The sequence below is a fragment of the Schistocerca americana genome, chromosome 4 (genome assembly GCF_021461395.2).
Source record: "Schistocerca americana isolate TAMUIC-IGC-003095 chromosome 4, iqSchAmer2.1, whole genome shotgun sequence".
Taxonomy (NCBI): Eukaryota; Metazoa; Arthropoda; class Insecta; order Orthoptera; family Acrididae; genus Schistocerca; species Schistocerca americana.
In genome coordinates this window covers 429,835,407-429,979,585 of record NC_060122.1, presented here as the reverse complement: position 1 = coordinate 429,979,585, position 144,179 = coordinate 429,835,407, and the positions used below count along the sequence as shown (strand labels likewise).

Genomic DNA, 144,179 nt, shown 5'->3' with positions numbered 1-144,179 from the left:
ATCGGGGTGGCGTCACAGATTCTCGGTTGGCTTGAAATCCAGGGAGTTTGGTGGCCAGAGGAGTACGGTAAACTCATCCTGCTAGTCTTCGAAACACGCGCGTGCACTGAGAGTTGTGTGACACATTGGACTGTCCTGCATGTAGATGTCATCGTGCTGAGGAACAAAGACACTGCATTTATGGGTGGGCATGGTCCCCGAGGATAGATGCGTATTTGTGTTGATCCATTGTGCTTTCTAAAATGACGATATCACCCATAAATGCCATGAAAATATTCTCCAGACCGTAACGCCCCCTCTCCGGCCTGGGCACTTCCGACGGTTGTTGCAGGTCCGTACACGCCAACGGCAATCAGTCCGATGGGCATAAAACGTGGTTCTGCTGAAAAGACCACAAGTCGTCACTCAGTGGACTTACAGTTGCGGTACTGGCGAGCGAAATTCCAACTTTTCTCGCCAGTTAACAGCAGTCAGATTGGGTGCACGAATCAGTCGCCTGCTGTGGAGACCGATACTCAGCAACGTTCGGTGAACGGTCGTTGATGAGACAGTGATGGTAGCCCTTTAATTCATACGGGTGGTCAACTGCTCGAAAGTAGCAAGTCTAATCTCCCGTAAACATCACCGCAACCCTGTCATATATGGACCGCGGTGCGCCACAAGCTGTTTACAAAATTAGTCATTTCGTAAATGCTTCTACCCTCGGCCGGACAGCCAATGATCATGCCCTTTTGAGAGTTAGGTAAATCAGTATGTTTCCACAAAACGACAACGATTGCTCTGTTTCCGCGCTACCGCGACACGCTTTCTATACCCTCCAGTGCTAGTGCTGTCATCTGCCATCTGTGAATGGTTATTGCACGTCGATGTCGAGCGTAGATTGTGGTCACATTAATATGAGTGGACCGTGTATAAACCCTTTTAAGTCACATAGAACTGTCTTCCCCCCATGAACCAAGGATCTTGCTGTTGGTGGCGAGGCTTGCGTGCCTCAGCGATACAGATAGCCGTACCGTAGGTGCAACCACAACGGAGGGGTATCTATTGAGAGGCCAGACAAACGTGTGGTTCCTGAAGACGGGCAGAAGCCTTTTTAGTAGTTGCAGGGGCAACAGTCTGGATGATTGACTGATCTGGCCTTGTAACAGCTGGAAGCAAGGGGAAACTAGCCGTAATTTTTCCCGAGGGCATGTAGCTTTACTGTATGGTTAAATGATGATGGCGTCCTCTTGGGCCAAATATTCCGGAGGTAAAATAGTCCCCCATTCGGATCTCGAGGCGAGGGCTACTCAGGATGACGTCGTTATTAGGAGAAAGAAAACTGAAATTCTATGGATCGGGCAGGTAGGTTAGAAAATTTAAAAAGGGAAATGGATATGAGACCTGAGTTTCTCCTGGCGTATACAACTTTCAAATAACTTCCGAGAATTCAGCCAGTTAACACTTTCAGCGACCGCCGATATTTCGGCGGGAGAACACCCCGCCATTTTAAAAGCAAACTGCAACGGACAGGCGGCGTACATGCAAATTTAAAACCTCGGTTCTCGGACTGAAGCAGGAAAGATAACACACACTGAACACTAGGGCCACCAAAGATGACCAAAGTCAGAGCTATCGATAGTGAGACTATGAATTCAGAGGGTAAGGTAGCATTGACTCTGTCCTTCTGTTTTTTGACAAGGGAGAGAGCCGGATTCCAAACAGAGTTTAATCAGAAACCTCCATCCATGTTAACGAGGTTGCTCGCTAATTTAATCTCAACGGCCTCCCTAATAACACTGTCCCAATAGCTGGACGTGCATGCCAATATCTCGGTGTTATTACATAACTTGGGGTGACCAGTATCCAAGCAATGTTCGGCAATAGCAGGTCTACTTGGCTGCTGTAATCGTGTGTGCCGTTTATGCTCAGTACATCGGTCCTCCACGGCCCTGATAGTTTGACCAATATATGCCATGCCGCAGCTACAAGGGCACGTGCCGTTTCTGACGCTGAGACTTTGCCAACTGAGCTGTCCCATCTTGAAGTTACATTTCGTCAAAATGGTTATAGTGATAGACAGATTGCACGTGCGTTGCGCTATCGACCAACTGTACATCGGGTGATTGATGATAATTCTGAGTCAACACCTAAGTCTACTGCCTTTTTTCCTTACGTAAGAAACACGTCCAACAAGATCGGTCGTATTTTACGGAAATACGATGTGAATTGTGTTTTCCGACCTCCATCTAAAATTAGAGCACTTTTGAGTTCCGTTAAGGATGATCTTGGACTGCGCAAGGCGGGCGTATATCGTATTCCTTGTAGCTGCGGCATGGCATATATTGGTCAAACCATCAGGGCCGTGGAGGACCGATGTACTGAGCATAAACGGCACACACGATTACAGCAGCCAAGTAGATTAGCTATTGCCGAACATTGCTTGGATACTGGTCACCCCATGTTATGTAATAACACCGAGATATTGGCATGCACGTCCAGCTATTGGGACAGTGTTATTAGGGAGGCCGTTGAGATTAAATTAGCGAGCAACCTCGTTAACATGGATGGAGGTTTCTGTTTAAACTCTGTTTGGAATCCGGCTCTCTTCCTTGTCAAAAAACAGAAGGACAGAGTCAATGCTACCTTACCCTCTGATTTCATAGTCTCACTATCGATAGCTCTGACTTTGGTCATCTTTGGTGGCCTTAGTGTTCAGTGTGTGTTATCTTTCCTGCTTCAGTCCGAGAACCGAGGTTTTAAATTTGCATGTACGCCGCCTGTCCGTTGCAGTTTGCTTTTAAAATGGTGGGGTGTTCTCCCGCCGAAATATCAGCGGGCGCTGAAAGTGTTAACTGGCTGAATTCCCGGAAGTTATTTGAAAGGGAAATGGATGGGTTACCGTTAGATATAGTGTGAATTAGTGACGTTCGGTGGCAGGAAGAACAAGACTTCTGGTCAGGTGAATACACGGTTATGAATACAAAATCAAATAGGAGTAGTGCACGAGTAGGTTTAATAACGAATAAAAAATAGGAGCGCGATTAAGCTACTACGAACAGCATAGTAAACGCATTATTGTAGCCCAGATAGATACGATGTCCACGCCTACCACAGAAGTACAATTTTATATGCCAACTAGCTCCGCAGATGACGAAGAGGTTGAAGAAATGTATGAGGAGATAAAAGAAATTATTCAGATAGAGAAGGAAGATGAAAATTTAATAGTAGTGGAGGACTGGAATTCCATAGTAGGAAAAGGAAGAGAAGGAAAAGTAGTAGGTGAATATGGAATGTGGGTGGGGAATGAAAGAGGAAGCCGCCTGGTAGAATTATGCACAGAGCATAACTTAATCATAGCTAACACTTGGTTTAAGAATTATGAAATAAGGTCGTATAAATGGAAGAGGCCTGGAGATACTGGAAGGTTTCAGATAGATTATATAATGGTAAGACAGAGATTCAGGAACCGGGTTTTAAGTTGTAAGACATTTCCAGGGGCAGGTGTGGATTCTGACCACAATCTATTGGTTATGAACTGTAGATTAAAACTAAAGAAACTGCAAAAACATGGGAATTTAGGGAGATGGGACCTGGATGAACTGACAGAACCAGAAGTTGTAGAGAGTTTCAGGGAGAGCATTAGGGAACGATTGACAGGAATGGGGGAAAGAAATACAGTAGAAGAAGAATGGGTAGTTTTGAGGGATAAAATAGTGAAGGTAGCTGAGGATCAAGTAGGTAAAAAGACGAGGGCTAGTAGAAATCCTTGGGTAATAGAAGATATATTGAATTTAATTGAGGGAAGGAGAAAATATCAGAATGAAGTAAATGAAGCAGGCAAAAAGGAATACAAACATCTCAAAAATGAGATCAATAGGAAGTACAAAATGGCTAAGCAGGGATGGCTAGAGTACAAATGTAAGGATGAAGAGGTATATCTCACTAGGGGTAAGATAGATACTGCCCACAGGAAAATTAAAGAGATCTTTGGATAAAAGAGGAACCACTTGTATGAACATAAAGAGCTCAAATGGAAAACCAGTTCTAAGCAAAGAAGGAAAAGCAGAAAGGTGGAAGGAGTATATAGAGGGTCTATACATGGGCGATGTACTTGAGGGCAATATTATGGAAATGGAAGAGGACATAGATAAAGACGAAATGGGAAATACGATACTGCGTGAAGAGTTTGACAGAACACTGAAAGACTTAACTCGAAAACAAGGCATTGGGAGTAGATAATATTCCATTAGAACTACTGATAGCCTTGAGAGAGGTCCTGACAAAATTCTCCCATCTGGCTGTAACGCCGGAAATGCATATCCTCCTATTTCCATCTATTGTACTATAAATTTTTTTCCTTCTTTTGTCACCTGAAGATATGACATTTCTGTCTCTTTATATATTGTAATTATTTTACTGTTTATATATATATATATATATATATATATATATATATATATATATATATATATATATATATGCATTTATGTCGATGTATAATTGGTTTGTTTTGTAAATACTATTTGTATTGTTACGCTGGGTCTTGCCTAGGGAAAACTATGCTATCGAGCGATTACATCGATAGGTCGTGTGGAGAACCAAAGTGTTTAGGATCTTTGGTAGTGTTAACTCTGCCGCGTGGAGCGCGGGCAAAGAGAGTCTGGCTGGAGTTGGGCGGTGTAGCAGGTGTGTTGTGTGACGCTCCCGCGAGTTGCCGCGCTTTCCGGTTTTGGCAGCATGTAATTGCGCTCGACTTGCTATGATAGTTTCTGACATGGTGTCGTGGACGGGAAGCATTAGCTGGCGCACATCAAGAGCCCGTTTCACCTGGTGACCGTGTCGTGAAGAAGGCGCGCCAACATCCAGCTTCTGCAACAGCGACGACCGACAACGAGTGACTGTCGCCACCTCTTCGATCGACGACTTCAAACCTTCAATCAACCAACAAGGAAGACTGGAACCACGTAAAGTTTTAGAATTGTATGGCAGATCTCAGCTTTTCAAATTGTTTTAAAATTACAGCAACGTAGCATGAACCTTTGTTGCTCATTGTCCCAGTTGCATTACCCTTCCTTTTCCGGAATGAACCCGAGTGTCGTTGAAATTCAAACGCCAGCATTAAAGTAATACCATTTCATTTCACTGCTTTAATTTCAAAGTTCAGTTAAAGTATTCATAGCTGGCTACAATATTTTGATTACACAAGCACAAACTAAGAGTGCGAGTTTTGTTAGCATATTTTAGCTTACCTGTGACTGCAGCTCAGCTTGGTACGTACTAAATTTTACTACTGTTAAATGTTCAGAATCATTTAATTCAAGTTCAAAGTTAAATCTCTTATTTCTAAACTGCGTAGATTCAAGTAGCTTTTGAAATGATTGTTGAGGTAGCCCAAGACTAACCTTATTTTATTGAATTTCGTAGTGCTTCAGAAACAAAGTTCGCTATTAATTTCAGTCACTAAATTAACTTTCAGTTTTCCGGTTTTATTAATTCTTTTGCTAAATTAAGTCAGAGTGTAGCGAAATTTATTACTTCTGACAAACATTCAGTTTTCACGCAACACGTGTCAATCTTCAGTTGCCACGCTTTTAGTGCTAAATATATGTGCATTAATCTTTCATTTTCAGTTATTATAGTAGTTGTCCATGGGACTGGCGACCGTAATTTTCCCCAAATCTCAAATATCTAATTAACGCCAATTAATTGTTAACGTAACGGCCGCACATTTACTTTCCTTATTAACTTTAACCCTTTTCAAAATTAATTTCCACAAATTTCATTTGCATTTTTCCTTTCATTTAGATGTAACCCTTTCCTCCCTCTTTACCGACAAATTAACTTCGGTGACGATTGCTTTTCCCCAATTTCCATTAGGTGCACGCGGTTTAATTTTTCACTGTCATTAAGGTCGATAAGTGAGGGGGAGGTTTCATGGCGAGCAAGATGTATGAAACAGGTGAAATACCCTCAGACTTCAAAAAGAATATAATAATTCCAATGCCAAAGAAAGCAGGCGTTAACAGACGTGAAAATTACCGAACTATCAATTTAATAAGTCACGGTTGCAAAGTACTAACCGAATTCTTTACAGACGAATAGAAAAATTGGTAGAAACCGACCTTGGGGAAGATCAGTTTGGATTCCGTAGAAATGTAGGATCGCATGAGGCAATACTGACACTACGACTTATCTTAGGAGATAGATTAAGGAAAGGCAAACCTACGTTTCTAGCATTTGTAGACTTAGAGAAAGCTTTTGACAATGTTGACTGGAATACTCTCTTTCAAATTCTGAAGGTGGCAGGGGTAAAATACAGGGAGCGAAAGGCTATTTACAATTTGTACAGAAACCAGATGGCAGTTATAAGAGTCGAGGGGCATGAAAGGGAAGCGGTGGTTGGGAAGGGAGTGAGACAGGGTTGCAGCCTATCCCCAAAAGTTATTCAATCTGTATATTGAGCAAGCGGTGAAGGAAACAAAAGAAAAATTCGGAGTAGGAATTAAAATTCATGGAGAAGAAATAAAAACTTTGAGGTTCGCCGATGACATTGTAATTCTGTCAAAGACAGCAAAGGACCTGGAAAAGTCGTTGAACGGAATGGACAATGTCTTGAAAGGAGGATATAAGATGAACATCAACACAAGCAAAACGAAGATAATGGAATGTAGTCGAATTAAATCAGGTGATGCTAGGGAATTAATTAGGAAATGAGACACTTAAAGTAGTAGATGAGTTCTGCTATTAGGGGTCGAAGTAGAGAGGATATAAAATGTAGACAGGCAATGGCAAGGAAAACGTTTTTGAAGAAGAGAAATTTGTTAACTCCGAGTATAGATTTAAACGTCATGAAGTCTTTTCTGAAAGTATTTGTATGGAGTGTAGCCATGTATGGAAGTGAAACATGGACGATAAATAGTTTAGACAAGAAGAGAATAGAAGCTTTCGAAATGTGGTGCTACAGAAGAATGCTGAAGATTAGATGGGTAGATCACGTAAATAATGAGGCTGTACTGAACAGAATTGGGGAGAAGAGAAATTTGTGGCACAACTTGACTAAAAGAAGGGATCGATTGGTGGGATATGTTCTGGGGCATCAAGGGATCACCAATTTAGCATTGGAGGGTAAAATACATTAGCATTAGCATTAGTGGAGGGTAAAAACCAACAGATGAATACACTAAGCAGTTTCAGAAGGATGTAGGTTGCAGTAGGTACTTGGAGATGAAGAAGCTCGCACAGGATGGAGTAGCATGGAGAGCTGCATCAAACCAGTCTCTAGACTGAAGACCACAACAATAACAGATATGTCTTATTAATGGTGTATGAGAGAAAGAATCGTGTGGGGAAATCCAGTGCTCCACAATATCTCAACAGCGAGAGCAGCCTACTGGCTTATGTATGCGCTGCAGCTCCGTGTATTAATCTGCATGGCAAACTGGTGCCCGGCTGTAGCGAGAACTGTCGTGGTCCAGTATCGTATGAGAGGTGTCCCCAGCCGATAGCAATGACCTGAAAAAATCCAAGATAGATAGCTTGATAATTAACCGGAAGAGGTATGTGTGTTATCCAAACCCTCGTGTTGCTATTTTGCGACTGCGAAAAGAAGCCTTTCACTAGGCTCGTGGCAGCAATCTTACGCCGTTGTCACAGCGTCATTTCTGCGTTGTTATTCCGTCGAAGTAGTATCATAAGCGATTACTATCGTCACCCGTATCTCGATGAAATAGGTTATATGATAAGAGTGTGGTCGGTTCATAGAGCTGCCGCCGACGCAGCTCACTCATGTTCAACCGTGGGATCCTTGCTATTACTTCGTTACGGTATTGATGGATCTGAGATGTCAGTGGATCGGTTCTTAAGCAGATAACGCTGTGTGACCGATGGATTCCGGTTTTTGCTGATTCCTGCCGACTGAAGAGCAGGACTGTTTGTGCTATACTACTTCAAAGTACTTGATTCACTAATAAGAAAATACACAGCTATCACTTACATTGCACCATTTCATCTGACGTTTGTTATCTGCAAGGAAACGCCTTTGACGAGAGCTCTGTTCGAAAAACGTGCAGCTGCCTTTAGTGCCAAATATATCAGAGCTAGTTGACGAAATAGCTGCTGTGAATTTCCGAGTGAAAGATCTGATCAAGGCTATTGACACGGCTTCCTTTTCACATATTTTGAAGCTTTTTCATTGTATTGCTACCCAAACATTGAAATAGCTTTGCGGATATTTACAGCAGTGCCAGTGATCGCCACATCTTGTGAGCGCACTTTCAGCACATTAAAGATAAGAAAAAACCACTTACGGTCGAGTATGAGTGAAAAACAAAATGTTGAATTTAGCTATCATGTCGATAGAATACGACACAGCAGATAAACTTGTGTTCAGTGGCATAAGCAATGAGTCTGCTTTGCTCGATGCAAGGAAAGGCCAAGTTAAATTACAAGAAAAATCCAAGTGATATTTTCCAAGCTCGTAACTATAGCGCTTTTTTTTTTATTTCTTCGTTTCACATCGGCGATCATAGACCCCCGAACAACATGCGCCGCCTTCACAGTGTTCGTCCATAGTTGACTGTCATGTGCATTTCGGACCCAGTTCTCATGGATACCCAGCTGCTGAAGGTTCTTTGGCAGTTCACCCTCCCAACACTTGGTTGATCTTCCAATTGGACGGATACAGTCAGCTTTTCCCACAAGCACACTTTTCCCTGCAAGTGTCTGGCCCTGGCAAAGTGCCCTGTCAGAATTAAAATAATAAGTTGAATCAGGTGCCAAGGTATTTAAAATTTTCCAGTTTGGCTGTGTTCCATATTATCACCTGTAATGGGGAGCTATTAGGGGCTTCACTGGATACTTCTATCATTTCAGTATTTTCAGCTTTAATCGACAGTCCAATCTTACTGGCGTTCTGTGCTAAGTCCTGAACAGTGTCTGTCATCTCCTACTTTGACTCCACCATGACTGCAATGTCGTCTGCATTTTCCAATAATTGTGTTCGACGATTTATCTCAATCCCTTCCCTTCTCTTCGCATTTCCAGAATTACTTTCTCCAATACCAAATTAAAACTCAATGGTGAAGTGGCATCACCTTATCTCACACCTGTTCTGATACTGAATTCCTCAGATAGCTCTCCCTGGTATTTTACCTCGGCTTTTGTCTTTGCTGCACACATGTGCGCCAACTTAACTAACTTCCTTGGTATGCCAAGCCCCCTCAGGATGTTGTACATTCATAATCTCCGTATATTGCCATATTAAGCATTTGAGAATTCTACAAATGTACCAGAAACCGATGGTTGAATTCTGACCATTTTTCCCAGATTTGTCTCATGGTGAAAACGTGATCCAGATTAATCTTCCAGCCCGAAAACCCGCCTGGTACTCTCCAACAATATCTTTAGCAACGGGCTTCAGCGTTTCAAGAATTATTAATGATAACACTTTGCATGATACACTTGGTAGAGAAAAAAGCATGTATTAACGTCCACAATCCAGATGAAAAGAACGTGTGGTCGCTTCTGGCTTGCAATAGAAATAACTCAAAAGACGCACATCGTATCAATACATACAAGTCATTTAACGCCTGCAGGCATTATAACTGCAAAAGCATCACATAATCCATCGCAATCTCAGACCTACCAAAATTCAAGAGATAGAACGGCAATTGTTTGGTTCACATCTATGGTCTACGGATAGACAAGGAAAAAAAAATACAAGTCAGGAGATCTGAAGCATAAAATAGTTGGACCCCTCTCCTTTTCCAAAGGAGCCAGTCAGTGTCTATAGTCTATACCAAGAATATGTTCCGTCTGCTATCCTCTCAAACGCGTTAAATAAGGGGGAAGGTGTTTTTGCTGTAGATGAAGTAGATAGTTGCTCTCTGAGCTCGAAAAACTTGGGATGAGTGTTGATGCTCTTTGTAGCAACAACATTACATGGCCAATTCGCAGAAGAATGATGCACTACATAAGTTGTCAGTTGAATGTCATATTTGTGGGCTGCCTTTGGATAGGAAAGCAGAAACTCCATGCTGTGATCAAACGTCGAAGTTCCACAGTACAGCTCACAATGCATGCAGGCAGACCTGGAATGTACCGTCAATTTGCATGACATGCACATCGGCTTGGCGCTGTGTCGGAAGCACCTAGTTCACGCATAATGGCTCAGTCCTCAAGCTGATAACAACTGTGGCATCTCCATCGACTAATGTCCCTGCTAGAGGAATTACATTGATATTAATACCGAAAAGACGGCTCTCGTGACATATGATTTCGAAGAAGATTTTTTTTTAATAAATGAATAATTAAGTTTTTGGCAAAACTATGGAGAATGTTACAACCCACGGCGAAATTAATTTAATTTACCATTGGGGTGGTCGTTATGGCGCAAGAGATTACTTCACCACACCAAATTTTAAATGGGCCGCAATCTGCAATGAAGAGCTAGACACTGTGGCGATGGTTACAGTTACAATGGAGTCCACGAAGTCAGTCTTTATTGCTGTTTCCACTACCAGTTTGCAAAACGAAACTTCACTGATGTCAAGTTACTTTATATGGATACAGACAGTTTCACCTACTGGGTGAAAGGCTGCAATCCATATGAAGTACGAGAGTAAGTGAATTATTATCCGCAATTTAGTTATATTTTTGTTTCTTTTGGTAGTACTGTCGTTTTACGTTGATGACGCATGCTTTGTTTATTTGTTGTTATATCTTTGCAATTTTCAAGCTGGTAGGTTAGTTTCGTTATCGCTGACGTGCTGTTAATCATGGCTGCTCCGCTGTCTATTTGCACCAAAGAAGAGCAACGTTCAGTGATCCGTTTCTTGTGGTCGGAAGGCGTATCAGGGGCCGAAATTCATCGAAGACTTTCGGTGCAGCACGGGAACAGTGTTTTGCCACAACGGAGTATCTACGAATGGATTGAAAAATTCTGAAATGGTCGCACAAGTGTTACGCACGATGAAGGAGCCGGACGACCGTTTACCGCCGCAAATGAAGAAACCATTGAGCGTTCATGTGAAATGATTCTCTTAGACAGACGATTAACAAACTAGTCACGGTTCTGCCTACGAAATCACCCACAACAGACTTGGGTTTCATAAAGTTTGTGGAAGATGGGTCCCAAAACAACTCACACAGTTGCATAAACAAACGCGCTTGGAGACCCGCAAAAAAAAATTGGATCGCTATGATAACGAAGGGGACAACTTCTTGGACAGAATCATTACTGGTAACGAAACATGCATCCATTATTATGAGCCGGAGAGTAAACGGCAGAGTATGGAATGGAAACATCCAAATTCGCCGTGCAAGAAAAAGTTCAAGACCCAACCGTCCGCAGGAAAACTGATGCTTACGGTTTTTTGGGGCGCATAAGGTCCAGTACTGGAACATACGGGGAAAGGGGCACAACAATAAACAGTGTACGTTACAGTGAGATGCTTATTGCCAGGCTAGAGCCTGCAATTCGAAGCAAACGTCGAAGATTGCTGTCAAAAGGTGTCCTGTTGTTGCACGACAATGCTCGTCCGCATACTGCTACCCACACTGCTGAAACGCTCCAGAAACTCAAATCTGAAGTACCGGATCATCCTCCATATAGTCCCAATCTTTTCCTTTCTGACTATCACTTGCTTGGTCCACTCAAACAGGCATCAAGGGGCTGTCGATTTGCTTCGCGTCAAGAAGCTTGTACAAATGCGTTGAAAGTCAAGGAGACTACGTCGAAAAATGTTGTTCTTGTAAGTTTCCTATTTGATTACAATAAAATTTTATAACTACTTTGCGGATAATAATTGAGTTATCCTCGTAATTAGATACAATTCCGAAGGATTCGACACGTCTAGATATGCATCCGATAATCCTTACACAATAACACCACAGAACAAGAAGGTTATTGGCCTTATGAACGACAAGGCGAATGGCTTGCAGTATGTGGAGTTCGTTGGGCTCAGATCCAAAGTGTATGAATATCGTATAGATGCAGGGATGCATCATTCACCCCCAAAGGTTTTCCCAATTGAGGAATACAAGAGATATCGGCACAGTGGCAATGCATCTCAGTGTAGAGTAAGGCAAGTGGTTTTTCGGTTGTGGGTCCATAAATTGCATACTGCACTGCAACTGAAAGTCGATCTGTTTCACCATGATGACAAACGCTTCCTCAGTGCGGAGATCAGTACCCTCTCATTCTCAGACTTTTCGCTTAAGAATGATTTTGTGTGTGTGTGTGTGTGTGTGTGTGTGTGTGTGTGTGTGTGTGTGTGTGTGTTTGTGTGTGTGTATGTGTGTCTGTGTGTGTATGTACCGGATGATCAAAAAGTCAGTATAAATTTGAAAACTGAATAAATCACGGAATAATGTAGATAGAGAGGTTGTAACAACAACGACTTTGTACTATTGTACATATAAGTAGTTCTGTTCATCTGATTTTACGATAAACCTGAGTTACTGATGTTCTGATTTCATTTCTTTTTGTTTCGTGCCATTATGTTAAGAAAACTGTAAATAAGTTTCAATGTGAATATTAATGTTTATGCAAAATGTCAAGTAATAATGTAATAGAAATGAAATGTAACAAATGTTGAAACTGTTGTAAGATGTTTAAAATTGTAACTGTGCGTCTGGTCCATACGTAGGCAATGTGTTAGGATATGTAGAATGCAAAACCTCGGGTGAATACCCTGTCTGTCAGGGAGCGGTAAAAGGTGGATGGCAGGCGAGCGCGGGAAAATGCGCACGGGCACTGCACGGCACAACGTGCTCAGTAGTAGTTGTTGGAGTTTGGCACTGGTTTGAGCAACACCTTCTGGAGCGAGGAGGCTCTCCTGGAAGACATCGCTTCACTGAGCCTCGGGTATGCCGTTCGAACGCCCACACAGTATGGCAAAATTCCGTAGGCACTAAATGGAAAAGAAGAATTAAAGTGCCGATACGTCAAGAGCCGTAGCTGTTGTTGTATGTGTGTACTTCGTCATCGTGCCGCCCGCCAACCGCCGCGTCGATACTAGCAGGTTGAAACTTTTAGTACTGTATTCGTATGGATCAGAGAGTGAACTGTGTTTGTTTGGTGCAATAATAACCTAAATTTTACCAGAACTTTTCCATCATTTAATTATCCTCACAACTAACCTAGACAGGGTCCTTTCCAAACGTTGTGCAATCCGAGTGTCCCGAAATGAAAATTAAAAATTGTGTTAATAATAATTATTTGCAGACCTAGCTATATTAGAATGGTGTTTAAAGAAATGTTTTGTTCATGAACCAGTAAATCAATAGCGAAGGTCTAACGAAGTTGAAAGATAACTTTAGAATTGATATAGTAATGAAGTTTATTATTTCGAGACAGATTTAGAGGCATTTAAATTAGCAGTAAATAAGATGAAAAGAGCAGTAACTTATATACCGGATATCTTGAACGAATAATAAATTCAGTAACCATTTTTTTAAATACAGCGATAATAACAGTTTCAGGGTGTCCCCCAATTCACCTGAATTTTGAAGTGTTCTAAATTGGTTTGACCAGCAAAAGTTAAAGGCAATATAAAAGTCAAAATTTATCAGTGTTCATCTTTATCAAAATTGACATTTTGTGTGTGGCATGAAAGTACAATTTCTAGGGTAACGTATGTCCGATTTTAATCAGATTGATACACAGTATAAAGTTTTGTAGTAAACATTATAGTGTAATGTTGTGTATTCATGGTTTTCCATATCAGTACAGATCGTGAAACTATCAGTTCAATAGATTTTCTGGTTCTAAAATTCTACTATATTATGCAGTGTTACAACTTGCTTCGCATGAATATATACCAACTTGTACAGGGAAGAAACTCAGTTAATGCCTAATTAGGCTGGCGACCGTATTATTATCACATTGGTAGCATCTTCTGGGTTGCTTTTGATCCATCCTGACGTGTAATTGCATTTCGAACTTACTTGACGGAGCATTGTTATTACAGAGTGGATGCAAATCTGATTTGCCACCATTCAGGCACACACGGTCGATATCTATGCGAAAATCCTTTCTCATAAGGTGAATCCCGCTCACTTACCATAGCACAGGCTTTAACGAGTACTGTGTCACGGGGTTACAAGGTACAAATTGACACACATGCTTGGAATGACACGGGGTTTTATTAGAACCAATAAATACAAAAGTTCAAAAAATGTCCGACAGATGGCGCTTCATCTGATCAGAATAGCAATAATTAGCATAACAAAGTAAGACAAAGCAATGATGATGTTCTTTACAGGAAATGCTCAATAAGTCCACCATCATTCCTCAACAATAAATGTAGTCGAGGAATAATGTTGTGAACAGCACTGTAAAGCATGTCCGGAGTTATGGTGAGGCATTGGCGTCGGATATTGTCTTTCAGCAACCCTAGAGATGTCGGTCGATCACGATACACTTGCGACTTCAGGAAAACCCAAAGCCAATAATCGCACGGGGACCTGGGAGGCCAAGCTTGACGAAAGTGGCGGCTGAGCACACGATCATCACCAAACGACGTGCGCAAGAGATCTTTCACGCGTCTAGCAATATGGGGTGGAGTGCCATCCTGCATAGACATCATACGATCCAGCAGGTGTTTATCAGCCAGGCTAGGGATGATGCGATTCTTTCTGTAACATATCGGCGTGCCTCTCACCCGCCACGGTAGCAGTTGCAAAACCAGAATCACGCATTTCCTCGAAGAAAAAAGGCCCGATAACGGTAGATGTGGTAAATCCAACCCATACCGTGACTTTCACGTCGTGCAGTGGAGTTTCCACGACAGTTCTAGGGTTTTCGGTAGCCCAAATTCTGCAGTTGTGGGCGTTGACAGACCCTCGGAGCGTGAAATGAGCTTCGTCGGTCTACAACACGTTACTCACCCAATCGTCATCTTCCGCCATCTTTTGAAACGCCCATACCGCAAATACCCTCCGCTTCACTAAACTGCCAGGTAACAGTTCATGATGCCGTTGGATTTTGTACGGATAGCATCGGAGGGTACGCCTAAGTGCCAACCAAACGGTGGTGTATGGAATGCCGGTGCGACGTGCGGCTGCACGAGCGCTGACTTCCCCGTGCATAGACGAACCCGCTACAGTCTCCATTTCTTCCTGAACTGTCTCAGCAGCATTACGCCTTGTGCTCGGTCGGCCACTACGGGGTCTGTCGTCTAAAGAACCCGTGGCTTCAAACTTCGAAATCATTCTCGGCACAGCTGCATTTGTCAACGGACCTTTATCCGTTCCAATCCTCTACCTATGGCGATAGGATCGTAACGCCGAACTAGCACATTCCCCATTCTGATAATACAGCTTCACTAAAAGCGCCTTTTCAAGTAACGTCAACGTGCTGCGACTACTGGTGCATCTGATTCTCTCTGTCATTACAGCTCCTTTTATACACGATTGTCATGCGCAGTCACTGACGTTTTGCTGTCCAGCGCCATCTGTCGGACATTTTGTGAACTTTTTTTTGTTCTAATAAAACCCCATGTCATTCCAAGCATGTGTGTCAATTTTTACCTCTCTATCTACATTATTCCGTGGTTTATTAAGTTTTCAAATTTATACTGACTTTTTGATCACCCTGTATATGTGTGTGTATGTGTGTTGAATTGATAGATGAGGCATTTGCCATACTTGTGTGTATGCATATTAGTTAGTGCACACTATGTATGCTCCAATATGGTATATATATTGTTATTATGTGTACAATGTACATGGCGTATATATGTCTGTGAATGCGTGTATGTGTGGTTCTTTCTTCTCCATCTGCATCTGATAATCCCTATACACCTATACTGTAAAATAACATTGTATTCAGATATCCATAGTAGCAGTATTGGTACGATGTATCTCAGCAAACAGTTGCTGTTATGGAAAAAATTTATACGTAAGTATCATGCTCGTCCTCTCTTAGCTTTGGATGATATATCTCTGCAATCACGAATTGCGTTAGCATGAAGTATCAACAGTCAGATGCTGCTCTCACGTATAAAACAATGAACAATATAGAAAAATCGTCGGTTTCTATCTTAGTAGCAGTTTGATGTATCTCTGCAATCTGAGGTTGCTAATCATGTTCACGACAATGAACTGCATTAGCGTGCTGTCTCTCTCTTTATATAAGCAATTTGTTTTTTAAAAATGAAAAATGTATTGTTAATGACAATAAACCATTATTTCACTTGTGATATCAGTTTTACATTGTCCAATCACATTCATGTGACCACCTGTCAAAAGTTTGAATCGCCATTCTTTGCCATGCGGACCACTGCAAGGCATTAAGGATGGGAGTCAGTAAGGTTCCTAAAGGGGCGTGGACCCTGCTGCAGTGGCCCCTACACAGCTACGTTCGCTGTATGGTCGTTGAGGCTCCTTGGTTCATCTGGGCGGGCAGTTGCTCAACAGTTTCACGTCTGTTCGCCCCTGCACAGCTTCACAGCCGACGCTCATCCCTGCCATACATGGCCTGTGGTGCACCACAGTTGCCCCACTGCCGGTTTTGAATAGTGAGATTTTGCCGTGCATGATATAGTTTAACAATGGCGGCACACGAACAGTTTACAATCTTAGCCGTTTGGGAAATGCTTCCGCCTTTGGTCCAAAAACCAATGATCATGCCCTTCTGGACATCTGATAAATCACTCCATTTCTGCACGACGACAATAGCTGCACAGTTTTTTACATCCTCCTTACATGGTTTATATACTCTCATCTGCTAGTGATGCCGCCTGCCATCTGTGGGTAAGTAATTGCAAGTTGCAGGCAAATAAGAACATTTTCTTCCATGTAGAACACCTTTGACTATTTACACATATATGCACACAAGCATTCACTTTTTACAGTATTTCCCAAGTAATTCGTTTATATATGCCGTGAATTCAGCCTGAATTGAATTCAAACCTGTATTTGCAACTACAAGCATAGGTATTCCTTCCGCTGTGGCCGAGCAGTTCTAGGCGCTTCAGTCTGGAACCGCGCGACCGCTACGGTCGCAGGTTTGAATCCTGCCTCTGGCATTGATGTGTGTAATGTCCTTAGGTTAGTTAGGTTTAAGTAGATCTAAGTTATAGGGGACTGATGACCTCAGATGTTAAGTCCCATAGTGCTCAGAGCCATTTGTATTCCTTCGGTAAATTCAGCCTCCACAGATTTTAGGCTTATAGTGTTTTGAAACGCCTTTCTAGGTGTTGGATGAACATAGACATTTATACACTTTTCTGATTGTACATGCAAGTAGTCAATAAATTCAAAATATGCAGCTCTAATGTAATGACACTAGCGACGCTGTCTGCCGGAATCAGTAAAGCATTGGCCAGGTTGTTTAAATTCACCACACTTGAATGTTTAATGTACACTGATGGCAAAAGAATCGCAACACCAAGAAGGCGCTATGCGACGTAAACGGAAGTTGAAAGGTGTGTTTCCACATCTGAAAGATGTCTCTTCAGATTTCGTGTCAGTCACGCAAGAGTGGCGCTAGTAGTGCCACTATGTGGATGCAAATCAGGTTTGCTTTAAATACGCTCTGTAATGGGCGTGATAGTTAGTTACCTTTGAACTGGACATGGTGAGTTTATGTTAGTCAAGAAAGCCTTTAAGCCGACAAGGACGCCAATGTCAAAGCCTCACTGAGTTTGAACGAGGCCGTGTAATAGGGCTGTGAGGAGCCAGATGTTCCTTCTGCGATGTTGACGAGAAAGACTTGGCAGGAATGTAGCCATTTGTGGCAGCGATGGCCATAAGAAAATATGGCTGCAAGAAGACCTGACTCCAGATGGACACTGGACACTACCGAGAAGGAAGACCATCGTGGTTGGAATATGGCTCTGGCCTTTGCACGGCATCTGCAGCAACTGTTTGAGAAGTACTCGGCATCACAGTGACGACAAACTGTTACAAATCGGTTATTTCATGAAGAGCTCCCAGCCACATACCCAATAGAGTGAATTGCACTGACCTCAAATCACTGCCATTTACGACTTCAGTGGTGTGAAGTGAGAGCTCATTGGAGGGCACGGCGTACGTCTGTCGTGTTTTGTGATGAAAGCTGGTTCTGCCTCCGTGCCACTGATGGCCGTGTGCCAGTTGAGGGCCTGCAACCCACCTGTCTGCATGCTAGACCTCTACTTGGAGTTATGGACTGGGGGCGACTTCATATGATGGCACGAGCGCTCTCGTGATTATCCCATGCATCCAGGCGGCAAACTTGTACATCAGTTTGGTGATTCGACCTGTTGTAGTGCCATTCATGAACAGCATTGTAGGCGGTATTTTGCTATAGGGTAACGACCGTACACATACCACTGATGTAATAAAACATGCTCTCCAGAGTGTCCACATGTTGCCTTGGGTTGCTTAGTCACCAGATCTGTCTCCAGTCGAGCACTTACGGGACAACTCCAGTGTGATCCACAAATAGCACTAACCGTGCCTGCGTTGACTGACGAAATGCAACTGGCCTTGAACTCTATCCAACGAACTGACATCTGGCACATGTACAACAAAATGCAAGCACATTTGCATGCTTGCATTCAACATTCCGGCGGTTACACCAGTTATTAACGTACCAGCATTTCACATTTTCAATGGCGTGTCTCACACTTTCACTAACCTTTTACATTGCAATGTTAATCGCTAGCATAAAGCTAGGATGTTTAGATTTAGGTAGAATGGAGATACGCTATAATAACAAAGATATGAGAAGTTTCCAAAAGGTAGCTATAAAACTATAGCTGTAGTGTCTCTCAAAAGGGCAAGTTCAGAACTCATCTATTGCGCGCTGTGCGACTAAACTAATTCTCTCGCCAAAAGTATTCAACCTAGTCACATCAGAATTTTATTATAGATACTTACCTGTGTGCTGACTGCACAATTGAATTGAGAGCTTCATCGGCCTTCAGCGAATGAAGCAATTAATTATTTACTAACTTGAAGTGGTGCTCTACTGGCCCCAGCGGCTAGTCAGGAAGCCAATTTTGTCGGCTGTGCTTTCGGCGGTCCGCACAGCGGCTATATACACTACTGGCCATTAAAATTGCTACACCACGAAGATAGGTACATACTGAAACAAATCGAAATTCTTGCTGAAAAGAAAAGAAGTAACGTTTTATAAATTATGAGCATCGAAATCATCTACAACAACATCAATGTATTACGGAAACGACGAAATTTTTATGAAAAACTATGTATACACGACATATACTGCAACAATACGAAATTCTTAAGGAAAAAGTACCATTCGTCAGTTTTGGTTTCTCGAAATCATCTACGGCAACCTCAGATTTGTCGGACACAACGTTTTATGTATTCCATGAAAAATGTATATGCTACTAATGATGATACTGCTGATGCTGCAGTTACTGCCACTGCTGTTGTTGCCGGTGCTGCAGCTGCTGCCACTGCTGTTGCTGTGGGAAGATTCAACATGTCGAGTGTTTGTGCTGGGAGTATTCAAAGCGTTCGAACTCCTACCACTCGAAACATCCCCGGATGTCCTCCATTGTTAGCAGTCCTCTCTCTCAGGCTGACACACGCTTCCATGGCTGCAGTCATTGGCCGCATTAGCGACGGTAGTTTTCTCCAGTGTCTGAGCATAGGCGCAGTACTGCAGCATGGTGCATTACGTGTGGACGTCCAGAAGATGAGTACGTGGGATGTGTGAGTGTTTCAGCCATCCCAGGGATCTAGCTGTGAATGACTCATGTTTCTCAATACATCTCAGCGGTATTTGTTATTGTTACTAACCTGTCACACAACAGACCCTTTTCCCTCTCCTTCATCATTCTGATACAACTGACAAAACCAGTCAATTTAGAAATACTATAATACTTTTACAAAGAAACATGCACTTAACAGACCTGTAGTGGTCGGGAACTCCTCAACTGTGACGGTGTAAATTAATGTCGAAATTTCGTACATCACCACTTCCACCAATCGTGATGTCAAACAATAACAGGTTTGCAATACTTAATGAAATTTCTCATGAAGAACGTAACACAGTTGTTTATGCAGGTAACAGCTGCCTACCAACGCTGACGTCGACACCAACGTCTGACACTGCCGGTTTGCTGTTCACCGGTGCTGACGTGCCGTCACATCCTGTGGGGCGGCGGATGGAAATTTTTTTATTGTTGCCGTTCTCAACACAGGCTCTCTAGCTACAATGTTGGCAACCAGAAAGTGAGTAGCAAAAACGTGATGCTTGTAATTAAAGCTCACTGTGCCCACTCTGATCGAGAAATAAAGTTATTGATCATTGAAGTTCATTACGCTGAGGATTTAGGACGATGTCTGGGATTAATAGAAAATGCAGTTTACTATAATAATTTTCACTATATTCTGAAAACAATAAAGCGTAATGTTCCAGACAAAAGTTTACCCAAGCAATGCTACAATCAGGTCTTGTACTATCAGAGCTTTTCAGTGTCTATTGCGTGGATCCTATTATTCCTAGATAACGAAACTGTTCAATAATCGTTATCAGTATAAATGTTCAAAGTGAATGCTCGCCAAAATTTGATGTCAATACTCATCAAACGCCACGCTAGTAATGATAGAAGGTCCGTACTGCGGTGACACGTGAAAATACGACATACGCAAACTGTGAATAAATCACTGAAGTCGTTCCGCGATTAACACTTTACCCCAATGCGAACTCATTGTTATGTGCATACCGAGTTACATAATACGGCAGCCAAGGCTGTTTCTTGCAACTGCACAGACGTGACACAGCTTCCGACATGGAGTGAGCGATGATACGAATCTAGAATAGAACTGGGGCCCGAATCCAGTTTGCAGCGCTCTTATTTACACTACTGGCCATTAAAATTGCTACACCAAGAAGAAATGCGATGATAAACGGGTATTCATTGGGCAAATATATTATACTAGAACTGACATGTGATTACATTTTCACGCAATCTGGGTGCATAGATCCTGAGAAATCAGTACCCAGAACAACCACCTCTGGCCATAATAACGGCCTTGATACGCCTGGGCATTGAGCCAAACAGAGATTGGATGGCGTGTACAGGTACAGCTGCCCATGCAGCTTCAACACGGTACCACAGTTCATCAAGAGTAGTGACTGGCGTATTGTGACGAGCCAGTTGCTCGGCCACCATTGACCAGACGTTTTCAACTGGTGAGAGATCTGGAGAGTGTGCTGGCCAGGGCAGCAGTCGAACATTTTCTGCATCCAGAAAGGCCTGTACAGAACCTGCAACATGCGGTCGTGCATTATCCTGCTGAAATGTAGGGTTTCACAGGAATCGAATGAAGGCTAGAGCCACAGGTCGTAACACATCTTAAATGTAACGTCCACTGTTCGAAATGCAAACAAGAGGTGACCGAGACGTGCAACCAATGGCACCCCATACCATCACGCCGGGTGATATGCCAGTATGACGATGACGAATACACGCTTCCAATGTGCGTTCACCGCGATGTCGCCAAACACGCATGCAACCATCATGATGCTGTAAGCAGAACCTGGATTCATCCGAAATAATGACGTTTTGCCATTTGTGCATCCAGGTTCGTCGTTGAGTACACCATCGCAGGGCCGGTCGTAGTGGCCGATCGGTTCTAAGCGCTACAGTGGAGACGCGTGACCGCTACGGTCGCAGGTTCGAATCCTGCCTCGTGCATGGATGTGTGTGATGTCCTTAGTTTAGTTAGGTTGAAGTAGTTCTAAGTTCTAGGGGACTGATGACCTCAGAAGTTAAGTCCCATAGTGCACAGAGCCATTTTGAACCATCGCAGGCGCTCCTGTCTGTGATGCAGCGTCAAGGGCAACCGTAGCCATGGTCTCGGAGCTGATAGTCCATGCTGCTGCAAACGTCGTCGAACTGTTCGTGCAGATGGTTGTTGTCTTGCAAACGTCCCCATCTGTTGACTCGGGGATCGACACGTGGCTGCACGATCCGTTACAGCCATGTGGATAAGATGCCTGTCATCTCGACTGCTAGTGATACGAGGCCGTTGGGATCCAGTACGGCGTTCCGTATTACCCTCCTGAACCCACCGATTCCATATTCTGCTAACAATCATTGGATCTCGACCAACGCGAGCAGCAATGTCGCGATACGATAAACCGCATTTGCGATAGGCTACAATCCGACCTTTATCGAAGTCGGAAACGTGATGGTACACATTTCTCCTCCTTACACGATGGATCACAACAACGTTTCACCAGGCAACGCCGGTCAACTGCTGTTTGTGTATGAGAAATCTGTTGGAAACTTTCCTCATGTCAGCACGTTGTAGGTGTCGCCACCGGCGCCAAACTTGTGTGAATGCTCTTAAAAGCTAATCATTTGCATATCACACCATCTTCTTCCTGTCGGTTAAATTTCGCGTCTGTAGCACGTCATCTTCGTGGTGCAGCAATTTTAATGGCCAGGAGTGTATATCTATTTTTTTCATCTCCATTGTACTGTGTAGATGTATTTAAATTTCATTGTATATGTAATACGGAGCATATTCGTTGTTGCTATAAATGATTTCCTGGCAGACCGAAAAGGTGAGCAGGAAGGAGTATGTGCTGGAGATATGGAGGCGCCATCGCAGATCTCATGTAAGTGTATATTCTATAAAAAAAATTTGTTTCCCATTGTTCTTGTGTGTATGTGTTTTTATTATTAGATCATTATGCTGTAGATGATATAGGAGAGCTGGATCATAAATTCACAGTGCTTCAGGCGATGACAAAATGCCGCATTGGGTAGAGGAGATGGAGAGAGACCTTTGTCGTCATGAGGAGATGAGTGGGATGCCAAGGAGCCAAAGCAAAATAGGTAATACACACTCACCTTACCTATAAAACAATATAATTGCCTGTGTTCTTTCTGTCCTCGCAGCAGCAGCAGGTGATGTCTAGAAGATTGTACTTAATTGCGTTCGTTATTCTCAAGGGCGGCACTAGTCGCCATGTGGGAAGCCAGTGCCGCCGCTCCCACTCCCACCACCATCTCCATCACCATCACTACACCAGCTCCACATTGGCGTCCATGGGCGACACTCCCTCTCGCAAGCAGGTCAGGGCTGCAACAGCAGAGCTATTCGCTCTGGCCTGATTCCGTAGCACCTTCTCCTCCTCCACCTCCTCCTCCACCCTATCCTGTCCTCACCAATCTCACAAGGTACGGCACATACCCCACAACACATCGCCGCAAATACCTTCATCACCTAGTTGTATTTACAGTATTAGTAACAGAGATAATCCTGTGGCTAGTGGCAGTTCCCTCTTCCAGCCTTTAGTGAAGAACATCAGGTCAGTGACACAATACTGCAGTTACTTGGTGATTGGCTTTGAGAGGCGAACCTCATTCACAAGCTAGAGAATCTGACAGAAAAGTACCACTACACTGACGGGTTTTTAAGAGCATTGTGAAAACGGAGCTCCTCAAAGTAGTCAATGATCTGTGGTATCCCGCCATTAAATGTGGTGCAGTGTTCTGCACCCAGCTGTCACACCCCCAGCCTCCCCAGAGTTGATTCTGGTATTGAATAGACAAGGCTTCATTATCTTTGGGGAGAAAATGGCGTGGTAACGTGGAGCACATCAAGCGTTGAGTGGTTTCATGAATCCACCTTTAGTGCTATAATGACCCAGTTTTCTGAGATGGAAGTTAGGGGGTCAGTTTAAGCACTCAGCCGAATACTACACCTGGACATCCATACACATATGGTCCGTTGAATGGAGGGCCTAGCTAAATGGAACTACCTAAAGATGTAGCTAATAGGAGGGTATGCATTAATGTCGAAAATGGAAAGGATCAGGCTCGTTTTGCATGATCAATCCTGGCTTGCGGGAGAAATTACACAAAAGATCCGCAGCGTACAGGTAAATACAATTTATCTGAAGATACTATCCCTAGAGGTTATAACTTTGACGGTATCGAGTTCCACATTAAGATCCAGGACGTAGCTAAATTTGAGTTGAAGAGTACGGGAATATCGGTTCATATTTGTAGCCTGAAGAAGGAAAACAAGTCAGATGAGTAGGACAAGCATTTAGTCATCAGTCCCCTCCGGGTCTCAAAATTTTCCGGCGGGTTTAAGAAGCATGTAAGCATGCTGATGATTAACATTATGTTTTTCCCTACTCCTTTTCTCTCAATTGCGTAACCACAAGTGCAAAAAGCATATTTGCTTGAGGTGTCTCAATGCCTTTTCGTCAGACAAGTTATTAGCAAAGCATCTAGTAGATTGCGCTGCCAAGGATCCAGTATGCGTTATTATACCTACCGAGGAAAACAAATTTATAAAGTCTAAAAATGTTCACCAACAGCAGCAATGCTCGTTTGTAGTGTACATCGACTTTCAATGCCTCGTTGCTCCTGTGACCCACTGTGAAAGTGATCATGTGACCTCGCATATCACCTTTACAGAAAAACATGTACCATATGTGGCAGCGTACCAAATTATTTCGTTCTATGACTCAAGTCTTAATCGCTACAGCTCTTACGTTGGGGATAATCCGGCGGTTTTGCTGCTCACTCAACTCGAAAAACTTTCATGGGACGTTGATAAGTTTTACAGTGACAACGTTCCCATAACCAGGTCGAAGGAAAATGAAGGTTTATACAATAACGTGGTTGACTGCCTTATTTGTGTTCTGTCGCCACACAGAAAAGTGAAACTCCTTGTAGGGACCACTGCCATCTTGCGGGGAAGTTCTATGGTGCAGCTCACAATAACCCACTTTGAAGTACGATCTACCAAGGTGCATACCAGTTTTCTACCTTAATTTAAGACGGTATAACACTCACTTTCTTATTGATCACTTGGCTGATTTCGTTTGGGAGAAAAATGAGGTCAGAGTCCTACCTGAGAGCGTTGAGAAACACATTTCAGTCTCCAAACGAATAACACTGAGAATTACGCTCTGCTCCCTTGGCATGCTATGCTTTATGCAGGCACCACTCTAGAAACTCGCAGAAACTCTACCTCTGAGGATATGGATATCACTCGAGGGGCAGTTCCTGACGAGGAAAAGTTTCAACTTGTGAGTAGCAAGAGGATTTTCTGATACGAGTATGTGGATAGTATGGCAAAAATCAATGAAATCAAACTACCCATCATAATCGCCTTTTATCAGCAACCTTACAGACAACGCCATAAAGGATGCAGAGTATAAGCATGCCATGAATGTCTGGCAGGAATTCAACATCTCCACTTTAGGAGAGAATAAACAGCTTCACATGGACACAGACATGTGCTTGGTTGCGAGTGTTTTCGAGAAATTCCGGAGTCTATGCACGATCACATATTCTCTGGATCCCACCTTTTATTATATGGCACCTGGGGCAGCTAGGTTTTCTAGGGATGCAATGCTATAGACAAGGAAGTGCAGCATTGGATTATTGACTGATGCTGACATACCTCTTTTCTTTGAGCGAGGTATCCATAAGGGACTTTGCCAATGTATCCATAGGCACACCAAGGCAAATAATCGACGGATGGGTGACAAGTTCATTGCATCCCTGAATTCGAGTTACACCATGCACTTCCATGTAAATAACTTATGCGGGCCTGCCATGCAACAGTCACTGCTGATTGGCGAGTTTTGATGGTTGCCCAAAGACAAATGCAAGGGATTAGGTGAAAACATCTTGGGGGATATGGCGATTGATTCTGATGTAGGGTATGTGATACAGGCAAAGCTGACATATCCTATTAGTTTGCATGATGCACATGCAGATTTGCTACTGTGTCCACAGCAATTAGTTCTGCAAGGACGCTCTGTCCCAAAATTGATGGCAATGCTTTGAAATAAGCAGAGATATATTATTCATTGCTGTAATATCCAGCAGTGTCTCACTTGTGGAAGGAGCTGGTTAGAATCACCCGTCCTACCTTCTGCAAACAGTCCCCCTGGATGAAGGACTATATTGATTTGAATACAAGACAGAGAGCTTCCACGACATATGACTCTGAGAAAGATTTTTAAAAATTAATGAATAATTCAGTTTTCGGCAAGACAATGGAGAATTTGAGGGAACGACGTGAAATTTTGATTAGAACCGAATGGAAAGGCGTTATTGTGTAAGAAAATGCATTGCCAGGACAAATTTTAAGTGGGTCACCATACTCAAAAAGAACTTTGTTGCTGTAGAGATGACGAAGACTGCAGTAGTGTTTACAAGACCTATTTATGTGGGGATGTGCGTACTAGACGTATCCAAACTCCACATGTACCGCTTTCAGTATGAGTTTGCAAAAACTAATTTGCAAATCCTAAATTACTTTATATGGATACAGATAGCTTCATCTATTGGGTGAAGAAATGCAATCCATATAAAGTAATGGGGTACCACAGTAATGAATTAGACATATCTTCATACACGACCAATAATCCTTATGGTATTGTTCCACAGAACAAGAAGGTTATCAGCCTTATGAGGGACGAGGTGAATGGACTGCCTGTTGTGGAGTTTGTAGGTCTGTGATAAAAAATGTATGCGTATCACACACTGGAAAGTGCCACCCAGAGGCAGGCTAAGGTTGAGTGTTGTATGGCATTGAGAACCGTCTCTACTGAAAACTATTTGCGGTTCCTGTACAGTAGTGTTTGCGGGGCTACACTGCAGCCACTGCATATGGTATGGCAAATTAGTATTTCATCAAGAAAACACGAGGTGTACACTGTAGTGCAGTCTAAAATTGGCCTGTCGTCTCATGATGATAAAAGAGTCATTTGTGATGATGGGATTGAAAGTCTCCCATACTCACACTACTTACTTTTAGCGAGAGAAGAGGTTGGGGACTCTGATTGAATGAAAGGGAGAGAATGAGTGAGAGAAAGAGAGACTGTATGTGTCTGTGGAGCAGTAGTATGAAACTTTTATCATAGTGTAAGTAATTGTGTGTGTGTGTGTGTGTGTGTGTGTGTGTGTGTGTATGTGTGTGCACCATGTGCATCTTGCAAATAGAAGAGTTTTTAAGTTTTTCACTTGCCGCTAGTCAGATTAGTTTTTAAGTGTGTGTATACAGCTTACATTCCATCAGAGTTATTGCAAAATATATGCTATTGGGGCTATGAAAACTAGTTTTTAAATGTAAACAGTCCATCAGAATTATTGTAAAAGCTTTCCTATTGGGGGCTGCGGAATTTGGTTGCAGTAAAGACATCTCTGCATTAAATTTTGGCGTACATTGTGGTGTGCGTACTGTAAGACCTTCGGTACACACACCATCAGATTATTTGACTTGTCACTCTAATGAAGTAGGCGAGTGTCAGCAATATGTCTCGTGGTCTTATCGTGGAGTGTTTATCTTCTGCCGTTAGGTCACACGATAGAAATGCCACTTGCACGCTTAGAGCCGGCCGCGGTGGTCTAGCGGTTCTAGGCGCTCAGTCCGGAACCGTGGGACAGCTACGGTCGCAGGTTCGAATTCTGCCTCGGGCATGGATGTGTGTGATGTCCTTAGGTTAGTTAGGTTTAATTAGTTCTAAGTTCTAGGCGACTGATGACCTCAGAAGTTAAGTCGCATAGTGCTCAGAGCCATTTGAACCATTTTTTGCACGCTTAGAGTAGCAGATTGACAGTGACCAACTTTAAACAGAACGTGATTAATTTTCACACACATTTATTAAAATAATAAATAACATAGACAATACGTAACTTGATTCTGGATGCTGTTTACAATTGACAATCTGAAGTTATTTTGGTCTTGGTACGTTAATATTATTCTAACATATCTCTGATACTTGACAAAGTGTCCATTCATTTATCTTCATGGCTATGTACAGGAATATGATAATCTTATTAGGCACAGACTGAAACTTGACTATGACTGGTACAGACAAATGCAGACTAATGCAGACTGGTGCAGACTAATGCAGACTGGTGCAGACTAATGCAGACTGACTAATCGGAGGTCTGTACACTCATTATAATACCTCGCGCATTCAGGTATCACTGCGCGAGTGTGATCCGCAAGGAGAAAAGGTTCTACGTTAGCAGCAAAATTCATTGGCTGCGTTACATATTAATACGCAGATCGGCGGAAGCAGAATTAGGTCTGTCTGTAAGACAGCGCCATCTCGTAGTGCGGAGACGGACGAGCTCTGCGCCTGCGCTGTTGTGCTTAGTGGGGCGCGCTCTAATGGGAAAGTTGTGTACGCGTTGACTACGCGGAACTATGTACACAACAATTTATGTATCTGGAAGAACAGTAGCCGGCCGCGGTGGCCGTGCGGTTCTGGCGCTGCAGTCCGGAACCGCGGGACTGCTACGGTCGTAGGTTCGAATCCTGCCTCGGGCATGGGTGTGTGTGATGTCCTTAGGTTAGTTAGGTTTAAGTAGTTCTAAGTTCTAGGGGACTTATGACCTAAGATGTTGAGTCCCATAGTGCTCAGAGCCATTTGAAGAACAGTAAATATTCTCATCCAGTGCTACTGGAAAAAAATTGTAAAAAATATTTTCAGTCACTGTTACTGCTGTAGCATGTTAGTTAAATGTATCTCTGTATTGGAATAGCAGTAGCAAATTGCACCTCAAGAACTATATAGTATCTCACGAACTGAACTGTACCTCAAGAACTGTATTGTAATCTCAAGAACCGAACTGTAAACTCAAGAACTCAATTTCAGTCTGAAGGACTATATTTATCTGTATGAACTGAATAAACGAAAAAATTCGTTACCATACGTCTCTGTTGTTGTTACTTACAAAAAATCCTATCCCCTATTGCATTGTGTGTGTGTACGGTATATACAGGGTGGCCCATTGATAGCGACTGGGCTAAACATCTCACGAAATAAGCGTCAAACTAAAATACTACAAAGCACGAAACTTGTCTAGCTTGAAGGGGGAAACCAGATGGCGCTATGGTTGGCCCGCTAGATGGCGGATATCAACTGCGTTTTTCAAAAGTAGGAACCCCCATTTTTATTACATATTTGTGTAGTACGTAAAGAAATATGAATGTTTTAGTTGACCACTTTTTTCGCTTTGTGATAGATGGCGCTGTATTAGTCACAAACATATGGCTCACAATTTTAGACGAACAGTTGGTAGCAGGTAGGTTTTTTAAATTAAAATACAGAACGTAGGTATGTTTGAACATTTTATTTCGGTTGTTCCAAAGTGATACATGTACCTTTGTGAACTTATCGTTTCTGAGAACGCATTCTGTTACAGCGTGATTACCTGTAAATACCGCATTAATGCAATAAGTGCTCAAAATAATGTCCGTCAACCTCAATGCATTTGGCAATACGTATAACGACATTCCTCTCAACAGCGAGTATTTCGCCTTCGGTAATGTTCGTACATGCATTGGCAATGCGCTGACGCATGTTGTCAGGCGTTGTCGGTGGATCACGATAGCAAATATCCTTCAACTTTCCCCACAGAAAGAAATCCGGGGACGTCAGATCCAGCGAACGTGCGGGCCATGGTATGGTGCTTCGACGACCAATGCACCTGTCATGAAATAGGCTATTCAATACAGCTTCAATCGCACGCGAGTTATGTGCCGGACTTCCATCATGTTGGAAGTACATCGCCATTCTGTCATGCAGTGAAACATCTTGTAGTAACATCGGTAGAACATTACGTAGGAAATCAGCATACATTGCACCATTTAGATTGCCATCGATAAAATGGGGGCTAATTATCCTTCCTCCCATAATGCCGCACCATACATAACCAGCCAAGGTCGCTGATGTTAAACTTGTCGCAGCCATTGTGGATTTTCCGTTGCCCAATAGTGCATATTATGCCGGTTTACGTTACCGCTGTTGGTGAATGACGCTTCGTGGCTAAATAGAATGCGTGCAAAAAATCTATCATCGTCCCGTAATTTCTCTTGTGCCCAGTGACAGAACTGTACACGACATTCAAAGTCGTCGCCATGCAATTCCTGGTGCATAGAAATATGGTACGGGTGCAATCGATGTTGCTGTAGCATTCGCAACACCGACGTTTTTGAGATTCCCGATTGTCGCACAATTTGTCTGCTACTGGTGTGCGGATTAGCCGCGACAGCAGCTGAAACACCTACTTGGGCATCATCATTTGTTGCAGGTCGTGGTTGACGTTTCACATGTGGATGAACACTTCCTGTTTCCTTAAATAACGTAACTATCCAGTGAACGGTCCGGACACTTGGATGATGTCATCCTGGATACCGAGCAGCATACATACCACACGCCCGTTGGGCATTTTGATCACAATAGCCATACATCAACACGATATCGACCTTTTCCGCAATTGGTAAACTGTCCATTGTAACACGCGTAATGTCTCACGGAGCACATACCGTCAGCACTGGCGGAAAGTTACGTGATACCACGTACTTACACGTTTGTGACTATTACAGCGCCATCTATCACAAAGCGAAAAAAGTGGTCCAACGCAAACATTCATATTTTTTTACGTACTACACGAATACGTAATAAAAAATGGGGGTTCCTATTAAAAAAAACGCAGTTGATATCCGTTTGACCTATGGCAGCGTCATCTAGCGGGCCAACCATAGCGCCCTCTGGTTTCCCCCTTCAAGCTAGACAAGTTTCGTTCTTTGTAGTTTTTTCGATTGACGCTTATTTTGTGAGATATTTGACCAGGTCACGATCAATCTACCACCCTGCATAAAGGAATATAAAGGAGTGCAAGACACAAATGACATTAGTTTTCCTGTATGTGAGTGCTACTAAGGAGGTAAAGTTTAAGGTGGTAGATATATAGAATAGTTGCATGAAATTACACCTATTGTGCAGCATGAATCGGGTTATGGGAGCAGGAGGCATGTGACCACACCCGCTTCCAAAGACATATAGCAAATAAGTCAAAAATTATATCCCCTGTGCTTGAAGAAAACCACAGACATAGTATCTGGACGAAACTGTACCCTACCATTGACTGAGAAAAAAAGTACAGAGATTGTGAGGTAAAATGTCATTTATTTCTCAAAGTAATTTTACATTTCCACAAGCAGGTACAACAGAAACTTTGACAGAGAGCAAGACGTCTGCAGACTTTGTAGGGAAGCAGCCTACTCATGCCATATAAAATTCATATGCTTTCCATTCATATGCTTTCCATTGTGTGCCATCCTAGTCCGCTGTAACTAGCTATGATGTCACGAATGTTGCACAATACCTTAAAAATAAATTTAAAAAATCTGAAAAGTTAATAGCATGTCAGGAGTGATGCTAAAATAATAATGTGTTAAGTTTCAGTTTAGTAACTTTGACACATTTCGAAATTTGGACTTTTACGTAAAAATCAGCGGCGCAATAGGAAGGAGCTAGAAACTTCAAAATTTATATTCAGATTCCTTGTTCATTGTAATTTAATGGAAACAGCATGCTGGATCTCACAAAGTAATATTTGTGTGGAAATTCATGATTTTCTGTTTTTGTGTCCTAAAAGTACGGAAGCAAGATAGATTAAGTAAGTGATTAGATAAAGCTAGGATGTTTAGTATTAGGTTGAATGCAGATATGCTATAATAACAAAGATGTGAGAAGTTTCCAAAAGGTAGCTATAAAACTATAGCTGTAGTGTCTCTCCAAAGGGGAAGTTTAGAGCTCATCTATTGCGTGCAGTACAACTAAGATAATTCTCTCGCCAAAAGTATTTTACCTAGCCACATTAGAATTTTATAATAGATACTTTCCTGTGTGCTGATTGCACAATTAAATCGAGAGCTTCATTGGCCTTCAGCGAATGAAGGAATTAATTATTTAGTAACTAGAACTAGAATACGGGCACCAAAGATGCAATAGGGCTCCTACGAAAGGCTTATTGAAAAAGGAAGATACCTATGTATGTGCTTCATCGATTTAGAAAAGGCATTTGACAATGTTGTTTGGGACAAGCTGGCGACTATTATGAGGGAAAAGAGAGTGGACTGGAAAACCAGAAGACTTATAAACTCATTATACCTTATTCAAAAAGTTTCAGTTAAAGTGAGAGGAGAAAGTACAAACTGGATCAGACTAGGGAAAGGAGTACGACAAGGATGCTGTTAATCACCTGTTCTTTTCAACCTGTACTTGGAAAATATGATTGACCAATGCTCATTAGATGACAAAGGAGTAGAAATTGGAGGAAGAAGAGTAGGATGTTTGAGATTTGCTGATGACATGGTCCTTCTAGCCACAGGGGAAAAAGAATTACAGGATTTGGTGGACACCATTGCAACTAACGGAAAAAAATATGGAATGAAAATTAACACAAATAAAACAAAAGTATTGGCAATAGGAGGAAATAAGGAAATAAAAATTATGCTGAATGGAGAAACACTAGAACAGGTGCGAAATTTTAAGTATCTTGGAAGCAGGATAGACACCGACTGGAAGTGCACCACAGAAATTAAAACAAGGATAGCAATGGCAAAAGAGGCGTTTTATTAGAAAAGGAAAATCTTCTGCAGCGGTCTGGACAGAGAACTCAGAAAGAGACTCATAAAATGTCTTGTATGGAGTGTTCTTCTATATGGCGCTGAAACATGGACTATGAGGAAAAAAGACAGAGAAAGGCTGGAGGCTTTTGAGATCTGGACATGGCGATAGATGGAAAGAATAAGTTGGATGGACAGAGTAAAAAATGAAGAGGTACTGAGAAGAGTGGGAGAGAAAAGTCAGTTACTACATGTAATAAAGAGAAGAAAAAGAAATTGGATTGGGCATATATTAAGAAAGAATGACGGACTGATAAAAACAGTTTTAGAAGGTTAAGTAGAAGGGAAAAGGAAGCGAGGAAGGAAGAGATTCCAGATACTGGGATGACATGATGGACGGTACAACATACCGCAGCGTTAAGAAGGAAGCAATGGATCGCAGAAAATGGAGAGGCAAAGGACCTGGTAATATAGCAGATAACTGATGATGATGATGAACTAGAACTGGTGTTTTGCTAGTCCAGCAGCTAGTCAGTAAGGCGAATGTTGTGGGCTGCGCCTTCGGCGGTCCGCATCGCGGCTATACAGGGTGTTACAAAAAGGTATGGCCAAACTTTCAGGAAACATTCCTCACACACAAATAAAGAAAAGATGTTATGTGGACATGTGTCCGGAAACGCTTAATTTCCATGTTAGAGCTCATTTTAGTTTCGTCAGTATGTACTGTACTACCTCGATTCACCGCCAGTTGGCCCAATTGAAGGAAGGTAATGTTGACTTCGGTGCTTGTGTTGACATGCGACTCATTGCTCTACAGTACTAGCATCAATCACATTAGTACGTAGCATCAACAGGTTAGTGTTCATCACGAACGTGGTTTTGCAGTCAGTGCAATGTTTACAAATGCGGAGTTAGCAGATGCCCATTTGATATATGGATTAGCACGGGGCAATAGCCGTGGCGCGGTACGTTTGTATCGAGACAGATTTCCAGAACGAAGGTGTCCAGACAGGAAGACGTTCGAAGCAATTGATCGGCGTCTTAGGGAGCACGAAACATTCCAGCCTACGACTCGCGACTGGGGAAGACCTAGAACGACGAGGACACCTGCAATGGACGAGTCAATTCTTCGTGCAGTTGACGATAACCCTAATGTCAGCGTCAGAGAAGTTGCTGCTGTACAAGGTAACGTTGACCACGTCACTGTATGGAGAGTGCTACGGAAGAACCAGTTGTTTCTGTACCATGTACAGCGTGTGGAGTCCGCAGCTCGTGGTCGTGCGGTAGCGTTCGCGCTTCCCACGCCCGGGTTCCCGGGTTCGATTCCCGGCGGGGTCAGGGATTTTCTCTGCCTCGTGATGACTGGGTGTTGTGTGATGTCCTTAGGTTAGTTAGGTTTAAGTAGTTCTAAGTTCTAGGGGACTGATGACCATAGATGTTAAGTCCCATAGTGCTCAGAGCCATTTGAACCATTTGAACAGCGTGTGCAGGCACTATCAGCAGCTGATTGGCCTCCACGTATACACTTCTGCGAATGGTTCATCCAACAATGTGTCAATCCTCATTTCAGTGCAAATGTTCTCTTTACGGATGAGGCTTCATTCCAACGTGATCAAATTGTGAATTTTCACAATCAACATGTGTGGGCTGACGAGAATCCGCACGCAATTGTGCAATCACGTCATCAACACAGATTTTCTGTGAACGTTTGGGCAGGCATTGTTGATGTCTTGATTGGGCCCCATGTTCTTCCACCTACGCTCAATGGAGCACGTTATCATGATTTCATACAGGATACTCTACCTGTGCTGCTAGAACATGTGCCTTTACAAGTACGACACAACATGTGTTTCCTGCACGATGGAGCTCCTGCACATTTCAGTCGAAGTGTTCGTGCGCTTCTCAACAACAGATACGGTGACCGACGGATTGGTAGAGGCGGACCAATTCCATGGCCTCCACGCTCTCCTGACCTCAACCCTCTTGACTTTCATTTATGGGGGCGTTTGAAAGCTCTTGTCTACGCAACCCCGGTATCAAATGTAGAGACTCTTCGTGCTCGTATTGTGGACGGCTGTGATACGATACGCTATTCGCCAGGGCTGCATCAGGGCATCAGGGATTCCATGCGACGGAGGGTGGATGCATGTATCCTCGCTAACGGAGGACATATTGAACATTTCCTGTAACAAAGTGTTTGAAGTCACGCTGGTACGTTCTGTTGCTGTGTGTTTCCATTCCATGATTAATGTGATTTGAAGAGAAGTAATAAAATGAGCTCTAACATGGAAAGTAAGCGTTTCCGGACACATGTTCACATAACATATTTTCTTTCTTTGTGTGAGGAATGTTTCCTGAAAGTTTGGCCGTACCCTTTTGTAACACCCTGTATAAATAAGAGCGTACGAGCCAGAGTAAGACCCCAGTTCTCTTCTAGATTCGTATCAGAGCGCACTCCGTGTCGGAAGCCGCGTCGCGTTTGTGCAGTTGCTAGGAACAGCCTTGGATGCCGTATTACGTAACTCGATGTGCACTTAACAATGAGTTCGCATTGGGGTAAAGTGTTAATTACGGAACGACTCTAGTGATTTATTCTCAGTTTGCGTATGTCGTATTTTCACGTGTCGCCGCAGGACAGGCCTTCTACCATTACTAGCGTGGCGTTTGATGAGTATTAACATCAAATTTTGGCGAACATTCACTTTGAACACCGAGCGGGGTGGCGCAGTGGTTAGACACTGGACTCGCATTCGGGAGGATGACGGTTCAATCCCGCGTCCGGCCATCCTGATATAGGTTTTCCGTGATTTCCCTAAATCACTCCAGGCAAATGCCGGGATGGTTCCTCTGAAAGGGCACGGCCGACTTCCTTCCCAATCCTTCCCTAATCCGATGAGACCGATGACCATGCTGTCTGGTCTCCTTCCCCCAACCAACCAACCAACCACTTTGAACATTTACATCGATAATGATTATTGAACAGTTTCGTTATCTAGGGATAATAGGATCCGCGCAATAGACTCTGAACAGCTCTGATAGTGCAATAGCTGATGTGGGTAATCATTTGTCTGGAATTTTACGCTTTATCATTTTCAGAATGTAGTGAAAATTGTTATAGTAAACTGCATTTTCTATGAATCCCAGACATCATCCTAAATCCTCAGAGTAATGAACTTCAATTATAAGTGACATTTATTCTCCGTCAGAGTGGGTTCAAAATGGTTCAAATGGCTCTGAGCACTGTGGGACTTAACTGCTGTGGTCATCAGTCCCCTAGACTTAGAACTACTTAAACCTAACTATCCTAAGGACATCACACACATCCTTTCCCGAGGCAGGATTCGAACCTGCGACCGTAGCGGTCATGCGGTTCCATATTGTAGCGCCTAGAACCGCTCGCCCAATCCGGCCGGCGTCAGAGTGGGCGCAGTGAACTCTAATTACAGGCATCACGTTTTTGCTAATCACTTTCTGGTTACCGCCATTGTAGTTAGACAGCCTGTGTTGAGAACGGCAATACAAAACCAACATATAATAATAAATTTTTCCACCCGCCACTCCACAAATTCCACGTTTGAATAGCAACAAACTTGAAGATTCGACACGCCCATGAGATCTTCTCCCTCCCCTTCACGTAGATGATGGTCCAATAATTGAAGTGACGTCACCATATCTTTATAGGGTATGCCAGGATCATCCCAGTGAATTCATGGTAGAAATGTGTTAACCACTTTGCACTCTTCCGTTTTTTAGTGCACTTCGCATCCTTGAAAGACCTCAGTGATGCAATATTTGCTGAGAATGTGTCTATTATTCCGGTATCTTCTGCGGATGCCACATCTTTAAACATGAACTCTCTACGCTCATCATCATAGCAACCATGAAGTAAAGAAATAGGTCATTAAAAAAGTAGTAGCATCTTCTTGGCTGCAGAACAGACATTACAGGGAGAGCCAAAAGTCCTTGGACACCTTCATAAGTTGGAAGATCAAAAAGAAAATTGAAATGTGATGATGGGAACATAGGTTCGACGTGGGGCCACAACTTTTGGAGTGAATGTCATTCATGGTTGCTATCTTGAAATCCGCCATTTTGGATTGAAGTCATTTTTTTTAAATGGGAAGGGGGTGTATGACACATCAAATAACAATCGCATGAGCTCTGGAATTGAGTGGTGTGATTTGTTTTTATCTTTCTTGTACAGTTTAGAGGTTATTAATGTTTAAAGTTGGGAAATTATCTTCATGCCGACTGCTACAACACATGTTCTATGTGTTGTCCATCTCGTGCAATGCACAACTGTAGTCGCTGTAACCACTCTGACTACACACGGAGGAGAGTGTCTCCTGCAATTTGGTCACAGGCAGGTTGTATGCGTTCCTCCATGTGTCTCAAATCACGGATGCTCTCAGCATATACTATCTGCTTAAGATGTCCCCATAGATAAAAATCAAGGGGCGTTAAGTCAGGGGACCACACGAGCAATCCACTTCCCTGGCAGTTGTTCCTCCAACCATTCATGGACACCAACGCCATAATGTGGAGGGGCTCCATCGTGCTGAAAATAAGATGGGAAAATGCCGCCAGCATTCAGTGTGGAAAAGAACACAAGGTACTGCAGTAGCATCAGATACTGTGGTGCAGTTAAGGTGTTGTAAATGAAAAATTGCCCAATGATGCGGGTGTCCCATATGCCACCCCACACCATCACCTTCGCTGGACTATGTTCTCGAATTGGGGGAACCAGTTCGGATTTGCGTCACTCCAGTATCGACAATTATGTCGATTAACCTCCCCGTTCAAAGTGAAATACGCCTCGTCGCTGAACAGTATGCCATTGGCAAATGAAGGATACAGTTCGTGTTGTTCAGTAGGCAGAACTCCAGCCAGCGATCAGGGTCGTCCTTGTTAAGTCGATGTTGCACCTGCTGCTTGTAGTTATCACAAGCGTTCATGTGGCGATGACCCTTAATCAATTTCATATAAATATCCACGAACACATTACACTCGTTTCTTGATTTCAGCCGTTCAAACACATTGTAAGCAGTAGCATTCTATTTTCCCAGCGAATCTGTGGTCCTCAAGGCTAACTACCGTAACAGCTCTAGAATATTTTTCGTAATGTGTGGCTACAACTCTGTTCTTGAATAAACAGAGCTGTGCAGTCCCTATTCCCCTTTAATAGCGATGACTGAAGCATGGCCATACTTTGCACGATACACTCACTATCACTCCTAAAATTCACTATTAGCGTGATGGAATTAACTTATTCACACACATCCTGTGCATACTTGAAGTTAAATGACTGAATGACGATGGATTCCTAGTGATTATTCGTCTACATACAGCTGGTGCGCTGAAAGGGACAAACAGAAGTCTATTGTATGCTTGGAATAAAGCATTCGTTGCATTTAAGCATATAGGAGGTTTCTACAAAAATTGGTATTTCTTTTTTGAAAATTCAGCTCCGAAACACACACTGATCTAAATTGGTACGTATAATTAAGTCGCCGTTTCGTAACAAACTCAATTTTGCTATCTGCAACGACAGATCCGACTCGAGTAGACCCTTCTGCTCCATAAGTGTTAAAGAGATATACAGCTTAGCAACAGGAACTAGATCCAATTCAGAACAGTTTTGCGATTTCTGCCACCATTTGCTTTGACTCTGAAAATAGCTCCAAATGGGTGTGCTCTACTTTATATTGCACTCACAAAGATTTCTTAGGCAGGGGAAATTTGTATGATTTGGGTGACAGTTAGGTCTATGGAAGCTATGCACTGACACAGACCCCAGCTTGGTAGTCTGAAAAATATACAAGACACCATTGTGTGTTGGCTGGATTTAGAAGTATCAGGTGATATGAGTGTGGACATATCGTAATTTTTCGGAATAGTATACACCTATAAATGACAATGACGCTATTTATCGGGAACAGCACGCTGTTGGAACCTGAAGTTACTGTGGTTAGAGTTCCAACGTATCACCAGACGTATGTGGGAAGGGATCAGATTACTATTCCTGTAAAAAATTGTCTAGCCATAAGGGGAGGGCAGATTTGACGTGGTGAATTGTGATTTCAGTGCACCAAGAAGTATATCTGAACGTAAGGGGTGATAGATTCATTTGGTAGACAGCTGCACAATATAGCAAGGGTTGAATTGGGTCTGCTATAGTGTACAAACAGGACAGGCAATACAGCTGTATCAAAATGGATGCGCAGAACGTCACCTCATCGGCTCCACTAGGCACATTCACACATTTTCCATGTTGTACTATCCACTGTGATGTTGATAACAGTAAACTAACGTGTGTTGATGATATCTTTCCAACCATTTCGTCCGCGGGGGGCTTGTGCTTTACGATACTTCTTTGAGAGTGTCTTGGCAGGATGCAGCACCTTCCGGAAGCGCTTACTGGAAGACTTAAACATCAGATATTTTACTAGAACTGAGGAGAATCGAGACACTTAGCCAGTGTGAGTGTGGGAATAGAATAATTTTTCCGGATGCTGCGCACATATAAACGATAACTGCACTGAAACTTCCTAGCAGATTAAAACTGTGTGCCCGACCGAGACTCGAACTCGGGATCTTTGCCTTTCGCGGGCAAGTGCTCTACCATCTGAGCTACCGAAGCACGACTCACGCCCGGTGCTCACAGCTTTACTTTTGCCAGTATGTCGTCTCGTACCATCCAAACTTTACAGAAGCTCTCCTGCGAACCTTGCAGAACTAGCACTCCTGAAAGAAAGGATACAGCGGAGACATGGATTAGCCACACCCTGGGGGATGTTTCCAGAATGAGATTTTCACTCTGCAGCGGAGTGTGCGCTGATATGAAACTTCCTGGCAGATTAAAACTGTGTGCCCGACCGAGACTCGAACTCGGGACCTTTGCCTTTCGCGGGCAAGTGCTCTACCATCTGAGCTACCGAAGCACGACTCACGCCCGGTACTCACGGCTTTACTTCTGCCAGTATCTCGTCTCCTACCATCCAAACTCTACAGAAGCTCTCCTGCGAACCTTGTAGAACTGCCAGAAGTAAAGCTGTGAGTACCGGGTGTGAGTCGTGCTTCGGTAGCTCAGATGGTAGAGCACTTGCCCGCGAAAGGCAAAGGTCCCGAGTTCGAGTCTCGGTCGGGCACACAGTTTTAATCTGCCAGGAAGTTTCATATCAGCGCACACTCCGCTGCAGAGTGAAAATCTCATTCTGGAAACATCCCCCAGGCTGTGGCTAAGCCATATCTCCGCTGTATCCTTTCTTTCAGTAGTGCTAGTTCTGCAAGGTTCGCAGGAGAGCTTCTGTAAAGTTTGGATGGTAGGAGACGAGATACTGGCAGAAGTAAAGCTGTGAGTACCGGGCGAGAGTCGTGCTTCGGTAGCTCAGATGGTAGAGCACTTGCCCGCGAAAGGCAAAGGTCCAGAGTTCGAGTCTCGGTCGGGCACACAGTTTTAATCTGCCAGGAAGTTTCATATCAGCGCACACTCCGCTGCAGAGTGAAAATCTCATTCTGATAACTGCACTGCTTGTCTGAAACGTGTATATGTTGCAGTGTAAAGTTACTGTGGCTTATATTGCGGCATGTGCAAAGAAAATGGGTTTGTCCGATTGTAAGGGAGGTACTTCAACACACTGATAGCTGTAAGGATATGAGAAAGATTATATGTGGAAAATTATGTGCACTATATAGAAACTGAAATTTCAGTGTGAGGTTCGTTTCAAAACCTCTGCCATCAAAAGGAGAGATTTCCAGTACATCACTCCGTGTCAGACTGCAGTAGTAATCGTAATATTTAATTCTAGTTGCACTAATAAATATACCCCTGGTTCCCAATGTTCTTGTGGGTCTGGAGGTGGCCTTAGGAAGCATAGCAGCAAGCAAGCAGGTCATGGCCAGAAACAGTATCTCAGTGGATGCCTTTGTTTTGGGCTGGAGCTTGCCCATCCTTTATACACCAGTTCAGAGAGTCCGAGAAAGCTTTCCATCTGCCACAGCTCCCCCTCGGTGGGTGAATAATGAACTAATACCTAGTTTTCATTGATCCATCTTTGGGACCACGTGTGGTGCGAGTATACTCTGTGGAGACTTGAGAAGAGTCAATATGACGAATGTTTGCGCTGGGAGTATTGATAGTGTATGAACTCCTAACACTCCAGTCATCCCCGGATGCCCTCCATGGCTAGTGGTTCTCTCTCTCTCTCTGTCTGGCTGACACGCACTACTGTGGCAGCGTCTGTGGGCCGCGTTTACGGCGGTAGTTACTACAGCATGGTGTGCTGCATGTGGACATCTATCTGGAAGGTGAGTAAGTGGGATGTGCAAGCCTTTCTGCGATCTCAGGTATCTAGCTGTGAATGAATTGTGTTTCTCAATACATCTCAGCGGTATTTGTTGTTGTTATTATCTTAACATGTGATAGACCCTTTCCTCCATCCTTCTTCATTGTGGTGTAGCTGAGAGAACCAGTCAACTTAACGAATTCTGTAATACTTAAAAAAAAAAATGCAGTTAGAAGACTGCGGCGGTATAAATTCATGTCGAAATTTGAAATCCCAACTATCATTTCTTACATCATCACTTCCAATTGTGATGTCAAATATAAAAGGTTTGGATAGGTTAATAAAATTTCTCATCAAGAATATAACACAGTTGTTTATGCACGCAAACTACTGTGCAGTGTCGACCTTTTTCTATTTCGAATAGTTTTAAACTGTGTGAAAAAATTATTTGAATGTCTATATTAACGATTTAATTAATATTTCCTGTGGTACGTCTTCTGAAGCAACATTTGTGACATCTTCAAGATGCGATATTCTGCACCAGATTTAAAAACTCCTGAAGCAGTTTGCGAAGTGTACCACAAGAAAGTGTACCGTAATGGCTGGGGCAATTTAGAGTCCACAGCGGAATGAAATAGCTCATGCTAGTTCCTATGTCATCTGTAAAGAAAATTACTACTCTCTCTGCCTTTGTATGCAACTATTCTTTTTAGTACTTCGAGTCAGCCTGCTACTAGTTTTGTGGCATTGTTAACTTGTGTGTGTGTGTGTGTGTGTGTGTGTGTGTGTGTGTGTGTGTGTGTGTGTGTGTGTGTGTGAAATAGCTACCACATCTGTCTTATATCCTCTAATCCCAATCATGTGACTGGAAATTAATTATTTATTAATTTCAGTACAATTTCTTGATCGATTCCCAGTCAGGCATTTGCTCTGGGAGGAAGGGGTCTCTCACGTGCATTGGTATGTGACAGGTTGATTCCTGCATACAGACCACCCGAGATGGCACAGGATGTTGACAGGAAGTGCGTTCCATGGTATTAGCTCGCTGCTACTTGCAGCAGCTGGCACAGACACCAGCAGTTCCAAGTCCCCCTGTGCACAAGTCCAAGTGCAGTGCTACTTATACAAGCCTGCATGGTGAGGCAGCCAACAGTTGTCACAGGCCCTGGGGTGGGGGGCCAGGGCAGCCAGCGCTACAAGCCCAGCACTTGGCTTATTTCAGTAGGTGCAACTCTGTTGCATGGAGTGCATATGAGAAAATTTTTCAGATATGTTTAAACAGTCTGTGACAGTGTAATTAACTATTTCCTCACGCGATCTAAATGAAGAAAGCGCCGCAATTGTTTAAATATTCCACACACAGCAATCGATTTTCAGGCAAATTCTTTAAATAAACTATATTCCACACCCCACATTGAATCCCATAAACTGCTTAAGTAAACGATATTCCATGCACTGCAATTTGTTTCCCGCCAAATCACCAGTCAACTTTTTCCCGCCAATTTCCAGGTAGGAGTGCTTCCCAGAAATAGAGGAGTTAATTAATTGTTTGACTTAATTAATTAGTCAGTCAAATTGATATTGAAAGTGTGCTTGTATTGGTGAGGGGAGTTCCCAAAGGGATAAGAAAGGAGGAGGCAGAAGGGGAGGAGGATGGGAGGGGGATAGGGGCGACATGGAAAACAACTTAAACAATAAGTTAATAAGGACCTGTTAATCAAAATGATGGATTATGTCCAGGGGATCATAATCCTCTGAGCAGAACAATAGGTTAAGGACCTGTCAATCAAAAGAGAACAATAAGTTTGCCCCTGAATGTATACTTGCTCCTGATGTAGGCTACCTGCTACGTGCACTGATACCCCCCTTGTCCTACTACTTCCACAGCCTCCCACTCTGGTCTATCTTTACAGGTGTGAGCAGTGAAGCAGATCTAGTGATGTGCTTTCCATCTGCAGTCACAAGAATGGCCATGCGCAGGATTCCATCTCTGCCATGTTTCAGCATTGTACTCTTCCCCTCTCCTACAGGTGCCATCAAAGAGTTTTTTTCTTGTAGGAGTATGGTCTCACTAACTTGGACGTTCACTGTTCCTTCATTTGGGTGTTTAACTTGGTGAAAGCTATGCAAGATCATAAGGTACTCCTTACTCCAGCACCTCCAGGGAGCTGGTGCTGTTTTTGAACTCTCTCGTCCAGTCTGTTGTGGTCAGTGGCTCAGATCTGGTTGGCAGTATCACGAGTCACTTCCCCATAAGGAAAAGTACTGAAGTGTGTGCTCCATCCTCCATTTGAGAAGCAGATGGCTTCAGTATTCATGAGAACAATTTGTAGCCCTTCTTCATCTTTAGTTGAGTGTCCAAGTACTTTCCTCAGACATCTTTCATTCAGTTGACCAATCTCTCCCAGAATACTTCTCACTAACACACATGGAGAGCGATAAATATCCAAGTTATGCCTTGTTGAGGGAAGTATCGGCGAATCTTATTAACAGATATTATCGATCATAGTTCTGTTATTTCTTTGTTGGCTGCAGAGAATGAGCATTGTTGCTGTAGGTTGTATATGGATGGCCGCTTTGACCATTAAATTTTTGTATTACCAATAAGAATCAATCCTTTGGTGCACTATGGTCTAGCTATAGGTGGACGACCCTAATCGCAGCACAGGTATGTAGTGCACCATAGCGTTTAGCGACGTACTCCCCACTTTGGCGTAAAACTGTCCTGCAGAATAAACACCAGTTACTAGGGAGGGTCTCTGCTACGTTAACTGGTTGGCTGGCAGTGGAGATTCTATTTCTGGACCAGTGACACTGTGCACTATTTTACATGGGAGGCAGAGATGTATTATCCTCTTTATTATGCAGCAAGCATGTAATATCCAAGAGGAAGTGCGAAGTTCCGACAGAAAGATTCTATCGCCAAGATGGTGCAAGCCGATGTGTGTATGCAAGATCAAAATATTTGGAAAATGATGGTTTCCATCTAGAATAAGTGGATGCCATTCTTCTGTAGTTAACTTGACATACTGTGAGTGACCACTGAGATGTTACAAATATTTGTCCAAAAATGAGTTGAGACACTTTAGTTTTGATCCTGTGGGTTGTTGTTGTTCTGGTCTTCAATCCTGAGACTGTTTTGATGCAACTCTCCATGCTACTCTATCCTGTGCAAGCTTCTTCACTCTCCCAGTACCTGCTGCAACCTACATCCTTCTGAATTTGCTTATTGTATTCCTCTCTTGGCCTCCCAATACGATTTTTACCCTCCACACTGTCCTCCAATACTAAATTGGTGATCCCTTCATGTCTCAGAAAATGTCCCACCAACCGATCCCTTCTTCTAGTCAAGTTGTGACACAAACTCCTCCCCAAGTCTATTCAATACATCCTCATTAGTTATGTGACCTACCCATCTAATCTTCAGCATTCTCCTGTAGCACCACATTTCAAAAGCTTCTATTCACTTCTTGTCCAAACTATTTATCGCCCATGTTTCATTCCATATGTGGCTACACTCCACACAAATACTTTCAGAAACGACTTCCTGACACTTAAATCTATACTCGATGTTAACAAATTTCTCTTCTTCAGAAACGCCTTCCTTGCCAATGCCAGTCTACATTTTATATCCTTTCTACTTCGACGATCATCAGTTATTTTGCTCCCCAAATAGCAAAACTCATTTACTACTTTAAGTGTCACATTTCCTAATCTAATTCCCTCAGCATCACCTGATTTAATTCGACTACATTCCATTACCCTCGTTTTGCTTTTGTTGATGTTCATCTTATATCCTCCTTTCAAGACACTGTCCATTCTGTTCAACTGCTCTTCCAAGGCCTTTGTTGTCTCTGACAGAATTACAATGTCATAGGCGAACCTCAAAGTTTTTATTTCTTCTCCATGGATTTTAATACCTACTCCGAATTTTTCTTTTGTTTCCTTTACTGCTTGCTCAATATACAGATTAAATAACATTGGGGAGAGGCTACAACCCTCTCTCACTCCCTTCCCATCCACTGCTTCCCTTTCATGTCCCTCGACTCTTATAACTATCACCTGGTTTCTGTACAAATTGTAAATAGCCTTTCGCTCCCTGTGTTTTACCCCTGCCACCTTTAGAATTTGAAAGAGAGTATTCCAGTCAACATTGTCAAAAGCTTTCTCTTAATTTACAAATGCTAGAAATGTAGGTTTGCCTTTCCTTAATCTATTTTCTAAGATAAGTTGTAGGGTCAGTATTGCCTCCCGTGTTCCAATATTTCTATGGAATCCAAACTGATTTTCCCCGAGGTCGGCTTCTACCAGTTTTTCCATTCGTCTGTTAAGAATTCGCGTTAGTATTTTGCAGTTGTGACTTATTAAGCAGATAGTTCAGTAATTTTGACATCTGTCAACACCTGCTTTCTGTGGGATTGGAATTATTATATTCTTCTTGAAGTCTGAGGGTATTTCGCCTGTCTCATACATCTTGCTCACCAGGTGGTAGAGTTTTGTCAGGACTGGCTCTCCCAAGGCTGTCAGCAGTTCTAATGTAATGTTGTCTACTCCCGAGGTCTTGTTTCGACTTAGGTCTTTCAGTGCTCTGTGAAACTCTTCACTCAGTATCATATCTCCCATTTCATCTTCATCTACATCCTCTTCCATTTCCATAATGTTGTCCTCAAGTACCTCGCCTTGTATAGACCCTCTATTTACTCCTTCCACGTTTCTGCTTTCCCTTCTTTGCTGAGAACTGGGTTCCCATCTGAGCTCTTGATATTTATACAAGTGGTACTCTTTTCTCCAAAGGTCTCTTTAATTTTCCTGAAGGCAGTATCTATCTTACCCATAGTGAGATAAGCCTCTACATTCTTACATTTGTCCTCTAGCCATCCCTGCTTAGCCATTTTGCACTTCCTATCTATCTCGTTTTTGAGACGTTTGTATTCCTTTTTGCCTGCTTCATTTACTGCATTTTTATGTTTTCTCCTTTCATCAATGAAATTCAATATATCTTCTATTACCCAAGGATTTCTACTAGCCCTCGTCTTTTTATCTACTTGATCCTCTGCTGCCTCCACTACTTCATCCCTCAAAGCTACCCATTCTTCTTCTACTGTATTTCTTTCCGCCATTCTTGTCAATTGTTCCCTTATGCTCTCCCTGAAACTCTGTACAAACTCTGGTTTAGTCAGTTTATCCAGGTCCCATCTCCTTAAATTCCCATATTTTTGCAATTTCTTCAGTTTTAATCCACAGTTCATAACCAATAGATTGTGGTTAGATCCACATCTGCCCCTGGAAATGTCTTACAATTTAAAATCTGGTTCCTAAATCTCTGTCTTACCATTATATAAGCTATCTGATACTTTCTAGTATCTCCAGGCTTTTTCCATGTATACAACCTTCTTTCATGATTCTTGAACCAAGTGTTAGCTATGATCTGAGCAAAATAGTACCAGGCGGCTTCCTCTTTCATTTCTTACCCCCATTCCATATCCACCTACTACATTTCCTTCTCTTCCTTTTCCTACTATCGAATTCCAGTCACCCATGACTATTAAATTTTCGTCTCCCTTCACTGTCTGAATAATTTCTTTTATCTCCTCATACATTTCTTCAATTTCTTCGTCATCTGCAGGGCTAGTTGGCATATAGTCTTGTACTACTGTAGTAGGCGTGCTCCTCCTGTCTGTCTTGGCCACAATAATACCTTCACTATGCTGTTTGAAGTAACTTACCCGCACTCCTATATTTTTTATTCATTATTAAACCTACTCCTGCATTACCCCTATTTGATTTTGTATTTATAACCCTGTATTCACCTGACCAAAAGTCTTGTTCCTCCTGCCACCGAACTTCACTAATTCCCATTATATCTAACTTTAACCTATCCATTTCCCTTTTTAAATTTTCTAACCTACCAACCCAATTAAGGGATCTGACATTCCACACTCCGATCCGTAGAACGCCAGTTTTCTTTGTCCTGATAACGACGTCCTCTTGAGTAGACCCCAACGAGAGATCCGAGTGGGGGACTATTTTACCTCTGGAATCTTTTACCCAAGAGGTCGCCATCGTCATTTAACCATACAGTAAAGCTGTATGCCCTCGGGAAAAATCACGGCTGTAGTTTCCCCTTGCTTTCAGCCGTTTGCAGCACCAGCACAGCAAGCCCGTTTTGGTTGGTGTTAAAAGGCCATATCAGTCAATCATCCAGACTGTTGCCCCTGCAACTACTGAAAAGGTTGCTTCCGCTCTTCAGGAACCACATATTTATTTGTCTGGCCTCTCAATAGATATCCCTCCATAATAGTTGCACCTATGGTACAGCTATCTGTACCACTGAGGCACGCTAGCCTCCTCACCAACGGCGAGGTCCATGGTTCACGAGGGGGGGGGGGGGGGATCCTGTGGGTAGTAGCGCATTTTCCTTCACAGCTTGGATTTCTTGAAAAAAAGAATGGTGTTGTGTAGTGTTTAAGACTGTTGTGATTTCTTCCACAGTGAGTTCTCCGTGCAAGTCCACCTTGTTAGTCAATTTATTTTAAATCGAACAACATGGGCTGTGACTGATACCAGTTTCCAGCAAGCATTAAATACTACAACATCTATCAGAGGCTAGGGCGTTTTCGCAAGGAGAACCTGTGGATCCAGGTAAATGTATTTAGATTCTGGCAAAGACGCTGGTGCAACAGATTCATTTGGCTACAGACTCCATTGTTGCAGTACCCAACTTGGACTGTGCCTCCTTATGGTCATCATATGTAGGTTCTGAGGCCTGGTTCCTCTAGATAGATCATCCACAGGATCATCTTTACCTGGACAATGCTTCCACTGGGATGGCAAAGTGTACTTCAGGATTTCTGTTGCTCTGCTGCACACAAAGGTTTTCCAAGTAATATGATTACCTTTTATCCAAGCAAGTGTCACCATGGAGTCTGCCCAAAAAGTAGCCTTGCAGTAGTAATGTAAAAGTCTAGTTGCTGTTAATGTTGCAAACAGTTCCAGTTGTGGCAATATATCATTCTTTAAAGGTGCTAGTCTAATTGAATGTGGCAGTTACTATTAACAGTTGACCTGATACACATATGCTCTCTGAAGTTTCACAAAAGACATAGGTGAAGGTGGTCCCGGTGTCTTGTATAAGTGTGTGATAGTTTTGACAGAGCTGAGATCCAAGTATGCCACCGAATGGGAAGGTGCTGAGACAGAAGTTCATGTCGCCCTACCCAAGTGTCTGAATATCTTGAACATAAAATCTTTCCCATGATGGATACTGGCGTTACCAAGCCCAGAGGAGTCATAGAAACCAGCGGTCGCTTGCAGTTATCCCCTTTTGGTGGCCACCGTCTGAGATGTTTGTTGATAGCTTGCTGATGATGTACCATCTACTGTATTCCAGTGAACTCACGTCACGTCCAACGTTTTTGTGAGCTGTCGTCCTTCCGATTTCTATATTGCGACTAGCTGCTGAGAGTTTGTTGCCACACTCATTAATGCGGTCAGTTTATAGTAATGAGTTATCACTTCATTCTCATCTGCAGCGTCTGCTGTAAAGACGTCCTCTAAATGTTGTGATCTAACAAGGAACTTGGGGTAGGAAACTGCGATGAGTACATTCTTGTCAATTCTCTCAGACAACAAGAACGGGCTACATTTACCACCAAAGGGAAGTCTCTTGAATTGGTACATAGTCACACTTCAAATGTGGCTTGCTTCATTAACTTCGTGCTTATGAACACTGCACCAGTAAAATCTACTACCGTCCGGACGGAGATCCAACAGTAAAATGCTTGGCTAATATCTGCGACAATAGCAAAACTCCGAATTCAATCGTGCATGAGTAGTGTGGTTACTTCAGGAAGCAGGTTAAGTCCAGTTTCTAAGACATTATCACGTGAAGGAAAGTCCCTTCCATGTGAAGACGCATTGAATATTATTCACTATTTCGCGCTTCCACGATTCTACCTTGTTACTATTTGTTGAGGCAAATAAAAAGCATCGGTTGAATTCTGCCAGTTCGATGTGTCCTTTCTGAACGTAGTTTGAAATCTGAGTGCATACACATCACAGAGAGCGTCATTCTTCTCCAGATACCCATGCGACGTGAGGAAACTTCTTTTTTTTTTCTATTTTGGTCGAGTTTATTTGGGAGAATGACTTCCGATTTTCGTCGAAGGAGGACTGCTGTTTGTTGACCCTTGACAGAATAGGAAGCGTGAAAGTTCTCGAGATGTTCTGAACCTTTCACACTCATTATGTACTCTTGACCTTTACATACCCCTACCGCCTCTACATCTCAAAAGTTCCTAACTATGTTGTCAAATGGTTGACTCCATGACAGATTGACGAGGTTAACGATGGTTCGGTCTGCAGATATACTTAAACGGCTTTCTCTAAGGATCCATCCGAATTTCGAAAGCAGTAAGGCTAGAATTGAGAGACGGATATCGGTGCTGTTTCCTTAACATTGTCCAATGATGGTCTTGTCAGTTTCGGCTCGACTTTGCCTGACTGACGTTTGCTTGGATGTGCTCGTGACAAATACTAGAAATCAAACACTCGTCTGGAGGCGCAAGAACTTATTTCAGGTGTGTCATCTACTGAAACCCTTGCTAATCGATAGAAACGAGATATTATATTTAAATGTACTGATCCCTTTCAGAAAACAGAATTCTTTGTCAAAAGGAAGTAGTTAACGTGCTTACCAGTAACAGTAAGATGGCAGTATGCAAAAGAACAAGACATGAAAATTCACAAAACAAGGAATAAAAGGAATACACAGAGAAAGCAAAAAACTCGTAAAATATACGGAACCCCTGGCGGCTGGGCGTAGAACTGCTTTGACATCCACGTGACATAATCTCTAGTCTATCAGCATCGGAGAAATGCTGTACCTTCTGCTTTAAAAGGTGGAACATATTGTCACTTAACCCAAATTTTATTTCTATGTCTTCCACATACCTCTGTATTGTGCACACTGATGGAAACATAAAACATTGTGACAAAACCTGTATGCCTGAGTGCTGTAATATAATACATTTGGAGCGAACAGTATATTTTTGTCTTTCCATCTTGCAGATGGCATGCTAATCTGGCGTAACAACAAATCAAGGGCACCTTTTTTTTTAAATATTGGGATCCAATAGTCTTCAAAATTAATTTGTCCTCCTTCACTTGATCCTTCTGATACAGTTTCTGTTGCTGACCGTACTTAAAATGATAGGCACTTCCCTCATCCCGTAATAGTTTTGCACGAAGTCTAGCGATCTGCACTTTCTGATATTCCACAAGCTTTTTCTAGACACGAATAACTGCACTTAATTTTTACCAATTCTTCGTCAAAGCAGGTCTGCGTTGATGATTCAGATGACTCTGGCACTGATACATGGAAAGTTGAACAGGCAGCTTCTGAGCCATAGGAGTGTTTTACAGCTTTAGACGGATTGTCGAACCTTTGTGGCAGTTTCCTCTTCATCGTCAGTTGAGATGACTTATTTGGAATGTCAAACAATGTGGTTAACTGCACTCTACACGGGTTTATTACATTCATGAACTGGTTTTGTTCCACGTGTAGCGGACAATGCTTAACATTATTATAAAGGTAAACAAGGTCTTTTTCCATAAGATGTTTTCGTCTGCTATTCACTATCATTTTTCTACTCCTAAAAGGAAACATTAATCATCAGTATACTTGCAGTTTTCCATCGAATCCTGACGATACAGCTTAGTAACACGATGGTATATACTTCTCAGGGTCCTTAGGAAAACTAAAAGAAGACAGATGTGGTATCTTCTTCTTGTTGTTGATGCAATTTATTGAGCTACGCTACCTTCCCATTTGTAAAAACGATTGTACAAACCAAAGTAAACAGCTACTATTCGATTTCGCTTTCACGATCGCGCACAACTCAACAGTTTAACTTATGGGCGCTTAGCGGCCTGCTGGCGCAGTAAGCAACAAAATCGAGGCGAAGTGTCGCGACTGTTACGTTAGAATGTGCTACTAGCGTCAAACTTGCAGTAGGCCCAAGGTGCGCCAGTATTGTGGCGTCTGCAATGCTCTTTCTGGCAGTTTCAAACGTCACACACTTGGTATCCGTCCACGCTATAGGCGAGTTACCGTTGTTCTTCGGGCCAGTGAACGCTGCAATTATGGTTTCTATAATTTGGCAGAGTGTGGCAGGAAAGTAATGGCAATAAAAATTTAACATGGTGAGACGCAATTTCTTGGCCGTATTTGGGCGTGAAATACCTCTCTGGTAGTGATAGCGATCCTGCTGCTGTTATCCTTTGCCGTAAGAAATCCACTTGGTACTGGCCAAAGATACATTTAGCAGTGTTTAGGATGACTCCGTGTTGTTCCAGCTGCTTGAACACTTTCGTTAAATGCTGCTGAAGTGCTGATGTTGCTCTGTCGATGACAAAAATACTAAAAGCTAAGTGAAAGAAGAAGTTGGCCGTAGTAGCTCTGAGTCCAAAAGTCATAAAATTACTCTCAAATATACCGAAAGGCGTGATGATCGTTGTCTTGGGAATATCTCGTTCAGCTACAGGGGTCTGTGTGTTAATTTTGGGCAGTGCAGAATGATGAAAATAACAGCACCACTAACACTATGTGAACACTTAATCTGCATTAGCCCGTGACGACACTCGGTTCTGACTCTCTGGTTACCGGTAGTAACTCGATGAGAAGATCATCGTATCCTTCTGCCGTCTCGACCAGCTGATGATTAAGTGATGTGTTTCGTTTCAAATTCTTGAGGTACCAGTGGAGGATGGCTTGAAAACGAATGAAAATTCTGAAATACAGTAACCTCAAAGTGACTATGGCTCCACGCATTTCTCTGTGTCAGTGGGAACAGACGTCGAGAAAATGATGTAGCAAATGAAGACTCAAATGCGTCGGTAGCCAGTGGATGATTCGCAATGACTTATAGTTTTAAGTTATCGATCAACGATCTGCTGATAAAACTACATTTAAAAAAATCGCAGCACCAAGAAAACATTGGCGACATAAACAAAAGTTGGTAGGTGTCTGAAAGATGATTTCTATTCATACTTCGCACCAGTCGCATAAGAAGGGAGCTCCTAGCGCCACTAGAGGTGGCAAAAAATAACGTAACTGATAGAAATAACCGGTTACTGAGAAGTAACGGTTACTGCGATAACCGTTCCTCTGATTCTGGCAGTTATTTCAATAACTGTTTAGTGTCAACAGTGCCTCGCGCCATCTGTTGACCGAATATCGTACTGCGCATTTGGAGGCGTTCTATAGACCATGGGAATAACTGTGAGACTGCGCGCCATCTGTTGATAAGAACTGTGTACTATTTCGTGGGCCTTCGTTACTTTTAGCATAAACAATTAAATAAAGTTAATGTCCGAGCCGTGGCTGATAGGAGCTGCAGTACAGGCATTAACAAGTACGGTCCTTCCCTTAAGCCACCGCCTTACGTGTTAATTTAGCTTGGACGGGTAGTACAAGGAAAGTTACTAAGGAATTCGAGCGACTATGGAAATAACTGTCAGAGCCGGTATTCTCCTCTGGCAGTTATCGTTATTGGCTCGTAGTTCTAGTTCTCTGGTAGTTATCGGGCTACCACCACAGATAACCTGGAAGCTGGTAACGGAATAACTGTGTGTCTAGACGTTCCTGACTCGGTGACTCCAGTTAAAGGTCGTAGTACCAGGTGATATTTCCAGAGAGGATAGTAACTGGAGCGAACAAATATTTTCGTACTGCTACGGAAATAGCCGCTGGCCATCACGAATGACAAATAACATGTCAGAAAGTATAACATAATACAGTGGAATATAATAATTATTATCCTCATCATTTGTCAGGAGATTGTCAAAATACGTGAATATATCACAGTAACTGCTAATATTTACAGAATTGGTACACTGACAGAATAAAACACAGTTACGTACTTTTAATAAATTTATCGTACACAGAATACCCGATCTTGACTGTTGCAACCAAGTGCTGTCAAAACTGAAATATAGCAGAATTTTTACCTAAGCTGGTCTATCAGACTCTGTTACGATATTCATCTACAGAGCAGAAGGAGGGGTCACTGGAAGCGTCTGATTCCACCCGTCTGCTTCGACGTAAAGGTGTTGTGGAGTGTGAATGTCATTACGGCACGGTATTTATGAGTTGGTTTGTGTGTGTGTGTGTGTGTGTGGGGGGGGGGGGGGGGGGGGGGGGGGGCTGTCGATCTAGGTTGCAGTGCCGGAATTTGCTGGTGGTAATTAATTTTTTTTTTTTCTAGCTGTGATGTTTTGTGTATTTATGAAGTATTGAATGTGATTTAATTTATGTAGGGGTGATTGATTTGTGGACTTTTGGGATTGTGGTTTTATTTTTCGCAGTTGTAGGTGTTGGTTTTTTGGCATCAGTAGCTGTGGTGGACCTATATAGGTCACCGGATAATGACCGATTCCCATTTTCATAATTGTGTGTGTTGATGTTTTAGTATCGTCATCTGAGTTTGACCTATGTAGGTCAAGGGAACTGTCTGATTCCAATTTTCGTACTTTTAGTTGTGGGTATTGGTGTTTTGGTATGGTCACCTATAGTTGACCTATATTGTTCAAGGGAAGTGTCCGATTCCTGCAGATTTTTGTTGGTGTAGCAGAATGCTGTATTTTTTTTCTTTTTGTTCTTCATTTTGTGTTTTGGGATCATGGTGTGTTTTTTTTACTAGCTTGTCCTCACCCTAAAACCCCCAACTTCCCGCAGTTGTCCCATTGGTTTGATTGTATTTTTGGTGGGAAATGTTATTGTATTATTTATATGTATCTTCGTGTTTGTTGCCATGTGTATGTAGTGACGTCATAGACACACTTAAAATAGACATTTCCGGCATATTGATGATGGGTGGAATCAGACACTTATGTATCAAATAGTCATTCAAACACACTGTAAACCGTGCCTTATCTGAAACCAAGTTTTTAATGGTTGCTGACTTGCTGGCAGCTTATTGAAAATGCATGTTCCTGAATATTGGACCCCTTTTGGACCAAGGTAAGTAATTTTAGGTCTTTATGTAGATTGCTGTTCCCATTTCTAGTACTGATATTATGTATTGAGCTATTGGTTGGAAATACTTGTAACAAATTTCATTAAGGAATAAATATACTAGGAAGCAGTGGTTAGAATACAAAGTTCCTTGAACAGGTTCCTACATGATGTTCTTGAATTGATACCACAAACAATTTTTATTACACGCTTTTACATGCGAAAAACTTTTGCTACGTTTGATGAGTTACCACAGAATATGTTCCCTTATGAAATAATAGAATGAAAAAATGTGGTATGCCCTTCCCAACTGAATTTATTATCGAGTTGTAGTCCCAGAAATGTAACACTGTCAACCTTTTCGATCTGCATGTCTTCATATGTTATAAACATGCTGTCGCTGGAGAAATCGAGCAGTTTGCAAATCTGACATAAAACTTGGATTAGCGTACTCACACTTTCCCCAATAGGACTAGCTTTTACAGCACAGGAGTAAACGAATCTGTCACATTACGTATATTTTTTGTTGTATTACAAGGCTGTACACTTTATTCTATTATGTGAGCAGCACAAGAAATTAAGCTTCGAATTTAACCTACAGTACTCAGTTTACATATTACTTCATACTTAAAAACGCACGTTGTTAACATTTTACTTAAACAGTGCTTTGGCGAAGTTCCGCGTACTTTCTGTCGCAGCTGCGAAGATAATATTTCTAATAGCGACCGATAACCTACAAACATATAATCTGAAACACTAATAATCGTTCTAACATCAACTAAAATGTACCCGGAGTTAATAAGCTGAGGTTATGACACGAGTCATACGACATTCCTGCTATTTCACACTACTCGCAGTTCTACTGATAACTAAACTGATGGATTCCAACTATGTCGTTATTTAACTGTCGGAGTTATCGGTATTCGCTAGCGAAAAATAACTTGGCAGTTATTAATAACCGTTAACGATAACGGTTATCAAAGAATAACTGGAACTGTGATAACGGTTACTCCAGAATAACCGTTTGGCCCACCTCTAAGCGCCACTATGACAAGGCAAAACAAGTTTGCTTCAAATAAATGCTCTAAAGGTCATGGACTTTAGTTACCTTCACAAATACACTTGGTGAGTTGATGTTAGTCAAGACTGCCTAAGGCGACAAAGACGCGACTATCAGCACCTCACTGAGTTTGAACGCGATCATATAATAAGGCTACGACAGGGTGGCAGTCTGTTGTGTTTTCAGATGAAAGCTCGTTCCGCTGCAGAGCCAGTGATGGCCACGTGTTGGTAGAAGGAGACCAACAGAGGGCTTGTCTACGTGCTAGATACACTGGACCTACATCTTTATTTTTTATTTATTTATTTTCGAGTTCCATGGATCCTTGATGCGAATGTATCGCTAGGATGTAAAACGTGTCAGGTTATTACAGTAATAGCCACATGTCGATGATCATGAAGCATCCGATTTAACATATATATGCAGATACATGAAAAAGGACATCCACATGTCAAACAATTAAACACAAAAATTCAGATAACAACACAGATAACAGTACAGGAATGACATAGATGACGGCATAAATAATAGTGCACTAATGACATGGATGATTACATAAACAAATTTTAAGTAATTCATCAAAAAAAAAATTCTGCCAACAAGTGATATGCTAATCTACATATTCAGTTCTGTTAGAAACGCATGAAATTAAACACAAATTCAAGAAGTATTACACATTATCAAATAGGCTAAAAAATGAAGAGAGAAGGCAAACCGATTAAATCAAACTTATGTATCTGAGCAATGAAAACAATACTATGCATCTCCCCCTTCTGATAAAATAAACTCAATTTTATACATGTACATAAAAATCAGATGTCTCAAAAACAAATCTGATGAACTTAGTATTGTATATTAATGAACATTAGTTGATGGAAGAAGATATAGAACTATAAGTGTTAACATGTTATAATTTCTCTCTCTCTCTCTCTCTCTCTCTATCCACAAATGGTAAATAATGCAACATGTTAATATCTCATAATCTCTTCTGTGTCACTTAATCCTACATGGTGAGAGTATTAACTGATTTAAGGATAAACTGAAGATGCTCAAGTAAAATAATGTTATAAATGCTTCAGTCAGTAGAGCACTTGCCTGCAAAAGGCAAAAGTGATTTAAGGATAAATGAAGATACTCAAATAAAATAATGTTATAAATGCTTCAGTCAGTAGAGCAGTTGCCTGCGAAAGGCAGAAGTCCCGACTCTGAGTCTCGGTCTGGCACACAGCTTCTTGGACCTAAATCTTAACAATAATTATAAAAAAAATACATTTGAAGGTACACAAAGACTACCAAACAAACTGAAGAGAGTAGCATTTTCAATGTGTATTTAGTCAGGTGCTGCAAATTTACGGTACAGAAAGATAGCTTATCACGATATTACTTTTAGTCGGCTATTTGTTATGGTATAAACTTCTGGGAAAATTCAGCAAATGTCAAAAGAAACTAATTAAGAACATGTGTGTTGCCAAACAATAGCTATCCCTCTGAGCACTGTTAAAGATTTAAAAATATTATCAATTCCCTCCTTTTACATAAATGAGGTGATGTTTTTCTTAGACAAAAACCCACATGCACTTGCCACTCTTTATTTCTACTGCAACTACAGCACTTGCCACAGTGAAAATTTTAAACTTATAGTAAACCATTAAAAACTCTATGCTCAAACACCAAAGTGTACATGGTTAGACACTAACAATAAAACAAAAGACAGAAGTATATTTAACATGGAGGCTGGTTCACTGAAAAGATTGCTCTTCACTCTTCTAGTGGTAAAAGTGCCATTATTCTCTCGAAGAATTCTTTGAGGACATATATATACTGAAAACTATGGTATGTGTCTGTGTAGTTGTACTTACAAATGTATATAAAATAATAAAAACTTTTATATCTCTCCCAAAAAACATTTGTATTGTAAATATTGACACATATCCCATACGTCAAATTAAATGATATTAAAACTGTATATAATGAGATGAATAAATAACATTCCACATTTTACAAGTTATTTATCAGTTGAGTAAACCATGCACAAGCACTACTGAAAAACTGTTGCTGAGCTTCTATTGTGCTCTCTTTCACTGTCATCTCAGATAAGGAACATTTTTGTTGGGTAATTCTCTTGGGACAAGAAATTTTTTTATCTAGGTGAATAAGGCCATCTGGTGCACATTTGGAATTTTCAGAACTAAAGTATCTTGAGGGTATTATTATAACAGTTACACAATTAACAATGCCATCTGTTTTCATATGCCTTTTGCATATTAAAGAAAACCATAAAAGGTATAGCCAAACACAGGATGTCGTTGTGGTCTTCAGTCCAAAGACTGCTTTGATGCAGCTCTCCATGCTACTCTATCCTGTGCAAGCTTCTTCATTGCCAGATAAGTACTGCAATCTACATCACTCTGAATCTGCTTACTATATTCATCTCTTGGTATCCCTCTACGATATTTATGCCCCGCGCTTTCCTCCAGTACTAAACTGGTGATCCTTTGACATCTCAGAATGTGTCCTACCAACCGTTCCCTTCTTTTAGTCAGGATGTACCACAAATTTCTCTTCTGCCCAATTCTATTCAATACTACTACCATCTAATTTTTAGCACTCTTCCATAGCACCATGTTTCAAAAGCTTCTTCTATTCTCTTACTGTCTAAACAGCTTATCGTACATGTTTCACTACCATACACAGCTACACTCCACACAAATACTTTCAGAAAGGACTTCCTGACACTTCAATCTATACTTGATGTTAACAAATTTCTCTTCTTCATTACCGCTTTTCTTGCGATTGCCTGTCTACATTTTATATCCTCCCTACTTTGACAATCATCAGTTTTTTTCCCCCCAAATAGCAAAACTCGTTTACTACTTTAAGTGTCTCATTTCCTAATCTAATCCCCTCAGCATCACCTGATTTAATTTGACTACATTCCATTATCCTCATATTGCTTTTGTTGGCATTCATCTCATATCCTCCTTTCAAGATACTGCCCATTCTGTTCAACTGTTCTTCCAAGGCCTTTGCTGTCTCTGACAGAATTACAAGTCATAAGCAAACATCAAAATTTTTATAACTTCTCCCTGGACTTTAATTTCTACTCCAAATTTTTCTTTTGTTTCCTTTACCACTTGCTCAATATACAGGTTGAATAACATTGGGAACAGGCTACAACCCTGTCTCACTCCCTTCTCAACCATTGCTTCCTTTTCATGCTCCTCGACTCTTATAACGACCATCTGGTTTCTGTACAAATTGTAAATACCCTTTTGCTCCCTGTATTTTACAACTGCCACCTTTAGTATTTGAAAGAGAGTATTCCAGTCAACACTGTCAAAAGCATTCTCTAAGTCTACAAATGCTATAAACATAGGTTTTCCTTTCTTTAACCTATCTTCTATGAGAAGTTGTAGGGTCAGTATTGCCTCACATGTTCCTACATTTCTCTGGAATCAAAACTTATCTTCCCCACAGTCAGCTTCTACCAGTTTTTCCATTCTTCTGTAAAGGATCCATTTTAGTATTTTGCTGCTGTGACTTACGAAACTGATAGTTCAGTAATTTTCACACCTGTCAACAACTGATTTCTTTGGGATTGAAATTATTATATTCTTCTTGAAGTCTGAGGGTATTTCGCCTGTCCCATACATCTTCCTCATCCGATGAAAGGCTATCAGCAGCTCTAATGGTATATTGTCTAGTCCTGGGGCTTTATTTCAACTTAAGTCTTTCAGTGCTTTATCAGATTCTTCATGCATCTTCCTCTACATCCTCTTCCATTTCCATAACATTGCCCACAGGTACATCTTCCTTGTATATACTCCTTCCACCTTTCTGCTTTCCCGTCTCTGCTTGGGACTGGTTTTCCGTCAGAGCTCTTGATATTCATACAGGTGGTTCTCTTTTCTCCAAAGGTCTCCTTAATTTTTCTGTAGGCAGTATCAATCTTACGCCTAGTGATATATGCTTCTACATCTGTACATTTGTCCTCTAGCCATACCTGCTTAGCCATTTTGCACTTCCAGCTTATCTCATTTTTTAAATGTTTGCATTCTCTTTCACCTGCTTTATTTATTGCTTTTTTTATATTTTATCCTTTCTTTGATTAAATTCAATATCTCTTGTGTTAGCCAAGGATTTCTACTAGCCCTCTTCTTTTTACCTACTTGGTCCTCTGCTATTTCATCTCTCAAAGTCACCCATTCTTCTTCTAATGTATTCTCCTCCTCCGTTCTTGTCAATCATGTCTTACAATTTAAAACCTGGTTGCTAAATCTTTGTCTAACCATTCTATAATCAACCTGAAACCTTCCACTGTCTCCAAGTCTGCACAGTATGTACATCAATTTAATACCTATCAATCATTAAAGACAGAAATATATCTACACCTACATCTATACTCTGCAAACTGTTCCATTCTCAAGGAGCACAAGCAGTATAATTGTTTAAATGCCTGCACGTGTACAATAATTAATTTAATCTTGTCAAGTTTTTACTATATTCCTAGAGTCATCATTTAAAGCCAGTTCCTTAAAGTCTATTAGTAGAATTTGTAGGGATAATTTCCATGCATCGTCAAGAGTCTGCCAGGTCAATTCCTTCAACATCTCCGTGACACTCTCGCGAGTCAAACAAGTCTATGACAATTTGTGCTGCCCATCTATGTATACATTCAATATCCCTTGTTAATCATATTTGCTATGGGTCTTGAACAAAATAGGATGTGTTACAGGAGCTACTTGTAAGCAGTCTCCTTTCTATGCAGACTGCATTTCTGCAGTACTCTACCAATAAACCAAAGTCTACTAATATCTGGTACAGAGCTATTTTATACATTATCTTCACAGGCACGTCATATCTCACTAAATTTCTTCAAAAATAAAACAGAAAAACAGCTGAAAGAAAAGGCTTTTTACATACTGGAAGAGTTTGAAAACTCTTCACAAGATAATCTAAATTACTACTTAATTCATAAGAATAATTGTATCTTTCAATTTGTTGTTTAACTGTGTATTGTTTAGTATAATAGTACTATACAATACATAACCATATTGTTCTAACATGTCAATTTCCACTGTAAAAGTATTTTTAAATTGCTCATTATGACAGCGATTGCACGTAACAGGTCAAAGATGGATGTACAACAAACAAACAAATAAATAAATAAACATTTTAAAAATTATCACTGAATTCAAGTGAACTGGCTGGTACAGCAGTTGAAGATACTGAATTATATGAAGCCTAGCCATTGCCCATAGTAAAATTCATAACATTTGGGCTAGTCTTGGATTGAGTCCTCCTCATTTGCGTATCTGACTCTTCACATTGGGTTAAATTAAACACTGGAAAACCAGGATGGAATAATGACAATATTATGATAAGGAAGACTGCTACTCACCATACAGTGGACATGTTGGATTGCAGATAGGCAAAATGAAAAGACTCCTAAATATATGATTTTTCAGCCCAAAGACCTTCTCCTAAAGTAGAGGGCACACATACACATCCACATAACCCAACTCACACACCCGTGTCCACTGTCTCTAGCCGCCAAGACAGTGAATGAATGTGTGTTGTCTACTTTAGAAGCGCACCTTTTGGTCAAAAGCTCATATGTTTAGCGGTCTTTTGGTGTGTATGTCTGTAACACAACATCTCCACCACAAAGACTGAGTAGCAGTCTAGCCTGTTCATAATACTGACTTAACTCCGGGTTAGTTTGATAGCAGCAGTACTTCTTTAACATGCCAGCAATCAGCTGAGTGTTGTGCTGACCCTTCAACCTGTTACTATGCTGGTAGATTTCTTCTGTTATATGCACATCCTCTGATAGTGGCATATTTTGCAGCTTGCAGCATTATTTCTACATCTCTGACATATCTGAATATTACTCATGAAGCATAGCATTAATGATACCCCTAGTGTCTGGTGGATCATGCATGGCAAATAAATTAATCTCTTACACCGTTAGTTCACACTGCATATCTGCTATGCTATTTGGAATACCTGGAAAAGAAACTAAAAGTTGCAATCAGATGCTAAAAGTTAATAACTCACAACCATGTGGATCACATCATCTAACAAGTCTGAATGCCACAACACCTGTAAGTAGGATCTTTCTACAAGCACTGTTCTTACATCTTTTTATGCTTCAATACACCAACAAATTGGGCAACTTCATTTGCAGTGTGGTCTCGGGCAAGCCCAAACACGACAGTTCCTTATGCCATTATGTTATGTCTCCATATCAGTAAGTCTCACTGCATTGTTTCCATAAAACCAACTGGCACATACAAAGCACTTAACTGCTTTGATATAAATTACCAGTTGAGGATCACAAGACTAGTACAAGTTCCCCACCAAATGTGCCATATTTTGCAACTGTACTCATTTAAGTCGCTAATGTGTTGTTTGATGGGCTTATATGACGTGGTCTGTGCTGGAGATATAGGCTGACCACTTAGAGGTTAGCCCGCATCTCGTGGTCGTGCGGTAGCGTTCTCGCTTCCCACGCCCGGGTTCCCGGGTTCGATTCCCAGCGGGGTCAGGGATTTTCTCTGCCTCGTGATGGCTGGGTGTTGTGTGCTGTCCTTAGGTTAGTTAGGTTTAAGTAGTTCTAAGTTCTAGGGGACTTATGACCACAGCAGTTGAGTCCCATAGTGCTCAGAGCCATTTTTGAACTTAGAGGTTACTAATTGAATTCAAGAATTCCTCTATGATATAGAAAAAGTTTTTGGGGACAGAACAACTTTAATCTTCATTTGAAAATGCTTCTGCATCTGTCAGATATATTCCCATGGGCAGATTTTCATAGTGCATATTTTCTTCTTTCTGTGACAAAGTTAGAGTCAGTAAACAAAAGTTTAGATCATTTACTTCCTAGCATTGTATTTGCAGCAGTAACTGTATTACTCTCACACTACAATGGACTGTTGACAACAAATTACATCAGTGAATAAATGTACTGTGAGGTTGTTAACATGCTTGCAAGATGTATATGTGGGAACCTCACACATAACTGCAATTTTGTGTGTGTGTGTGTGTGTGTGTAATGAATTCCTTTAACCTAAGTGAGAAATTATCCAAGACTATTGTCCAACAGGATATCAGTGACTGGACTAATACTAGCTTACTGATTTCTATGCACCAAAATTGGCAACAACTGTTATGGTAAAAGGATATGAGTCTGAATGTTTTATCAGGTGCACTACATGTTGTTTTTTCTCTAGTTTAAGTTTATATTAATGTGCATTCCCATGAACTTAAAACTTCCTACTCAATTTATTATTTTATTTGGACAAATTACGTTAGTAGGAAGTAGGATATACTTGAAATTACATAAGTGGATCACCTGGTTTTTTTTCTTTTTTTTTTAATGGTTAAAGCTAATCAGTTTGTTCAAAATCAGTTTCTAACTTAACAAAAACATTGTGTATTACTTTCTCTGTTGATGCTTTTTTTCTTGGCTTGGCAATAATGTTTGTACCACCTGCATAACAACTAATTTGGTTTGATGCAAATAAAATGATATAGCTCATTAACACAGAGCAAGGACAGTAATGAGTCGACGACTGAACTCAGTAGGAGTTCACATAATTCAGTAGCCAGTTCATATTACTCTGGTAATCATTTTTTTTAAACTTATTTATTCACCATCTTTAAGCATTTACTTTCAATCATTTTCAACATCAGTAATTTAAAAACAACTTTCACAGAATGGACTGACATGTTAGATAAAATGCTTCATGAACCACTGACCATTCTCTCTATGCAGTCAATAATTTGTTTACTATGGCTACAGTTATTTCTAACGAGAGCACAAACATGAGTGTACCTAGGACTTATGACCTTAGCTGAGAATGAGGGGATGGGAGAAATTGAGGGGGGGGGGGGGTGAATTATGTTAGATTAGTAATGAACAACAAAACAATTTTGAGATTTTATGATGAAAGATTCTGGGTGCAGTTGCTACTAGGCAATATTAATTACATATTCTGGTTTTCTTCAGACTAATACTGAGTGAATACCTCTGTCTGCATGAGGAAGATTTGGTTTCCAAAGATTCTTTTTCTAGGGACTGGAAGGTGGGTCTGCATAAATCTTAGCCATAGTATCTTGCATTGAGTTTCCAGTAGTCATTATTTCAAACAATTTTCAAAATAAGCTCTTTAAACAAGCAATATATGTATTTTTTTCTTTTTGTATGGATTGATCTGACAAATGCTCAATACTTATCTTCTGAAATGAACCCAGGTAATTTGTAGAAGATAAAAATAGTATAGCATCGACAAAATTTGAAAAAATATATAAAACATGTAGCCATTAAAAGGTTATTGACAGGGTGAGTGAGTGTGAACACTTCTATAAAGAACCAGAGATTGTCATTACTGAAACCCTCCTAGAAATTGAATAAAAGGATCATTCATTGCTTAATCCATACTCCTGAAAATAAAGTATCTGAATTTAAATAATATTAGAAAGAGGTGTAAATACAAATTATTCACTGATCTCACTATTTATTGTTACATTCTCAGTGGCTCCCAAATTAATGAATAATGTAATATACGTGTTACACACTTAAATTGTACTTGTGCCTCTGGTGAGTTCGCAAAGTTTCTAGCATACATACAATCTTATATAACATTTAAAAATAATGTACAAAAATGTTCTGCTGTAACGAACAATGTTATTGTCTGTCAAGCAACAATTTATACAAAACTACATCCTTCAGCAATACATTTAAAATCCAGCCATTTATTCAGGTATGCGTTCTCTGACCCAATCACTCCACGCTTTAAGCTCTTGCTTCTTTAGTTCATGCAATGCATTCTTGATAGTGTGGAACTGACCCTTCACACCAAGTTTCTCTAGATTCTTAAAGGTTTCTTCACCCCATGTCAAGGGCACTAGGTCATCTCTATCACCATGACACATAAACAAAGGTGGGAATTCTTGCTGCTCCTTGTAGTTCTCCAAATGCTAAAAAAAAGTTACATTGCAAATCAGTGTCAACATTACACATAGGTTCTCATAAATTAAGGAAAAAAATTGCAAAACAGTAATAATTCAAGGAAACAGAAAATAAATGACAGAAATTGGGTGTATTACCACAGCTGTGCTGTAGAAAGTTACCACATTGAAACCAAAAGTGTTGTAATTTGTATCATTTGTAGACAACTAACAATTGCATACTCAAAATAAAAAAAAATAAAAAATAGTTTATGCTATGAGAAAAAGAGGAGACGACTAGGACAGCATGCTTGAGCAAAAGGCAAAGAGGTATATGAGTGGTAGAGCACTGCAAGCATGTGCCCAATCTGCATGGCATTCTTGTGGCTGTGGTATGCAAGAGATAGGGTGAATAAACTTCACATAGTTTGACAGAAGTTGCCAAAGATGCCAGACACTAAACTGATTAATGACATAGCTGCTTGCGCACTCAATGAGTGCTCATATGGTTAGAAGCAACTGAGACCAAACCGTGCATATAACAAGTGATAACAAATAGCTACCACTGAGTCTGCTTTCCATGTGGATGCAGTTCTTTAATAAGCAGTGGTGGGGTGTGGGGTAATGAAGAGTGAGCACGACAATGATCCTTATAGCCACAGTTCAGTTAATTGAACATGTCTTTATTTTTACCATGATACATACATTAAAAAAATGCAATCTAGGTCCTGGCTGTGAACTGACTTAAACCCACTGTGGACGTGATCACAGCATGCCCAAAAACTTGGATTCCACATGGACAGCTTTTATTTGCTGCCAGTAATCTCATGTGAAGTCAGCTGACACAGGAATGTGTGTACTGATTGCTCTTAGAATTACTCTGTCAGAGTATTTCATGGATCCTGAAGTTGATGCATTCTCCAGTCTAATAAAAAACACAAGGACATCCTCAGTCATTCTTCCCTGAGAAACTGGAACTGTAGGGATCAAAGGAAAGTTCTTAACTACTGTTGAGTCCATTGCACTTTCATTGGTCAAACTCCAAGGGCTGTTATTTACTTGACTCACTTCCTTCATATCGTTTGCATCTGCTTTTAACCACCCGATTTCTTAATGTACTTGTTCTATAACAGTATGTACATCTACACCTTGCTGCCTGTCTGTCTGTCAGTCATGATTGATTACACAGTTACTCCATTTGCCATCATTGTCATTTGCACACATGCCAAGCAAAGCTGATATCTGCTGGATATCTGCTGTAGTCCTACAATCAATGTTTGGTCACTCTGCTGCACAGCCAAAGAAAAGTGCTCTGACAGAAGAAAATTGTCTGCATCAGCCAGAACTATTTCTTCATTCAGATATCACACACAGACTTCCAGGAACAGTACCAAACACTACTACAACTGATGGAAGACAAGGTTTTCTTCTCCCCTCAGGAATAGTAAAGGAACACTGGAGATCACATTTATGACAACATTTTATAAAGGATTTCATTCAGATGAATGCTGGTGGGGCATGGGGGTGATCAATACTAATAACCGTAATCTAGTTAACTGCACAAGTCCTTATTCTTACCACAATACATACATTCACATACAGGGCCAAGGACCTGGCTGCCTACAGACTTAAAAATCCAGCATGAATGTCACTGGAGGCAATGATAGCACACGCGATATCTTTGATTCAGTATAGATAACTTTTACTGGCTGCCAGTGGCCTCGCATGAAGGTGAGTGCTAGAGGACAAATGTTCTTCCACCCTACTTCCATGGGTTTTTGCAGAGGAAACATTTATTAAATGAAGTGCAGTGGTGTGACACTGGCATACTACATTCAGCTCAAACTCAGGAAGATGTCACCAAGTGGTTAAATGTTCGGTCTTTCTGTTGTTCAACAATGTTTTCTAATGCTAGTACTGGTATCCAGAAGGAAGACTTAGTAGGGTTTTATGTCACATGGGTGACAAACTCATTAAAGACAGGACACTAGCTAGTGTGGACAATGCAGGGGAAGGAAATTGGTTATGTCCTTTTTAAAGAACTCTCCTGGCATTTGGCTTAATCAATTTAGGATAACAATGGAAAATATAAACCTTTGTGCCCAGATAAGGATTTTCACCTGACTCCTCCTGAATCTCAATTCAGTGTCATAACCATTGTGCCACCTACTTTGTTGGTACCCAGAAGGTCCAACCAAGGATGCTGAAGAATAGTCATGGCAAACACTTTCTGTTATACACCAAAAGAAGACCACAATGCCATTGAAATTATGGTCTATCTTTGCTTGAATCATCAGAATGATACGATTAAGTACTGCACACATAAGGCTTTATGATAGTGCTTTGTAAGGCACATAATCAGCTATAGGTACACTGCTTGTTGCTCATAGCAACAAATAACTTTTATTGTGGATTTAGCAGGACACACAGTGGACTACAAAGCAATGAGGAAACATTCTCTTCAGACATGAGTCCCTGATTAGCTGGCAAATAACTTCAGGCGCATTTTGAGTTTGTAAGAAGCTGAAACAAATTAACAGTTACAAAACATCCATCAAAAGAATGCCTTCAGCTGAGGTGGTGTCTATGTATGGTGGTTTATATTTTTAGATGGGAGCAAAGACATCATGTAACTGCTCAAAAAAATTGTTGGACACCTTTCACTCAATACGGGAAATCCCTACATACAGCATTTGCCTAAAGTTGTAAAAGCAGGCCAGTATTCTGAGTGCAGTTCAGTAGTGTATACTGTGTTTCCAGTCACAGAAAGAAAAAAGTGTCTTTTTATGCTGTCAACAGACCTTAAAGTTAAATTTCAGTCTTAGACAATATGCACACTGTCACCTTCTGGTGAGAAAAGTTGTCAGCATGGGATGTTGCCTGTAAATTGTTGTACACCACAGAAACATTATTTGAACATCCAACCATTATTGTGAGACACAAAACACTGAAGGTATGCCTCATAGTGGTTTCCCATCAGCTGAGGGTCATTATCTACAAATTATGGCTCATAAGTCTCCAAGGAGAACAAACAGCACTGTGCATTGTCTTTTCAGAGGTAACACAGAGGGTTGTATTGATCCAGAAAATACACAGCTGATTCCACACAATCAATATGGCCTTGATGCATCCATTACAAACAACAGTACAAACCCTCACCATTCACAGAGTACAAAGACATTTGGTAAAGAGAACACCTGGGGTAGAACTTGGGTCAAGAGCCTAAAATTCTCTTTACAAACAAGTGCAGGATTTGTCTGTTGCTTGATTATCAACATAAAAGGTTGGACACAACTAGGTACCAATTCATATCTCATGCATGCAGTCCTCCGCAGGTTGAGCAGGGAAGTGGGTTAGTCATATTTTGGACCAGTAACATTTACAGATGTCGAACACCTATCATGACCGTTAAGGCTAACCTGAGAGCTATTTAGTATTGGACCAACATTTTTATGGTGGATCTGTCTTGAAAAATGACAATGCTCAAGCAACTGCACCCACCTCATGAACATCTTCCCACAGGAAGCAGGAATAAATGGAATGCAATGACTTGTGTTAGTGTGACACGAACTCAACTGAGTATACATGCGAGCAATTGAAACTTGCAGTGTAATGGCACACACTGAAATCTCCACATCACAGCACTTGAACATACCACAAGAGAAACTAAAATAGCATGGTGCAGCCCACAGAAAAAGTGGAGATAGGCTGCACCTTTTTGCTCATGTTCACAACCAAGTACCATGATATGGGAATTTCAACATGTACCAGGACTGCACACATGTACCCTGTAAACAAGCAAAAACTTAATTACGTAAATTTATTTTTCTAAGATGATAATTAAAACTTTATAACTATCCCTCGTATTTCAACTTGTATAGTGTCTATTCCTTGCATGTGAATTGAAGTGGAGCATTGGTAGCGTAACTGCAGAAATATAAATGAAACTCAAAAATGGAAAACTGGTCCCACTTCTACATCATAGTCAAGACTACTGGTCACCTACTGGGCATTCACACTTATACAAGTATGATCACAAACTCTGGAGGTCATTTTTTATTAAATACTGGACAACAACAATGGCCACTGAGATCAATAAAATATGATATACCATTACAACTCAACTCTAGGCTACAAAGATAATGGCAATAATCATTTAAGCCTTCAACTTTAATTTTACATGAATAATGTATCAAGTATATTTTACCAGTTACATTTTATTTGCTGCATAATACGCGGTATGGCGTTTCTATACTCATTCATTTAGTTGTCCTTTTTTGCAAAAACAGACATAATGTCTGATGGGATAGCAGCAATCAGTGATTGTATAATGCCTTGATTGCAGTTGTTTTTTTTTTTTTTTTTTTTTTTTTTTTTTTTTTTTTTTTTTTTTTTTTTTTTTTTTTCATATGACCGGTTTCAGTTCATTCAGAACCATCTTCAGATCTGATATTTCAGTTACAGTCCAAATTCAGCAACTTAGCAACTTTCACATGCTGACGCAGCATGTGAAAGTTGCTGGATTTGGACGGGTTACTCCTGTAACTGAAATATCAGATCTGAAGATGGTTCTGAATGAACTGAAACCGGTCATATGAATAAAAAAAAATTTTTTGCAATCAAGGCGGATTATAGGTAACATTTAGTTGGCAGTTTATGATTGAAATCCATGCTTACCTTATACACAATTGAATTGTAGTTGAGGAAGGACGACAAGGCAAAAACTCCTGTCACCTGTGGTTTCAACCTGTATCCAACATGAATGGCCATTGCTCCTCCCATTGAAAAACCACCTTAAAAAAGAGTCGTCCAAAAAATTAGTACTTTGAATGTTTCATAATAAACATCGCTATATATTTCCTTAATACACTTGAGTTCTATTACATAATGCCACTTCAGAAAAAAACATATTATGTGTGTTCAGAATTTCATTTAATGAAGCCACTGTAATTATACTAATTATAACTACATACTGAGAATTTCTTTAATAAGACACCATTTTGTGGGTACAGATTTTCAGTAAGAGGTAAAGTTATTGATCTCAATAAGAATTAAATTCTGGCTTATAGAGGTTTTATTTTGTAGCAGAAGTTTTATTATAAAGCACTTAATTTCTTAATATTATTCACAGTTTAGAAAACAAATACACAGCAATGCAAAAAATTTCTTTCTCAAACTTTATACATGCATTATTGGACATTGAGGTTAATTACACACATGTACTGCTCTGGGAAAGAATCATTATATAAAAAATACCTATTATTATGTGTTCAAGAGGAATTCCAGACATGACTTCCTTCTCAATCAAATTTACTACTTCTTTTCCCATTGGCTCTATTGTGTCTAGATGTTCAGGTACATCAGGAGAAATATTTTCACGGTCAAACCACACATGACTGGGCTGAAAATTACACAGATGAAATGACAATTACTTTTATATTCAAGACATAAAACAAGTGGATTATGACACTAAGTGAGCAATTAATGGCTATGGTCTTATAATAAATAGCCCAATTGTATGGTACTTTAAATTGATTCTACTTGTTGAAGTATTTGATTTGACAGGAAAACATCAGATTACAGGATGGATACCAGAGACTGAGATCTGGTTTCTGTACAAGTAGTAAATAGCCTTTCACTCCATGTATTTTACCTCTCCTACTTTCATAATTTCAAAGAGAGTATTCCAGACAACATTGTCAAAAGGGGACATGAAAAGGAAGCGGTAGATGAGAAGGGAGTGAGACAGCATTGCAACTTATTCCAGATGTTATTCAATCTGTACATTGAGCAAGCGGTAAAGGAAACTGTTGTAATTAGGTATAAGTTCAACACAAGCAGTAGACTGAACACAACTTTATTCCACAAAAGCATTAACAACTTGAACACAGTATTTAAGTAACATTCAGCAGGAACCAATTATGTACACAAAGAGCTGTAGCAATACACATAGAGAACTGAGGACTGGGGACTGTGGCTTGTTCTGACAGTGATCTCTCTCTGCAGGTGACTCAGCACTGCCACACGCTCAGTGAGTTTTGAAAGTATGCACACATATCTCTGCATTCCTCCTGTCTTAGGGAGATTACAGATTGTTGAGGTGTTCATCCTGTCATTGTCTGCTGGGCTCTGGTTAAGTTGGCATGCTGCAACTGGACCATATGGTCTGAAGTGCTTCGGGCACAGACGCATTCTGCACCCACCTTTTTGTGCCAAACCACATGACAACACTGGTGACACCGGGGCTGTTTCCGTGTCAACCTTGGGCATCGGCTATAGTGATGGTGCTGCAGTGCTGATGATACTGGTATCAGCAGTTGCCCAGGAATTGGTGACAGAATCCCTGACAGTGGTGTCAGAAGCAATAGAGGAACTGCTAGTTTGGGCACTGAGGATGCATGACATCACCTGCACTGGAGTGGAGAACTGGCAGCAGCAGGTGACGTGATGCCCGATGTGGAATTTGGTACCATAGAGAAAAACATGGTATTTCTTCACAGCATATACAGTGGCCAAAGCTTCCTTTTCTATCTGAGAGTACCTAGTTTGAGCAAAAGTCAGCATTTGTGAGGCATAAGCAATAGGCCACCCACAGTCATCGGGGACATCTATGAGCCAGTGGTGCCCCCAACCCCTACTGTGAAGCATCCATACCAAGGACAAAGTGGAGGCCTGGTTGGTATGTCACTAGGCAGGGCGCAGACTGTAACATGGTCTTAAGCATGAAACATGTGGTTTCACAAGCCAGTGACCAGAGACATTGAGCCCCTTTGTGCAGCAAAGCATATAACGGCTGCGCAACTGTTGCTGCCCCAGGCAAAAACTTGTGGCAGTAGGCGACTTTGCCTAGAAGAACCTGAAGTTCTTTGACAGACATCATGGAAGCGACACAATAGCAGAAACATGTTGATGGTGTGCTTTGAGAAACTTCACACCCAAGACAAATGATAGAAGGTTGAAAAAATCGACATGTTTCTAAATTGTACTTCAACCCAGCCACTTGGAGGACAGAAAAAAAGAGTACAGAGTTTTTGTATATGTTCCTCAGTGAAGGCACCAGGAACTACAATATCATCCAAATAGTTTGCACAACAAGATGTTCCAAAAAATGTTGAAAAACAGCGGGAGTGCTGGCAAAGCCAAAAGGCAACTGCAAGTACTGGTACAGTCCGAAAGGGGTATTCACATATAACATATGTTATGACTCTGTATCTAAAGGAAGTTGTAAATAGGCAACTGACAAGTCAATTTTTGAGAAATATTGACCACCTGATAACTTCGCAAACAGTTCGTAAAGGTGCAGTATCAGGTATGTATCCACTACGCAGTGCATTCACAGAAACTAGAATCACTGCAGTGGTGTAATCGACCTGGTGTTTTCTTTACTATAACTAAGGGGGTAGACCATTCACTTGATGCCATAGGCTGAACAATGCCAGATTCCGTGAGTTGATCTAATTCATCATTGACTTGTTCCCTGAGTGCCACTGGAATCAGAAAGGCACAGAAGAAATGGAGCTGAGCAGAAGGTTTAATGCTAACAAGCACTTGAAAATTGTTGGCACACCCCAATCAACGACAGAACAAAGAGTAAAACTCAGAATATAATGCATCTAACTGTGTATACGGCACTTGTTGAGACACTAAATTCATTTCATCTGAAATGGTAAAACCAACAATTTAAAACCATCTAATCCAAAAAGATTCTCCATAAGTGTGTTACTTACAATAAAAAAATGTAAGTGATCAGACTACTGACTTGTAGGTCACTGTAGCAGAGATAGGCCGAGAATAGGAATACTCTGTTTATTGTAATTTTCTAACTTTCAAGACACAGGAAGAAACGCAGGGGAGCCCAAGTCGATATAGTTTGTAAGTTTAATAAGTTTATCACAACTCTTGAATCTACTTGCGTGTACAGAACTTTACAAAAAACCATAACATCAGTGAAAAACTTGTTTGGTGCAACAGAAATAGTTGACACAATGTTTACATCCATATCCATATCAGGATTGTTGTGCTGAATTTTTGCATTACAAACAGAAGCAATGTGACCTTTTTTCTGAAATTATGACAGGTAGCTCAGCATTTTGGGCATTCTGGACACTCGTGGTTAATGAAAAAATAAGGGCAAGATGGGAGCATGTAACACATGTTGCTGGTTACTGGCCTGTTTACATTGTTGGTGCAGTTGCTGCTGGGAGCGAAGCCAGCAGCCTTGATGCTGTGATTGTGTGTGGACCGCTGTGACCATGTCTTCCTCCTGCAAACTATCTGAAGCTTGATCTAGAGGATTGCTGACACTTCTAACCATAACTCAATTTGGTTACCCGCAGATTGTGACACCTCAAACGACTGTGCAATACCCAAAACCTAGGAGAAGGGCGGATTTTCACAATGGAGGGCACACTCTACCACCTCACAATCCAGAGCTAAACAAATGATATAGCACCTCTCACCATCTGATCAGCATATGGCTCTTTACGCACATCAGACATAAAATGACAATGACAATTAAACCCATGGAGCTCGATATGATCGATGTTGTTGCCTCCTAAAGCAGTAAAACTCAACCCAAGATGCAATAGCATGCATGTGCTTACAATAGTACTTCGAAAGAAGTTCACAGATGTTAAAGAAGACCGAGTCTGAAAAGGGGTGAGATGACATAAGACTTCATACATTCTTGGCGATATCCATGAAGGGAACAACGCACAACAAAAAATAGTGCCTGTAATCCTAAAAGCTTGAAAGCGTTGTTGCAGATGTTTCTCGCATACATCCCATTCCTCAATGGACTCACTGTATGTAGAAAATGGAGGTGGATAAACCGTGGGGACTGCTGAGGGTGAAACTGTGGCCAAGAAACAGCTGGACCATCCAGTTGCTGAGCATGTTTCCCAACATGATGTTCTACATTTCAATGACTGCTTCAAAGCCTATGCTATCTGGATGCTTCACACCAGCACCAGCTTTTCTGATTTTCACTGGTGGGAACTCTCCCTACAGTATATCCTGCATCCCCATAATTCTCCTGACCTCAACCTTCATTAGTCATTGTCCTTAACCGACCCACTCCCTTCCCTATTCCCAATCCAGCACTACACAGCCCTCTGTTCCGCCAATGCACCCACAGTCTTTTTTCTTCTCTCCTTTTCTGCTGCCATGCCTGCTACCCATACCCTTCCCCCTCCCCACTGTCCCCCTCGCAGCAACCCCTCCCCTCCCCCCAGGCCTGCCCACCGTCTAACCATCCAACTGCACCTAGCTGCCCTACCCTCTCTTCACCTCATCCCTGCACGCTCCCACAAGCAGCACTTTACCATCCCCCACCCCTACCCTGCTACCCTCCTCATCCCCACCCCAGCCTCCTCCTTAGCCCCACCACCCAGTCGCCCTGTTGAAAAGGTTATTCTGGAAGCCACTGAGCAAACAGAGTGCAAGCAACTGCAGATTTTGATGCACATTGGAACAAATGATGCCTCTCGTCTGGGCTCCAAGGGCATACTTGGATCATTCTAGCAACCAGAACAGAAGGTTGAGAAGACCAGCACTGCGCACAGAGTTTCAACAAGGCTCACAATTTGAAGCATTTTCACCAAACTGATCTTGGACATTTGGTTCTGAGTCAAGTGAAAGGAGTGAACCAGATACTTCAAAAGTTCTGTGACAAGATGGACTGTGACTTCCTGGACTTGCGTCATGGTTTTAGAACTATAGGGGTGCCCCTAAGAGGGTCATGTGCACACTACACATCAGAGGCTGCTACCCAGGTAGCTGACTGTGTGTGGGATGCAAGAATGCATGCAAGAGGTTTTTTTTTTTTTTCATTAGGTAATTCTGCATCCAACAAAAAACCCAGAAGTGTCAGTGTAAGATCATAAGATATTACTCCCACATGTGACAGTATTAAAATCCTAGTGGTTAACAGCCGAAGCATTCACAACAAAGTGCCACAGTTAGAGCTGCTCCTGAAAAACAGTCAAGCTCACATAATAACAGGTACACAAAGCTGGCTGAAAACTGCAGTTGATGGCAGTCAGATTTTGGGGGGAAATTTAAAAGCATACCAAAAGGTTAGGCTAATGGGAAATGGAGGTAGCATATTTGTTGCAATAGACAAGACTATCCACAAAGATAGAAATTGAAGCTGCCTGTGAGGTTGTTTGCGCAAGACTCAGTGGCTGATGTGGGCACAAAATAGTAATTGGATCCTTCTATCAGCCACAAAGCTCATCTCCTGATGTAACGGAAAACTTAGAGAAAACTCCAGTTTGCTGGTATGTAGTTTCCTCGGTCATACTGTAATCACTGGTGGAGACTTCAACCATACAACAATCACCTGGGAAAATAACAATGTTGTTAGTGGTGGGCATGATAAGACATCATGGGAAACATTACTAAATGCCTTCTCTGAAAACTTTCTAGAACAGATAGTTCAGAATCCGATTCATGATGGAAATATATTCAATCTAATGGTAAAATATAGACCAAATCTCTTTGAGGATGTCCACGCTGAAACTGGTATTAGTGATCATGGCGCAGTTGTGGTAACAATGATTAGAAAAGTACAAAGAACAACTAAAACAAGATACATTTGTTCAGTAAACTGAACCTGAGGTCTAGGAGTAACTTCTTTGATTAGTAATCACAACGTCCTCAAATCCTGTGTTCAAAACCTGCCAGTGCTTAAATTTTGATTAATAACCAGCATTGGTGACTGAAGACTTCCGGTGAAAGAAGTCACCTTCATTCTGCCAATGGCTTTGTCAAAGATGGCACAGGAGCAGACAGAGGTTCGTGGCACTCTCTTGTCCTTGGGATGGGAAGCTGCTCCTACAGGCAGAAGAATCAGCAATGATCAATGGCATGAGGATGCAGAAGGCAATGGAAACCACTGCATTAAAGACAAATAACATATATCCACAGGATATGTAGCCTGTAATTAAAGAAGTGTCACAATGACCTCTCCATTGCCAAAAGATTCCGAGATATTCCCCCATTCGGATCCCTGGGAGGGGACTGACAAAGGGGAGGTGATCATGAGAAACAGATTTAATAACAAATGAAAGGATAACATTTTATGAGTTGGGACATGGAATATCAGAAGCTTGAACGTGGTAGGGACACTAGAAAATCTGAAAAGGGCAATGCAAAGGTACAGGATTTTTGTTCAGATGATTATAGAGTAATACCAAAAGCTCCAGAAAATTGTGTAACAGGAGTAGGATTCATTATAAATAGGATGGCAGGGCAGAGAGTGTATTACTGTGAACAGTTCAGTGATAGGATTGTTCTTATCAGAATCAACAGCAAAGCAACAACGACAACAATAATTCAGTTATACATGCCAATGTTGCAAGCTGAAGATGAAGAGATAGAGAAAGTTTATGAGGATATTGAAAGGGTAATACAGTACATAAAGGGAGATGAAAGTCTAATAGTCATGGGGGAATGAAATGCAGTTGTAGGGGAAGGAGTAGAAGAAAATGTTATGGGAGAATATGGACTGGAGCAATAAATGAGAGAGGAGAAAGACTAATTGAGCTATGTAATAAACTTCAGCTAGTAATAGTGAGTACTCTATTCAAGAACAACAAGAGGAGGAGATATACTTGGAAAAGGCCAGGTGATACAGGAAGATTTCAGTTACATTACATCATGGTCAGACAGAAATTCCAAAATCAGATACTGGATTGTAAGGCATACCCAGGAGCAGATATATACCCAGATCACAATGTAGTAGTGATGAAGAGTAGGCTGAAGTATCTGAGATTAGTCAGAAAGAATCAACAGGCAGCAGAGAAGTGGGATATGAAGAACTAAGTAATGATGAGATATCCTTGAAGTTCTCTAAGGATGTAGATACAGCAATAAGGAATAGCTCAATAGGCGGTATAATTGAAGAGGAATGGACATCTCTAACAAGGGCGGTAACAGAAATTGGAAAGAAAAACACAGGCACAAAGAAGATAACTGCAGTTGCTCATGGGCAACAGAAGAGTCATTTCAGCTGAAAGAAGAAAGAACAAAAATTTTCAGGGAAATTCAGGAATGTAGAAGTACAAGCCTCTGAGGAATGAGATAAATAGAAAGTGCAGAGAAGCAAAGATGAAATGGCTGCAAGGTAAATATGAAGAAATTAAAAAAGAAATGATTGTCAGAAAGAATGACTCAGCATATAGGAAAGACAAAATAAACTTTGGTGAAATTAAAAGCAATTGAGAGTGCAATGGGAATTCCACTATTAAATGCAGAGGAGAGAGCAGATAGGTGGAAAGAGTACATTAAAGGCCTCTATCAGGAGGAAGATTTTGTCTGATGTGATAGAAGAAGAAACAGGGGTCGGTCTAGAAGAGATTGGGAATCCAATATTACAGTCAGAATTTAAGAGAGTTTTGGAGGACTTAACATCAAATAAGGCAGAAGGGAAAGATAACATTCCATCAGAATTTCTAAAATCATTGGGGGAAGTGGCAACAAAATTACTATTCACGGTGTTAAGTGTGAGAATCATCGCACAGTCAGCCTAACAGCTCATGCATCCAAATTGCTGACAAGAATAATATACAAAAGAATTTAAAAGAAAAGTTAGAATTTATTGATCACGGTCAGTTTGGCTTTAGAAGAGGTAAAGGCAACAGAAAGGCAAGTCTGATGTGGTCGCTGATAATGGAAGCAAGACTAAAGAAAAATCAGGCATGTTCATGCGATTTCTCAACCTGGAAAAAGCATTCAACAATGTAAGATGGTGCAAGATGTTCAAAATTCTGAAAAAAATAGGGGTGAGCTGTGGGGAGGGGCAGGTAAAAATACCATATGTACAGAAGCCAAGAGGGAATAAAAAGAGTGGACAACCAAGAATGAAGTGCTCGGATTAAAAAGGGTGTAAGACAGGGATGCAGTGTTTCGCCCCTACTGTTCAATCTGCAAATCGAAAAAACAATCATGGAAATAAAAGAAGATTCAGGAGGGGAATTAAAATTCAAGGTGAAAGGATACCAATGATGCGACTCGCTGATGACATTACTATCCTGAGTGAAAATGAAGACAAATTACATGATCTGCTGAATGGAATGAACAGTCTAAAGAGAACAAAATATGGATTGAGTGTAAATAAAAGAAAGACGAAAGTAATGAGAAGTGGCAGAAATGAAAACTGCGAGAAACCAACATCACGATTGATGATCACAAAGTAGATGAAGTTAAGGAATTCTACTATATAGGCAGCAAGATAACCAATGATGGGTGGAGCAAGGAGGACATCAAAAGCATACTAGCACTGGCGAGAGAAGTCTACTAATATCAAACATAGGCCTTAATTTGAGGAAGAAATTTCTGAGAATGTACATTTGGAGCACTGCATTGTATGGTAGCGGAACATGGACTGTGGGAAAACCAGAACAGAAGAGAATCAAAGCATTTGAGATGTGGTGCTACAGATGAATGTTGAAAATGACGTGGACTGATAAAATAAGGAATGAGGAGGTTCTCCACAGAATCAGAGAGGAAAGGACTATGTGGAAAACACTGACAAGGAGAAAGGATAGGATGATAGGACATCTGTTAAGACATCAGGGAATGACTTCCATGGTACTAGAGGGAGCTGTACAGGCAAAAACTATAGAGGAAGACAGAGACTGGAATATTCCCAGCAAATTATTGAGGGTATAGGTTGCAAGTGCTACTATGAATGAAGATGTTGGCACAGGAAAATAATTCATGGAGGGCCACATCAAACCAGTCAGAAGACTAATGACTCAAAAAATTTTTTATTAAAAATAAATAAATAAAATAAAATAAAATAAAATAAAAATCCAGTACAAGGCAGGAGCATGCAAAGGAACTATGGCCAAAGTTTAAAAGAATAGCTGACCATGCACTGGATAGATATGTGCCTAGCAGAATAGTTCATAATGTGTGGGACCCTCCATGTTATACAGTCACTGTAAGGAAACTTCTAGAGAAACAGAGACTACAACATAATAGGTATAAAAGAAAGCATAAGACTACAGATAGAGACAAGTTGAATGAAACATGTTTGACTGTCAAGAGGGCAAGGCATGAAGCCTTCAATGACTTCCGTAGCGGAATACTGTCAAGTGATCTTTCACAAAACCCAAGGAAATTATAGTCATATGTAAAGGCTGTTAGTGGCACCAAAGTTAGCATGCAGCCGTTGGTGAATGAGACAGAAACTGAAATTAACGGTACCAATGTGAAAGCTGAAATGCTAAACTTTATTTTCAAATGTGCTTTACAAACAAAAACCCAGTAGTAATGCCCCAATTTAATCCTCACACCATTAAGGAGATGAGTGAAATCAGTATTAGTGTCAGTGGTGTTGAGAAACAGCTGAAATTGTAAAACTGAACACAGGTCCAGGACCTGATGGAATCCCTACCAGATACTACACTGAATTTGCAGCTGAGTTAGCCCCTCTTCTAACTATAATCTACCATAGATCCCTCAAACAAAAAACTGTGCCCAGTAGTTGGAAGAAGGCAGAGTTACCACCCATCTACAAGATGGATAGTGATCCACAAAATTACCGTTCAATATCTCTGACATAAATTTGTTGCAGAATCTTAGAATGTACTCTGAGCTAAAATATAATGAGCTATCTTGAAAAGAATGGCCTCCTCCAAGCCAACCAATGTGGTTCCGAAAATATCAATCATCTGAAATCCAACTGACACTTTCCTCACACAACATACCGAAAGCTTTGGATCAAGGTAGTCATGTAGATGCAGAGTTTCTTGATTCCAGAAAAGCCTGTGACTCAGTACCACACCTAAGCTTACTGTGAAAAATTCGATCAGATGGGGTATCAAGTTAAATTTGTGACTGGATTAAGGACTTTTTGGTAGGGAGAATACAGCATGCTATCTTGGGAGGAGAGTCATCATCAGATCTAGAAGTAAATTCAGGTGTCCCCCAGTGAAGTGTGTTGAGACTCTTGCTGTTCATGTTGTATATTAATGACCTTGTAGACAATATTAATAATAACCTCAGACTTTTTGCAGGTGACATTTCAAAGTGGTGCAAAGTTTGGCAAGTTGCTTTAAATGTAAAATTGTGCTCTTCACAAAATGAAAAAACGTAATATACTATGAGTATAACATCAGTGGTTCATAGCTGGAATCAGTCAACTCATACAAAGCGGTCTGATATGTGGGAGTTGGCAATCATGTGTGCATGAGGTGTGCTTGCTTGTGTGAATGAATGATGTGTGTTTCTCTTTCTTTTTCTGATGGAGGCTGTGACTGAAAGCTTATATGCAAGTGTTTTTTAATTGTGTCTGACTGTCTGCAACTTAAGGTGTCAGCTTTAACCTATCTTTTTCTACATTGTTATTATTCCTAGCTGGAGTTTCCATTGTTTAAATACCTTGGTGTAACACTTTGTATGGATATGAAATGTAATGATCACATAGGCCCTGTTGTGGGCAAATCTGGTGGTGGACTTCAGTTTATTAGTAGAATACTGTGGAAATGCAATTGGTCTACAAAGGAGATAGCTTACAAATCACATATGCGACTCATTCTAGAATATTGCTCAAGTGTAAGGGACCTGTGCCAAACACAACTAACAGAGGATACTGAATGTATACACAGAAGGGCAGCATAAATGGACACTGATTCGTTTGACCTATGGGAGAGTGTTACAAAAGTGATGCTGAGGAAACTGAACTGGTAGACTCTTGAAGATAGACATAAACCATCCACGAAAGTCTACTAAGAAAGTTTCAAAAACTGGCTTTAAATGATGACTCTAGAAATGTACTACAGACTCCTATGTACTGCTTACAGAGGTATCATGAAGACAAGATTAGAATAATTACAGCACACGAAGAGGCATTCAAACAATCATTCTTCCCTAGATGTAGATGTAGAAATTCTTTATTTTACATTGTCATTATCAAAATAAGCATCATTGTATGCTACACTATAATGTTTACCCCTTTCTTGTTTTATGAGATTTTCTTCTTGCACCACACTGTCAATCTCATTTTTCTTTGCTTCATACTTTGTTTACTCAACTTTATCAGTACTTTAGAGGGAACTATTGAGTCTGAACATCTGTATTTGTCGAGTTATTAGAAGTGCTGTCACTAAGATTGCTTGCAGACTTGCTATTTGTAGCTTACAAATTTTGTGATATATACAACTGATATCTTCAGCCATCAAATTACATCTACCCTACCTCACGGTGGTCATTCACAAGCAGCCCCTACCATTAATGCACTGTTTGCGCAGATACATGCCAAGTTGTTTTCTGCGATTCCACATAGTAGTGAGACCTGAATTTAGCGGTAATGACCTGTTCATTATGTGAAATGTAATTAATTACTGAAGATCTAAATTCTTTTCCTACTAATATGTGGACTTGTGCAGAGGCTCTCATACTGCATTACACTCCAGACTACAAAAATATAAAATGCTGCATAGTATGTGTTCCTTTGGATTTCTTTTAAATTCTCACTGAAATCAGAATATCAGTCTTCTTTTTAACATATCACTTTGGTAAAGTGATGTGTTACCCAATGTCTAAGTAGCTGAAAAAATGACAGCAATAGTTGAAAGCATTTATTAGTTAAATAGTCTGGAATTGAGAAATGGAGGTTCCTTGTTGCTGTTTTTGAATGTAAGTTGATACTGATGGATGCTGCATGCCTTCAGGGTGGGATGGCTGTTGCAGTTTACTACCACAAGTTACCCAGGAGGACACCATTATCAGGAGAAACAAAATTGGCATTCTATGGATCAGAGCGTGGAATGTCAGATCCCTTAATCAGGCAGGTAGGTTAGAAAATTAAAAAAGGGAGATGGATAAGTTAAAAGTTAGATATAGTGGGAATTAACGCAGTTAGTTGGCAGGAGGAACAGGAGTTCTTGTCAGGTGAAGACTGGTTTATGAACACAAAATCAAATAGGGGTAATGCAAGAGTACATTTAATAATGAATAAAAAAATAGGAATGCGGATAAGCTTATATGAACAGCATAGTGAACACATTATTGTAGCCAAATAGATGCAAAGCCTGCACCCACAACAGTAGTACACGTTTATATTCCAACTAGCTCCGCAGATGAGGAGGATATTGATGAAATGTATCATGAGATAAAATAAATTATTCCGATAGTTAAGGGAGACAAAAATTTAATAGTCATGGGGGACTGGAATTCAATAGCAGGAAAAGGAAGAGAAGGAAAAGTAGTAGGCGAATATGGACTGGGGGAAAGGAATGAAAGAGAAAACCGACTGGTAGAATTTCGAACATAGCATAACTTAATCATAGCTAACACTTGGTTAAAGAATCATGAAAGAAATCTGCATACATGGAAGAGACCTGGAGACACTGGAAGGTTTCAGATTGATTATATTATCATTAGACAGAGTTTTAGGAACCAGATTTTAAATTGTAAGGCATTTCAAGGGGCAGATGTGGACTCAGGCCACAATTTTCTTGTTACAATTGGCAGATTACAACTGAAGAAACTGCAAAAAGGCAGGATTTTATGGAGATGGGACCTGAATAAACTGAAAGAACCAGAGGTTGTACAGTGTTTCAGAGGGAGCATTAGAGAACTCTTGATAAGAACCAGGGAAAGGATTACAGTAGAAGAAGAATGGGTAGCTCTGAGAGATGAAATAGTGAAAACAGCAGAGGATCAAGTACGTAAAAAGACAGAAGGCTAGTAGAAATCCTTGAGTAACACAAGAGATACTGAATGTAATCAATGAAAGGAGAAAATATAAAAATGCAATAAATGAAGCAGGTGAAAGGGAATATAAATATATAAAAATGAGATCGACAGGAAATTCAAAATGGCTAAGCGGGAATGGCTAGAGAACCAATGTAAGGATGTAGAAGCATGCATCACTAGGGGTAAGATACATGCTGTCTACAGAAAAATTAAAGTGATCTTTGGAAAAAAAGAGAAACACCTGTATGAATATCAAGAGCTGAGATGGAAAACCAGTCCTAAGCAAAGAAGGAGAAGCAGAAAGGTTGAAGGAGTATTTAGAGGGTCTATATAAGGGATATGTACTTGAGGACAGCATTACGGAAATGGAAGAGGACATAAATGAAGATGAGGAGGGAGATATGATACTGTGTGAAGAATTTGATAAAGCACTGAAAGAATTAAGTCAAAGTAAGGCCTCAGGCGTAGACAACATTCCATTAGAGCTACTGATAGCTTTGGGAGACCCAAGTATGAAAAACAACTCTTCCACCCGGTGAGCAAGATGTTTGAGACAAGTGAAACACCCTAAGACATCAAGAAGAATATAATAATTCCAACTCCAAAGAAAGCAGGTGCTAATAGATGTGAAAAATACCAAACTATCAATTTAATAAGTCACGGTTGCAAAATTCTAACATGAATCCTTTACAGAAGAATGGAAAAACTAGTAGAAGTTGAACTCAGGAAAGATCAGTTTGGATTCAGGAGAAATGTAGGAACGCGAGGCAATATTGACCCTAAACCTTCTCGTAGAAGATAGGTTAAGGAAAGGCAAACCTACGTTTATAGCATTTTTAGACTTAGAGAAAGCTTTTGGCAATGCTGACTGGAATACTCTCTTTCAAATTCTAAAGGTGGGAGGGGTAAAATACAGGGAGCACAAGGCTGTTTGCAATTTGTACAGAAACCAGATGGCAGTTATAGGAGTCAAAGGGCACGAAAAGGAAGCAGTGGTTGAGAAGGGAATGGGACAGGGTTGTACCCTATACTTGATGTTATTCAATCTGTATACTGAACAAGCAGTAAAGGAAACAGAAGAAAAATTTGGAGTAGAATTAAAGTTCAGAGAGAAGAAATAAAAACTTTGATGTTTTCTGATGACATTGCAATTCTGTCAGAAACAACAATGGTCTTGGAAAGGCAGTTGAATGGAATGGACAGTGTTTTGAAAAGAGAGTATAAGATGAACATCAACAAAAGCAAAATGAGGATAATGGAATGTAGTCAAACTAAATCATGTGATACTGAGGAAATTAGATTAAGAAACGAGACACCGAAAGCTGTAGACGAGTTTTGCTATTTGGGAAGCAAAATAACTGATGATGGTAGAAGTAGGGAGGATACAAAGAGTAGACTGGCATTGGCAAGAAAAGCATTTCTGAAGAAGAGAAATTTGTTAACTTCGAGAATAGATTTAAGTGTCAGGAAGTCCTTTCTGAAGGTATTTGTATGGAGTGTAGCCATGTATGGAAGTGAAACATGGACAATAAACAGTTTAGACAAGAAGAGAATAGAAGCCTTTGAGATGTGGTGCTACAGAAGAATGTTCAAGATTAGATGGGTAGATCATGTAACTAATGAGACGGTACTGAATAGAATTTGGGAGAAGAGAAATTTGTGACACAACCTGACTAGAAGAAGGGATCAATTGGTAGGATGCATTCTGCGGCATTGAGTGACCACCAATTTAGTACCAGAGGGAAGTGTGGGGGATAAAAACTGTAGAGGAAGGCCAAGAGATGAATACAGTAAGCAAATTAAGAAGGATTTAATCAGAGATGAAGAGGCTTGCACAGGACAGAGTAACATGGAGAGCTGCATCGAACCAGTCTTTGCACTCTAGACCACAACAACAACAACCTGAAAGGTGTTGCATTTGTTTCACATTTCAAGGTGCTGGCTTGCAGAAGCAGGGTGTTCATAGAGTATTAATGCACCATGACCATGCGGGTGACATCACAGCAAACAAAAGATGATGAGTTAGCTGTCAAATCTACGGATGACACATTTCAAGAAACCTGGGCTGGATAGCTTCTTGATCATACAAAATGAAGAAAATGCTGATAGGCTCTGAGCACTATGCGACTTAACTTCTGAGGTCATCAGTTACCTGAAAAAGCTGATAGTTTACTATAAATATCATAAGTGATGTACCCAGTTTGCTGCACCTATAATTTCTAAACATTAAAGAATTGTTTTAATATTATGTTAAAACAAAAATAAAAAAGGTGTTCTCCTTCTCATCTTATTTGTAATGTATGGATTTGCCATTTGAATATTAAATGAATTTTTAATGAACATTTACAGGCAATGTTATCAGTTCAATTCACAATTCAGTTAAAAAAATACAGATTAAAAATCTTTAAGAAAATGTCCCACAGTAACAAGATCACTGATTTCTATCTTTGATGATGTATTTTGTGTTGCTCTTTGTTGCTTTCAGTAGTCCTTCACTGTCCCAATTCTCTTCCATACAATTCAAGAATTTCAGCAAAATACATTTTATTTGAAGTTCTCTTTTCACTGAGATCATGGAGGTCCAATTTCTTTCTTCTGACCACTGGTTCTTCATCACACTGAAGATTGGTTCAGCAAATGAGATACTGGGAGTGGGGGGGGGGGGGGGGGGGTGTAAACTGTGGTATGCTGCTTAAAGAAATCTACCCAAGACTGTTCTTTTGCTTTATGTTTATCAAATCCAGCAAATGCATTCTGGAAATCACAGAATTCATTGTCCAGTTTATCTTCATTCAGTTAGAGATTTAATGTACTTGTAACCTTTAAAACACACTACCATGGCAGATGAAAATCTTCTTGTCCTTTAAGGAAAAAAATTGCACATTGCACACACTGTTCTCAGAAAAGTCAATGTTGGGACAAATAATCAGTGCAATGTGACAAGAAAGACTGCAGCATTTTCCAAACTCAAACCTCTGTGCACTCGATATTTCTTCCACGATTTCATGAACTTTTTTTTCTAAGAATTTATTTTATGCTGATCTCTAGATTGCTTATTATTCTGTCCAACTAAACAGAGGTAACTGAGTTGTTTTCCAGTTTTATAACAGCAGTTTCAAACAGTGGCAAAATATGCTGCAGAAAATGTAGTCAGAATTCAGGAAGTGAATGTTCAGTTTCTTCAGCATCAATCCCTCACCTGATGTCACAAACTGCCTAATCAAGCTTGAACAATCCTCCTTGCACTTGAAGTAAAATATGACTTGATGGCAGGCCAGCAGTACACAATTCTGTTAATTGCAGGAAACAGCGACAATCATCTTGTTACGACATGTTGTAATATTTCCTTAATCTCTATCTCCACAAACTCTGAAAATACTCTCAGTGACTGAAAATTTGATGCATAGGAACCAAATTCACTGTAGATTTTGAGAAATATTGCCTCTACATCATGAGACCCTGTTTTACAACATTCTTTACATACATACATACATACACCCATACATACATTAATCCTTGTCCCATAGATCATGAATACATTTAGGAATGATGTGGAACATGTCACTTTAAGATAAGTTTTCTTTACAGAAAATAATTAATTAATTTTTTTATTTCATTTTTTATTTATTTTTTAAAATGTTGTTTTACAGTTACTACTTCATATCTAAGAATTCACCTACTGAGTAGAAGGAGGTGTCATTCAGAAATTATTTTAATTTGCTTTTCAGTGTTGGTTGGCTATCTACCAGACTTTTAATACTATTTCACAAATGACCAAACATTTTTGTGGCAGCATAATTCATCTCTTTCTGTGCCAAAGTGAGATTTAATCTCTTTAATCATGACAAGACAGTTGCAATTACCTCTCAAAATGGATTGCTTTTCATTTTCAGTAGGATAAAAACATATCACTAGGGCACTATATGCATAACAAGGTTCAGATAAAATCCATTACATTATGCAATTTTCTTTACTGCATGAAAAATTTCTTTGTCACTTTATTTGTTGTCTTCACAAAAATTTAGCTATCTCTGAATCATACCATTGTTAAAACCACAGTACTGAGCTGCACAAGGAAAAGTTTTTATATTTCCTAGGTTTTAAAGCATCAGAGGATGCAGGAAAATAAAAAGCTTTATGACACTTGCCTATGGCTACATCTTGACTGTATGGGCCAAGAACATTTTCAGAGACAGCCATTGCCTTATTTTTTCTACACAAACTTTTAGATGCAATATTACTGTCTGGAAACAAGGAATGATGCAGTGTCGTTTGGCATTCCAATGGCTTGATGCTACAACCATGCTTTACACTGTGCTAAACAGATCCAATTTCAGCATGCATCACCGCATTTTCTTCAGAAATACGTATTCTCTTCACAATGAAAGTGTTGCCAGAAAGTGTTTTTGTGTCTTCTGATGATCTATTACAGCTTTTCTTCCTTCAAATTTTATCAAAAACATGACATGGCAAATCACACATTTCAATGTGAAGTTGCTTTCTTTCATCAGCCATGTGGAAAAATCTTTGTTTTCCAAGCACTCTTGGTTGAAAGCTGTGTACCTTTCAATTTTCTTCTTTGGATCAGTTGAACTTAGAGGAAGGAAAAAACACCTTTTCCAAATGCCGATCCTTTATAATTCTACAATGCTCAAACTGGCAACTTAACTACCCAATAATCTCTAATTTAACAGGCAAATGAGTATTTTGAATCATGTATAGTGATTGGGAAAGGAAATTCACACATAATTCATTCCGTCTGTTCACATGATTTTCAAATTTGGCACAAGGCGGGATTAACTTGTGTCCTGTGTCCCTTTACCTAGGATACTGAGCAGTACTTAAAATTGCGGGACAATGCTGCCAAAAACTGGATGGGTGGCAATGCTAGTCAAATCACTCATGTCCATCCAAATGTCATATCTCATTAACGTAATGTCAAAGTGAATGTACACATACAAACTGTACATACAATTTTCATTTACAGTTACTAACTGTATTAAGAGATGCAATCTACTTATTATCAGAAGAAGAAGAAGAAGAACTTTCTATTCATTTGTATAAAGTCTAGATTAAGAGATTTTCCACACAAGACCCAACTGCAGGGGTGAAGAAGTCGAAAGAAGAGTGCCAACATAGTCCATGCAGAAATGTATTTTACAGGCACAAAGGTTCAGAGTTGAAGATAACATCAAATCTTAATCTGAACCACACACAAACCACACACACACACACACACACACACACACACACACACACACACACATATGTGGAGGAGGACTGTTACATAGAAACTGAAATATGAAGTATATATAAAACATAACACTGCATGCTGGTGCCCTAGTGCACAACTCAGAATAAATTTGTGCTGAAAAATTAAAACAAAAATAAGATTCATCTTACGTACCAATTAAGAAGAAACTGATATTTTAAAATTAAAAATATTCAATGAGTGTCACTGTTACTTCATATTTCGGTTTCTTTATAATGATCTTACTATCCTAAATGCCTTAAATTATATTTTTCTTTCACTATCTCTATCTCTCTGGCTGGAATAATGAGACACTGGCAGACAATTCCGTAACAACAAAGCAGTTACTTTTTCTCTGGCAGGCATTCTTATTCTTAGCAAACTGCGAATAAACATAATTTGTAACAAACAGCAATAGCTCATGTATTTTCAACATCTTATTTCTCAGTAACTTTAAAATGCCAATAAAGTATGGCCAAATGAAATGTTTACAAAATCAAATACTTATAAATTAAAAGCATATTTCATAACTATTACTCACTGAACAGTAAAAGACTATTTGATAACTGCTATGCACTGAAGAGCACTGTTAGCTGTTACAAGCAGAAAATATGCTTTGTTGTTTTCAGAATTTGGTCTGAGACAAAGTGAGGTTGCAATACTCATATTCGGCACACCAGTGTAGAAGTTGTCACAGATTCAGCTAAGTAAAAAAACTATGTAGTTCATACATTTATTTACATATATAAGCTCACTTCAGAATTTTACTTTGTGTGAGATCATGTGTGCCAGATTTGATTGCTGATTTGAAATTCTACATTGCAATGTTTTACTCACATCAGTTCATCATCTTTCACTGACTGTGACAATACTAGTGAAATTTCAAACATTTGCAAGTACCGTGATAAACCCATACTCGCCAAGAAGCTTCAATAGCTACTGTAGCAGAATACTGTCAAATGATCTTTCACAAAATTCAAAGAAATTCTGATCATATTTAAAGACTGTTAATGGCACCAAAGTTAGCATCTAGTCACTTGCAGATGAAACAGGTACTAAAATTGAGAGTAGGAATGCAAAAGCAGAAATGCTTAACTCCATTTTCAAATGTTTCTTTACAAAGAAAAATCCAGGAGAATTGCCCCTCTTGAATCCTCACACCACTGAGAAGAGGAGTGAAATAGACATTAGTGTCAGTGGCATTGAGAAACAGCTGAAATCATTAAAATTGAACAAAGTGTTATGGCCTGATGAAATCCACCAGATTCTATACTGAATTTGAAGTTGAGTTACTCCCTATTTTAACTGTAATCTATCATAGATCTCTCAAACAAAGACTGAGCCCAGTTTTTAGAAGAAAGAACAGGGCATGACAGTCTGCAAAAAGCATAGTAGAAGTGATCCACAAAACCACTATCCAATATCTTTGACATCAATTTGTTGCAGAATCTTAGAACATGTTCTGAGCTTAAACACAAAGAGGAATCTCAAACAGAATGCCCTCCTTCATGCCAACCAGCATAGATTACAAAAACATCAATCATGTGAAGCCCAACTCATGCTTTTCTCATATGACATACTGAGAGCTTTGAATAAAGGCAGTCAGGTAAATGCAGTATTTCTCAATTTGTGAAAAACATTTAACTCAGTGCCAAATCTAATACTTTTATAAAAAGTACAATAATATGGAGCATCCAGTGATATTTGTGACTGGACTGAGGATTTTTTAGTAAGGATGATGCAGCAAGTTGTTTTGGACGGACAGTCATCAACAAAATGTAGAAGTAACTTTGGGTGTGCCCAGGGAAGCATGTTGCGACCCTAGCCATTCATATTACATATTAATGATCCAGTGGACAATATTAATAGCAATCCCAGATTTTTTGCAGATGATGAAGCTATCTATAATGAAGTACTGTCTGAAAGAAGCTGCAAAAATATTCAGTCAGATCTAGACAAGATTTCAAGATGGTCAAATACTGGCAACTTGCTTTAAATGTATATAAATGTAAACCTATGCACTTCACAAAACGAAAAAAAAGTATCCTATACAAATACCTGGGAGTAATACTTTGTAGGGATATGAAAGGCAGACTTTGGTTTATTGACAGAATACTGTGGAAATGCAATTTGTCTACAAAACAGATTGCTTACAAATCACTTGTGCGGCCCATCCAAGAATATTGCTTAAGTCTACAGGACCTGTACCAAATAGGACTAACACAGAATAATGAACATATGAGGGTGGTTTGATAAGTCTGGTAAAGAAGCAAGAAAAAATGTTTGTTTTTTAAACAATACACCTTACTTCTTGACCAAATGTCCTCTTTGGGATACACACTTGTTCCAGCAACCCTCCAACTTTTCAGTCTCACTAGAAGAATAGTTTCTATCAAACTGTAAAAAAGATTTATTGACTGTAGCTATAATTTCCTCATTTGATGAACATTTCTTCCCAGCAAGCCAAAGTTTCAAGTTAGGGAACAGAAAGAGCTCACTTGGGGGTTGAGTCTGGTGAATAGGGTAGATGAGAAACCAATTCAAAGTCCAATTCATGCACTTTCGCCATTATCATCACTGATGTGTAGGGTGGTGCATTCGAATGGTGAAAGGGCATTTTTTTTTTTTTTTCCATGGCAACCTTGATCTTTTTTCAGCCAACACAAGCTTCAAAGGAGCCCACACTGAAGCATAATAGGTACTTTTATGGTTCTGCCTTTTTCTAAGTAATCTATGAGGACTATTCTATGGTAATCCCAAAAAACAGTGCCCATCGCCTTAACAGCTGACAGAATGGTCTTTGCCTTCTTTGGCGCACTTTCACTACCCCTTTTCCATTGTGGTGACTGCTATTTTGATTCTGGTGTGTAATGATGGATCCATGTCTCATCAATAGTCACAACTGGCACAAAAAATCCTGTGGATTGCAATTAAATATCGCCAGACATTGTGTTGAAATGTTGTACTGGATGCGCTTTTGGTTGACCGTGAGCAATTGCTGCACCTACCTCATACACAGCTTCTTCATAGACAATTCTCTGTGCTGGATATTATGCACTCACTCAGTTGAGGTGCCCACAGTCTCAGCAATCTTACAAATTTTTATTTGACGCTCTTGCATTACCACATTACGGATTTTGTCAATGTGGTGACCTCAACGGGATGGCCAGAGCATGCTTTGTTGTTCGTGCTTGTCAGATCATATTTATATTCATTAATCCAAAAGTAAATGGTCTTGAATGATGGTGCAAAATCCATGTGAACTTCATTCAATTCTGTTTTAGTTTGTGTGGCAGTCCAACCCTTCAAACGAAAATGATTAAGAAAAGCACAAACTCAGTTTCCTCTGTTTTCAGTTAATTCAATGTACAGACTAATTCAGATGGCTGTGAATAATGAACTGTATGCTGTACATTGTTGAAACTCTTTATATGATCCTTGAAATAATCAAGCTTACCAACCGTCAAGCTGCAGCAACAATGTTCTGTTCTTCGATGGAAAGTTACTAGACTTATCAAACCACCCTTGTATACACAGAAGGGCAGCACGAATGGTCACTGACTTGTTTGACCCTTGGAAGAATGTCACAATGATGCTGAAGAAACTGAACTGGCAGACTCTTGCAAACAGATGCAAAATATCCCAAGAAATCCTACTTAAACAATTTTAAGAACTGGCTTTAAATGATGACTCTAGGATTATACAACAACCCCCTACAAATTGATCCCATGGTGATTGTGGGGAAAAGATTAGATTAATTACACCATGCATGGAGGCATTTAAACAATCATTCTTCCCATGCTCCATATCTAAATGGAAAAGGAAATCATTTGTACCACGGGATATACCCTCTGCCATGCACTTCACAGTGGTTTGTACACTATAGATGTAGATGTAGATTACTTGCGTCACACCAATGATTTGCAATAAGATTAACTTACAGATACATAAGATTGCGATTCTCTAATAGACTTTATTTACAATCTCTCAGCACAAATAAGGAAGTGAGAGCAACCTTAGTTCAGAATTTTTGGAAGCACCTCAACCATGCAGTGACCTTGCTTCAACTGTATTGGGAGACTGTATTTATCTGAGTGCCACACAGTCAATTATCATACATTATCTTAACTTTACTATGAATCTGATTATGTCATAGTTATGGATCATAATTTTCTGCACGATATCTCATCTAAGATGAACAAACAGCTACAGAATTAAAGCACAGAGTTCAGTTACAAAAGAAAGATTACCCTCTCACACAAGTATTCTAATGAATTTTTTGTTATTTTTTTATAGTGGGGACAACTATATCTATTTTTAGAAAATTTATAATTGTGATTTGTACTTGGATAAGGCAATTAGGTGGTAAACTTGTAGAACAGAGGTGTTACCAACGAAACTGAAAAATGTAATTTACCTATTTATTTACTTTTTAAACCACAAATCCACCATTGTAAATGGAGGATGTTAGCAGCATCAATCAAGTAATGGAAGAAAGGAAGGGTGGAAAAGTACTATATTTAAACTAAGTTGGATGACATGCTAACATCCTGGCTACATCCAAATAAGATCATTACGTTCCTAGCATCACAGTTGGTGTCAATTTTGATAAAACAAAGAAATTTGATAAATAAATAAAATTTTTTGGTCACTCTTAGTGGAAGGCAGAGGAGTACTTAAGAGACAGAAAATAAAGAAACCAATCAGGAATGGATTCATAATCAACTGGGAGTAAGTCTAGCACAAGCACAAGAGTAAGAAGGTGAGAATAGAGGTATATGATGATAAACAGGATGCTGTATCCTTATATATTAGTTGTGTAATGAATAGGACAGGTGTATCAATAAAGGAGGACCTACACTTGATTTTGTAGAACACTGCAGGTTCTTGAGGCTTACTCATAAGTTGCAAAATAGAATAACCTACCTGAGTTGTAAAGGTCAAAGAAGGATACTGAATTAGAATATAGTTAATAATGATACAAGTGTCTGAGTTTTGTATGCTGTCCCTAAGGATAGTTACATTTAATAACGGAATATAACATGTATAGCTAAAAAGTTACTAGTTGTTCCTACATGTAACACCTTTTGTTCAATGGTAGTGACCATGAAAGAAGCACTGTTGTAAGGAATGAAAAGACTAAAGATAATAATGAATGTGCACATCCATAAACTCATTATGGATGCGTATTTTGGAAGTATGCCTTAGTGTGTTTTATAAAGGGATTTATATATCTAATTTATAATATGGTTAAACTTGGTAAGGGTTTGTACAATTTTCTACTGGGTGGTAGTAATAATAATTATTATTGTGGCTTTTGCACAAAGTGATTTTGTACTATTTAGAATCTACTACGCTCTATGGTTGTAACAATATTATGAAAAGGGTAGTTGCTACTCATCATCAGCAGAGATGCTGAGTCGTAGATAGGCACAACAAAAAGACTGACACACACACACACACACACACACACACACACACACACACACACAAAGTCATGAAGGAGGACACTGGGGGGGGGGGGGGGGGAGAGATGGGGGGGGGGAGATGGATAGCAGGGTAGGGGTGGGAGACGGTAAAGTGTTGCTAGTGGAAGCATGAAGCGGCAAGGTGAAGTGAGTATGGGGCAGCTAGGTACAGTCGGGAGGTTAGACAGTGGACAGGGGAAGAGAGAGGGGGGGGGGGGGGGGTAGTGGAAAACAAGAGAAGTTGGTTGATTGTCTGCTTGATTTGGAGGCAGGCTGTGTAGTGTTGTAATGGAAACCAGGTAGGGGCTAGATGGGTAAGGGCAATGACTAATGAAGGTTGAGACACTTTACCATCTCCCACCGCTAACCTGCTATCTTTTCCCATCCCCACCCCAGCCTCCTCCTCCTCGCCACCTGACTGTCTCTCCCATCATGCTGCTCATAGTGTGGCCTCAGCTGCCAGAGATCATGGTCCTGCCCTGTGAGTTGCGTTTGTGTGAGTGTGTATGCGTATCTTGTCTATTTCTGACAAAGGCCTTATTGGCCGAAAATTCATTTACTGACAGTCTTTTTGTTGTGCCTATCTGCGACTCAGCATCTCCGCTACATGGTGAGTAGAACTATCCTTTTCATAATATTGTTACATTACATCCTGAATTTTCCATTGTTTGTTTATGCTCTATGGTTCGGTTTATGTACATTTGTTAGGTGAGGCTGTCTTAACTTAGTACAAGTAGCTGAGCTATTTGCCTCCCTTCTTGCTTAAAATAATTTAAGATCAAGTAAGAGATGCAGATCACTAATCAGAGTTTCCTTTTGCAGTTCAGTCAGTGAATATGACAGAAGTTGCTATTTTGTTGCTAAACTCTCCATAGGGTGCTAGAACCAATTTTCGGGGCCCATGAGGATAAGAATGGCAAAGATCTTCATCCTCTGGCACACCAGTGAAGTGCCCCAAGTAGATAGAGCCTTGGGGAGGGGGTGGGGGGTGTAGGACTGGTCTGTCTTCATTATGTTCCTGTCCGCCCTCAGTAGCTGAATGGTCAGTGCGCCAGAATGTCAATCCTAATGGCCTGGGTTCGATTCCCAGCTGGGTCGGAGATATTCTCCACTCAGGGACTGGGTGCTCTGTTGTCCTCATCATCATCATCATTTCATCTCCATCGATGCGCAAGTCGCCGAAGTGGCATCAAATCAAAAGACCTGCACCCAGTGAACGGTCTACCCGACGGGAGGCCCTAGTCACACGACATTTATTTATTTATTTATTTATTATGTTCCTTGGTTCCAACCTTTCCATTCTCATTTTCCCTTTCTTTCTTATCCATCAGGAGTACCATTCTATCCTCATTCAATAGTTCCACTGCATAAATCATTCTCTTGTTTGTATACTTCAACCTGTTTTTACAGAATTGCATGAGATGTAGTGATACCCAAGTCATAAAATGAACATACATTCACGTGATATCCATTTGAAATAAATAAATAAATATATAAATAAGGAACGCAAAATTTTAAGACAAAAATGGAATCTGTAAAGCCAACAGAGTAATTTAAAACTATTGAGTTCAAAGATACAGAAGTTAATTCACAGTTATTTCCTTATGATTTAAATAGTTGTGTCAACATCATTTGTCAAAGAGAGAGGGCTATGTGGTGTAACATATCACTTCGGTAAACAGATGTGTTACCCATTGTCTATGTAGCCAATGAAAGGTGGTCGCAATAGAGAATCAAGTGAAATTCTTGTACGTGCTTATCTCATAATTACCACGAGCAATTAGTCAGGGAACTGACTCAAGAAGATAACATTTTAGACCTGCTGGTGACAAACAGACACAAACTTTTCAACTCAGTTAGCACAGAACACGGATTCAGTGATCATAAGGCCATTACAGCAGCATTGAATACAGCTGTAAATAGGAATACATGGAAAGGTAGAAAGATTTTTCTGTTTGGCAAGAGCGACAAGAGACAGATTTCAGATTACGTGACAGTTCTACATGAAAATATCATCTCCAGCACTGACAATGTTCAGCATCGGTGGAAAAAGTTCAAGAGAATCGTACAACATGCTTTACAGAGGTATGTGCTGAGCAAAACTGTGAGGGATGGCAAAGTACCATAGTGGTTTGACAACCATGTCAAGACAGCTGCTAAGAAAGCAAAGGCTGCTTGACAGCAAATACAAACACAGCCAAAGCCTCACAGACAAACAAGAACTAAATTAAGCCAAAATTTGCATAAGGAGGGCTATGCAGGAAGCATTCAATGAATTTGTAAGTAAAACTCTATCTACTCTATCAAAATCCTAAGACATTTTGATCTTATGTTAAATCAGTAAATGGAAAGTGGATGACACAGAAGAGGCCAAAATTCTGAATGACTTTTTACAAAACTGTTTCACAAAGAAGATCACACTGTAGTTCCTCCTTTAAATCATCGCATAAGTGATAAAATTACAGATATCGAAATACGAGGGCTATCCACAAAGTACATTATGTTTAGGAACTAAAAATAAATAAAGTATTGGAAATTTTTTTTATTATATACAGATGAAAGCCACACTTAAATACTACTTTTCTACATAGTTGCCATTTAAATTAAGGCACTTATCGTAGCGATGGACGAGCTTGGAAATTCCTTCATCGTAAAATTCGGCCGCCTGCGCCTTCAACCACGTGGTTACCTCTTCTTGAAGCTGTGCGTCGTCATCAAAATGCTGCATAGCCAACCACTTCTTCATTGCTGGGAATGAGTGGAAGTCGCTCGGTGCAGGTCAGGACTGTACAGCAGATGAGGAAACAACTCCCACTTAAAAGATTCCAGAACTTCACGAGTGGCATTTGTCGTGTGGGCCCGAGCGTTGTCGTGAATCAGCAAGATCTTTGAGCCCAACTTTCCCCTGCACTTGTTTTGTATTGATCTTCTGAGGTTGTGCAGAGTTTGGCAATACCTCTGAGAGTTTATTGTAGTGCCTCTTTCCAGGAAATCCACAAAAATCACACTTTTTCTGTCCCAAAAGAAGAGGTAACCACGTGGTTGAAGACGCAGGCGGCCGAATTTTACGATGAAGGAATTTCCAAGCTCGTCCATCGCTACGATAAGTGCCTTAATTTAAATGGCAACTATGTAGAAAAGTAGTATTTAAGTGTGGCTTTCATCTGTATATAATAAAAAAAATTTCCAATACTTTATTTATTTTTAATTCCAAAACGTAATGTACTTTGTGGATAGCCCTCGTAAGTGTAAATGAAATGAAATGAAAAATGAAATGATCGTTTGGCATTTATTGGCCAGTATATCCCCTTTGGGGTTCGGCCGCCAGATTGCAAGTTTTTTTAGTTGACACCATTTCGGCGACTTGTGTGTCAATGTTTATGAAAATGATGATGAAGGACACACAACACCCAGTCCCCTGCCGGGAATGGAAAATGGGCCGCCTCGCATGGTAGGTGGTAATGCTACCGCTGCACTGGGGAGGCAGACAGTGTAAATGAAAGATCACTGGACTTCACAGCATACCAGTTCATCTCTATAGAGTATGCAAAAGAACTTGCCACTGTTCTAGCACCAGTGTACTGTAGCTTTCTAGAGTAATGAAGCATTCTTAATGATTGGAGAAAAGTACAGCTCATTTCCGTTTTCAAGAAAGGTTGTCAAACAGACACACAGAACTATATGCCCATATCTCTGACATCGGTATGCTGTGGAATTTTGGACCCCGTTTTAATGCCTGTGTATTATGACATTTTAGGAGACCAAAAATCTCCTCTGTAGGAATCAAAATGGGTTCTATAAACATTGACTGTGTAAAACCCCCAACTTCCTCTATTCACCTCTGAGACCCAGAGCACTAAATACATGTGCCCAGGCAGATTCAGTGTTCTTTGACTTCCATAAGGCATTTGATACAGTTCCAGTCCGCCACCTAATAAACAAAAAATAAGTGTACAAAACATTCAGGCCAACTATGTGATTGGATTGAAGAATTTCTACTAAACAGAACACACCAAGTGATTCCGGATGGAGAGAAGGCTCCAGACTTAAAAGTAATTTTGGGTGTGCCCTGGCGGATGTTGCAGGACACTTACATTTCACAATATATATAAATGATGTAGTAGATAATGTCGGAAGTTCCATGAGGCTTCTCATGGATGATGCTGTTTGTACATAGAGAAGTTGTGATGCTAGAAAATTGTAGTGAAATGCAGGAAGACCTGCAGATGAATAACACTTGGTGCAGGGAGTGACAATTGACAAGTATGGTGAATACATAAGACAGAAAAGCACTTTATTGTATGGCTACAAAACAGCAGCAGAACAATCACTGGAGGCAGTTACCTCCATAAAATATCTAAGAGTATTTCTACAGAGTGATTTGAAGTGGAATGAAATCATGAGTAAGCCAAATGCCATATTGAGATTCTTTGGAAGAAACCTCAGGAAATGTAGTCCACCAACAAAGGAAGTAGATTATAAAACTCTCATTTGACCAATACTTGAATAATGCTCATTGCTATGGGATCCATGTCAAATAGGGCTGATAGAGTAAACAGAGAAAACCAAATGAAGAAGAGCATGTTTTGTTACAGGATCATTTAGTAAAAGTGAAAGTGTCACAGAGATGTTCAGCTAACTCCAGTGGCAGATGCTGCAAGAGAGGGATTCTGCATTATAGTATGATCTACTAGTAAAGTTCCGAGAGCGTATGTTCCTTGAAGAGTCAACCAATATATTACTTCCTCCTACATATATCTTGCAAAAAGACCATGAAAATAAAATTAAAGAGATTTGGGTCTACATAGAGCATTACCAGCACCCATTCTTCCTGCAAAACGTATGAAACTTGAACAGGGAAAAGGGGAAATGACATTGGTACACAAAGTATCCTCTGTCACACACTGTAAGATGGCTTGTGAAGTGTAGATGTAGATGAAGGTAGGTGAAATCATTTATCAGCTAAATACTTTAGAACTAAATATTGTTTGAAGGTTTTGTCATTGTTTTTGTATGTAAACTGATATGGATGGACACCATGCACGTTCAAGGCAGGGCAGCTATTGCAGTTTACCACGAGTTGTAGTACCTGAATGGTGCTGCATTTGTTCTAAATTTTGTAGCCACAGCTTGGAGAATTGGGGTATATCATTGAGTAAGAGCACACCATGACAGTGTGGATGACATCACAGTGAACACAAGATGATGAATTATCTACCAAACCATTCATTTTCATTCAAATGTCAGATCTCGTTCTTATAATGTCAACATGGATGTATCCACTCAAACTGTATAAGCAAAGTTCTTTTATATTAACTAATTGTGTCATAAGATGAAAAATACTAGTCATCAGAAGGAGTACTTGTAGTCATTAGCAGAAAGTTGGAAACAGTTCAATATCTACAGATTTTCAGAACATGACCAAACTGCAGAAGAAATGAAGTCCACCATGTTGTGCCTGCACAATCTATGAGTAAACTTTAATTACAGGTATTGCAATTCAGAATTTGAAGATAAGTGTATACATTTCTACAGACAGAACAATGTGTTATTAATGAACCAAAAGATTAAACTCTATCTTTTTTATAATGCTGATGGTAGTAAGTGTCCATTCAAAAGCACTAAATTTATATTCTTTTCAACTGCATTGCTCCTAAGCTGATTTATACTGGTTTGGTTAAATGGAGTTCAATATATTTGTGTGAAACATTGCTACAGATCATTCCACCAACAAGTCAAGCTTAGTTATCACTGAGAAGACAAAGAAACTGGTACATCTGCCTAATATCATGTAGGCACGCGAGCATGCAGAATAGCTGCAACACGACATGGCATGGACTCTGTCTGAAGTAGTACTGGAGGGAAGTGACACTGTGAATCCTGCAGGGCTAACCATAAACCCATAAGAGTATGAGAGGGTTGAGATCTCTTCTGGAAAGCACATTGCAAGGCATCCCAGATATGCTCAAATCGTTCATGTCTGGGAATTTGGTGGCCAGCAGAAGTGCTTAAACACAGAAGAGTGTTCCTGGATCCATTATGTAGCTCTTCTGGATGTTTGGGGTGTTGCATTGTCCTGCTGGAATTGCCCAAGTCCGTTGAAATGCTCAATGGGCATGAATGGATGCAGGTGATGAGAAAGGATGCCTACGTACATGTCATCTGTCAGAGTCGTATCTAGATATATCAGGGGTCCCATATCACTCCAACTGCACATGCCCCAAACCATTACAGAGTCTCCACCGGCTTGAGCAGCCCCCTGCTGACATGCAGGGTCCATGGATGCATGAGATTGTCTCCATACACATCCATCCACTCAATGCAATTTGAAATGAGACTTGTCCGACCAGAAAACATGTTTCCAGTCATCAACAGTCCAAAGTCTGTATTGACAGGCCCAGGCCTGGCATAAAGCTTTGTATCGCGCAGTCATCGTGGGTACAAGAATGGGCCTTCTGCTCTGAAAGCCTATATCGATGATGTATTGTTGAATGGTTTCCATACTGACACTTGTTGAAGACCTAGCATTGATATCTGCGGCAATGAGGAAGGGCTGCTCTTCTGTCACGTTGAACAATTCTCTTCAATAATTGTTGGTCTCGTTCTTGCAGGTTCTTTTTCCGGCTGCAGCGATGTCGGAGATTTGATGTTTTACCAGATTCCTGATATTCACGGTACACTCACGAAATGGTCGTAGTATGGGAAAATCTGCACTTCACTGCTACCTTGGAGATGTTGTGTTCCATCACTCCTGCACTGACTGTAACACCACGTTCAGTTTCACTTAAATCTTGATAGCCTGGCATTGTAGCAGCAGTAACTAACAACTGCGCCAGACACTTGTTGTCTTATACAGGTGCTGCCCACCGCAGCACCGTATTCTGTCTGTTTATATATCTCTGTATTTGAATACCCATGCCTATATCACTTTCTTTGCTGCTTCAGTGTATAATGCTTTGATGGGTGAGTGGCTGTGTATAAATGCCCTGACAGAACAGAGACAAAATTTGTGTAATTGCCATTTTCTGGTTCTTTCCACTTTTGGGGTTTCTGTGAGTTTGGTTCTTATGCTATACAGTGTTATTGTTGTTTACTGACCAGCAGAAGTATTGCTAAATTAATTTAAATCTAGTAGGTTCCTCAATATTTGGTGAGTAATCCAGTATTTTTTTGTTTTGGTATTCTCCAAATTAACTTACACACTTGGGAACATCAGTATTTATTTTCCTTTTTCGTTATTTCTACATACATTCCATTGAGTCTTTTATCCCTGTGAGATGCTAGGATGTGGACAGAGTCAAAAAATATGTAAATATAAACTACATCCCACATGTAACAAGGTCTACCAAGGAAAGTAGAGTTAATTTACAACAGTTGCAGAGAAAATAAAAACATAAGACTAGAGCCAAAACAGAAACAAAATGAAACAAAAACATGAAAGTAGGCATAGTATAAGGATTAGAAAATGTTGTACACCAATACATAACAAACAAACACTCAAGATATGCAAATAAAACAGTTTATGCATATGTGTTAAAAATTCATCTAATGACTAAAATGTTTTATTAAGTAAAAACATCTTTATTTTATTTGTAAGTGATGTGCTGTTATTGTGTAAAACTTTGATATTATTTGGCAGTGAAATATATTTTTTAATACTGCAGTACTGTACACCTTTCTGTACCAGGGTTAGATCTTTAATTCACAATAGATTACAGCCTTCCTTCTTGCATTGGGATCATTTCATTGGTTTCTTAGTGCACAGGATTGACAACCATGAAGCTCATAATGGAATAAATACGGGGTGTTCAGAAATTTCCATTACAAACTTCTGGGATTTGCAGGTGGGAGTGAATACATAATATTTTGAATAGCAACCCATGTCTGGAAATGTACCATTTCTGTGCTACAGCCATTTGAAAACATATCAGCTAGGTAGATATCCAACAGGGTATTCATGGTGAGTGGTGGTTACATTGGATTGGCTGATGCCATTTGACACCTATCCCACCTCACTGACCTGGTCTGAGTGTCATTCATGTGTCTGTGAGCATTAGAGCAACATGGCTGAGTACAGATTTGTAGAGTACACAGACTTGATGCTTCCGAATAGCGAAGTTCACAGCAATGGAACAGCTGTTTGTTGCCTTTATCAAGGTTGTTCTCCACAACATCCGACTCCCTCACATACACTTTTCATCACAAATGTTGTGTCTAGACAAGACAGCCTAGACACAATGAGAGGAAGCCGAAAGGCACGCGCTACGCTCACGCAGATGGGCGTGAGGTCTGAAACAGGATACGTAATGAATGCTATAAAGAAAAGTACGTAGCTTCTGGAATACTTAACTTTAATCCATCCTTTTGGTACATCTGGAGATTGTGGCGATACAAGTGAGACTCTTTAGATACATGCAATGTTACTAATGGCGCCTTGCTAGGTCGTAGCCATTGACTTAGCTGAAGGCTATTCTAACTATCTGCTCGGCAAAGGAGCGAGGCTTCGTCAGTGTAGTCGCTAGCTACGTCGTCCGTACAACTGGGGCGAGTGCTATCCCGTATCTCGAGACCTGCCTTGTGGTGGCGATCGGTCTGCGATCTCACAGTGGCGACACGCGGGTCCGACATGTACTAATGGACCGCGGCCGATTTAAAACTACCACCTAGCAAGTGTGGTGTCTGGCGGTGACACCACAACAATTATGCAGCAGCTTTGAGAAATGGTACTGTATTAACACGATTCACATTGTCCGTCGCACTTCACATAGTGTAGACCGGGAACTGTCCACTAGGCATGCCCGATGTAAAACTGACTGGGCACAGCCCATGCTGCCTGAGTTGTTGTTCCGCCGGCAGAGGGCGCGGCTGAATTCTCGCATGCCCTCTGGTGGGCGGGACTTTACTTGCGACAACTACTGTCCGTGACGCGCCATGCCGATGAGTGCCTCCCGCGATCTTTCTGGTGGCTACTGCAGGTACCTTCACCATCAGGAGGCGTAACTGTGGTACACCGAGGACACACCTCACACCCAAACTGAACAAGGCCACACTGCATCATGTTCAAGAGAACCTACCAATGAGTACATAAGCAATTTCTTTGTATGTTAATGAGAGGAATTGTAAAACAAGTGATTTGTTGGCTCACACCTAATCAATTACTTGTAAAAGTGGCTGTGTTACCAGCATCTTTTCAAATCATTGTAGCATGAAAACAATACATTTCAGGACATGGGTTCCAATACAAAATATTATCTGCTCACTCCCCTCTACAAGTCCTTGAAGTCTGAACACCTTCTACATTGGGAAGTAGTTGTAAGAATCCAAGCTTCCTTAAAATGATTGCGACAGGTGGTTTTCTGAACACATGACTCTGCATTTAATTTCAACAGCCTTTTTCTGCAGAAATAAAATTTTCTTTGTGGGTGAACTGCCCCAGAAGATAATCCTGTAACTCATAATAGAGTGAAAGTATTCAAAGTAAGTGGACTCTGTGACACTAATGTTACCAATATATGAGATTTCCCCAATGATAAAATTAGCTGAGGACAGCTCTCTTATGGTCCAGAGGTCATGATGTTCCCAGTAAGTCAATTACGAGATGAAATCTGACTGGCATGGATACACACTTTCACTGATTTACATCTGATGCTCAGATTTAACACAGTCTAGGCAGACAGACAGCTAAGTTAAATTTAAATTTAGTATGCTATTTTGTTCCACAATTTGGACAGAAAGTACATAAATACAGGTCAAATTAAATTTCAATGTAGTAGTAGTAGTGGTATTAATTGCCTGGTGAAAACAGTAATGGCATGGTGACAGTCATTTAACTGGATGCCACTTCAGCATCTTGCTTGACCCAGAGCCTGGCGTTCACAGGTGGTCACCTATCCAAATACTAACCATGCCCCGCTCTGCTTAACTGTAATGACTGGGTTAAAAAACTGATGTATCCAACGGGGGAAGGCCACTGGCTAATTTCAAAGTGTTCTTAGGTCTAAATAAAATAAACTGCTCCTTTACAGTGAGCCATATGAAATAACAGGTTTCTAAAACAACATTGCTTGTACAGTACAATATTCACTATTTAAATTCTTCTCTTGTCCTGCCCTGCCATATCTCCCTTCTGGGACCATGAGTGACATTTCTGCTTAATTCCTTTAATTTCATTTTTCCAATGCATTCCTGTAAATTGGCAGATGAAAGAAACTTTGCTCCTAAATGGTAATTTCCTTGAATGCATTGGAATATTTCAAAGAAATCATTTGCATTATCTTCTACTGGTTCTCTCATCAGCTATTGGTTGGAAATTATGTCTCCTTTAAGCCTATTCAATTATAGTTACATTGGAAGGCCTTTTCTTCTATGGATGTTTTAAAGATAATGTCTCGATGTCAGAACAAGTACCCAAAACAAAGCAGAATCTAGACTTCATTATGAAGACAAAGTGAGAAATGATTATTGATTAAATGTCATATTACAGAAGTATGCTTTATTGTTTTCCATGTAGCACAGTTTATTGGCTAGTTAATGTCACTGAAAAACAGCTCAGTGCCTCAGTTAAAGTTAATAATTGGAATCTGTGACTACTTTACACTTTGCAAAATTATCAAAAAAGTCAGTAAAGTTTATAATACTCAACTTACTGCTCCTCCTAAAGGTGTATATTTTCTTACAGGTGCCGTGGGAAAAAGAACTTTCAAATGAGGAAAATTCCAGTCGTTTCCCAACAAGAAGTTGACCCATTCTTTAACACCTTTGCCGGTATCACCTGATGTCAAGAAAACAGTAACTTCAGTTATGAAATTGTGAAAATAACAAGTAGTTTACTAAAATGGTTAGGAAAGTTCTGCCAGAATGTAAATAATTTAAGAGCAAAGAAGACCACTCATTGAATAGCAGATCTCTCTCTATCTATCTAACTTTTATCTCTATGTCTACATTGCGTATCTCATTATTCCAATACCATTCCGTGTGGGCGACACTAAGAACAAAGATGTTACAACAAGAGAATTTTTACCATGTGTGCATATATTGTGGCTTACTAAAAATATCAAGTCACATAAATTACTTCATAAATATATGGAACATTTCAGCTAGACATTTCTAGGTTTCAAATTTCTCTCTATGTGTCTAATGGAGCCTATTGCATATTATATGGAGTCTATTTTTCTAGTTTTTCATTCACACTGGTAATTAATTTCCCATCAGATTTCAGGTTTCACTTGGTTGCTGCACTGGTAAGTATCATACTACACATCTAAAATTTCAGTATTTGATCCCTTGTTGGTTCTACAACTTTTTCCCCTAGTTAGGTTTATTTTCATACCTAACAAGATTTTGAAGATGACAAAAAACTAAAGGTGTAGTTTAGCTTGTTTAACTATAGGCTCCCCTATAAATTGCTGGATGAGCCAAATATCAGATTAGAAACAGACAAGGACATACCACCCCTAACAGCACCACACCTAGTAAAGCACTGGGATGTTCAAATAAACTTGGTGTACAGAGTTTTAAATCCCCTTTTGGCTATACAGACTCTATGAATTCCACAAGTCACTTAGGATAAATTCCAAAATAAAACAATGGAAACTCCAGGTTGGAATATCAACAACATTACAAGAAGTATAGATTGCTACTCGCCATAAAGACGGCATGTTGAGTTGCACACAGGCAAAATGAAAAGACTGTTACATATTCACTTTCCAGTCAAGGCCTTTTCAGAAAAGAAAACACACACACATTCACACAAGCAGGCACATCTCGTGCACACATGACTGCCATATCAAGCAGCTTTCCTATGTGAACTGCCACAGATGGCAGTCATGTGTGCGGGAGACGTGCTTGCATGTGCGAATGCATGTGTGTTTGCTTTCCTGAAGAAGGCTTTAGCCAAAAGCTAAATGTGCAACAGTCTTTTCATAATGCCTGTCTGTAACTCAACATGTCATCTTATGGTGAGTAGCAATCTGTCCTTTTCCTAATAAGATGAATTCCACAATGATTAGTTGAAAAGGCAGGGCTGATTTCCTCATCCATCTGAGCTTGTTCTTGTCTCTATTGACCTGAATATTGAAAGGAAGTTGAACACTAATCTTCCTTCCTTCCTTCAAACAAACCGCACGATTAAAGGCAACTCTACTTTTCACTCAGATTTCTAGATTTGTCAAAACTTCAGTCTGTGTTCGTAGGTCTCTTGGAGCAACATACTCTTATGAAAAATATAACAAATGCATATTCTGCTTCAATACTGATGATGGTTACTCTCTTGGTGGGGTAATTTCAAAAATCCTGATTTTCCCTGAATGGAAAATGCAACACAGAACTGCAGAGCTCATAAACAAAACAACTGAAACATCTGAGTTGCAAAATTGCTTGAATTTGGATCCAGGAAAATCTATGATGAAACAAGCATACACAATGTGCAAATGCAACTTAAATACCAGCTGCTGCTGAATCAAAATTATTTCCAGACCATATGACAACAGAACATTGTAAAATACACCCATGAGCAAATGGATTAAAGATGGCTGTTGTGTTGGAGAGTGAACATACCTGTCTCCATGACAAACTGAATATTTCATCAGTTATCCATCAGTGCTAATCAAACAAGTTATGTAGGAAACATTCTGTGAAGTCAGGACAATAGGAGAGATGTACTGGATGGAATCAGGTCATGCATTAGTAGGGTTAGCATTAGTTTCTCATCAAAAGACAGAGGAAGGCCATCAGTGTTGTGTGTTTTTTTTTTAATTTACAATACATTGGATGGTGCAGAAAGCATTTTCAGAGGAACCAAGGATAATACCCACTGTTTGCACATATTCAACATTCTCTACTTATCCATCCAGATAAGCACTTCACAGACCTAGGAAATATTCCACAAAGCAACAATAATTATGGGCCTAGTACTTTATTTATTTGCATTCAACCACTTTCAGGTTACTTTACACAATTCAACTATGCATTTCAAGAGATGATGCTCGCACCACCAGGTTGTTAACATTCAGTTTGTAGCATTCATTAAATAAAATAAAATGAAAAACATAACAGAAAACAGGTCCTCATCTTACATAAAATTGTCCACTTCACATGCAACCCCATAGCAGGCCACATCTTCATTTGTGGCTACCATGCGTGTCTACTTGACACTTCTGTGGCTGTCTGAGCTGCTACGCCTGAGGTACCATGAGTACGCACAGCTTATGCTCATATTTTCAAAGAAGTTTTTTCTACACCTACATTCATACTCCACAAGAAATTATAAGGTGTGTGGCAGTGGGTACATTGTACCACTACTAGTCATTTACCTTCCCTTTCCGCTCACAAATAGGGCAAGAAAAAAATGATTGTCTATATGCCTCCATACGAGCCCTAATTTTTTTCCTTATCTTCATGGTCCTTGTACGAAACATACATTGGCAACAGCAGAATAATTCAACAGTCAGCTTCAAATGCCAGTTCTCTAAACTTTCTCTGTAGCTTTCCTTCAAAAGAACATCACCTACTCATTTGAGTTTCCGAATCTTCTCTGTAATACTTGTGTGCTGATCAAAACTAGCAGTAACAAATCTGATAGTCTGCCTTTGAATTGCTTCGATGTCTTCCTTCAATCCGACCTGGTAGGGATGCCAAACACTTCAGCAGTACTCTATAATGGATTGTACTAGTGTTCTACGTGCGGTCTCCTCTACAGATGAACCACTCTTGCCTAAAACTCTCCCAATAAATCAAAGTTGCCCACTCACCTTTCCCACTACAATCCTTACATGCTCACTCCATGCTCTATCACTTTGCAATGTTTTGTCTAGATATTTTAATCAACAGCACACTACTAAGGCTGCATTTAAACATTACAGGATTGTTTTTCCTATTCATCTGCATTATCTTACGTTTTTCTACATTTAGAACTCGCTGCCATTCATCTCAACAATTGGAAATTTTCTCTAAGTCATCTTGTATCCTCCAACAGTCACTCAATGATGACACCTTCCCATACACAACAATATCACCAGTCCACAGCCACAGATTTCTGCTCACTCTGTCTATCAGTTACTTTATATATACAGAGAACAATAGTGGCCCCATCATACTTCCCTGGAGCACTTCCAACAATACCCTTGAATCTGACAAACACGCACCATTGAGTACAATGTACTGGGTATCTATCAGGCCAACCTCTAGCCATTATTTCCATGGAAACTAAATATTTATAACCATTCATCTGTATTGACATAAATTCAAAAATCTGTTAGGAATTTCATTCTGTTGCCATTCAATTGCACATTAAGAACATTGTTGAATTTCTAACATTGTTGAATTTCTTCTTGTGAATCACTGTTTCTAATTCTTCCAACAAGTCAAGTTTTCAACCTTTCTTTCCACGTGCAAAATTTTCGGGTCATCTTCTATAGCGTTTAAGGGGTGGCTTGTTTCATACACATGATCAGCTACTGCTGGCTTGTCATAGTTCCTCAGTCTCAAATCATCTTTGTCTTCTTTGAATCTAAAAAAAAGTTGTCCAATATAGTTTGCATCACAGGATGTGCACTGTATTTTGTATACTCCCAACCTTTCAAATTTGCTCATATTGTTACCAATATCATGTTACAGGCCACATGTCATTAAACTTTTTTATGTGGAATGCTACTTTGATGCCATCAGGCTCTCTTTAGTGAGCATGTTCTATAACATGGCATAGTGATCTCCTTCATTTTTTCTTCAGTTTGTTCCTTGACATCTGTTAACTGATAAAGCCTTGATAATGTTTAATTCTGTCTCTCTATTCTGCTTACTGAGTTTTCATTGCCCACCCTATGTACTAAGCTCCAAAAAGCAGCCTTTTAATAAACCCTTTAATGGCATTACTCATTCAGAATTAAAGCATCAGCCATTTTTGGTTTCCTATAAAATTAAATACATACTTACTGCCCTGCTTTTTAACGTTCAAATTGAGAAATTGTAAACTGTTATCAATTTTATGCTCAACAACCTTACAATAAGAACATTGTCTCTTGAGATGTGTAACTGAATTGTGTCAAGTACTATCAAAGTGTTCGAATACATGTAATTATTACTGATAAACAACTATCTAACTTCTGAAAAATGGAAAATATTAAACTATATCACTGATAAGACTCTAATAAAACTATGGAACATTATACATGCAAATGTTTCAGTTTCAACAACAAAAGACAGTCTGGAATATGAAATGGCTATAATGAGACGTGATGTAGATGATAAAGAAAGGCATAAAAATTGCGAAGCTCTGCACCAAAAAGTGTAACTGTTGCAGTAAATTTTGTCTATTGGATATGTAATTTAATGACTACTTCCACTGTAAAAATAAATAAATAAATAAAAATGCTCAGGGGAAAACTCATTCCCCATTCAGATATCCAGGAAGGTATCTTCAAGATGAGAACGAATGAGACAAATATTCTATAAATTTGACCAGGGAATTTTACAAGTTTAACTTTAGGAAAGTAAAATCTAAAGAGGAAGAGGTGAGATGAAGCTGACATTTTCTGTGGTGATTGAAAAAAGTAAAATGAAAAAGAATACGGCATCATGCACTGGGGTGACAGAGATTATCATTATGAGCAGGAAGGCAGGTGACATGGGTTGCTACAAACAACCAAATTCTTCCTCTCAGTATTGAAACAAAGCCAGTGCCATCATCCATGTAGAGGTTTAACTGCCTTCATCACAAACTGATGTTGAAATTGACATAATATTTGAGGAAAAGGAAATCCAATAAAAAGGTGAGAGGAAATGTGTAAGGGCTGTCCAAAATTTAGACTTTGCTTTCATTTACTAAGGAAAAAAGAGTAGAGTTTAACGTCCCATCAACCAAGTCAGTAGCAACAGAACACAAGCTCAGAACTGGGAGATGGTGTCCTTTCCAGAGGAACCATACTGGTTCTGACACAAGTTATTTAGAAAGACCACACAAAACTTATACCAGACTGGCTAGCGAGTTTGAACTGCCACCCTGCTAATGTGAGTGTTGCATGCTAGCCAATGCACTACCTTCCTTGCTTTTCACGTAGGGTTTGCAGTAGCAGGGGAGGAGGTTTGTTATAGGGCAGAAACAGCTACAACAATCAGTCATAGCCACTGAAGCAGCTATGGATAGCAATCTCCCTGAGAGGGTAGTGCAGCAATGGGTGTATCTTACACCTATCTCATAGTATCGCCATGGCAACATGGGCACACATGTCAACTATGAAGAAATTTTGTACCATGCAATCAAAACATAGTTGTTTACCTTTCACCAATCAAACTGCTGTTCTCAATTATACCTGGATTATTCTTGCCTATAATGACTTTGGCGCTTTGTGGACATTCTAGTGGAGGATTGTCTAAATGCTAGTCAAAATAGATGTACTACTAAGTAGTGTGGTAGCCCCCATTACTTCCATTATTTATATAAATAACATACAGACACTGCAGGTTTGATCATGATGTCTGCAGATGATAGTAGTGTAATAGTGGGCAAAGTTAAGGAGCCGACTTTTAAAACAATTGATTGTGTCCTGAAGTGCATTCATTCATTGTTTAATGCCTCAGTCTGACCCTTAGTATGAAGAAAATAAACTATATTCAATTTGGAAAAATGAATCAAAACAAAGGTCTCCAACTGGTACTGAATCGCAATGACTTAGAAACAGCACAATGAGCAAAACTATTAGAAATATACACACATTAAAAAAAGTTTTCCATAACCCCAGTTCCCAGAACTCCGGAAGACAGACACAGACTGTGGATATTGTATCATAGACACAGTCCCTCTGACTGTTCAGAGATGTCACTAAACCCACCCAAAGATGTAAACATTCATGCATGAGCAGCACCTATTAGACGGAGGGGGTCTGACAGCCGATCAGTTCCAGTCATTCCACCAGGAAGGAGGTACATGCCTCGTGTTGTCTGTAGTTCAACCATGCCTAGATGGTCAATACCGCAGTTTGATCGCGTCTGCATTGTTACTTTGTTGTGCCAGGAAGGGCTCTCAACAAGGGAAGTGTCCAGGTGTCTCGGAGTGAACCAAAGTGATGTTGTTCGGACATGGAGGAGTTACAGAGAGACAGGAACTGTTGACAACATGCCTCGCTCAGGCCACCCAAGGGCTACTACTGCAGTGGATGACTGCTACCTACAGATTACGGCTTGGAGGAACCCTGACAGCAATGCCACCATGTTGAATAATGCTTTCTGTGCAGCCACAGGACTTCATTTTACTACTCAAACTGTGTGCAGTAGGCTGCATGATGCACAACTTCATTCCTGACGTCTACGGCGAGGTCCACCTTTGCAACTACGACACCATGCAGCACAGTACAGGTGGGGCCAACAACATGCTGAATGGACCGCTCAGAATTGGAATCACATTCTCTTCACCGATGAGTGTCCCATATGCCTTCAACCAGACAATCATCGGAGACATGTCTGGAGGCAACCTGGTCAGGCTGAATGCCTTAGACACATCGAATGCAGCAAGGTGGAGGTTCCCTGCTGTTTTGGGATGGCATCATGTGGGGCCGACGTACGCCACTGGTGGTCATAGACAGCACTGTAAAGGCTGCGTGGTATATGAATTCCATGCTCCAACCAATAGTGCAACCTTATTGGCAGCATATTGGTGAGGCATTCATCTTCATGGATGACAATTCACTGCCCCATCGTGCACATATTGTGAATGACTTCCTTCAGGATAATGACATCACTCGATTAGAGTGGCCAGCATGTTCTCCTGACATGAAACCTATTGAACATGCCTGGGATAGTTTGAAAAGGGCTGTTTCTGGACAACGTGACCCACCAACCACTCTGCGGGATGTACGCCAAATCGCTGTTGAGGAGTGGGACAGTCTGGAACAACAGTGCCTTGATGAACTTGTGGCTAGTATGCCACAACAAATACAAACATGCATCAATGCAAGAGGACGTGCTACTGGGTATTAGAGGTACTGGTGTGTACAGCAATCTGGACCACCACCTCTGAAGGTCTCGCTGTATGGTGGTATAACACGCAATGTGTCATTTTCATAAGCAATAAAAAGGGTGGAAATGATGTTTATGTTGACCTCTATTCCAATTTTCTGTACAAGTTCTGGAACTCTTGGAATCAAGGTGATGCAAAACTTTTTTTGGTGTGTGTATGTTAACCAAGACTTAAAGTGGAAAGACCATGTGACAAAACACTCACAAAGACTCAGTTTGGCATGTCCTATTCTAAGAATCATTTTATCTTGTTCCTCAGAAGGTGCTAGAATGGCTTAATTTGGTACTTCTAGTTCCTTGTAACTTATGGAATAGTATTTCGGGGTAAATCTAGTAGTCAATAAAAAAATTTCTACATTACAGGAAAAGATTACTCAAATTTTGACCCACAGTTTTATAAGGGCACTCACGGTAAGCTTCTATTTAAAGATGTGTGGTTCCGTGCAGAACCCTCCCTATAGATATACAAATATTGTTGTTGATCAGGGATAAACTTTGAGACCTAGAAACCACCAGTGACAATCACTGTTGCAAGACATACCACTATGCATCACCAAGAAAGATTGAGCAGTCTGTGAGAGCTATGTTCGTTTAATACTTTATGTCACACACTGCAGTGACGCATGTGCGTACTTTCAAAAGGCCGCATGGTTGGCAGTGCTAAGCCGTTGGCAGAGGTCACCTCTGTGTGTGTGTGTGTGTGTGTGTGTGTGTGTGTGTGTGTGTGTGTGTGTGTGCGCGCATGTCAGAGAGAGAGAGAGAGAGAGAGAGAGAGAGAGCAAGAGCACTGTCAGAGCTCTTCATGGGTGGCAGTCTAGCTACACTCATCCTCAGTTCTCTATGTGTATTGTGTGTATTGCTACAGCTCTTTCTTTATGTAACTGGTTGCTGCTGAATGTTACTTAAATATTGTGTTCAAGTTATTAAACCTTCCATGGAATAAAGTTAAGTTCAGTCTATTGGTCATGTTGTACTTATACTTAATTACAAAACAACTGGTTGCAACTGAGGTTCTGTTCTCCACGCAAATTTCTACTCTGCTTGGTCCTCCATTTATTCTCATGATGTCTGATGGTGTCATGAAGGACATTTTATGTCAGTTGGTTGAACAGCAAGAATCATTTGCCACACAGCATTACACAACTAGTCACAGGCGCTGGACAATCGCACTCAGGTACTATAATCATTGGCTTCTATTTTGTCTAGTTGACATGATCCTCTATCTGTGTCACCTGCTATTTTGCCCTCAGTGGTTCCCATGGTTTTGTTTGCCACCATTTTCTACATACTATGAGTTCATTGGAGGAACAGGGTGCATAAGAGGAACATCTACAACAATACTTTTAAGCTTTTTGGATTACTGATAATGTTTTATGTCATTCCTAGTTCCTTTCATGGATATCACCAAAGTTGTATCATGTCTTATGTCAACTCACCCATCTGCAAGATCTATCTTGTTTAATGTTTGTCCAAATGTGTGAACTTCTTTCAAAATATTACTGTAAGTGCACCCACATTACTGCATCCCAGATTGAGTTTTGCTGCTGTAGGAAGCGACCACATCAGTACTATCGAGCATGGGTGGCCGAATTCCATGAGTTAAGTCGTTGTTGTCATTTTGTGTCCAATGTGCTCAAAGAGCCATATGCTCAGATGGTGAGAGATGCTATCATTTGTTTAACTCCAGATCACGAGGTGCGAAAGCGTGCCCTCCAGATTGAAAATCAATCCCTCTCAGATTTTAGCTACTGCGCAGTTGTTCGAGGTGGTGTGAGCAGTGGGCAATGAAACTGAGTCATGGTGTGGGATAATAGCAATCCAACCCTCTCCTCCACACCAGCTTAAGACATTTCACCACAAGAAGACATAATCATGGTGATCTGCACACGATCACAGTATAAAGGTTGCTGGCCTAGCTCCTAGCAACAGCCTCGCCAATGAAGTAAACAGGCCAGTAAGCAGCAACATACATGTTCCATGCCCTTATTGTTTATTAACCATTAGTGCCAGACTAACCAAAACAAATGAGTTCCTGTCATAACTGCAACAAAAAAGGTCACATTGCTTCTGTTTGCAAAGCAAAAATTCCGCACAATCATCAAGATGCGAATACGGATGTAAACATTGTATCGGCTATTTCTGTTGCACCAAACAAGCTTTTCATTAATGTTATCACTTTTCATAAAGTTCTGCATATGCAAGTGGTTACAGGAGTGGCGGTAACCTTGTTAAACTCACAAAATTATATGGACCTGGGCTCCTTCTGCTTCTCCCTGTGTCATTAAAGTTAGTAAATTATAATAAGAAGGGTATTTCTTATTCTCAGCCAGTTCTTTACCCACTGAACTACAAGTCATTAGTTCAGTCACATTTCTTGGTGTACATAACACATGTAAGGAGAATCTTAAGGTGTCTGGTTTTACCATTTCAAATGAAGTGAATTTCGTGTCAGAAAAAGTGTTGTATACACACTTAGATGCAGTATGTTATGAGGTTTCCTCTTTGTTATCTCCTTGACTGGACTGTGCCAACAATTTCAAGTGCACATTACCATGAAACCTTCAGCTCGGCCTCATTTTTTTCAAGGCACGTCCAGTTCCAGTGGCATTCAGGAAACAAGTCAAAGATGAATTAGATCACCTCACAGAATCCGGCATTGTTTGACCTATTGCATCAAGTGAATGCCTATACCCTTAGTTAAAGTAAAGAAACCATCAGACGAGTGATCCTAAAGTTTCTGTGGATGCACAATCTGTAGTGGATACATACACGATACCGTGCCCAGACGATCTCATTACAAAATTATCGGTGGTCTATAGTTCTCATAAATTGACTTGTCAGATGCCTATTTACAAATCCCTTCAGATGTGAAATTGTGTGCTTATGAAATATCATCTCAGTTATGTGACTGGATTTATGATTTCCTGTCAGAGAGGTCACAGGTCGTAGTAATTGATGGAAAGTCATCGAGTAAAACAGAAGTGATTTCTGGTGTTCCCCAAGGCAGTGTTATAGGCCCTTTGCTGTTCCTTATCTATATAAATGATTTGGGAGAGAATCTGAGCAGCTGTCTTAGGTTGTTTGCAGATGACGCTGTCATTTATCCACTAATAGAGTCATCAGAAGATCAAAACAAATTGCAAAATGATTTAGAAAAGATATCTGAATGGTGTGAAAAGTGGCAGTTGACCGTAAATAACAAAAAGTGTGAGGTCATCCACATGAGTGCTAAAAGGAACTCGTTAAACTTCGGTTACACGATAAATCAGTCTAATCTAAAAGCCGTAAATTCAACTAAATACCTAGGTATTACAATTACAAACAACTTAAATTGGAAGGAACACATAGAAAATGTTGTGGGGAAGGCTAACCAAAGACTGTTGGTAGAACACTTAGAAAATGTAACAGCCCTACTAAGGAGACTGCCTACAATACGCTTGTCCATCCTCTTTTAGAATACTGCTGCGCGGTGTGGGGTCCTTACCAGATAGGATTGACGGAGTACATTGAAAAAGTTCAAAGAAAGGCAGCATGTTTTGTATTATCACAAAATATGAGAGAGAGTTTCACAGAAATGATACAGGATTTGGGCTGGACATCATTAAAAGAAAGGCGTTTTTCATTGCGACGGAATCTTCTCACGAAATTCAAATCGCCAACTTTCTCCTCCAAATGCCAAAATATTTTGTTGACACCAACCTACATAGGGAGGAATGATCACTGCGATAAAGTAAGGGAAATCAGAGCTCGTACTGAAAGATATAGGTGTTCATTCTTTCCGCGCACTATACGAGATTGGAATAATAGAGAATTGTGAAGGTGGTTCGATGAACCCTCTGCCAGGCACTTAAATGTGATTTGCAGAGTATGCGTGTAGATGTAGATGTAGATGTAGAGTCACAATGTGTGTCAGTTGTCAATACACATTTTGGACTATATCAATCCTTGCGGTTGCCTTTTGGAGTTGCCACCACTCGCGCTATTTTTCAATGTTTTTGGAACAACTTATAGCATCTGTGACAGGTTGTACAAACTATTTGGATGACATTGTAGTTTCCGGTGCCTTCACTGAAGAACATTTACAAAATCTCCACACTATTTTGTCTGTCCTCCAAGTACCCAGGTTTATCTTGGGTTTGAAGTTTCTTGTGAGGGTCTCAAAGCATAGGACCAACATGTTTCTGCTATTGTGTCACTCCCAGACAAAGAACGTACGGTTTTCCTAAGCAAAGTCATCTACTACCGTAAATTTTTGCCCGTGGAAGCAAAAATCGTGCAGTCATTAAATATGTTGCTGCACAGAGAGACTCGATTTTGCTGGTCACCACCCTGAGAAGGTCATAACAGTCATACAACATGGGTGGCCGCATTCATCACCTTCTTGTGGATCTGATACCCCTCCATAATTATTACATCTTTTGACATCTATTCTCTGTTGTGGATGGTGCTCTGCTTTTAGAAATGGATCATGTGGCCCCTCAGGTAGGCAGTTCTCCATTTATTACACGGAGATGATTGGGGTGTATCACACACAAAAGCTATGGCCCATCGACATGCATTTTGGGCCAGCTTGGACGGTAATGTTACCTGCCTTGCAGCCTCCTGTTACCAGTGTGTGACACACCAAGCAGCTCACCAGGAATCATTGTCTCCTTGGTCGATGCAGTCACTTTCATGGGACTGTATACATGTAGATTTAGCTGGCCCCTTTCTTAATACTTATTAGTTGTTGGTCATTGACATATCCACATTTTCTATATGTCATTCATCGTGTTTCCACTTCCACAACTGCCACAATTGCAGCCCTGACCAAAATTTTTTCACTTGAAGACTTGCCTATGATGTTAGTGTCCAATAATGGTCACAATTTTCATTGTAAGAGTTTGTGGCTTTTTGCATTTCGGTATCCATCACATCCGCACCCCACCGTAACATCCATGATCTAAAACTGAGGTGGAATGACTAGTGTGAACATTCAAAATTCAGATGAAAATGCATGTTGCTATCTCTTTGTCTGACACTGCCTTAGATCAGTTTCTCTCCTTGTATTGTTTCATGCCGTTCGGCTCAAGAGCCTGATACTTCATGGGTGCCAGCCAAGAACCTGCTACACTTCCTGTGTCATCCAACTGGACATCAACCCATGCAGCCACTACACCTCTTTCAGCTGGGTATGGCTGTCTGGGAGCATGGTTTCGGAAGTCACCATAGAGGGATTCGAGCTGTCATTGCAAGATGCCAGGGGCAACGTCTCTTCAACATCCACATGAAGGATGGCATCTGCTTGAGGCAGCACAATCAGCTTCGCCTTTGTGTGGTTGGTCAGGCGCCCTCTGAAGTCACACCTTTGCCTCCAAGCCCGTCCACACCAGGCATCAAATCACCTACTGCTGCCAGTTCTCCACTCCTGTGCAGGCAAGGACGCCTGTCCTCAGTGGCTGAACCATTCAGTTCCTCTATTGCTTCTGACACCATGGTCAAGGATTCTGTCACCCATTCCTGAGCAACTACTGATACCAATATCTTCAGCACCATGAGCACCATCACCAGATCCAATGCCCAAGGTCGATATGGAAACACCCTCGGGATCACTGGTGTTGCTCTATGGTTTGACATGGGAAGGTGGGCACAAAATATATCTGTGCCTGAAGCACTTCAGACCATACACTCCCATAGATGCATGCCACCTTAGCCTGAGCCCACTGGATGAGAAGGACAATATCGATGTCTCAAGAATCGATGATCTCCTTAAGAGAGGAGGAATGTAGTGACGCGTGTGCATACTTTCAAAACCTAGAAAAGAATAGTCACAAGCAAAAATTGTGTGGAATGACAATTCTATAAGAAACTGATCAAACGAAAGGACATCCATATAGAGAATTAAAAATAATGAAATCTGTAGCTCAGTACTAAAAAATAAGAATGTTTCCAGAATGAGATTTTCACTCTGTAGCAGAGTGTGCGCTGATATGAAACTTCCTGGCAGATTAAAACTGTGTGCCCGACCGAGACTCGAACTCGGGACCTTTGCCTTTCGCGGGCAAGTGCTCTACCATCTGAGTTACCGAAGCACGACTCACGCCCGGTCCTCAGAGCTTTATTTCTGCCAGTATCTCGTCTCCTACCTTCCAAACTTTACAGAAGCTCTCCTGCGAACCTTGCAGAACTAGCACTCCTGAAAGAAAGGATACTGCGGAGACATGGCTTAGCCACAGCCTGGGGGATGTTTCCAGAATGAGATTTTCACTCTGCAGCAGTGTGTGCGCTGTGAGGACCGGGCGTGAGTCGTGCTTCAGTGGCTCAGATGGTTGAGCACTTGCCCGTGAAAGGCAAAGGTCCCGAGTTCGAGTCTCGGATGGGCACACAGTTTTAATCTGCCAGGAAGTTTCATATCAGCGCACACTCTGCTGCAGAGTGAAAATCTCATTCTGGAAATATCCCCCAGGCTGTGGCTAAGCCATGTCTCCGCAGTATCCTTTCTTTCAGGAGTGCTAGTTCTGCAAGGTTCGCAGGAGAGCTTCTGTAAAGGTTGGAAGGTAGGAGACGAGACACTGGCAGAAGTAAAGTTGTGAGGACTGGGTGTGAGCCGTGCTTCGGTAGCTCAGATGGTAGAGCACTTGCCCGCGAAAGGCAAAGGTCCTGAGTTCAAGTCTCGGTCGGGCACACAGTTTTAATCTGCCAGGAAGTTTCAAATAAGAATGTATCATTAACATCAGAGGACTCAAAAGTCACACACCCAAAATCAGTTGTGAAAAAATTCAATGACTACTGAACTTCACTTAACTGGCTGAAGATCTCATTCAAGTAAACTGTGCAGGATCAGTCCATGTTTCTCCAGTAAGTCCTTCATAAATAAATATTCACATTGTACCATCCAAAAACATGGCTTTAGAAAGGCAAAGTCTATACACATGGTAATTTTTAAATTCTTAAACTGTACTGTAAAATCCTTCAATCAGCATAAATTACTGACAATTATTTTCCCAAACCTTTCAAAAGCCTTCTATGCCCTGAACCATAAAATAAGATGAGGTGTAAAAGATGTTGCATGTAGCTGATTGTGTTCATACTTTAAAAAATGCAAGTGGAAAGTGTCACTTCAATATGATTCCAATACTTATTCCTTTTCAGTGAATTATCTATAGAACATCATGGCCTTAGGGCTTCATCCTGGGACTGCCATGCTTCTTGATTGATGCGGACAACTTTGTTGAATACAAGAGTCCTCAAAAGGCTATCATATCTGTTGATGACACCAGCATGCTGCTCATGGGACACAGCCCCAGAAACCTTGCTATCCTTGGCAGAAAGTTCCATGAAAAGGCTTTCAGAGTGGTTCACCAAAACAAACTTACTGTAAATACTGAAAAGACCATCTGTGTCAACTTTCATTTACTTCCACCTTCTAAACAAATGTTTATTCAAACAAGAATTTAAAAAATGATCCTCCATAAAATGCAAGTGTGATAAAATTTTTGGGTCTGTGGGTTCAGCAGCAAGTAACTTTCCAAAGATACCCTCACCCACTTGCTATGGTCTAAGAATATTAAAGTCTACAAGAAGAAAAACAATAGTACTGCAGGTATACTATGCACAGTGGCACTCACTGTTCTAATTTGGGGGTCATTTTCTGGGAACATTCAACTCATAGTATAAATGTTTTTGAAAGGCAAAAAAGGGCCCTAAGAATATCTTGTGGCCTTAAAAAAATGGTGTCCCATAAATTTCACTTCACTGCGCTTGGTGTTCTGAATTTTCCATGATTATTAATCTATGAAATTATCTTGTTCACTAGGGACCACCTCTCAAACACAGGCAAACTACTACACAACAAGAATGTACAAAACTAATCTACCAGAGGAAATTCAAATATACACCAAATATGTTTCAAACTAACATCCTATCTGAGGAGCATAACTAACATTGATGTCATACAAAACAATAAGATCCCAAGGAAACAAAAATTGCTACATATCCAACATTTAAAATGAAACTAAATGTACTGTTTCTATTCCATAAAATAATACCTAAGTACCGCTATGTAAAAATAAATGTCACTTAAAAAATTGCAATGTAAGAATAGGCACCTAATTCTAATTTACCTACTATTCTGCTGATACTACGTATTAATGTGTCCTTATTTTGACCCATCCTTAAATAGTTACTGGTAAACTTAGCAATTTACAGTCACTTTTTTGCTGTATCCTCATTTTGACTAGTCCAATATCAACTGTACAATTCCTGCTGTATGATAAAACTTGATAATAAAAAATCAGCTCAAACTTTGTTGCTCAAATAGTAAAACTCATCTCCTATTTTTAGTGTCTCATTTCCTAATCTAAATCCTCCTCGTCCCCTGATCTCATTTGACCACATTCCATAACTGTCGTTTCACCTTTGTTGATGGTTATCTTACAACCCCCTTTCAAGACACTATACATTTAATCCAACTGTTCTCCCAAGTCCCAAGCTGTCTCTGACATAACTGCATTGCCATCAGAAAACATCAAAGTTTTTATTTCTTCTCCCTGAGTTTTAAGTCCCTAACCAAATTTCTCCTTGGTGTCCTTCACAGTTTGCTTAGAGTAAAAAATGAATAACACAGGGGCAGGCTACAAATCTGTCTCACTCTGTTTTCAACTAAGGCTTCCTTTTCATATCCTTTATCCCTTGCAACTGCATTTGGTTTTCTGTAAAAGCTGTAAATAGCTTTACATGCCCTGTATTTTAACCTTGCTACCCTCAAAATTTCAGATTGCAGTTCACAAAACACACACACACACACACACACACACACACACACACACACACACACGACTGCAGCTTCTGGCAGCTGAAGCCACACTGCGAGCAACAGTAGTGTGCATGATGGGAGTGGCAACTGGGTGGGATAAGGAGGAGGCTGGGGCAGGGATATAGGGAAGGGGTGGGCTACAGTGAAGTGCTGGGTGCAGCTGGAAGGTTAGACGGAGGATGGCGGAGGGGGGGAGGGGGAGGGGGGGGGGCAAGGTAGCGGAAAAAGGAGAGAAGTAAAAAGACTGGGTGCACTGGTGGAATGAGGGCTCTGTGATGCTGGAATGGGAACAGGGGTAGGGGGGATGGGGGGGGCAGTGTTGCTGGCATTCACCCAGTCGTATCTCACAAGGTACTATCCATACAAAACAGGCAACACAGTAAGCTTGAGGCACTTGAGAAAAAACTATGACTGGGTGATGGCTAACGCCTACCACCTTACTCGCTGGAGTGTCAATCACAAAGCAATTTTAATCAGGGTGTAGAAAAGATAGGGCCTTAAAGTACCGATATTGCTCAATGGAAATGAATCTAGAACAAATGGTTTTAAGATTTAAGAATAGTTCACGAGAGGTCATCTGGGATGAAATTTATAACAAACCAAAGCTGACATAAAATTTAATCCATTACTTGATAAATTCATATCATTATATAAAGATAGCTAATAAGAAAGGCCATTAAACAGCCATGTAAAAAAACCATGGATCACAACAGGGATTAAAGCATCTTATGAAAAGAAACAGGAAATATATCTGTCGGCAAGATCAAGCAGAGATCCTGCAGTAGTTGCACACTATAAAAACTACTCAAGGTTACCAAGAAAAGTTACTTAAAAATTAAGGACTGTGAACATTATGTCAGAAATCAGTAATTTCACATTCAAGAAATCGTTCACACAGGAGAATTGTACAAACATACTGTCATTTGACCATCAGAGAAACTTCCGTATGGATGATGAAGTAATAAGCATCTCTGAGTCACAGATAGCCACAACAAGAAGTAGCTTTCGGCCATTAAGGCCTTCATCAACAATAGACAGACATAGGCACACAAACACACACTCGTGCAAATGCACCTCACACACATGACTGCAGTCTTGTCTGAGACTGCAGTTGTGTGTGTGAGTTGTATTTGCGTGAGTTTGCATGTGTGTATGTCTGTCTATTGTTGATGAAGGCCTTAATGGCCGACAGCTATAATTGTTGTGCCTAACTACAACTCAGCATCTCCACTATATGGTGAAGTAGCAGCTTTCCTTCTCATAATATTGTTACATTCCATCCTGGATTTTCCATTGTTTAATAAGCACCCCTGGCATAGAGAAACAACTGAAAGATTTGAAAGCAAATAAATCACCAGATCTGGATGAAATCCCAATTTGGTTTCACAAAGAGTACTCTATGCCACTGAAACCTTACCTAGCCACATTTATTGTGAATCTCTCACCCAGTACAAAGTCCCAAGCAACTGTGAAAAAGCATAGGTGACTCCAGTGTATCACAAGGGTGAAAAAATGGACCATCAAAATTACAGACTGATAGCCCTAACTTCGGTTTGCTGGAGGATCCTTGAATATATTCTCAGTTTGAATATATTAAAAACTTTCTTGAGATTGACAAACTTTCGTCCACAAATCAGCATGGTTTTAGAAAGCATCACTTATGTGAAACTCAGCTTCCCCTTTTCTCACATGATATACTGCAAACTACGGATGAAGGGAAACAGGCAGATTCCATAATTCTAGATTTCATGAAATCATTTGACATGGTGCCCCATTGCAGGCTGATAACAAAAGAATAAGTTCACAGATATGTGAGTGGCTCAAAGACTTCTTAGCTAATGCCAGATGCTAAGTTTGTTTTGTTTTCAGATGATACAAACATTGCAATAAGTAGCAAGTCAAGTACAGATTTAGAAATAGCTGCTAATCAAATTTTCGCTGATATTAATAAGTGGTTTAAAGCTAATTCTTTGTCATTAAACTTTGAGAAGACCCACTATATGCAGTTCAGAACATGTAAGAGATTTCCTTCCAGCATGAGTATAACGTATGAAGCCACGCAGATTGAAGAGGTTGACAGTGTTAAATTTATGGGATTACAACTCAATAATAAATTCAGTTGGGAAGGGCATACCACAGAATTGCTTAAGCACCTAAACAAGTCTGTATTTGCCATGAGAATGAAGTCAGATGTAGGAGAGATAAATATAAAAAACTTGCATACTTTGCTTACTTTCATTCTATTATGTCGTATGGGATCATATTCTGGGGCAACTCATCAAACCGAGCAAAAGTTTTTAGGGTGCAAAAGTGTGTGATAAGAATCATTTGTGGTGTAAATTTACGAACATCTTGTAGAAACCTGTTCAAGGAACTTTGTATTCTAACCACTGCTTCTCAGTATCTTTATTCCTTAATGAAATTTGTTGCAAGTAATACATCTCTATTTCCAATCAATAGTTCAGTACACAGTATCAATACTAGTAAGAAGAAGCTGCATAAAGGCCTAAAATCATTTACCTCGGTCCAAAATGGGGTCCAGTATTCAGGAACACACATTTTTAATAAATTGCCAGCAACCATTAAAAACTTGGTTTCAGATAAAGCATGGTTTAAACAGAGTTTGAAAGACTTTTTGATAGGCATCCCTCCTACTCCATAGATGAATATCTTAACAGAGACTGGAGCTTAAGTAAAAATATCTGTTATATTTCAGTTTTGACAACACTTTGTCACAACAGTCAAGATTAGGTATTTTACGTATGATAAATTTATTAATAGTGGATAACAGTGTTTCATTCTGACATTGTGTTAATTCTGTAAATATTAGCTGCCCCAGTTTACTGCATTGTAAAACTTATTTTCAGCTATCTCCTGACAAATGATCAGGGTAGTAAGTATTATATTCAAATGTTTTATGTTTTTATGGCATACTTTCTGACATGTTCCACATCCATGAGAATCATCTCATTCTTTGGGTCTGTGGAACAAAAACTTAATCTAATCTAATCTAAAGAACCCAGTATGTTGACAGTGTTGGTGAGTGTTCATCAGAGCCAAGGATATTGTCAGGAGTGCCCCATGGACATGTGATAGGACTGCTGTTGTTCTCTATATACATTAACAATTTGGCAGACAGGGTGAGCAGCAACCTGCGGTTGTTTGCTGATGATGCTGTGGTGTACAGAAAGGTGCTGAAGTCAAGTGACTGTAGGAAGATACAAGACGACTTACATAAAATTTCTAGCTGGTATGCTGAATGGCAGCTGGCTCTAAATGTGGAAAAATGCAAGTTAATGTGGATGAGTAGGAAGAACAAACCTGTAATGTTTGGATACATTATTACTAGCGTCCTGATTGACACATTACAGATGTTTAATTATCTGGGCGTACCATTGTAAAGTGATATTAAATGGAACGAGCAGGTGAGAACTGTGATAGGGAAGGCGAATGGTTCACTTCAGTTTATTGGGAGAATTTTAGGAAAGAGTGGTTCACCTGTAAAGGAGACCACATACAGGATGCTGGCACAACCTATTCTTAAGTACTGCTAGAGTGTTTGGGATCTGTACCAGGTCAGATTGAAAGAAGACATTGCGGCAATTCAGAGGTGGGATGATAGATTTGTTACCAGTAGGTTCAAACAACATGTAAGTATTACATAGATGTTTCCGGAACTCAAAATGGAATCCCTGTAGGGGACATGACAATATTTCCAAAAAACGCCAACGAGAAAATTTCTAGAACTGGCATCTGAAGCTGACTGCCAAACCATTCTACGGCTCTCAACATACATTGCGCACAAGGATCATGAAGATAAGATACAAGAAACTAGGGCTCATACAAAGGCATATAGACAGTTGTTTTCCCCTTACTCTATTTGTGAGTGGAACAGGAAAGGAAATGACTAGAAGTAGTACAGGGTACCCTCTGGCACGGACCATATGGTGGCTTGCAGAGTACTGACATAAATGTACATATATATACATGCATAACAGACTTAAGGCTATATGGAATGTAAATACACAAGACACAGGAAATTTGGACAAAAAACAGGATAACATAAAAAAAACACAGCTCATCTGGATATGTTGGTGTTTCCAACAGAATAATAAAGATCGGTTTCCATTTTATTAGCTCTGTCTTATCTGAAACAAGTAATGTACCACAAACTCAAAGCATTTTTCCAGAGAAACTGAAATATGCCATTGTTAAACCCCTCTTTAAGGAAGATGATAGGAGAAATGTCAACTACTACCAAGCTGCTTCACTACTGGCATCAATTTCCATAAATGAGAAGGTCGTGTAGTCTAGAATAGCATCCCACCCAAGCAACATTAACATCCTCAGTAATTCACAGCTGGGATTTCAGAAACATTGTTCTACTCAGAATGCCATTTATATGTTCACTCAAATTTTATATGCATTAAATTACAAAACAGCACCAGATGGTTTAGATTATATTAGATTTACTTTCATTCATATTGATCCATAATGAGGATATCCTCCAGGATGTAGAACATGTCAGAAAAACAATAAAGCATGACAAATATTTACAACTAACACAAATGAGCTAATGTACCTTCTATAGATCCCAAGTGGAATGACCGTCCCTTTTTTTTATGAATGGTATTTTCTGTGACCTATCTACGTCATTTGACTGTGTGAATCATAATATTCTCCTAAATAAACTGAGTTTTATGGAATTTGTGGTATAGCCAATTAATAGATAATGTCCTAGCCAAACAAAAGAATGAAGAATGTTGTACTTAGTAATTGAACCAATGAAATCAGGGGAGATTGTTCTGATTGGGGAGAAATCATGTATGATACGTAATCGATCTTCCATGTGATACACAAGAAGCAGAATTAATTACTTTTGGAGATGACACTAGTATTGTAGTCAATCCAGGCATACATACATCAACAGAAGAAATTGTAAACAAAGTTTTTAAGAGCATCATTATCTGGTTTTCTGTGGATGGTCTCATTCTCAATTTTAAAAAGAGAGAATTTAATCAGTTCTGCAATCTAAGAGGTACTACACCAATGATATGTGCAATACATGGTGAGAAACTAATAAACAGGGTGGAATGTTCAAACTTCTTATATGTCCTTATTGATGAATTTTAATTGAAATAAGCACATTTTGGAACTTCTAAAACAACTCAGTACAGCCGAATTTGCACTTGGAATCATTGCAGATCTTGGGAAGAGACAAATCAGTAAGTTAAGATGTTTCGCGTAGTTTTCTTCAACAATTTCATATAGAATAATGTTCTGAGTTAACTCATCTTTAAGAACAAAGTCTTCATTGTTCAAAAACATGCTATAAGAACAATAAAACTATGGAAACTCAGGATTGGAATAACAACAACATATGGAATAAGATATGCTGCTACTCAACAAGTTGCAGACAGGCACAACAAAAAGACTGTAACAGTCTTTTCATTGTGCCTGTCTACAACTCAACGGGTCATCTTCACAGTGAGTAGCAGTCTATCCTATTTCATAGTTCTTTGGAATTTATCTATGTCCCATCTCCTTGAGTTCCTACCTTTCTGCAACTTCTTTGGTTTCGACCTATAGTTCATACTCAATAAATTATGGTCAAGCCCCCTTTGCAATGTTTTTCAGTTCAAAATTTGGTTCCAAATTCTCTGTCTCATCATTACACAATCTATTTGCTCTTCTGGTCTCTTCCATGAATACAAGATTTTTAAACAAAGTATCAGCGATGATGAAATTATGCTTTCTGAAAAACTTTACCAGGCAATTGCCTCATTGTTTGTTTTTTGTTGTCGTTTTTTCGAAAAATAACATTATGTTTGCAGAGACAGTGACTGACTTAAAGTAAGGATTTTTTTTCTGCCTCCCCTCCCTCCCCCCCTCCCCGAGCCCACGTTCTCCTGCCATTTTTCTGTCTCTTGCATTTCCTACTATTGAATTCCAGTCTCCATCACAATGAAATATTTGTCTCCTTAACTACCTGAACTACTTTTCTCTCATCATATATTATTCAGTTCCTTCATCATCTATTGGGTAATTTGGTATATAAACTTGTATATTGTGGTTTATGTTGGCTTCACATCTATTTTGGCTACAATAATGCATTCACTATGCTGCTCATAGTAGCTTACCTGCATTCCCGCTTTCTTATTCATTATTAAACCCACTCCTGCATTACCTACATTTGATTTTGTATTTATAACCCTACACTCACGTGATCAGAAGTCCTGCTCTTCTTGCCAACACACTTCACTAATTCAAAATATATTTAATTTCCACCTATCCAATTCCCTTTATAAATTCTCTAGCCTACCTATCAAATTCAACAGTCTAACACTATAGGATCTTACCATACAAAGTCAGTTTTGTTTTCCTCTGATGACAACATCCTCCTGAGTAATACCCACCAAGAGATCCAAAAAGGGGATTATTTTACCTCCAGAGGATGGCATCATCATCTAAATACACAACAGAGCTGCATGCCCTTGGGAGTAAATATCAGCTAGTTTCCCCTTGTTTTCAGCCACTCACAATACCATAATAGCAAGGCCATGTTGGCTATGTTACAACACCAGATCTGTCAATCATCCTGACTCTTGTTCCTGTAATTACTGAAAAGGCTGCTGCCCATTTTTAGGAAAAACAGTTTAGTTTTGCCTCTCCACTGATACTGGTACCCCTAGAACATGGCTGCGCCTACAGTACATGGATATCTGTATTGTAGAGGAACGGAAACTGTCCCCCCCCACACACACACACCTTTGCAGCATTCTGTTTCTTGAGGGTCCAAGTTTCTAAATGTTTTATATATGTATAAATTATATTTGTAATGTATCTGACATGTCCTATATTGTTGTGTTGAATGGCTGAACACAAATACATAAATAAGACAACACTAAGCTAGAAGATATTAATATTGTTAGTATTAGAACTCTAGTGAAAGATTTTCTGGAGGAGGAAGAAGAAGAAGAAGAAGAAGAAGAAGAAGAAATTAAAGAACCAAAAGATATTATTCGGTAGTGTGAAAGTGTTGTGAAATGACAGAGATGTTTTATTATAATTTATTTGTTTCATTTTTTTTATCAAAACCCTACTCTGTGTTGTCAAAGTAGGCTTTAACTGTAGAAAATTTATTATTTAATAGGTACTTTCTAAATGCTTTTTCAAGTTTTTTTTAGATCTCTTTAATTGTGTTAGGCAATTTATGCTAAAATTTTGTTCCTTGGTAGAAATTGCTGTGAGGATGGGCCATGAGTCGTGCTTGGGTACCTAACTTGCCTGCAAAAGGCATAAGCTCCCTGAGTTTGAGTCCCAGTCACACACTGAGTTTTAATCTGCCAGGAAGTTTCATATCAGTGTACACACTGCTGCAGAGTGAAAAATTAATTCTACAGTCTGGATGTGCTTAACTGACTGGTAAATGAACTCATTTGGTACATTAAAAAAAATAGAACAGACTTTTATAATAAGCCCAATTACTATTTTTTCTCTTTATTCTTACAGTCATATTCTGCAGACTGAAAGTGGTGTTCATGTTCTGTTCACTTGTTCTCCAGAAAAGAATGTCATTCCATGTCCCATAACATTTCCACTAACTCCTTTTCATATTATGTTAAGAATGTACACTGCTGTGAAATGTGTTAAAATTTGTAAAAAAAATTAAAGGAAGTAGGTGTGCTAGAGTCTCATTTACATCAAGCTCAGTACAAAAGAAGAATTAGCTCTGGGTGCAATCACATCATCTGTGGCAGCTTGATGTAACTATCCCAAAACTCTCTAACTGCTTTTTAACTAATTTTTCAGAATAAAATTCAGTAGTCTCTTTCATATATTGTTTTATTATGCTTTACCAGCTGCAACAAATTAGTTTGTCAACTTCAAGTCTAGTACTGGGTTCGTAGATGTCAATATCTTCTTCATAGAAGCATAATGCTATCATATGTCCTGAAATGTACACATTGTATGTGATTATTGTAAATACAGACTGCCAATTTACATTAACTGACTCAATTATATGTATCTGTACATAGATACATAAATGTGATTCAGTCACTGTAAATTGTCAATCTGTGTTTACTGTAATTACACACAATATGCATCTAGATTTCTGGACATACCCTGGCACTATGCTTCTATAAAGAAGATACTTACATCTGCAAAACCAATACTAAGCTAGAGAACTTGGCAAATTATTTTGACGAAACCGGTAAAGCATAATAAAAATATATATTTGCAACTGACCACTGAATTTTATTCTAAAAAATATATGCTATAGTTGCTAAATATTACAGCCATGAAGAAAATACTAAGTTTTGGTAATCTATCTAATCTCCTAAGGTAATTTGTTGTCGAATTTTAGTTCTGGTGAGCAGTCCGACGTTACCACTTAAAAAATTGGTTAAAAGCATGCATTCACGACTACTCAGAGCGATGTAATTAAAATACTGTTATTAGAAACATTTGAATATTAAATGTATTTTGTGGCTGAAATACCATAAATTTCATTCACTAACATTTCCCTGGTACAATCCGTAGGCTACATGGTCGCGATTTTATAGCTCTGATACTTTTAGGGTTCTTCAACAGGTTAGACAATGAATGCCTAACACTAAGTGACTACACTTTTAAGTATATTTAATGTCATGTTGCTTTAATTATTTCTTTATTTTTCAACTACAAAACATTACAGGATTTTGCTTGCATGTATTTCTGCTCCTGACTATTTGGCCAGTGTCGCAGTTTCAACAGAAAAACTTTAGTCGATATTTTTTTAACGATACGGACTGCGGATCTCTCAAAACAATACTGCTACTCAACACAAATAACATACTTATTTCACATTACAAAATTACGATATTGTGATCAAAGATACTACGGGGAAGTTGAAGTACGGCGGCGTCACCGTGATGCCCACTGTGAATCAACCGATAAGTGCCGAGGAGAAAGTTAAGTTGTAAACATTATTTACCTGATCCATGTAGAAATATAACAGTCCCTTTATTAGAGGCGTTCTTTTGCATAATTGCAGCAACGCTTCCAATCTTTGAACTCATCTTTAGGCAGATGTTTATGTGCTATTACGGAACTTCTGTTGCGTGTGTTTCAGTGGTGCACACAGTCTTGTAACTCTTGAGCAAATATTTCGTATGTCAGTCATTTTCGAGAGTTTCCGTGCATGCAACGGCTGCTGTTTTACTTGAGAAGCGTGCATTCCTGTGCAACAGTTGGTGTATTGCAACCAAGTTTGATGGTAGTACGCTGGAGAAAGTGAGTAGTGAGAATTCAACTTGTTTTCACGGGGGCCCGAAAGGGTGACTAGGAGCATGCTGAGATCTTCAAAGTGCGAAATTTAAAGCGACTTTTTTTGGAAACATTTAACATATTGTGAAAGTAGTATAAATGTCATAGCTTAAAAGATGCCACCAGGAAAGCAAAATGCCCGGATGTCTCGTGCCAACGGCGCAGGCGAAGATAATCGAACGATTGCTGAGAAGTTAGCTTTAGGATCTGAAGTGAAAGAATTAAAAATGGGCCGCAGTTTCATGAATGATAAATCTGTATCATTCCATACTTTGCGGTATGACTTCAAGCCAGCTAGTGTCGACGTTTCAAAAGACGCAGCTGTTGCGATTGAAGAAAATCAGAAAGTGACCGTAACAGTGCCCCATGTAGATGGTGCAGGCACTCCCCATACTGTATATAAAGGCTCATACCGCCCTTACCAGAAAGAATGTGTTCTGATAATTGATAGAAAAACCGGAAAAGTGACACTGGAGAAACTGAGCAGTAATTTACAATTGAAGAAAACTCGCTCAGAGACAGAAGGTTTTAACAAGAGAAGCAGCTTGTTGCGTGCACAGCAGATGGCTTCATCACTATCAACAGTTATACCACGTCATTCACCATTGCATCCATCGCCATCACACCATTCACGTAGTCCAACCCAGACTTCAAATCAAGCAGCATCAGCAGCAAGCAGTTTACCACTTATTGGTCTGGATGAAATTACTGATACAGTCTCCCCACCAGCACCTTTATCTTCTCAGCAAGAAAACATGGGCCAACAGTCATCGCTCCCCTCGCTTTCAGAGTCATCATCAAGTGACAGTTCTCCAGATCAGTCAGACAGTGAAACGGAGACTAAACCTTCAGCTGGTCACCAATCTTTTCCTAGTGGTGGTGGTAATAGTACCAATGGACAATTTTCAGGGTTCTCCAAGATTCTGAATGAGGATTTGCAGCTGTCAGAATCAGGTTCAGATGACTAAAAAAAATACTTCAGAAATGATCCTTTTGAACTCCAGTTCCTCTGTTATTGCAGGTTCTGTTGTAGTTGCTTTATTTATTTGTTGTCATGTGACATGTGATTGTTCAAAAAGTTTGCCAATTGAGAGTTTTGATTTTTATTTAAAAAGAGGAACTTGCAAATCATCGCTATCTGTGTTAAGAAAAGGAAATTTGTCATCTGTTGGAGGATACTTTTGAAAGAAAAAGTTGAGCTGAGTAACATGAAAATTTGCTGTGTAAAAGTTAAGTGTTGATGGGAAATAACTTTCTGCCAGTTGAACATTCTAACAGATTGTGGGAGCTGTCTGTTTAGTAATAGTGCAATATATACTCTATTTATATTGTTTTGTATTATGTAAAGATGAGAAACAAACCTTGTCAGATGTGAATAAATTAGAAAATGACATATAAAACAGTGAAATTTATTTTATAGCTCAGTAGGTATATGACAGAAGTGTACTAATCTGTGTGTGTGTTTTATGTATCCTGATAATACACAGTAACCAATGCATGCTTTCTGCAAGATGGGTAAAGCCGGCCTCAGCTTGAAGGTTGGTTTGAATACCACAGTGCTATACTAGGTTCAGTGCTATATTAAGTGGTGTGCCCTAGCCTTCTTTTGAACTGACTCACAAAGCCAGTTGAAGGGGGACTTCAATTAATCGAGAATCAGAATCATGGAGGAGCTTGGTATTTTTCACATGTAATTTATAAATCATTGCCAGAAAAGGTAAAGGGCAGGGAAAAAAATCGTTTGATTACTGATGATTGCCCCAAACGGCAAAAATTTTCATTGTGGCATGCTTTGACAATGTACAGTGGGCTTACCGCATTTTTTATGAGTATTTTGTTTGTGTGTTGTAATTTCCCCCCCATGGAGATACCAACTGGTGTCTTTTGCAAACGTTTGAACAATGGGAGTAACACTGTCATTAGTGAGATTATATCTGATCTGATAAATAATGTAAGACTTCTATCTGATGGTAGATACTTCAGAAAATCATAGTTTTGGACGCCACTGACTTGAATTTCTTCTATTTCATCCTGGAACAACTTAACAATACAGATTTACTTGATTTATCTCAATCTAAATTTCAAATGTATTTTATCATCTCATTCTGGCTTCAGTTACTGTCTTGTAGTAAAGTCATTGTTATTTGGAGCAAGGTTGACAGCTGGGCGCTATAAGATCCTGCAATGATGACAGTTAATAATGTCTTATTCAAAATAATGTTAATTTCCACATCTTTCTAGTCAGTAAAGCCATACAAGTTTCTCCTCCATATCTCAAATGTTATTCATTACAGTTCCATGTCAGTAATTAACACTCATATTAGAGGGCAAGTTTTGTTGTTTGTTACAAACATATGCGCAACAGTTTCTCATAAGTGAAAGTATAGAATGACACAAAAGTAGTTAATGAAAGGGGGCCAGTTCTGGCATATAAGTTTATTGAGAGAACTATGATGTGAAACTGAAGAATGGTAAAACTTGTTATGAGTGGATGTAGGTACTTAAATGTAGTTTCTGTCCTCAGTAACTCCAAAAGTAGAAATTGTCAAAATTAATTTTAGGCAATGTTTTTCTTCTTTCTGGCCATGCAGTCTTTGCTTTATATTTTTTAAAACCAAGCGTGATTTTTATGTAATTTGTAGAAGCCTTTCCATCAGTGCCTTATGTGAGCCAACATGGAGTGCTAATGAACATCACCATTCAGAGGAAAAACAATTTAGCTCAGAGCTGTAGCAACACAGGGAACTGGAACATCACATACCTAAAATTGATGTTCTGTCTGTGCTGTCATTGTTCACATACTCACCCCTGAAGTAAGTGCTAGCTGCATTGGTAAGCCAAAGTTCCAGATTTTCTTATGTAAGCATGCTGTTTTGGCAAAACATTGCAGTTTTTTCCAGTTTCACTCCAAATGTAGGGCTCTAGATTAATTTCGAGTGTGTGAATGATTTTGCTGATGTCATTAGTCAAGCTACTTTTTGCAACTGCAAAAGAAAGGAATGGATAGGGCTGACGTTAAGGGAATATATGGCAGTGAGCTAAGAAAATAAAATCTGTGGAAGCTGATCTCAAGATATAACCATATTCCTTTTTTCCACATATCTTCAGCCCTATTAAAATGTAAATGTCGTGTGACTAGGGCCTCCTGTCGGGCAGACCGTTTGCCTGGTGCAAGTCATTCGATTTGACGCCACTTTGGCGACTTGCACGTCGATGGGGATGAAATGATGGTGATTAAGACAACACAACACCCAGTCCTTGAGTGGAGAAAATCTCCGACCCAGCCGGGAATCGAACCCGGGTCCTTAGGATTGACATTATGTCGCGCTGACCCCTCAGTTACCGGGGACGGACTTCAGCTCTGTTGTTTCATATTAATAAAACTATTAGCTATAGAGAATTTAGTGGTTGGCTGCACCTCTGTCCACAACATTAATAGCCAAATTCTTTTGAGTGCTAGGACTTTTCGTGGCTCATAAGATGACTCTCCACTCCTAGTTTTTTTTTTTTTTTTTTTTTTTACCCGAAACAGATTCTCTTGCATTGTGATTTGCATTTCAGATAAAAACTAGTAACGGACATGATTACCTAGGAGTGATACTGTAAACTGTTATAGGAAGACAAACATACACAACCATACTTGTTAAGCCAAACACGGTGCCATGCCTCATTAAGCTCTCTTTCAACAAATTGTCTGATTTCACTGACTGAAAGGCTAAACACTTGTATAGCGTTTGTTATAGAGTTGTATGAGAAGTAGTAATGTATTATAAATAGGACACAGTATCTAAAAAAATTTCATTGAAGAATACCATCATCATGAAGTAAATATTAAACTATTAATAGCAGATAAACAGCAGGTATGTAGCAGAATGGAGGAGACACCAGATTTTTTTCAGAGTGATATATTCCTTACTAATGTAGTCAAGCACATTTAGATGATTATGTGTGAATAGCATTAAGCAGCACAATGCTAGTTCATTGTTAACACGGTATATAGATTAAGTTTCTGTGAGGCCTTTGTCTCATGTTAATGTCTACCTTGAGTCATTTCACATTTCTGAATACTCTCCTCCTTGATGGGCTATATAGAACACAATGAGTGAGTGTGAATGAATGAATGCCATGGTCAAGATGCTGTACTCGCATTTGGTTGGACAGTAACTTAAATCTCTACTAATTTAAATCCCTCCAGATTTAGAATTCCTTTGTTTCCCTAAATTCTCTTATTCCCCTAACCCAAGCTTGTGTGTTTCTAAGGACTTCATTGTCGATGGGACATTACACTCCCTTCATACTTGTTAATCCATTGAACAAACCATACCAGCCTTTGTGTCAGTGAGTATATACACTTAAACAAATTTAAAGCATTCAACACATTGGTGTCAGTTAATTTTTAGAGTGCCCTGCAGGCCAGTTGTATGGGCAGATAGTGTACTTTAAGTAGTGGCCTGGAGTTACTAATTTCCATGTTAATACTTTTCTAGCTTCCAGCATTTTTTTTCAGAGGAGATACTTTGATTACAAACTGAAATTTCTATGGAATACCCTTAAAAGTAACTTGTAACTTAAAACCGTACTAGCCAATGTTACAGCTTTCACAGTTATGTAATTAATGGGTGAATATGCACTCTTATAAGACAAAAATAGGATGTACCACAAAGTAATTATCTGAATGAGACTCAATTGGTTGATGTTATGTACATGTACAGACGAACAAATGATTACAATTCCAGAAAAACTGAATGAGTTATTAAAGAGAAAGAACTTCACAAAATGAGAAAGTCAGTAACGCTTTGGTCCATCTCTGGCCACTGTGGAAGTAGTTATTGTACTTGGTATCGATTGATAGATTTGTTGCATCTCCTTCTGAGGGATATTGTGCCAGATTCTGTCCAACTTTTATATTAAACAAAGGAAAATCCAGGATGGAATCTTATGAGAAGAAAAGTTGCTAACTCACCATATAGCGGAGATGCTGAGTCACCGATAGGCACAACAAAAACACCCACAAGTGTGGTTTCAGTTGCCTGAGACTGCTGTCGCGTATGTCTATTGTTGAAGAAGGCCTCAATGGCCGAAAGCTATAATGGTGAGAGTTTTTTTTTATTGTGCCTATCTGCAACAGTATCTCCACTATATAGTGCGAGACAACTTCTATATTAGATCTTCAAAATGAGATGATTGGAGAACCCTGCCCATAATGCCCCAAAAGTTCTCAAATGGGGAGAGATCTGGCGACTTTGCTGGCCTAGGTGGGGTTTGGCAAGCATAAAGACAAACTCTCACTGTGTGCAGGTGGGTGTTATCTTGCTAAAGTGTAAGCCCAAGCTGGCTTGCCATGAAGGGCAACAAAATGAGGCATAGAATATTGTTGACATACTGCTGTGCTGTGCGGGGGCCACGGATGATGACCAAAGGAGTCCTGCTATGAAAAGAAATGACATCCCAGACCATCACTCCTGGTTGTCAGGCCGCCATCATCACACACATATTCACTGGTCATTGGGGCTTAGTTTGAAGCAGAACACATTGCCAAGACAATTAGATTCCAGGCTGAAGATGTGTCTGGAGACATCCCGGACGGCAATGGGATACAAACCTGACTGTTGACCACCATACAGCTTTACAACTAAAGTGATGGTTTGGGGTGCCATTTGTTTTCATAGCAGGACCTCTTCAGTTGTCTTGTCATTTGCAGCACCAACACAAGCACAGACTACATTGACAATATTCTACACTCTGATTTGTTGCCTTCGTGTCAAGCCATCCCAGACTTATATTTCAGCAAGATAATGCTTGCCTGCACATGACGAGGCTTTCTGCTGCGTGGCTTTGTGCTTGCAAACCATATCTTGACCAGCAATTTCACAGATCTCTCCCCAATTGAGAACGTTGGTAGCATTATGGACAGAGCCCTCTAACCAGCTTAGGATTCTGACAATCTGATGTGGCAAATGGACTGAATTGGTGTGATATCCTTCAGGACAACATCCAGACGCTGTGTCAATCAATGCCAAGCCGAGTAACTGCTTGTTTAAGGGCCAGAGGAGGACCAACATGTTACTGACTTGCTCAATTTGTGAAGTTATTTCTCTTGAATAAATCATCTTGTTTTTCTGAAATTGTAATCATCTGTTTGTCTACCCATCCAGATAATTCCTTTGTGATGCATCTTTTTTTTTTTTTTTTTTTTTAAGTTTAGATGATGATTCATGGATTGGAGATATTTTCAGAAGTATGTGGTATATAATTATGTCTGTTGGTATCAAAAACAGCTGTATGTACTGGAGAAAGACAGTTGGGTGACTTTTTTGCCTTCCAATTTTATTTGATCATGTTGGGATAAATACATAATAATGTACAGCATAAACTGTCAAAGTTGAAGTACTTTTGATGCAAGTATGTAAAAGATATTGTGTACATATACAATGCTCCAACTTACAGGCTAAGTGATAGTTGTATACCTGACACTGAAGGAAATATCATTTACGCTATTCAATATGGAATCTGTCATTATCTCAAGAAGGAAATAACTAAATAATATCAGTAGCCAACTGATAAGAAATATTTATGAATAACTTTTTAAAACATCTTTTTTTTTTCTTTCGATAGAACCATAGTTCAGTATTATATGAACTGAGGTGATTAGTTAAATGGGGAAATAACTGCACTATAGTCTTTTGTTCCTTTTTCAAAATGTTAAAGATATTACAGTCATCAACTTCCATTTATAACACTTTATTTGTGGTGAAAGTGCTGGGTAAAAGTAAACTCTCAGTACACCGAAAACTCTGGATTGCCACACTAACAATAAACTGAAATCCTTTTATGTGGTACCCAACAATGAGCTATAGACTAGCTGCACATAAGGAACCAAGGATACTAAGTACTGGATGGATGGATGGATGGATTGATTTTACTTTCATTCTGACTGATCCGTAGTGAGGTGGTCTTCCAGGATGTAGAACATGTCAGAAAAACAATAATACATGACAAATATTTACAGCTAAAACAAATTAGCTAAAGTACCATACCACAGGTCCCAAGTGGAATGATCATCATTTTTTTAATGAACACTATATGAAAGAGACATTTTACAAATACTAATGCACTGAATTTGAAATAAAAAAGTTTTTAAATTTATTTATAAGGTAATAAACGTGTAATACAACTACTATAATACTTATTTACAATGAACACATTACCGCAGTGAAATGGTGCAGAAGTTAGATATATAGACACACACACACTCACAAATCAGTTGGTTTTACTGAGAAATTCATCAATGGAGTAGAAGGAGTTGGCCACCAATAAGTCCTTTAGGCTTCTCTTAAACTGAATTTGATTGGTTGTTAAGCTTTTTTATGGCTGCTGGCAAGTTATTGAAAATGTGTGTTCCTGAATAATGCAGACCTTTTTGTACAAGACTAAGTGACTTTAAATCCTTCTGGTATCAAAAACAGCTGCAACATGTGCACAGAGCTGCTGCAGTGTTTTCTTGAGAAACTGCAGCATCTGTAATCAGACTCCTGTTTCGTGTGTCACACTTGACTTGAGTTTGAATCCTCTAATGATGTGTCACTTGACTGTTTGTTATGTAGCACTATCAGAAGCCATGACGCTGCAACAATATTGTGGAAAATAGTTCAGTAAATTTGATTATAGCCACTTATTTAAAGTGTGCAGTGCTAACAGTCTTGAAAGCAACAGGCCGAGAAAGCAACTGAATACTCTGATGAGCCTAAAGTTGTCCACCTTTGATCACCAATACAACTATAATTTACATACAAAGCAGATTCTTCTGTTTTACTTTGTTGGTTTCAGATGGATGAAACAACAATGAAGAGAACCACCGCCACCCACCATACTATCCACTTGTAGAGAGTGAAAAGGATAATGACTATCTTACATTATGTCCTTTCAGAGTGCCGATGCAATAGCTCCATACTTAACAATAATATACAACCTCTTAATTGACGAAAGATCCACCCAAAGACTGGAAGTTGTGCAGGTCACACTAATATTCAAGAAAGGCAATAGGAGTAATCCACTAAATTGCAGACCCATATCATTAATGTCAATGTGCAGCAGAATTTTGGAACATATATTGTGTTTGAACATTATGAATTACCTTAAAGAGAACGATCTATTGATGCATAGTCAACACGGATTTAGAAAGCATGGTTCTTGTGAAACAAAACTAGCTCTTTACTCACACAAAATTTTGAGTGCTGTTGACAAAGGATTTCATATTGATTCCCTGTTCATAGATTTCCAGGAGGCCTCTGATACTGTACCTCTCAAGCAGCTTGTAATCAAATTGCGTGCTTATGGAATATGTCTCACTTATGGATTCATGATTTCCTGTCAGAGAAATCACACTTCGTAGTAATTGATGGAAGTTCATTGAGTAAAATGGCAGTGATTTCTGGTGACCCCTGAGTTGGTGTTACAGACCCTCTGCTGTTCCTTACCTACATAAACAATTTAGGAGACAATCTGAGCCGCTATCTCAGGTTGTTTGCAGATGGTGCTGTCATTTATGGTCTATTAAAGTCACAAGAAGATCAAAAGAAATTGCAAAACAATTAAGAAAATATATCTGTATGGTGCAAAAATTGACAATTGATCCTAAATAATAAAAAGTATGGCATCATCCACATGAGTGTTAAAATCATTAAACTATTGTTACATGATAAACCAACAAATCTAAAGGCTGTAAATTCAACTAAATACCTGGGAATGACAATTACGAATAACTTAAATTGGAAAGAACACATAGAAAATGTTGTGGGGATGGCGAACCAAAGACTGCATTTTATTGACAGAACACGTAGAAGATGCAACAGGTTTACTAAAGAGACTTCTTACACTACCCTTGTTCATCCTCTTTTGGAGTGCTGCAGCGCGGTGTGGGATCCTTACTAGGTAGCATTAACAGAGTACATCGAGAAAGTTCAAAGAAGGGCAGAACATTTTGTATTATCAAGAAATGGCGACAGTGTCACAGACGCGATACAGGATTTGGGGTGGACACATTAAAACAAAGGCGTTTCTCATTGTGGCAGGATCTTCTCACAAAATTTCAATAACTAACTTTCTACTCTGAATGCAAAAAGATTTTGCTGACACCAATCTACATAGAGATAAAAGGATCATCATAATAAAATGAGGGAAATCAGAGCTTGCACGGAAAACATTTACTTTTCATGAAAAAAAAAAAATTAAAAGCCACTGTTTTCAGTTTCAAGTATTCCCCATAATGCAATCTTTTTCATTCGGTTTTGAGGAAACTATTTTTGGGGGGGGGGGGGGGGGATCTTATAATTTTATAAAAGCTTGCATTGAAAAATGTTGTTGCTGGACAGTTTATGTTCTGTGAATTTTAAGGTATATTTGCTGCATACAAACTACAGCTGACATATCAAAATTGCTTTTAAAGCTGGAAGGCGAGCCATGCCTCTTTCCCATGTTGAGCAAGTATGTGATACATTTTCACATTTGGCTGCAACCAGCTATGATGAACCCCTCATTGGGTACTATGGCCATGTGCAATGCTTTGTCCAGAGCTGGCTCATGTTTGTCTTTTTCAGTTTCTGCTGATACAAGCTGAAGCATTCTCTCACACTTGTGCTTTTAGGTTAGAAGGCTGTTTTGGTCTGTGCATTTCTTCCTGTGCTGCATATAGTCAGTGTGTCATTTGCACAAGAGGACAGCACGAAGATCATGTTTTTCATCCATCTTTTATATAAACTTGTCTACAGAATTACACAATGAAATCGTATTCAAAGGCAGATGTGACCAGCTTGGGATGGAGGAAGATAGCAACAGAAATTAAAGAAACAGTTAAGAACTTGGTGTGGAATCGGTACCATCATTTTTAAATCCTTATTTTTATTCAAAACTGAAAGGAAGGAGTCACTGTTTAAGATTCTGAAAGGATCAGCTGCATGTGTAGAAATTGAGCAAGTCCCAGTTTCAGTACATTTAAACATGCAGGGTCTCTCATTTCTTCACCCATACATGAAGCGGTCCTCTTCTTCTAGGCACGTAACTCCACTTGAGGAAAATGAAGACAGTATAGCGATTTCAATGCAGTGCTGTATACTACATATCCTTAAGATGTGGAAAGTTGTCAAGTGTCAGAAGAAACAAGTGCTCTGGTTGAATGTGAAGTGGTAGTACATCCACCTCCCCTCAAAAGAACAGATGAAGTCAACAAGAGTGATGATGCCGAGAAAGCATTTTCTGGGCAGTTGGAAACTAAAAAAACTTAACAAAATGAGAAGACATCAGGAGTCATCAGCTGATGATGCTGACTGGATATTTTTTTTGGTCCATGCTCCCTGATTTCAACAAACTTAGTAACAGATGTAGAAGTCCTCTAAAGGGGAAATTCCCATTACTTTTGAATGAGCACCTGGTTGAAGACAAGAGGAGACACTGGAATCTCTCTCTTTATAATGAGCTGCTTTCATTTCAAACAGAAGATCTATCCCTACACAGAATCTATCTGCCACTTCTACAACATTGATGGTGGCTTATCTAGCTTCAAATCTGGCAATATATCTTGTGAGTAACTCTGAAACCAAATCACATTCTACCTTAAGATATTGAAGAGATGGAGTTTTTAAACTTTTAACTATTATTTATATATGTACTTCGCAGACTGAAGTACCATACCAGGTGGTCTTAATAAAAATAAACTTTTGATGTTGGCCTTTTTAATATCACTGACACACTTTCACCAAATTACATTCTCAATAGAAGAAATAGAAAGTCAAAATTTTGTGTTGTGTTTTGTCAGAATGGCTGATATTATTGGCTCAAAAAAGTGTAAACTGTTTGGACTTATTCTGTGGAATTCATGTTTGTGTTGAGAGAGCTGATGAAACACCTCAGCCAAATTATGTTTGAGATTAAAAGCATTGTACAGGTGTACCCAGTACTTGTATTTCTTTTTCAGTTGTTTGAACTTTAGATACTGGTACACCACTGTAACATCCTCTTCAGAAGACCTCATGAAGAGAAATGAGCCAGGAACATGATTTGTGCTATCTTGTTCCTTGTTGTAATATGGGTTGCATCAGATATCCTATTGCATATTTATCATCACAGTGTGACCCACACCTTGACCCTACATATATAAATGATTTTCAGTCTCTGGAAGCTTACTACTGAGCTTCTCTTTCTCTCTCTCCCTTTTGGGCATTATATTTTTACACATTAAAAAAAAAAAAGATTAAGGTTTAATGTCCTGTCAACACTGAAGTCATTAGAGATCGTGCATAAGCTCGGATTGTTTCAAGTATGGGGAAAGAAATCGGCAATGTCCTTTTAAAGAAACCATCCCAGCATTTACCTGGAGCAATTTAGGGAAATTATGGAAAACTTAAACATGGGTGGCTGCACATGAATGAAAGTCATTCTCCCAAATGCATGTTGAGAGTACTAACCACTGAACCACATCACTTGGTACATTTAAAGAGAGCCACACATGATATGTTATGGGGAAATAGTGTCTGAATTTCCTGGAGGTGATATCACGTCAGCGAATAATGTGAAATGATTAGCAGCACACACTTGAAATATTTGTGCACATTGTAAAAATTAGTAGTCCTTGAGATGCTTGAGCTAAAACATATTCTTGTTAGGTGCTCTGTACGATCAAGTATAGGTTATCAGCCCACGGTGTACTACAGTATAGGACACCTTACCAAAATCTAGGAAGGCAGAGTATGCCTCCCACTTGCACTTGCAAATTTCTAGAAATTATGATGGAGAATGAATCGTTTCTCACTTGAACAAAATCAGTGAAGATTCCTTAAGCAAGCTTAAAATGTGCTCTATGATTCTGCTTGAGAAGAATATTAAGGGTATTGGTCTGCAATGCTGTGAATGTATTATTTTACCCATTTTGAAAACAGAAAGGTCGTGCACTTTTTTCCAGTCATGGAGGAGTACCCAGTGAATCAGTGTGTTTTGATAAATATGAGCTCAGAAAGGGGCATATTGGACAGCATATCTGATGTAAAATATAATAGTGTTTCTTACAGTGGCTGCTACTTTGTTCATTCTGAGTAATCTCAATATTGTTTGCAATGATAGGAGTACATATTTCAACATATCACATTTGCGCGTGTAGCATTCAGATGATTTGTACAGTGGTAGTACCATCATGTGCAAATGCGTAACTTCTAAGGTCTCCAGTTAAAACACCACAGTGGTCTACAAGAGATTGGATGGAAGATTTTGATCAGTTCATTGACTTTATTCAACACAATAACTTCCTAGGAGTTTTGTACAGGTCTTTCTACTAGGGCGACTGAAAATGTGTAGGTTAATGATAAATGTGCTTTCATTAACTATTCTCTATATCCTCCCTATGTTCTTTTGTAGAAAAAGTGTAACAGCCTCCATTTTTTCCAGCTATTTGTTAAAAATACCTTTAAACCAGTTTGTCTAAAGAATGACTTTAACCACAACTGTTTTATATTTTTTCAAAATATTTCAGTTAGTTGTTCACAGTTGTCTTCATTAAGATGTCAGTGACAATCTATCAGTTTTACTAATCACATACACAAGAGGGTTTTTTTCTGTCACTTCACCTCTTTCACCTCAGGCAGTGATTTGTATGAATGAAAAAATGCCAAGTTGTACCATGGTTCAGTGTGTGCATTCAATTGTGCATCCCCTCCCACTCAGAACTGGGCAAGACAACTCAGGAGGTCAGATGAAAGTAAGAGCAAACCATTTCAAATAAAACCATGCACAGTAAAGTCCTTTGGTGTTCAAACCAACTGTTGGTTCAATGACAGCTTTACCTTACTGGGCTTCAGGTGAGCCAGACATCCAGACAAGTGATGACTTGCAGTTCACTGTGGATCTGCAAGTTACGAATCAGAAATGCTGCTGTGGCTTGAAAGTTGTCTAACTTCTACAAAAACTTTAGTTTTATTTGGGTCTACAACTTCAACATTTCAGGATGCCACATTCAAGTGCAAAGCTGTAGTGTGGCAGTTTAACACTCTATATATACCTGTTTCATGACAGCAATTTTGCCAGCATGACACCTCCGTATCCAGAAATAAGAGCCAGTAAATAATTGGTCAAAATGGCTTTTGTTTCATCCAAAGCTGAGAAATACAGCACAGTGTTTCTGATCAGTGTAGTACATTTCAACACAAGAAAATAACTTGTCACATTGCAGCTCCACTTGAAACTTGTGTTCCATTGAATCAATGCTCTAAACAAGTCCACACTGACATTGTTGGTCCATTCTCACCATCCAATGGACATGTGTACCCATGGACACCACATTTTCACTCTGGTCTGAAGGATTTCCGATGGAGGACACAACTATCACCAAAACTTATGTTTACTGATGAATTGTGCAGTTCATGATATCACTTTGCACGGCAATAGAACAAAATGTGCAATTCGAATCTTGTTTGTCCAATGCCCTTAGTGCACTGCTAGAAGGAGGGGGGGGGGGGGGGGGGGGTGAGAGGAGGCAACTCATTTTTTTGTTTTGCAGTGAATGGCGAAAGAGTATTGAGGTTTCATGATAAATCCCTCTGGGTACACTTGCTAGTAATCAATATTCATTACATGTTCTGGCTTTCTTCAGTCTGATACTGAAATGATATGGCCGTGTCTGACAGGGCAGGATGTGCATTTCTTATGTAAAGACTTTTTCCTTGAAGAGGCTGCTGTCCTCCCCTACCACTTTTGGGTACATCCTTGGTAGTGCTCCTGAAGTGCCAATTAAGTCTCATTCACGTGCCGTAACTATAAACTCTGGACTGACAATGTATGTACAATATGACAGAGTTCGCATACAATCTTTAAATAAGACATACATGCTCCATTAACAGATCTAGTCTGTTGACAGATGTTCACTTACAAGAAGTGGTTTTCACAAACACATCAAATAGTGATACTGAAATTTTGTGCAGCAGTTACAATCACAAGTCCTGAAAATTGACATACAATCAGGAACAAAGATCTACAAATGACATGACCCCACCCAGAAGCTGTTACAACCTTCAAATGGTACCACCTTCACAGTGCTTATATCTAGTGTAAAAGTATTTTATCTCAAAATAAACTGATCTGCCACATTATCTGTCTACAGACTGAAAAACTGCTTCGTCACAAAAGAGCTTCTCTCAAAGAAGAGAAGTGTGACCTTAAGGTGTTACTTGCACATCACAGCTCGAAAACAAGTTGCACCACTCCTCTAAGCAATACCCAGCCATCATGCCTTGTGAAGGTTGAGTACATTTTAACCTACAGTAAATCTGAGAGTGTGTGGGGATTACAATAAATGAAGCAGGTGCTGATACTCTTAAATGTATTTAATGGTTGGCTGCGTCTGCTCTTTCTAATAAAAAAATTCTCCAGAATCAATACGATGATGTGATTTTTGCCTTTTCCCGTCGTAGTCACATGATTTTAATTTGTTTGTAATAAAATGTATGCAGTCTGCAACATGGAAATCCTAACCTGAATTATAAAATGAAGAATTTCAATTCACAAGCACTTCAGTGTAGGTGTATATTTCTTACTCATTGAATAAAAGTGCAACAGATTCAGTAACTATACCCTCACTTTCAATTCCTATTCGGAAATTATATTAACTCAATTGTAAGTATTGACAAACTGCTATTATCAAGCTGCAATTCACCTTTTAACATTTTCTCCTGTAATCTAATCCCTGCTGAATGTAGTGAAACACATCTACTTTTACCTTTGCAGTACATCAGTCACAAATTACCTACCCAGTGTCATTTCTTAGCTTTCTATTTACTGCATTTTTTATGCTGTAGTCTTCTTGTTTCCCCTGTATTAAGTACATTTCCAGCAATTAACACTAACAAATACTTAGCAAATAATGTAACAAAGAGCAGCAGTATTTTGTAATTTGTTGAATTTCAATGCAAAAAGTCCTAAATAAATATCCAGTTACAAATGGTACCAATACAGCAATCCATTTTAGTGTTCCTGCAAATTTACTGACAACACCCAGCAAATAAAAATCTGAAACCATGTTATTGAGTTAACTTCAGTACTTTTTCTCTTCACACCATTGGTGTTTTAGGAGATCAACGACTCAACATATTTCACATACTTACACTCATTACTGTGTTGTACATAATCTTCTGGGGTAACTCATCGCTTAGTAGGGAAATATTGTTTGTACAAAAGTCAGTAGTGATAATAATGTGCAGTATGCACCTGCAGCCATCTTGTATGCACATATTCAAGGGAGTTGGCATTATAACTGCACCTTCATTACATGTAAGGGCTATCAAGAGAGTAATCTCCATCTCCATACAGCAGAGGAAGTAGTGAGGGAATTAAACAATTACAACAATGGCTCATGCACGAGGTCAGCTGCAATAGTGAGAAAGCCACATTGATTCTCATTTGTGTGCAGCAGCTGTTCAAAGTGAATGTTGCAATTAACAGTCCTGCCATGTATGAGATCCATTCTGTGGCATTTTAGTGGCAAAAAAAAATCTTAAAGCTGCAGGCATACACCGCAAAATTTGTGCTGGGTGTGAAGCAAATGTGGTCAGTGATGGTGGTGTGTGTCAGTGGCATCATAATTTAAGAGTGGAAGGACATACAGTATGTTCATGACGATGAAAGAAGTGGCTGTCCCTTTTTTAATCAGCAATGAGTTGCTTCAGAATACTGAAGAAAAAATTCTGTTACCAGTGTTTGACAATATCTTAATTGTGAGACAACTTTCAACTATTTTCTTGGAGTGTTTTGCATGAAATCATGACTGAAAAGTTAGGGTATCCACGTCCTATGCTTCCTGGATTCTAAACTTACTGAGAACCACAAAAATTCAATGAGTGACTACTTCTCATGATTTTCTATTTTGTTAAGATGCAGAGGGAGAATGACAAATGAACAAAATCCTGACAGGTTTCATGGGTCTGTTATGTTAACATG

At 39.9% G+C, this 144,179-nt stretch overlaps 2 protein-coding genes across 3 annotated transcripts; one reads left to right on the top strand and one right to left on the bottom strand.

Annotated features, from left to right (window-relative positions):
• Positions 1 to 63,217: 63,217 nt before the first annotated feature.
• On the bottom strand, positions 63,218 to 128,216 carry LOC124612961 (lysophospholipase-like protein 1). Of its 2 annotated transcripts, none has more exons than XM_047141484.1 (5): positions 127,876 to 128,216; positions 102,745 to 102,869; positions 68,927 to 69,071; positions 68,348 to 68,463; positions 63,218 to 63,700 (listed from the first exon to the last, which is right to left on the bottom strand). In XM_047141484.1, exons 1-5 carry the CDS (start codon positions 127,958 to 127,960, stop codon positions 63,476 to 63,478), a joined length of 696 nt encoding a protein of 231 aa, XP_046997440.1. In that variant the 5' UTR covers positions 127,961 to 128,216; the 3' UTR covers positions 63,218 to 63,475. The 2 variants fall into 2 exon arrangements, with proteins under 2 accessions (XP_046997440.1, XP_046997441.1); XM_047141485.1 differs by lacking the exon at positions 127,876 to 128,216 and adding an exon at positions 127,401 to 127,516.
• Positions 127,741 to 129,593, top strand: LOC124612960 (ELL-associated factor 2-like). The gene has a single exon (XM_047141483.1). The coding sequence runs from the start codon at positions 128,324 to 128,326 to the stop codon at positions 129,173 to 129,175; it is 852 nt and encodes a 283-aa protein (XP_046997439.1). The 5' UTR covers positions 127,741 to 128,323; the 3' UTR covers positions 129,176 to 129,593.
• The last annotated feature ends 14,586 nt before the right edge of the window (positions 129,594 to 144,179 follow it).

Bases quoted from the DNA above. Each gene is read 5' to 3' on its own strand.
- LOC124612960 (XM_047141483.1), top strand. From the start codon at position 128,324: ATGCCACCAGGAAAGCAAAATGCCCGGATGTCTCGTGCCAACGGCGCA.
- LOC124612961 (XM_047141484.1), bottom strand. From the start codon at position 127,960: ATGAGTTCAAAGATTGGAAGCGTTGCTGCAATTATGCAAAAGAACGCC. The intron at 102,870-127,875 runs GTAAATAATGTT...TCTTGACATCAG, and splicing joins TATATTTCTACATGGATCAG to GTGATACCGGCAAAGGTGTT. The intron at 69,072-102,744 runs GTAAGTTGAGTA...TGTAATTTTCAG, and splicing joins ATACACCTTTAGGAGGAGCA to CCCAGTCATGTGTGGTTTGA.